The 144,179-nt window shown below is 44.9% G+C and overlaps 3 protein-coding genes across 4 annotated transcripts; all 3 read right to left on the bottom strand.

Moving 5' to 3' along the window:
* Positions 1–3,010: 3,010 nt before the first annotated feature.
* foxk2b (forkhead box K2b) lies at positions 3,011–14,730 on the bottom strand. The gene is made up of 9 exons (XM_070981584.1): positions 13,660–14,730; positions 8,255–8,449; positions 7,184–7,337; positions 6,246–6,392; positions 5,973–6,166; positions 5,687–5,889; positions 5,112–5,357; positions 4,726–4,926; positions 3,011–4,555 (listed from the first exon to the last, which is right to left on the bottom strand). Exons 1-9 carry the CDS (start codon positions 13,950–13,952, stop codon positions 4,341–4,343), a joined length of 1,848 nt encoding a protein of 615 aa, XP_070837685.1. The 5' UTR covers positions 13,953–14,730; the 3' UTR covers positions 3,011–4,340.
* Positions 14,731–21,727: 6,997 nt separating this feature from the next.
* On the bottom strand, positions 21,728–24,892 carry LOC139343742 (uncharacterized). Its single transcript, XM_070981521.1, has 2 exons — positions 24,500–24,892; positions 21,728–22,312 (listed from the first exon to the last, which is right to left on the bottom strand). Exons 1-2 carry the CDS (start codon positions 24,890–24,892, stop codon positions 21,746–21,748), a joined length of 960 nt encoding a protein of 319 aa, XP_070837622.1. The 3' UTR covers positions 21,728–21,745.
* A 28,611-nt stretch (positions 24,893–53,503) lies between these two features.
* Positions 53,504–119,964, bottom strand: LOC139344006 (protein shisa-6). Of its 2 annotated transcripts, XM_070981879.1 has the most exons (8): positions 119,266–119,964; positions 113,868–114,025; positions 106,208–106,303; positions 105,731–105,799; positions 63,342–63,404; positions 62,035–62,055; positions 60,088–60,216; positions 53,504–54,213 (listed from the first exon to the last, which is right to left on the bottom strand). In XM_070981879.1, the coding sequence occupies exons 1-8, from the start codon at positions 119,823–119,825 to the stop codon at positions 53,618–53,620; spliced, it is 1,692 nt and encodes a 563-aa protein (XP_070837980.1). In that variant the 5' UTR covers positions 119,826–119,964; the 3' UTR covers positions 53,504–53,617. The 2 variants fall into 2 exon arrangements, with proteins under 2 accessions (XP_070837980.1, XP_070837981.1); XM_070981880.1 differs by lacking the exon at positions 62,035–62,055.
* Positions 119,965–144,179: the final 24,215 nt, after the last annotated feature.

Raw genomic sequence — 144,179 nt, 5'->3', positions numbered from 1 at the left:
GTCAGTTTTTCTGCTTTTATGTAGGAAGAAACACCAGTCAGAGCCCCGATGAAGGTCTGTGGACCAAAAAGACATCAACCACGTGATTGACAGCGACAGGATTTGTTGGTTCTGGAGTTTCCCTGCAGATGCTTTGCAGTGATTTGTTATTTTCTTTAATATATTCTTTCATTAAAGCTTTTCTATTCGCTGATCAGAAAACCACAGGCTGTGATGTCACTCACAGGTTCCTGCTGTCCAAATCACAACATGCAACCTGCGATCTGGAACGAGAGCGAATTTCCTCTGAACGTCTTAATCAAGCCACAGTCCCACAGGACAAGTAAGTCTTCAGTTCATGAGCGACAGCGCTGCCACCATCTGTGTGGGAAAGAAAGCTTGAAAAGAGGAAACGTCAGCTGAAGTGAAGCTGCAGCTTTCAGGCTCTGAACTCAGGACGACTGAAAGGCCAAAACAGGGTTTGCAATCATGACCAAATAACTGGATTTAGTCTGGAAATAGCAGGATGACAAGAGGAAGTCTACGCACAAAGAGGGAGTTTGTGTAACAGCATTGTGCTTCAACACAGATTTTTAAATGTTTTTGTCCACGTCTCATGTCTCCTCACTGGTCTCCACTGCTGTCCGTGAAGAGTCTCGGAGGTCCTTCAGCTTTAAGGAGCTGCAGTTCAGTCCAGATAACATCAGAGGATCAGAGTCCTGGAATAGTTTCCCTCTGGGAACACAAGCAGCGAGCGACCTCATGACCTGAGAGACGAGCTAATAAAAGACATCAGACTCTGCTGCTTTACTGGGAGAAGAAGAGGAGTTGGAGATCATTCTGACGGAGACGCACGGCACATTTTTGTTTTTTAGGCACCAGCTTCACTCAGGAAGCTCCTGGTTTCTATGGAGACTGCACCTCCACAGCCAGCAGCGGAGGCAACACGAACATCCTCATACTGCCTCCACCTGCACCTCCGCCCCCCCCCCCCCCGTCTTTAAATGCTGCAGCCTCGTCTTCCTGTCATTCGCCGCCTTCCGCTCGCCGTCTGGAGGTCAGAGCTTCGTCCTCAGGGGTCCACTCAGTGTCAAACCAGGGTCGACCTGAAGGTCTGAGGGGGAACAGGGGCCTCCTGCTGCAGGAGAAACCTTTGAGTCGCTCTAAATATTTCCTCATCAGTCACTGAAAATGAAAGATGCTCTCTGAGCTGCAGCTAACCTCATCGGATCTTCTTCTTCTTCTTCTGCTCCTTAAGTGTCTGGATCACAGAAAGCGTAACAGCTTCAGTACTGAACTCTCACGCTCTCATTTGATTGTTCTGGTTCACCATCATGAAGCTGCTGCTTATTGCTGCTCAAATTCCAAACATCTCTTCTTTCTGATCTCCAGATGCAAATAAACGATGCACACACGCTCTTCCATGTGCGTACCTGAGAAGTCTAACTGCGCATCGTGGTGCTTGTTAATAAGCTTCCTCCCTGTTAGCATGTCAGCTAACGATGCTTTATGTTTATTCATATTTTGGATTATTCCCAGCGGACGCTTGTTATTACTGAACATGAGCCTCATCAGCGGAATCATTAACAGCCCGCAAACCTGCAGGTGATTAGCATCCGGCTAACGAGGCCAGCTTCTCCTTCGCAGCTCTCATGGACTTTGTCGGCGTTCATCTTGTGCGTCTGCAGTTTTACGGTTTCATGCTCAGATTCTGATCACGTGAGAAGATTTAAGGATTCAAGCTGCTTTAAAAACCTGCCGCTGACTTTCTTTGCTGCTCTAAACGTTTGAGTTCGGGACATCTGCTCGCAGCTTTAACCGAACCTCCAGGCGTCTGAAGTGAGGAAACACCTTCGACACGGCGGCTTTATTTAGCTCCTCCAACACAAAAGGAGGAATGCTGGGAGTCGGCGGGGTGCAAACTGGGTAATTGTTTCACTGTCGCTGGGCGTCTGTTTGTCCCACAACATGAGGACAACACGGACGCTGAGAGAGAGTGTTGGTGAGGTCCTGCCTCACATGGCGGCCGGATCACTGAAGGAGGGAAAGGTCAAAGGTCACTGTGGCGTTAGAGCCTGACTGGATCTGCAAGGCTGATTCTGATTCTGGCAGTTTTACAAACATGAAGACATTTTGTCACCTGAAGACGATCAAGCTGCTGGTGTTGTCGCTCCTACAAGTGACTGCACATCTTTCACAGCAGCACGGTGTGTTTGAGCCACTGAAGGTAAACAAGTAAGAATAAAACAATGGACACAGTGCAGGGCGGTGACAGAGAAAAAATAATCCACTTACCTGCAGATCTAACCAGCGATATCTTCACATCTGTCCATCTGCGGTGCTTCCAGACACTCAAACGCCTCCACCTCCTCCAAACCAGAGCGCTGCTTTAGGCCCAGTTCACGGCGTCTCTTCAAAGTCTGAATGTTTATGATAATCTGGTGATTTTGGGCTAAAACCTCGAGTATTTCCTGATTGATGAATCCAGCTGAACAGCAGCTTTTTGGTGAAGTCATGACCCAAGCTTGTAAACTGAAGAAAACATGTTACATAAACACAAACACGCGACTGTTTTCTTGTACATTTGTGACTTTAATCTCACAGAAAATGTATTTTTTCTGGTAAATTTAACTTTTTTCAGTTTGTATCTCTGAATGTGACCCTGATCCATTTTCCCCTACAGCGGCTCTAACGCACCATCATACACAAACATCTGCAGACAAACTTCTTTCCTCTGGTTGTTTCTGTTTCTTGTCTCAGTATGAAAGCTTTATTTACCTGCCAGCTGAACTGCTGCTACTGAAATGATGCTAAAATCTCTTCCTGCTTCACCTCTAAGCTTCTCTCTGGCCACTCGTGTGTTATTAAGCTGCAGCCATCTTGTTTTAAAGGACAAACTTGCTGCTTTTCACTCTACCTGATGGCCTAAAAGTGTTCCTGCACTGTCCCCTAGTGGATGAAGAGGGGAACTACAACCAGAGTTCAGTAACCAGTCGGCGTCTTCACCAAAAACTGAAGCAAAAGATTCAGAAAAGGGCTTTAAATTAATTTATTTAAAAAAAAGCATTTCTCCACTGAAGCAGAACAAACATCAATTTTTTTTCTTTCACTATTGTTTTGGAACGTGTACAATCAGAAAACAGACTCGCCGGGTCGCTAGAACAGAGTAAAATAATCAAGCAAAAGGGGGGTCTGCCAACACCACAACGTCAACACAGCCGGGAGGACCAGGAGGAAGAGCAGGAGGAAGAGGAGGAGGAAGAGGGAAACAAAAAGAAGGAAAATGAAAACACAAACATTTCATCAAGTGCAGGTCTGGTTTGGACAAAGCAGCTTTTTTCCTCTGTTCAATTTACAGTTAGCGGCGTCGCTGCTGTCGGGTACATGCAAGGTCAACATCTGGAACTACACATGGAGATTTCATATGCTTATATCGGTTATCTGTGCAAGTATTAAAATATGTAGGTATAACTAAGCAAATTTCATATGGATATGTCAGAACGAGGGGAAAGGAAACGAACGTTACGAAAACTAGTACAACTGTTTCACCGAACAGAAAAGGAAGTCCACGTAAAAAAAGGAAAAAAAAAGTGAGATTTCAAACCGCCGAAATGTCCTCGACCTCATCGCCTTGTACGCTTCCTTTCCTTAAATTATTACTCATCTAGGTAAGTGAAAAGTCGTTAAAAAAAATCCTATGCTCCACATCTGAACAACAAAATACTGCATAATCTACGTACAGCTGCGATAAAGGAAGGTCAGTATTGTGAGAGGCTAGCTGCCAGAGTTTCAGGAATATTGGCTCCGAGTTGATCCCTTTCCGAACGCGCCGACCGTTTTCAACCACCCGACGTTCGCCGCGCTCGCCGCTCACTTCGCCCCGACGGGCCCGGGGAGGGTGCTGTCTGCCGGAGTCTCCTGTCTGCTCTGAGGTAGATGCGGCAGAGAGGCGGCGTCCGGCCCGAGCCGAGTCAGGGCCTCTCCCCGCTGGGCCGGCTGAGGTCAAAGGTCAGCTCTGAAGGGTTAATGTTGTTAAGGCTTCCTGTGGTCTTGGTTCAGTCACTCTCCTGTTATGGTGGCTCACGGGGGACACCTCTGAGTTCATCTTTGTCCCGTGTTTGTTCTCGACCCACGTTCCAGTCTTTAAAGGGGTGGACGTCACTTTTTCCTTCTGATGCTCTAGAACAGAAAACCCAAACTGAAAATGAAAAGAACGCTCTCCGTTTGGCACCTCGGGAGTCGGTGGTGGAAGGAGGAGAAACAAAACGAACGACGGGGACGAGAGAGAACAGTGGAGGGAGGAGAAGGTGGCGGCGGTGGTGGTGGTGATGGGGGGATCGTGTGGTGTGTGGTTGTACAGACTAGTTGACGTGGCTGCCCGGGTCGTTAGCTGCCGACGAGTCCGAGTCTGCCACGGCGGAGGAGGCGGCAGCGGGCGCCTCGTCCTCCGATTTGACGCGCTTGGCGTCCGGCTGTCCGGCTGCGAGCTGGTCCCCGTTCTGTCGTTTGGTGGGCAGGGAGGCGGAGGCGGAGGCGTGGGCCGCCAGCAGGTGGAGGGGGCTCGCCACTGCTGGAGCTGAATGGGAGGAGAAGAGGCGGGTTAGCAGAGAGGAAACGCTTCGCCGTCAGAGCTGCTCGCCGGTCTCCAGTAACCAGAAGGAAAACATTCATTACAGACCGCAGAGAGACGTCTCTTTTTGAAACAGTTAAACACTCATAACGATCGAAGCGGCCGGCGCTCCTCACCTGAGCTGGCGGGTCCCTGGATGGCAGTGGTGATGCTGTGGGTGCCGTTCTGCGTGATGGCCTTGATGGGCAGCTGGTGCTGACCCATGGGGGTCTGCTGCACAATGGTGACGGTCTGCAGGGGGGCGGCCGACTGGGTGCTCTGGATGATGCGACTGGAGCCGCCTATAGAGGTGATGGTGGGAACCGTCTCCACTTTGACTGAGAGGACGCAAACATCGATCAGTCATGTGACATCAGTCATTAGAAGGCGTTATTACCGACACTGGAGCTGCACGATCAATCGATTAGAAAAATTCATCTCCAACTCTTCTGATAATCGATTGGTTTAAGTCATTTTTTAAGGTCAAAATTCCCCTAAATGAGAATGTTTTCTGGTTTCTCACCTTTGACCTCGGCGTGCTCTCCGTTCTCCTGCAGCTCGCTCTTGTTGATGATGGCGGCCGGCTGGGCGAGGACAGCGGGGCTGAGGGACCCCGCCGGGATCTGCTGCAGGACGTGGACCGTCTGGACAGCCGGCTGGGAGGTGCTGGTGCTCACCGGGGAGGCCATGGTGTAGGTCACTGGTTTGATGGTTTGAGGTAACTGACCCTGGACTGCTATGAGTACCGGCTGGTTGTTAACAGGCGAGCCTGGAACACAGACGCAGGTAATTAGAAAACCTCAGGTAACGACTGAGGCTGCACTCGGACCAATCAGATTAAGCCGTTCACGTGTAACCAACTGGACAATAAAATGTTCAAGCTGAGAGCCAATAAAACTTTTACAGTTTTCAGGGCACAAATAAAAGGCTGGTTACCTGCGGTCAGGTGAGCAGAGATAATGTGAGCATCTTATAGAAATGATGACTCATGGAAACCTGTGATGAGTGTGACGTGGCAGAAAACTGGGACCAGAGCCAGAATCCACGTGCTCAGAAAACCCAAACCGCTGCTTTAAACAGCCTCACTCCTTCGCTCACCTGGTGTGTTTTGTGCAAAGCGCGCTTCCTGGATGACTGCCAGTTTGGGCTGGGCAACCGTGGCGGGGGCCGGGGCGGGAGCCGAGGAGGTCTCCAGCTCCAGGGGAACCGGGGAGCCCTCTCGTGATAGGCTGTCAGGAGTCTGGACGCCGCTGGAGTGAGCGGAGAGGACCCCCGAGTGATTGGGGGACGCCGGGGCGCTCCTGAGGGCGAGAGGGACAAATCAGTACAAACATTCAGGTGACGGTTTAGGATCAAAGTGAGAGTCAGAGGGCTGGACCCAGACCTGGAGGACAGGGGTCCGTGCGGGGTCCTGAAGCAGGGGACGCCCCGGGGCCTTCGTTTCCTGAAGGCCTGCTCGATGAGCTTGCCCTCCGAGGACGGGTCTATCCTCCAGAAGGACCCTTTTCCCGGCTCCTCCTGCGACCGGGCCACTTTGATGAAGTAACGGTTCAGCGACAGGTTGTGACGGATCGAGTTCTGCAAACAGAAAAGTTCGCCGCTGAGGATCTGTGTGACCGTTTCGTGGCTGCTGCGCGAGGATTCGGCGAGGACTCACCTGCCAGCCCTTGTCTGCGGTCCTGTAGTACGGGTAGTTCTTTGTGATGTGATTGTAGATTCCGTTTAGTGTGAGCTGCTTGTCCGTGGCCAGAGTGATAGCCTGGACGATCAGCTGTGCATAGGAGTACGGAGGTTTGGAGTCGTCCTGTGGAGCCCGGGACAAAAGCATTACATTACATTAAAGAAAACAAACAGACTCAGCACTAACACTGTATGTATGCCTTCATTATTGATTAATGTGATTGTTTTCTCGATTAATCGTCTGGTTTAAATGTAAAAAAGTGAAAAACCCAAGTTTCCCAGAGCTCAAGCTGAAGTCTTCAAATGACTTTTGTCCCACAAAACCCCCAAAATATTAAGACCAAATTCTTCACATTCTTGTTGAAAAATGACTGAAGTGTTTCAGTGATTATCAAAACAGCTTGCAGTGTGCTCTGTCGACTGTTTCAGCTCTAAACTCCCCAAACGGAGACGAGCGTCGACCCATCGTGGCGTCTTTGAAGGTTTTGAAACCCTTGAAGAAAACCTTGAAGTTGTATTGAGGAGTGACAGAAGCTTGTGGAGCAGACTGCAGCAGATATCAGTGAGTGGGAGTCTGATCCTGAACAAAAACCTGAGCTGTCAGATGGTGAAATCACGTTTGAAGCCGAAACCATGAGTCAGTTCATCAACAGGAAGTCAGTCGGCAAATATTCTCGTTATCTTAAATGTTTTTCCTGGTCTTAAACTGCAGTAAAGCTGGTTGTAAGACGCCACCTTTGAGCTCTGGGAAAGGCTTGTTTTCATTTTCCCCTCATATTTTATAGAGAATATCCAACAACCCTCTGTTTTACATACAGAAACATGCTCTTCCTGGTGATAAGTGAAAGTAGAATATGCAGGAACTTCTTCCTGTGAGCGTCTGAAGTGTCTGACTGGACTGTCGTCTGCTCTCACCTTGGGACTGTCCCCTCCGGAGGCGTCTTTGTCGTTCTCGGGCTGGGAGTTGTCGTTCAGGAGCTGCAGCTCTGCAGAGCTGACCATGCGACCTCCCATCCTGTAGCCCGACGAGCCTGCGCCTCGCGGGCTGGAGGGGCACGAGTTAGCAGCACTGCGGGGAAAACACGGCGGGCGTCAGGAAAGTCAGAGGAAGAATCAAACGGCTGCAGGTTTGGATTCGCTGCTTAAAGCTAAAACATGACGAGCCCGTCGCTCGCCTCATCTGCAGTCTGAGCTGCAGCGGCACGCTTTGGAAACACTGCAGTCAATCAGAACGAGGCCTAAAGCATTCAAAGCTTAATTATCCAGCTAACAGAGTGAACAACCAGAGGATGGAGAGACTTCATGTAAAGGACGGTTTCCATCTTTCAGAGCAACCAAACAAACAGCAGCAGCTCAGGGCGCAGGGACACCTTCTGCACCTGCTGCCATCAGAGAACCACAACCTTCAAACGAGCCCGGCGTGACCCAGGAGGCCCGGCTGCTCCTCGGCCATCTGGAGATCAGGGGTTGAGAGGATCTGAGCGCCTGAGATGGAGCTGCCTTCCTCTCTGAGCCCGCGGTCACCGCTTTAAGCCTAAGCTGATCACCGCACAGGGGTTGCGTCAAGGTCAGCTGACACCTCAATGTCAACCAGGGGAGTGTGGGGCTTCGTCCCACCGAGCACTGATCCGGGATCTCACATTCAGAAAACTGAGCTCACAGCACAGAAGTCTTCTTCCTTCCTCTCCTAACATTTGGTTTCTGAACAACTTTCCAATATATTCTCGAAATTCATCAAATCAAACTTTGTTTCCTTTTCCTACTGAACTTAAAGTTCACGCTGACGAGCTCCAACCTGATCACATTTACAGATTGATCCCTAAAACACAGAGGGGGGCGGATGCTAAATGCTAATAAAGCTTCGCTAACTGATCAACAGTCGTCAGTGAGGAGACTTTCTACGAGTGAAATGACGACACGTTGAGTCGTGTGGAGAAAAGTCACTTCCAAACTGCTGAGTTCATGCTTGTGTGCGGGGTTGAGTACCTAATGGTGCCGGTCGGCGACGGCAGGGGGCTCATCAGGTGAGCGATGTTGTCTGGAATGTTGATGGTCAGGGGGGAGATCTGGGGCTGGACTGGTTTCACTGGGGACTCTGGAGCTTCACGCCTCACTTTCTTCCCACTGGAGAGGGCCGTGAACGTGATCTTGATGTTTGTGCTGGGGAACCTGAAGGTGCACCTGCAGAGAAGTAGACAAGATTTAAGAAGCGAGTCAAAGCGGCGGCTTCGTCCCGACAACACGTCGACCTCCGCCGCAGTGGAACCGCTCCCTGACTTTAATTAGCTGAGAGAGACGACGTGCAAGTTAATTAAATTTGAGTACTGGTGCAGCGGCTTGATGGAGCTAACTCCTTCCTCCCAGCACCATCTGAAAACCTTTGTTGGAAGCAGCAAACGCCACAGGATTCATCAGACAGCTCGGCTTCACCTCGGCGCAGACGCCCGAGGAGCGAGCTGCTCGGCGGACGGCGGGCCTGAACTAGGTGGCGTGGAAAATATAAAGACACGCTTAGAGTGTCTCAACAATTAGACAATGTGCCTCAGATGGCGGCAAGATCTGCTTTTCTGTGATTATCAGTCTTTAATAATGTGTCATCTGTTCAGGCGTCAACAGAAATTGAACTGATATTAATAATTCTTGTGGTTTATCATATAGAAAATGTTAATATTCACTATTTCCAGTGTCTCAAATGAGAAAGTTTGCTGCTTTTCTATCTGGAAATTAAACATTTTTGGGTTTTGGACTGTTGGTCAGACAAAACAAGCACTATGAAGATGTGACAGAGGCCCCTACTGAACAGAAACAGACACTGATTATAGAATAAATTAAAGTTAAATCATACTGGAAACAATCAACACTTAAAGACTTATCATGCACCTGTGAGATGCAAAACACTCATTTCACTCTTCAGTTATCCCAAACATCCTTTGAACCTTTCCTACGTGCAATATGATGAGACATGGGGAGGTGTGTAAGCTGCACAGACAAACATGGAGGACAGTGAACGCAACACTGAACAGGAGCTACTGGTATGAGATGTCACAGGCTTATTTTCCACAGCGCCTTTCGACACCCTGCAGAGACCAGGTGAAAGGACTTGTTCCATTTTCCCTTAAATGCAACACGCCTTGTTGCTGCAATGCCTTGTGGTGCGTTGAGGCTCCCGTCAACAGAATCTGGGTCCTGTGGATACGGTGCGGCCGCATTCAAATTGTTTGTGATTGGTCTCTTCACCTGTTTGCAGCTTGTTAACGGGGCCTGCTTTGAGGCAGTGGATGAGGCTACAGCGAACGTACTGAAAAGGAATAATTCAACTATAACGCCTGCGTTTCATGTCACGTTCTGGGGCCGCAGCTGGCCCACGGGCCACACTTTGAGAACCCCTTGCCTTAACGATACCACAAAGCATCATGAAGCTCAGCACAGCTTACCTGCACACAGGTGTCTAACTGTAAAATGTCCGGCTCACTGCTCATCCTGGTCAAACCTGAAGGTTTACGTGATGCGTTCAAGTCCTAAAAACAAACCTCTGAAATATCAGAACTACATGTGTTCACCTAAAACACATCTATGAACACAGCACAGCAGTTCATTAAAATGTTTCTTAGAAAGGTGAAAAACGGAGGTACCGCGAACACCTGAACAGTCTGAACCAACAGTCTGAACCAACAGGTCCGACATCATCTGATTCTGCCTTTGATTCATGGTGGAATTAAAAAACTACAACAACCAATACGACGGATTGAGGAATGCGAGAATGCTGCCAACAGAAACTGAGCCGCTTTTTTAAGGTGAATTCCTGGAGATTAAAATATTCTGGGTTTGATAAAAAGCAGGCTCATCGCTGGTGGACCAGAGGGAGGTAGAATCAACATTCACGGACACGAGCGAACAGAAGGAAGCGTTCTGGCGAGCTGTTCGGCGCCCTGGAGACCGAGCGGGACACACGGCGTTTCGTTTAGTGAAAGAGCGCCAGGTCCTCGCAGAGCTGGCATCTGCTGAGGGAACCGTTTCCCCGACACCTACATCTCAAATTAGCTTTGCCACTCACAGGAGGGGACCGAAACGCTTCCTGGAGCCAGGCTGGAGGAGGAGGGGGGGGGCGCTTTCATTATGCATGTGCCCTCCGAGCAGCCTTTCAGGAAGGGTAGAGGCTCCTCTGTGGGTCTGACAAAAGGTGTGGAGGCTCCTTAAATAACATCAGAGGCGTCCTCGATGTCTGCCGGCTGCGTGTAACTGACAGAGCGGGGACGCTGAAATCTAAATATAATCAATGAATAATAACAAAATATCAAAAACAACCCGGCTCCTTTATTTATATTCCTCCCCGTCCGTCCAACATGCAGCCAATGAGCAGCGACGACACAAACACGCTCGCAGCCAAACGTCAGCTTTGATAAGGAAACATCAAATAATGAGCAGCGTTTAAAGCGTCACACAGGCAGTGGGGGACAGGGGGCGGTTGTGCATTATGGGACCAAATATTAGTGTATTAGAGGACTTTTAACAAAGATGCCCCCCCCCCCAACAGTCCCAAACCTGGAAGTAGAAGTTTAAGCAGTTCCTGATCAATGTAGTCAGTAAATGATGACATCAGCGAAATCCACGCTCATTCATTCATTACATGACTTTGCTGAACGCTGTCTGCTCTTGTTCCTTTAAAAGTTTGGTCTTTTTTACATTAAGGTGGTCTTAACGTAAGCAGCCTGGCGATTTAAAATGAGCAAAGTTTCCCGATTGGCTCGTGAATTATCTTGTTAAACGACCCAAACGGAGAAAATACTTGACTGACAATTAGATGCGAACTTTTCGTGCTCATATTTTGGTCCATGCTGCATGTTGTTGTCGTATGAGGCGTTCGAGGTCCAGAGGATCAAAGTAACCTTTGCAGCAGCGTACAGTGGTGGTGAATCCTAACTCATCCACGTCAACACAGCTGGGCTGAAACTGACAGTTTTCAGGTAATTTACTGGTCGCAGTTTCAATCAATCGCAGCAGGTTAAGACTATAAAGCCAAAGATATTCGCACAATGATACAACACCTCATATTTTGGCATTTAAATCTGTATCTAGTTATTGCCCAGATACAAAACAATCAGATAAAGGCTTCATGATTCAGATGAGGAGTTATTTGATCTGATGGCTCAATTAGCTCAATGCTTCAGCATCACTTTTAAATCAGACATCTTTAATTTTCTGGGTGAGGCTCGGCAGTGTGGAAAGCTGCGTCTATGCTGTCGAGACCCCCCCACAGCATGCATTCACTGAAGCCTCTTTATCAACCCCACTCCCCCCGTATGAACAATGAGGCCTGAACTCCAAAAACACAAACACGCACAGTTGCTACGCTGCTAAGCTGCGAGGACGGCAACAGGGCCGGTCCGACTGAAAACTTTCACCAGCGCCGCCCGCAAAAAAGAATGTAAACAAAAGAAAACAGCAAGACAGGAAGAGACACCAACGAGGGAGGATTTACGGGTGTGGGAGAGGACATGGAGGGCAGGGGGGAGAGGGAAGGCTTTCTTTCTGCTCAGTCTGTTTACATCACCAAAGAGGAATCCCTGGAATACAAGCCAGCCGTCCCCCCAGCCTCCACTCTGCCAGATCCCTCGTGCTGTCAATCTTTAGCTGCTTCCGTCTTATCGTGGACGGCGAGGGGCGTTTAAGCGTCCTCTCTGGCTCCGGGATTACAGTAAAGCATGTGAGCCCACGCGAGGTCGAGTCTCATGGAAGTGCGCCGCTGATTAAAAGCTCTTTATTGGCAGTTGGCCTGATCAATACGAGAACCCGACACCAGGACTGCTCCTTCCTTCTTCCTGCGCCGCTGTAATGAAATGCACGGCATGCGTCTGAAAGCGCTTTAAGAATCGCTCTCAACTGCACAAAAACGCTCGGCTGCAGAAAATATTTGTGTGCAGTAAAACAGTTTAGTGGTGCAGAAATTGCATCAAGTCAAAACAAGCTTTTTCTTTGTACGGTTTTAAAAAAAAGTGGTTTCTCATTGAGGGATTGCACAATAGCTGAGAGCAGTGTGGGAAGTCTGGCCAAGGCTGGTAGGTTCGTCTACATTACGCGTCAGTTTAGCGAATAAACCGCCTCTTTGGAGAGCTGCAATCCCAAATAAAGCTGCCCGCTCAAGATGTAAACAGGTTGGTTTGGTCACATCTCGACCCGGGGTCCCACTTTGGTTTGTGGTTTATATTCTGCGTGAAAACCAACAATTATTTTCACTGTCCAAACAAACCAAAATGAAAAGAAAACCAATGTGCAATAATGTTAAGACGTAGCAAATACTTGACTTTTTGTGTGATGAATGACTTAAATGATCCGCAAAAACTTTTTTTCTAGTCAATTAAGTGATCAATTGAAGTTATTTGAGCCACACTTTGCTGTTTTTCTGACCAAAACCCAAAACATTTGGTGCATAGGTGGTCAAATCGGCAGTGCCACACACCTGGTCCAACCCAGCTTATTTCTCCTTTATTACTTATTTTTATCTGTGACTTCATCTGCACTGGCCAGTCAAACATGGCCTCCATCCAAAGCAAACAGCTCGTTTACTGGAATACAGATGTCAACCCATTAACAGTGAAGAGAAGATCAGGGCTGCAGATTCCTCTGTGAGATAAATGTTTGTTTAGACAGCAGCACATTTCACAACACATCAACAACAACCCTTGAAGAGTGACAAAGGGACTCAACAACACGACGCAGGAGCTTCTGCAGGAGCTAAAACTGCCTCCAAAAATCAACTGCAGAGTTAAAATTCTTGTTTAATGGTTAATGTCTGCAGATTATTTGTGAAATACACTGGCAAGCATGACTCTGGCTGACTTGAATAGAGGCCAAAGGTCCCGCGGGCTGTGCTGCTGGGAGCCGGCAGGGCGGGGACGGGCTGGTTTGTTTACGTTTAGGGGTCGAGAGGAGCCCCATTCACAACTACACAGCTACAGCTAGCTGCTAACTGCTAGCTAAAATGTCTGCGTATCCGCAATGTTGGATGTTTACAGCGTTGAGAGACACATATTTGGGACATGAGAGTGTCCACGTGGTAGAAAAATTGCCACTAGTCAACAACAACAATAGCAGTCCTCATAGCTGCTAGCTACCTAAGTTATTTTGGCTAAGCAGCTCCAGTATGGTATGCGGCTAACGCTAAGTTAACCTCAGGAGGGAATGTGGAGTAACGCAGGCGGCTAATTAACACTGTTGCTAACAAAAATGTCAACAAAGAAAATGGCTTTGGGGACAGGATGCGGAGTTCTTGCTAACATGCTAAAACACGTGGTCACTCGACCCTGCTAGCCTCTATAAACCCAATGTTGTTAACTTTAGCAGGCTGGCTACTAGCGCTAGCATCCACATGTTCACCGAGAGGGGAAACTTACATTCGCGGTAGCTGCAGAGGAGGGGCGCCCCGTCTCAGGAACACTCCGTCTACAAACACCCCGTTTTTACCGAGACACCTCAGGTAGAAATCACCGCTGCCGGTGCCGTCGTCGCTGGCGGTGAATATCTCCAGATGCCTCCGCGAGATGAAGCTGGAGTGGCCCATGCTGACGTCCACGGAGCCCTGAGACGAGTTCCGGCCGATGGTCACCGAGCGCTTTTTCATCATGTATTCGAATTCACGGCCCTCGAGCCGGGCAACCGGCCCAGACGATCCGCTCACCACGGCCATGTTCTGGTTAGTCTCTAAACGTCAAATGCTGGGACAAATAAAACACCGGTGGACGGACGCCTGACTGCGGCCTTTCAGAGGCGTGATAATGGAGCAAATCTACAAGAGGGGCATCAAATTCAAAACAGGAATTTAGAGGGGAACATGCGAGGCCAGGGACAGCGGCTCCGACCCACCGCCGAGAGAAAGGGTAGCGGAGTGATCCAACCAAACGGGGCAGGGGGCGGATATGACTTTACCGACAGCGCGCTCCGCCAATGACAGCCCAGTGAGCCGATGCAGCTCCGCGGCTGCGACCAATCACGCGTGAGATTTAATCCGAGGACACAATCAAGGTCGGTTGGTGTGTAGCAGTACGCGCATATGCTGCGTGGTGAAAAGAAAGAACCGGCGCGGAGTTTTTGAACCGGGCAGGAAAGGAGTGGACCAAGCAGTTCACACGTGCAGTCACTTACAATAATCACTACAACGGCAGATGATCAATAATCTACAATCGTGCATCGATATCATCAACTAATCCTGCATTAAAACCAAGAAACAAGCACGCGTGTGTTTCCATTTTGCGGGATCCAGCTCCCTTCAGTCTCCACGTCGCAGCAGCGCAGACATAGTGCATGGTGGTCTTCCTCCTCCACTATGAAATCCACGCCTGGTATTTCGTGTCGCCCCCTTTGCAGCATCGTGTCACTGTGTAATGATGAGGTTAGCTTTCTTTAAAATGATCATCGTTACAGGGTGTAATCAGTGCAAACAGATCTCGTTGCCTCCACAGACAGACAGACAGACAGACAGACAGACCCACGCCATGTCATCGTGCTGGAGCTGCAGGTTTGCGGTCCGTGCTGGCCTCCCCACAGGGTGCGTGACCCTGCCATCTGTAGGCCACTTGTTTGTAAACACTGAGGGACTGGCCGTGCGGAAGTGGTGTGTGTGTGTGTGTGTGTGTGTGTGTGTGTGTGTGTGTGTGTGTGTGTGTGTGTGTGTGTGTGTGTGCAAGCGTAGGTGCGCGGTGCAACCAGCCAAGGCCTCCATCAGATGATAACACCTCTGCCAAGGTGGAGTGTTGATCAGGCGTTTTGTCATTGAACGCAGCATACAGGTAAAATGAAGGTGAGTTATCATCAGAATAATCACACCAGAAGTCAGTCTGAGTTCGTGAGGATGTGCAAATATTCACACACAGACAGGGGAAATAATAAAAATAACCACTAATGAGAAAATATTAATCCTTGAGGCTCTAAAGTTATTAAATCTTTGCAGAGCTGAAAGAATCAGGCAATTCGTCGATGGTTGAAAATGAAGAGGCAGCAATTTATTGTAAGCATAATTTAATTTATTTATCAAGGAAAAAAGTGTCCAAAAAATTCATTGGTTTTTGGAGTTTTGGTCACATGAGACGAGACATTTGAGGGCTCTATGAATTTCAGCAATTATTTGATAAATAGAGAAAATAATTGGCAGATTAATTAACATTTAAAATGCCTCTTAGTCGTAGCCCGAAGGTGAATACTGAGTTGAAATACACATTTTTTTTCTCACTCATTTCCATATCTCACCAGATACATGAAAGAATAAACTGATGAAGACTGACATGAAATATAAAGTATCTAAAAACACTTATTTTGTCCAGAAATGTGATTAATACACAGTGATCAGCTGTGACGTGCTCATGGTGTCTTTGTTCTGGATCTGATTCGTGTTCCTGCAGGCTTTTTTCCTTCTCGCTGATATTAAATTTTATGTTAACATTACTGATTTTCTGCTGACAGTGTGTTTCTCAATGAAATGTCTTAATATATAATAATATACATTAATATTCGATCAAACTCAGAGATTCTGCTGTACTGGAAATGTGTCTGAATCACCTCTAAAAACAGATCAATAACAGCTCATTTGTTCTCGAAACTGAAAACTATGATTCCTTAAAAACTTTGATGACTGGTGGAATGGAAGTACAGTACTCCAGTGCAAATTTGAGGTACTTGTACTGCACATGAGTCTTTTCTTTTCAGGCCACTTTGTGCTTCTCCACATTCATCAAACAGCTTTCATTCATTTATCTATTAAGATAACACATTAGCACAATAGCACACAAAACACATGAACAACAGTTTATAGAAGTACAGCCGAAGCAATCAGTCGATTGATAAAACTAAACAAACACGGTGAAGGCGTCACTTTGGGCTCTTTGTGAGCACATTTCTCACTGTTTTCACAAAGTTTCCAAACCAAACGATCCATCGATCGATCAATCAATGTTTCGAGAAAAGGATCAGCAGATTGATCCAGAATGAAAAGAATCATTAGTTTAAAATGAGCTCCACCTCAACCAACAACAGGAACGTCCTGCTGAGACATGAACGAGGAGACACCATGAGCTAAAGAGACCAGAGACAAGAGGACAACAGACACAGGAGACACAATGATCTAAAGAGACCAGAGACAAGAGGACAACAGACACAGGAGACACAATGATCTACAGAGACCAGAGACAAGAGGACAACAGACACAGGAGACACAATGATCTAAAGAGACCAGAGACAAGAGGACAACAGACACAGGAAACACAGTGATCTAAAGAGACCAGAGACAAGAGGACAACAGACACAGGAGACACAATGATCTAAAGAGACCAGAGACAAGAGGACAACAGACACAGGAGACACAATGATCTAAAGAGACCAGAGACAAGAGGACAACAGACACAGGAGACACAATGATCTAAAGAGACCAGAGACAAGAGGACAACAGACACAGGAGACACAATGATCTAAAGAGACCAGAGACAAGAGGACAACAGACACAGGAAACACAGTGATCTAAAGAGACCAGAGACAAGCGGACAGCAGACACAGGAGACACAATGATCTAAAGAGTCAAGAGGACAACAGACACAGGGGACACAATGATCTAAAGAGACCAGAGACAAGGACAGCAGACACAAGGGACACAATGATCTAAAGAGACCAGAGACAAAGACAGCAGACACAATGATTTAAAGAGATCAGAGACGAGGACAGCAGACACAGGGGACACAATGATCTAAAGAGACCAGAGACAAGAGGACAGCAGACACAGGGGACACAATGATCTAAAGAGACCAGAGACAAGGACAGCAGACACAATGATTTAAAGAGACCAGAGACAAGAGGACAGCAGACACAATGATTTAAAGAGACCAGAGACAAGAGGACAGCAGACACAGGGGACACAATGATCTAAAGAGACCAGAGACAAGGACAGCAGACACAAGGGACACAATGATCTAAAGAGACCAGAGACAAGGACAGCAGACACAATGATTTAAAGAGATCAGAGACGAGGACAGCAGACACAGGGGACACAATGATCTAAAGAGACCAGAGACAAGAGGACAGCAGACACAGGGGACACAATGATCTAAAGAGACCAGAGACAAGGACAGCAGACACAATGATTTAAAGAGACCAGAGACAAGGACAGCAGACACAAGGGACACAATGATCTAAAGAGACCAGAGACAAGGACAGCAGACACAATGATTTAAAGAGACCAGAGACAAGAGGACAGCAGACACAGGGGACACAATGATCTAAAGAGACCAGAGACAAGAGGACAACAGACACAATGATTTAAAGAGACCAGAGACAAGAGGACAGCAGACACAGGGGACACAATGATCTAAAGAGACCAGAGACAAGAGCACAACAGACACAATGATTTAAAGAGACCAGAGACAAGAGGACAGCAGACACAGGGGACACAATGATCTACAGAGATAAGAGAACAACAGACACAGGGGGACACTTTACTGCACTGCAGTACTTTTACTTTAATATTTGAAGTGCATTGTCATGATTATACTTACATACTTTCACTGAAATAACATTTTCACTGCAGGACTTTTACTTGTAACAGAGTATTTTTACAGTGTTGTATTAGTACTGTAACTGAGGGTCTGAGTACTTCGTCCACTGTGTACTTCTTGAAGAGACAGACTCGCCTCATTCACTACATCTCTTACATCCAAAGTTCACCATTAACATAAATCGGGAACACTTAGTTCGATTCATTTTCCATCATCTTAGAGAATCAACCTCCAACTTCAGCTCGACAGCCACTGGAGGGAGACATGCACATCACAATGCTGCACAGATGACATCACGGACTCACCAGCCATTTTAAGCTTTTAGGCTGAAGTAGTGTTCACACACACACGCGCGCACACACACACGCACACACAGACAGGATCAGCACTTCATCGCCTGCACACATCTGCTCATTCATAACTGCACCCTCACAGCGCTGAACACACTCGTCCACTTCAGACTCCTTTCATGAAACAGTAATAACTCATATCAAGATGATTTAATGAAGCCAATTAGACACATGAAAAACCTTTAAAAAGACATGTCTGACAGGTCCATGTGTGTTTGTCCACTGGTGACAGACAGTCCAGGAAGAGCAGTGACCGCCGTGGCACCGCTAATGGATCCAACCATCAGTCAAAGCTCTTTCAAACCGCCGAGCTTCATATCTGCTCGGCATTACCTGCGAAAGAGGACACGGCACCACGCCGCGCTGTTTGATCTGATCCACAGCCAACCGGGGCGTGCACATGAACTCAGCTGCTCTCCTCTCATAATCCTCTCACGGGAGAAGCTATTATGCATTGATGAGTACAGTTGTGATTAAGATTATAATGACATATACCATCAAGAGAACTTGTGGGGTTTTCAGCACAGCGGAGGGAGGCGGCGTCCCGCGGGGGAGGAGGGGCTGAGCAGCGGGGTTTCCATCTCTGAGCAGGGAGAGAGACACATTACGCCTCTCCTCCATTTCCTCTCTCAGGGGCAGGAACCAAATGGACACATTAATAACGCTCTCCATGTCTGAGGGAGCTAATGGTGCCTTGAGTGCTGATTAACGCTGGGAGGAGGAGCGTTGGTTTCATCCTCCGCGCCGGCTGCTGGAGCTTCATCGCTTCATGAGGCAACATGTTTTCTGCCTCTCTGCATACCTGCCTGTGCTGCAGTCACCTTTACTCTGTCTGCTGGGTGGATCTTAGTGAAATATCCCCGAGCTAAAACCGACTGCGCCTGTTTGGCTTGTTTTTAGAGAGCAGCAGCGTCGCAGAGAACATGACAACAGGCCATTTCAGAGCACGTTTAGTGACTGTTTTCAAAAGCTTTTCATCTTACATGAACAGAAATACCAACTCACGGTGAACATGGCTGATAATGTGAGATACATAAAGCAGGCAGAGTCATCATGGTGCAGATTTCAAAGCTTCCACAGTGCTGAGAAACACATTTCCTCTCCAGCAAAGTCCGGGAATCAGTGCTGTCCATGTACAACACGACGAGTTGATTCAGCTTGAAGTCAAAGGGTGGAAGAGTTTTTTTATCTCCTGGGATTAGTCAAATGTGTTTCTGCTTGTGCCTGGATTTGGATTTATCACATATCCTCCACTCAGGCTTCAGACAGCCACAGGTCTCACACATTCATGATTTCTGATGAAGCTGCTGCTTCGGTCTGACCTGCCAGCTCCCTCCTCCAGCGGCTCGGCTCGGCCCGGTCCGGCTCAGCTCGGCTCGGGCGGGAGTCACAGCACGTCCTGTTTGTTCAGATTGAGCTCCTCCTCAGACACGGTGATGTTCCCCATGTACCAGAAAATCCACAACACCAGGCTGAGGAAGATCAGCAGAGGTCCGGACAGCACGAAGAAATCCCAGAAACTCAGCGGCGCAAAGATCCCCACGAAGAAGAGGATGAGGCCGACGACGTCCAGGATCAGAGCCAGCACCAGGAAGGCGACGGTGGCCCTCCTCCTCTCCATGACCGGGCCAGGTGAGACGGACAGGTGGAAGAGGTCTGAAGCTCTGACAGGTGTGAGAACAAGTCTGTCCCTGTCTTCTGGATCGCTGGTTTTCCCTCACAAGCACACCTTACATTTCTTTCATAGCACAAGACTCGGAGGCAAGACCGGCTCCAACCACAACAATGGCTCGAGCTGGAAATCAGCAGCCCCACAGCCGTCCTCATTCCTCTGCAGGGCCGACTTGTTTTGCACCTTTCATGCCATTAATGTGACACATCAACCCCATTGTCTGTGACCTGTGTGACAGATTTATGCACATATATTTCATAATCAGCCGCTCGTGTTTACACAGCCATAAGCCTGCTGTAATTAATTGGGGCCCCCTGATCTTTTTGCTCAGCTAATGAAACCAAAGTGATTCAGCGCTTCATCAGCGTGTTGCATCTTTTATCAGCTTCCTCTCGACTTCGCTCCCGCTGAGCTCGGAGATTTACTCCGGGAAACATATTTACCCTTTATATTTAGCTTGGGAGCAGCTCTGCAGGTTGGATACACTGCATTCAAGCACTCGCTCAATATTTGCCAGGCCACGGTTCACGCACCACCACAGTAATGATACCTTTTGTGAAGTGACTGTCACAAAGAGGAAATACGCGTAATGGAAACTTCTGTGTGAGAACCCTGTTTGACCAGTCAAGCTGCCACTATTTGTCCCCAGTTTGATTTACTGTCCTGCCTCCCGGAGCACTTTTATTTACTGTAGCCTTGTCACGGGTTAGATTAAAGAGCATTAGGCTGCCAGTCATGCTAACTGTTTATTAGTCAGAGGCCGTTTCAGCCCTTAGAAATGAGACATTTACAGAGGACGTGACTCAGACCTGTGGATCAGCCTCTGAGGCCACTTCTCCCTAAACGTGTGATTAGTGTTGCTGCGACAGAGATGAACAGAACAGTGGAGCAGATCTGTTGAGGACTCCCAGGTTTGTTTAACCAAAAGCACACCAGAGACAAACCAGTCTAACCAGTGTGCGTCGCTTTGACAGCAAATCAGGACTCGACTTGAATGCTGTTTTACAGTATTTTATAGATTCAGTGTACGTCACTTCAGACCAAAACAACAAATAAAGATTCAACCTACAGGGCCCGGTGGTCCCCATGTTTGTCCCATTCTCTGTGTACATGTTAATGTTCAACAAACATCTTTCAGCACAGGTTTATTTATTAAAATGCACCATGAGCACAATAAAATAACGAAGGGCCTAAACCAGGTTTTAACTCCATAATAACACCTGAATAATGAAGGTGTTGCCTTATTATTATTAATATTATTATTATTCTAACATGTGGGCTTCTGATAATGTGCTTCAGTGGTAAACAGAATATTAACTAACACATTTAAAATGAGTTGAATGAACAGAAACTTTGGACACTTTGGGGCTCAGGCAGGTCTGCTCTTCACCTGCTTTAAAACAGCATTTTAACCACGATGTTGGGAAATAAAATGTACTTAAAAAACAACTGAACAGAGCGATTAATAAAATAAAATCCATAAATAATGTGAATTTAAGAGCAAACAGGATTTTCCTCAGCTGCTCCATTGAAAGCCAAACAAACCTTCAGTCTTTTCTTACTGGGAGTTTAATTGTGGACACGTGCTGAACTGTGTTCTTGCCTGTAGACCAGTTCAGTGTTTTCATGTCCAGCTGAAAAGGAAAACACTCCTTTAAACTCGCCATTACTTGAAATTGATGAACTGAGAGTGAAAGTAAATGGTGCAAACCCTCCACAGGACGCTCCCTGTCAGGGAAATGATGGACCTGTGAACTGAAGTCAAAGTGAAAGCAGTGACCAACACGTCCAGACCAGTTTAAAATGCATCAGAGGAAGAAGCTGTTCATCACGCCTTCATCACGCAGCGTCATCCTCCATAAAACAGTGACTGGCCTCGTTCAAAGCGTCATGTTGACGCGCAGGTATCCGTTCAGGTGCTGCTTCAGAGCTCCTCTTTATCTTCTTCTTCTTGGTTTCTCACCCTCCTCTCCTCTGCAGGGGAGTCCAGGCTGCCGTCAAAGCCTTCATTATGGTACGCCGTGGATCTGCCCCACGTCACCCGGCTCGCTTTGCGTGCAGGTGAGTCCACCTGGCTGCAGTCCTCCACGCATTTCACGCCTTCCTGCCTTTTCAGCTTCTGGCTCAGCCGCTCCGATAACTTCCTGGCCAGCAGCGTGAGGCTGCTCCTGGTCTGAAAGCCGTTGTCCTCCGACACCTGGACGTTTCCCACGTACCACATGAGCCAGAAGGCCAGGCTGAAGAAGATGATCAGGGAGCCGGAGTAGATCAAGAAGTCGCCGTAGAAGCGGCCGTCGATGCGCAGGTTGGCGAATATTCCCACGAAAAGCAGAACGAGGCCCAGGACATCGAAGAGGACGGCGGCGAGGAACAAAGGGACGCACCCGCCGATCCACCTGATCAGCATCATGGTGGAAACATTACAGCAGCTCTCAGCAGCAGCGTAACGGGAGGATGCTTCGCTCTGCGCACCTGAGCTGAAGCAGCGCACCTGGAGGGACACGCCCCACCGTCAGTGAGGACAAACAAGGTGTCTCCTCAGGCTGAGCACACACCGACGCTCTGAGGGCTCTTCCCTTTTAGATGTCCTTCAGTTTAAAAACCGTCCTAAAGTTCAGCTGCAGGTCCGCGGCAGCGCGCGCTGCCTGTCCGGATGCAAACGACACGCGGCCTGCAGACTCGCGACGCTTCAACATCATTTGACTTTCAAATTGATATTCAGAGTGAAACACCAGGTGACTCAGCATGGAGCTCCGTTTGGACAGTCAGCTGTGTCTCAAACCAGTTTCTCTTTGGTAATTTATGACATGTGAACTCAGATTATTTTTCCACTCACATGGATTTTCTTTGGTTTTTGTTCAAACTTAAAATGAAACGCGTCTATTATCATTTGTGACAGAGTGTAAAGTCATAAAATGATTTCCCGTATATGATTTATGATGTATTATTGGTTAATCCGTGGATTATTTTCTCTGAGGCATCACGAAATGTCAGAAAACTACTCAAACTGACTCATTCAAATGTCCGAAACACAAAGTTATTCAGTTTGATATCACAGGAAGAAGCAAATGCTCACGTCTGAGAGTCTGAAAATCACAGAATTTGGGGCATTTTTATCCCAAAAAAAAGAATTTAAGGGGTTAATCGATTGTTAAAATAGTTGCATATTAATTTTCTGTTGATTAACTCATCAACCAATCGCCTCAGCTCTAAGCTGTTCTGAGGTCTGTTAGGGTTAACAGACCCTCTTGAAGCCCACACAGCTCATACGTCCAGGATGATTCTCATGTGAGTATTCTGTACAAGGCCTTCAATGACAAAACCCTCTGAATTAGCATGAAGTGAAATATTATGGAATTGACTTCATGTTGTTAATGTGTACGACTGAAACTATCAACAAAAACTTCCAAAAAGATCCTTGTTGTCATCTGTCAGTGTTGTTTCACTGAAGACCTGATGGACATTCAGTTTATGTCCTCCAGATTAAAGAAGTATATGTACTTCAAATTTCTATTTACAGCCTCATTGTCATGTGGCTTCATGTTCGTCCAATAAAAACTCTCTTTTTATCTCCGTTTTGGTCTCCACTAACAACATCTGTCTGCTAAACGCTCCACTCAGCAGCTGGTCGCTAACTGGGTGTGCAGTGTGCAGCAGTGGTGCAGTATAACTGAGGTACTTGTACTTGAGTAATTCTATTTTCTCCACTACATCTCAGCTACTTAAACTCTTTAAAAAGCCTCTTGGATCAGCTGAAAAAGCATCGTCACAAAGCTGAAAACAGCCTGTTTTTCTAAGCTCGTCAAGCTTTTTGGAGATACGTGGTTCTCACAGGACAGCAGAGAAGACTGACGGGGAACATTTTACTGTTCATACTCTGTGATAATACTCACGTACTTTTACTGCAGTGAGGCTTTGAACGTATTTTCACAGGTGTGTTTGTAATTGTGATTATACAGTTTTCTCGTTTAAATGTTCTGTAACTGTGATGTTAAGTCAACTTAAACCAATAAAGCTTATTTGAATTTGAGGTAGAAGCCGTCATGTGATGCATTCAGCATGGATTATAGCTGCTTTAAATACCATCTGCCGAGTTTATCAGGCCAATGAATACTTCATGTCCATGATGATGGATCTGCTCTGAAGGGGTTAATTAAACTTTCCTGCAACGTAACATTTAAATGCTATGAAAATGTGCTTTCAGGTCACAGCAGTCAAATTATTGCCGTTTACATATATTTGAAGATGAATGCACTCAAAGTCTCCTTCAGTTCCACAGTGAGGACGTCAGTGGACACAGCAAGACAAAGCAAATACAAGCTCTCACAGCCTTTAATTATTCATGAATGGACATATACTGTAGCACACAGCATTAGGAAGTCCCCCTGGTACACTTCTCCCTCCTAAATATTCATAAGGACAGTTTGCTTTCGAGTAACCTCACTAACTTGTGTGTGAATAATTGCATTTCATGAAGCACGCCTTTGTCCTCGTGCTCTCGCCTTCCTCTCCGACAGCCATGCTACTGATGCAAACGCCGTCATGCACGCTGCAGACTGAGATAAGTGCTTAGTGTTGTCAATCAGCCTTTAAATAACTGGCTCCCATGCTGAAAAGGATCGCTTCAATCTGCTCAGGTTTCCCCTTTTGAGTCCAAACGCCGTCACAGATTGAACACCGGAGGCCTGTAGTAGCTGAGGGGCTTCTTCATGTTCGACCTCTTCCTGTTTTCCTTGGTGATGGGGATGAGGACCACGCCCACCACGAACACCATCAGTCCGATGGACAGCAGGGCCGGTCCCAGGATGTTGGTGACCTTCTTGCAGTGGCCGGCAAAGTAGAGGCCGCTGATGATGATGCCGCACGCCAGGAAGCTGCCCCCGGTGGACATGAGGTGGATGGGGAACCAGAAGACTTCACATCTGGTGCGCGATGCCTCGGTGGTCCAGAGGGACTCGCTGCGGGACAGGCTGAACACGGTGCTCTCTGTGCGGCTGGGGGGCGTCAGCTGGTCCCTGGACTGGGAGAGGGTGCACTCTCCCAGGGGGATGTTCTCTGGGCTGACCGGCATGGCCTCCTGGACGACTCTGTGGAGGTGAGAGTCAGTCTGTGAGGAGACGCAGGTCTCTGTTAGGACCAATGCGTAACACAGTGAAATCCTAACTTCTTTTTTTTTTCCATGAATAACAGATATATAAAGAGTGATGCGTGTCTCATGAAGTGCAGATCAGTGTGACGAGGAGCCACTGCTGAGCCCTTTAGTCACACTGGTGCTAAATTCATAAAAGATTTGTTTTTAAATCTAATAAAATCAGAGCTGAAGTGTTAGTTTCCAGTAACTTTAACATAAATTGCTGCCACTTCCACTGGAGAACAGCTGTGAGCAGGCAAACAAGACGTAAACAAGTAGACAAACACCTACCTTTAAATCTGAATCAAGCCTCTTTGTCTTTATGAGGAAAAACAATAAGTTTAAATCTCTTAACCACCAGAAAACGTCCAGAAATCTGAAGCTGGAGCGAAATCCTGCCCGCCGTCCTCCCAGAGAAACCAGTAAAATGCAACGCTACAGATTCCCACTAAACAACCATCTACCCACCCTCCTATGCTATCTCCACCTCCTCGAGAGAATCCTGTGACCACCATCCCCTTACCATCATCTCCCATCACAGGCGCTCAGTCCTGAGGCTGCATCCAGCTGGAGGGGCTTGCCCTCCGCTCCCCAGAGGGTTTCCATAGACCCACTCAGGCTCAAGCCTCCATTGGTTTGCTTTCAAAAACTTCCACCAAACAGCTGCGGCGTCGCCTTTTGCCTGAAATTTTCCGGGAGCGGACAATGAGAGGAAAATATCCGCTTCAATTGTAGCTGCTACACAAAGAGGAGCAGGGCAGGGCAGCGGCCGGGAAATGGCTCTGTGCTATAGCCGGATTGATGTAAGCAAGCAATCACCCATACAGAGACTTTCCAATACAGCCTGATACGTTGGCACAGTATTGATCCCAAAGTACCCCGGAGCAATTATGTGCAAGTTGTAGTTTTATCTGCTGAACATGGGATCAATGAGGTCTGTGTAGCATAGCTGACCCTCAGAAAATGGTGGAGATCACATCGAGTTTTGGTCAAACGCTGGATTCTTTCCCTGCCTGGGACTCACAGGGGCGACGCATGCTGCAATACGACACCCCTGCGTCCATTCAACAGCGCTCACATCACAGTTGTGTTTTCTTGTGCTCTTTTGGTGGGACACAAGTGTCAGCATGTGTCCATTGATCGAAACATGATCTCGCTCTTTAACACGATTACGCTCTGCAGAGAGCTCGCGAGCTTGGAAACAGCTCTTGCGTCTTGTGCTCAGTGGACGGTGAAGCCCCCGCCTGATCTCATTACTGCTGTCGTCTGTTTAAAATGCACCATTGTACCGTCCCGTGGTGCAACGCTGATATGATGGAACCTGTCAACACGTGCAATGAGCCGCTCCCTCCAACAGAGGGCAGTGCTGACATGCGCCTCGACGTGTGGCCAAACCACCGCATGCAGTTTGGCTGTTTTAACTTTGGAATATTTCTCAGGATTAGTTAATTAATCAGTATTTTTGTAATTACCTTGAGCTCCGGTTCATTCTGGAGGAAAGTCTTTTACTTTGCAGCCACATGTGAGAAATTAATCAGCCGGCTCATGTAATGTGCCACAGTATCTTACGATTATGATGTGCCTAATTCTCCTTAATGGTCCGTTTAAGTGGGTTGTATCTCATTCACTTGATCACAGTCATCTGAGGGTATTTTACGCCACAGAGCAAACGTGCTAAAGGATGAGGAGGAGCTGCAGACCTCCACAGAACTGTGTGCTTCATTATATTTGGTTAATCCATCAGGAAAAAGATTAGAAACCCGTTTAAGCATTTCAGTAACATTCAGCCTGTCGTTTGTACCTGAAGTGTGCTGCGCAGACAACAAGCGTCGACCGATAGGAGGATTTAAAGTCCAATTAGTTGATTAATTGATGAGTCGATGAGAAGAAAAGTCCACACCGTAGACATCGTAGGTTTTTGTCAGATAAAGCAAACATTTGCACAAGATGAAATTAGACTTTAGCACAAAAGACGAATCAAATCATTGTGAAAATAATTTGCAGATTAACGGATAATGACAAAATAAACTGCAATTTCTGCCTAATTTGAAGACTAATACTAACATTTGTATTTCTGCAGCCTCTCGGTGGTTTTTCATGCTGATCCAGATTTGATTATCCGACACAAACACAATGACAGAGTAATGAAATTCATTTAAACAGTTAGCAGTTTGTTCAGCAGGGTGACTCCTCATTTATTGAGCGGTCAAGCTCGATTATCATCTCCCAAACGATCAGCAAAACTCTCCCAAACGTTAGACCTTTCAGAATTTATTGTTAAAGTGAATCTGCAGGTTTCCCACACTGACACACCTGCAGTCAGAGAGGCACCTGTCACATCACAGGTGGATTATCTGACTTGTCGGCATTTAAAAGCTAAAAGTTGAGCCAGTTTATTGGTAAACCGACACACAGGTATCAGTCTAATCCTGTTTGATAATACAAACACAGAGGGTTGCCAGGGATTAGAGCTAATAAGCCCGGTCTTGAGTCAGCACGCTGAGTTTGTTGGTTTGGCAGGGTTTTAGGACCGGATTCAAATGAACTGTGGACTTTGAGGTGCAGCGTGCACACCCTCCGGTTAAAGCCACCAGAACTAAGATGCTCTAACAACTCCGACCCTTGCGGTTTTTCAAGGCTGTGGATTAAACAGAAATACTTTTTGGCCAAATGAAGGCGTGCACGGAGCCTCGTTAACTCCTGAGCAAATATCAATAAAACCCGAGCAGCAGCTCATCTGCACACGCTCACTCGTCTGCAGACAAATCACATTTTGTGTAACACGCCGTTGGTTTATTAACACATGGAGCCCTTTTCTGTACAAGTGACCTTGGGAAACTAATTAATCTGCTTTGCATATTTACTGCTTTTTGTTGAGTAATCCCAGAGGGGAATGTACGCAAGCAACTGTAGCATAAAGGTTCTTTCACCCATGCAAATGCAGAGCGATCTGAAATATTCTTTCAGCCATCAAACAACCTCTAACAGGAAAACGCCAGCGACACTTTCACTCGTTCAATATCAGCTGACGGTCGCGTTCAGCCAGAGTCCATCATCACATGTTAAAAGTGACAGGAAGTAACTCTGAAAAGAAGCCACGTGATCAGCACATGGCGTCCAAGGAGGTCATCCGTGAAGCGCCGAGGGTTAGCTTCTAACACGCCGCTGTAAGCTGAGGACGGGTGTGCAAGGGTGGTTTCCTCGCCATGTTAGCGTTTAGTGGCGGTTTGCTCTATATGTCAGTCCTTGAACTCCTCGCTGCACTTGACGGCATTAACACGCCAATCTTGAGACGTTAGGCAGTCCAGACGCCGTCTTAGTGTGTCCACAGGTGTTGTGTTTTGATGAATGGCCGCTCAGCAGTGCTGCTTTAATCTGATCACCACTGTGTCTATTTCAATGAGATTTGCCAAAAAAGCACCACAATAAGACACAGATCCAGCAACAGCAGCCGTAAATTCCCATCTAACGTTTATTTTTTCCTGCCGTGAGCCAAACTTCAACCTTTCCTCTTCGGTTTTTGTATGTTTGCACCAACAGCAAAGTCAAAATGAGGCCTCAGAGCTGACGCGAAGGCTAACGTCCCAGTGATGTCTGTGCACCCGGAGCAGACTTTCAGAGTAATCAGAAAAAGAGCAAAAATCCACTTGTTTTCCTTTTTTGCAGCAGGATACTGTATTTCCCTGAACACTCTTAGCATTCATAATAACCTAAGGTGATTTGAAAGTGTGTCAAACCGGTATAATCAGCTTTAAGTGATGCTAAACAGTCTTGTTAACAGTCATAACAGACAATAGCGGAGATAAAGGGCTTCCTTATCTCCGACGCTGGAGCACGCAGAAGGCAGACAGATTATTTCTGCTGCAGACAGCAGCCGTTTGAGGCTCGTAAAGCTCTGCCGCTGCTGCGTTCTGGCATCTGCATTCAAAACCAAAATTAGACAGAACGAGCCGGATTCAAGTTTGATTTCCCTCCATGACTGACAGTATTTACTGAGAGCGAGACACGACTTCTGCAGCGTTCGTTTGCTCCATTTCCTGTTCTGTCTTTTAACTTCCGCCTGCAGTCACACACACACACACACACACACACACACACACACACACACACACACACACACACACACACACACACACACACACACACACACATCTGGATGAAGAAGTGCTGCATTAACATGTTTTGAAGGCCACAGCTTCTGTTACGATATCACACTGGTATACGGAGTGAAAGAGGGAGATTACATACAAAAACTAAAGCATCAGTTTTGCTTATACGTTTTCTCCTAATAGATTTAAATGTGACTGAAACGGGAACAGGCAGCGTAATAACAACACTAACACAGTCTGTGCGCATTAAGCAGCTTTGAAATGAATTCATGTATGAAAATGAGGCTTTCATGAAGGAGCAGACGTGTCGATTTTAACATATCTAGGTCAGGGATTTTTCTCTCTGCTGTTTGGCTGAATTTTCTCTTTCATTGCTTGTTATTCAGGGAGGAACGTGAACGCATGCATTTCCCTGCTTTGATAATCCGTATGTATGAATATACAGCCACCCGGTTCATTCACCACACTGGAGCGGGAATAGAGCGCCCGACGGTCCTCCATGATGTCAACGGCAGGCTCCGCCCCTGCTGTGGGGTGTCAGAGACGGAGGAAGCTAATAGATGCTGTGGGAAAGGAAAAGATTCGTATAAACAGATCAATAACTCAGCCACATGTCATTCCTGACAGATGCGTTCACGCTGTGTTTCCTTCATGTTGGATGCTGGAGGGTGCTGATAGGCCCAAACTGGCCAGGTGAGACTCTCACGGGATGTGAGGGAAGGCGTTTTCTGAGCTCCTGCTGACCGTCGCTCAGACTTCATATTGTTATGAGCCCACACTGCAGGAAATACTTCATATTTATGCAAAAGAAGCTGATAAATACACACATCAGTCAAAGTAAAACACATATTTTGACACATTTAGCTGCAGAAAGAACGCAGAGTCAAAGGAAAGTCTTGTATTTCTGAAAACAATGCTCATAATTGCGTCCACTCGACACCTCCGTTGTAGAGATTTATGCAGACTCTGCCAAACATGGTACATCAGGGAGATCTCTGCCTCCATTCTTCATCTCTGCTCCTCCGTTTGATGTGGCTCCTCAGCTGTGAGCTGTGGCTGGAAAGCTCATGATCATCACCATAAAAGTCTGCAGGATAACAGCCATTACACTTCCCGCTCTTTGCTAAAACTTCTCCAGCTCGCAGACGTGCTAAACAGACGGCGACCCACAGCCTCTCACATGTAAACGAAGCCACCGTTAGCAGGAATTATCCTGTGGACGCTTCAAACGCAAACATTTAAAATGATTTGTGGAAAATATTCATTTGAGCCGGAAAGCTTGAGGGAGCTAATGCTGCTCGCCCTGATATATTTGTTTGGGCAGAGTCGTGTTTTCCAAATTTCCCTAAAAAGGGGTGAATTTAAAGTCGGCATGCATCATCAGAATGGGCCACATTTCTGAAAAGGCAGGATGATCACGACTCCAGCGGCTAAATGCTGGAAGCATGGATGAGTCCGAGCTGATGGAGGAGCTTTCCACGCTGAGATCTGTGACTTTATATTGAGCCTTCAGGCTATCAGACCTCCATCAGAGCACACACGGTTCAACAGTGGACAGCAGGTGCAGATAATCAGCGTAATCACTGGCAGTATGCAATACAACCTGCTGGTGGAAGCTCCGCCTCTTGGGAATTGTAGTTTTTAAATGTTATGAAACGCAAAAAGAGAGAAAATGTGGTGAGAGTGGAAAAACACATGCAAACACTTTAAAGTAGCTCCAGATGGTTTCATGATACAGTAAATGGGCTTTGAGAGCGATCAGGCTCGAGTCATCGTTAATCAGAGCGCCACAGATCAATAAGAAAAACAAGAATCTCACAACATGAAGAGAAGATGGAGCTGTGGCTATCAGCCGAGGGCCATCACGAACCACAGACCTCAAACTCTACATCCTGGATTATTGCACAGCACTGAAAATCAAAATCCATGCTGAGGCCGGCGGCTCAATCTAAGGCGTCAGTCAAAGAAACTCCCTTTGCCAAATACAAGTCTCCATATCTGCTTTGTTTGGTTCAATGCCCTGGAATCAGAGGGAGGTAATAGTTAGATAGTTCACTTCACCGGGTCTGATGGAGTCTCATCCTGCCAATGATTATTGATACTGACCATTAATCAATCCTGGATTCTCTGATGGAGGTCTGATGGACTGAAACATGAAGTGAAATACTCGCAGATCTGAGACTGTGGAAATCTCATCTATCAATTTGGACACATTTATGAGCAGAAATGCTGAAGTTTTCTTGGCTCAGTCACTTCCTGAAGTCTTGCCTGACAACCAAAATCCTCCAGGAAGTAGCTGCTACAGCTTAGAAACAGTCCAGCACACAACTCCCCATGATTTATAATGATTAATTAGTGATCTTTAGAGGTGCATGGAGGTGAATTATGTTACCTGCACAGAGCCAGGCTAGCTGTTTCCCTGTGTTTCCAGGCTTTGTGCTAAGCTAAGCTAACCAGCTGCTTACTGTAGCTTTATATTTAACGTGCAGACAAATTCTTCTTCTGACTCTGAGTCTTTTTCTTTGGGTCAAAGCAGTTTCCAGTAACTTTATTACACAAGCATTTAGAAAACAGGTAAATCTTTCGACCACCTGTGGCCTCCAAGGTGCAGCGATGCCGACTCTGATTTATTTATATCGACTCTAAACAAAGTGCATCAGCATTTTCTTCCACATCAGACCCACTGGATTGTTTTTTGATGCAGCAAAGCGTGAATGCAAAAGGAAGCTTCAGAGAATTTCAGCCTAAAGATCAGATTTCAGAGATAACAGGCTCTTCAAATCGCCTCTTAAAAGGTAAGAGTGGGATACGTGTCGAGGAGGTGTCAGCTCACCTGTCAGTGCCAGTCTGCGTGAACACGGCGCTTCAGGTGAGGAATCAGGGCGAATTAACCGGACGCTGCCGCTCATGACGGCGCCTGTCTGCGCACATTACCGCCAGTCTCGGAGGGTTAAGCACTCTGGCCGGAAGGAGACACTCAAAGGGCGATTTTCACACTTGAAATGAATAATTTGATGATTTTTCTAAACATTATCTAATAATGAGTCTGCGATGAGTCACCTACTTGTCCCGTTTTGGCACTGAAGAGACGGCCCTTTGGCTAAAGCACAGCAGAGGTTTTCAAAGCACGAGTAGTTTAATGTGTTGAGTGGGAAACAAACACCTTTCTGTGTTTTGGTTTTGATGCTGGCCACATTGATTCCTACATATTTGTCAATCTGTAGCCAACTGGATGATCAAACTCTTTGCTTTAACAGCCTCTGCGTCTCTGTTCAGGCTTTATACTGAGCGTTCATCAAAGAGCCTCACGAGTGTTTTATGTATGAAAGAACAGCACCTACATTTCACCAACAAGGGTAAAAGTCTTGTTATATGCACTTCTGTTCTTGTGCGGAAGTATATAAAAGACAGTGCAGAGCACGGTGTGTGCGTTTAATATGAGCTGTATGAGTGTTTCTCTGCTCCTTCTGTTAATATATTCAGCCTGAACGGTGTTTAACAGAGTCAAGTGCTGTTTAAATTGTATTGTTGCTCTGCAAGAGAGCTTGAAACATGCATACTGCAAAATATACAAGGATCCCACTCGATGTACAAGTCTTTCTGCATCGAAGCAACACTTAGGAAGGTGAGGGGCCCTCAGAGAGCGCAGACCTGCACCGAGGACAGCGGTCCACTCCTCCACGATGCGAATCTGCAAACTTCACCGTCAATATTATCGCTCGTTCCCGTGAAGCGTAAAGTTCAGACAGTTTTCCTCAATGCTGCTCGTGGAGTTTATTGCACGTTTGGACGTGTGTGAGAGGGTAATTAGCTGCGTGATATGTGTGTGTTTCCACAGCCACACCTCAGTTTGGCCTCCCCAGAAGATAACTGGTACCCGTGAATGTGGATTGTGATACGAGTCACTGTATCTCCACAAAGTCACCACCTACCAGCTGAAAATGCATGATATCTATTGATTCAGACCCACATGTGACGGCCTTTTCATTTCCAGCCTTGTAAGATTTCTTTGAAAAATACCTGCAGTTCACATACCTTCAGACAAAAAGAGTTCCTAACGAGTTGGATTGAACCAATTAGAGCGCAGCATCCTGTTGCTATGGCAGAAGAATGCAGAGATCACGTTTGAATGCCGTCTTATGAAAAGCAGAAATCCTGCACACCAAATGACGTAGTGAGTAAGAGGAAAATGCTTTTTTTGAAGTCCCTCAGTCCTTGTTGTGTCCAGAGGACGGTGTGGACAGACGGAGACGATGGGACAGACCAGACAGCAAACGTCCCTACACTGCTGGAACAAAGACATGAAGGGAAGGGCCAAGCTGGAGACTCCAGTGCCTCATTGGTGCCTATGAACCCTCCAATCAATGTGTTTCCTTCATTAAATACGCCAATAAAGTCCTTTATAATAACTTTGTAATTGTCCTTTACTTACATGTAATTACTTTAACGTGGCTTTAAGCAATATGTTGATATTGACGACAGATACAACAACTGTTTGTGACAAACCCAGTGTTTGCCTTACTGCGTCTTTCCTTCATTAACGGCTCTCATGGCGTCGTCTTCGGTTGCACAAAGCAGCTGCAGTGAGGTCTGCATCAGTTCTCAAACTCTCTGTATGCTTGTTCTTACTTTATTTCTCCATGTTAACTGTAAAGTGCATTGGAGGGAAATAGCAGCCAACCTGTCCTATTAATAAATAAGGAAAGGTCAAAAGGTTACGATGCTTTTCACGAGAGGGCTCATTATGTCTCTGTTGTATCTGTGGAAACGAGTTTCTCTTTAAAATATGTGCTGGTCAGGAAAAGGCAGGAAATTATATTTTAAGTTTCAGTGTTTTTCAGAATATAAATGAAATTCAGATGTAGAATGAGGATGAAGGTGGTCACCAAGACAAGGAACAGCTGACAAAGACGAAGAAGACAAAGCAGATAAAAGACCAAGTGCCAGATCCAAGGCTACAGGTCTGGACAGTAATTGATTAAGAGTTGACCTCTGTGGGTGGTACAGAGGTGATTCATGGATCGCCACCTTAAAGTCCATAAGCAGATCTCCCAGTGTTCATGGAAGGCTATGGACGCCACCGGGATGTTGTTGTGTGTCACAAATGAAAAGGAATTACAGCAGAGAGCGGAACCTGCGCAGAGAATATCAAATTTTCAAGATGTCATCTGAGATCTCGTCAGTTTTTTAAGGTTGTGAAAGCTCATTTTCTGCAGGAGAGGAGGGATGATATTATTTAAAGTCTTTTTCAGCTGACGACCTTCACAGAGATTCTGGTACTTAACACAAGATTTAGAGATTAAACCATGGAGAAGAAAAGAGAAAACTCTGAGGTCTCAGAAACCCTGAGGTGACTGAGAGGTCTGTGCCGTCGTCTCCGGCGTGATCCTCTTAGAAGCAATAAAACTCTAATGATGTCGGCCCTGAAACGGAGTCGGGAGCTTTCGGTTGAGGTTACAAACCAAGTAAAGCAATATAAAGCGAGTTATGACTCTGCTTCACAAGAGAGAGTCGGACATCTAATTTCAGATATCAAGAGGGCCCGGCTTCCTGAACCATGGGAAATAAGAGCAATCTAGCCGGGGTCAAAGGGATAAAGGCAGTGCGTCTGCAGGAGCTCCACCCTGCATGAGCGTACGGCCGAGACTTCACACCAGCACGCCGTAATGCTTCCACCGGGCAGGTCGCTACAGTCCGTCATCGCTGAGATCACAGGTCAAGGCTTAGACGTGTCCCACCTTTGATGGAGAAACCCTCCGGTCAATTTAATTTCACAGTTGTGGCTGGAGTTCCTTTTGAAATGCTAATTCCTCTCAGAGCAGCGGGGACCAATCAATGATATTGATCCTCATGCCCATCAGCAGTGAGGAGAAGACGCTGCAGTCATGTGGACACGTATTTTACGTCCCCTGTCTCCTGGCAGACCTCCATATTTTGTGTGTGCGCAGGGCAAACCAGGACTAATGTTCGACGAGGCTTTGATGGCCGAGGTCGTGCAGATGTTCAGCTCTAATCAAGATAAATGGGAGCCTTTTGTTGCTCGCTGCAGAGTCGATACGGTGGTCCAACTGAGTTACCTGGAAAAGTCCCTGTGGAGCGCAGACGCCTCGCAGACTTTAGATTACTCACAGGAAACAGTTCAGGACTCCCGCAACAAGCAGCAATTAGCAAGTTTCCTTCGACTGTTTTCTGATTGTGCAGTTTTCAGATCTTCAGTTTTGGTTCACATGAGGGAACAGGCTGTTCACATGTGACCTCTGGGAGCAGTGTTCAGCGCTTCACGTGTGATCGATTCCCATGCAGCAGCCCTGCACGACAAAGCCGTCACTTCCAAAAACTGATCCCCCTTCAGGCGAGTCTGGGGGCTTTCATCTCTGGAGTTACATTTTCACACCTTTAACATGTAAATGAAGCGTTTTGATCCACTCTGAGATGAAAATAGAAGAAAAAAAACCAAACATGTCAGCTCTTTTTTTTATGCAAAAGGTCAAAAGAACCAACCTGATGAGCCAGATGGTTTATTACACTGAACCATCTGGGAAGCGTTTGGAAAAGGGCAGGTGATTGGATGAGCCATCTGTCTATCACGGGCTGACTTCAACCAATCAGATCAACGGTCCATACGACGTCACCGGGCTCTCGCTGAAAGCCTTCTGTGCTGCTCTTTGCTCTTGATCAATGAAGAAATACTGTCCAGGTCTGATGTAAGTGATGCTGTAGCAGCGTCTACGCAGCAGCGGCCATTGATTCCTCACAGGGCGTCGATTGTCGAGAAAACATACAGTTTCAAGTCTTTGTTGATGCTGTTTAGCCTTGTGCTGCAGCGCTGACCCCTCACCGCCGTGCAAAAGCCGAGAAACAGGTAACATCTGCAGGTCAGAAACAGCTGCATGCTGTTTCCAGGTGTCTCATGTACAGTCATAACAGGAAGTCATTTCACGTGTCAACCAGCATTTCACCAGTGATCATTTCAAACTCAGCTATGAACGCTCAAAATCAGGTTTTTGTGTTGTTAATCAAAGCGCCAAATCCACATTTCAGGCTGATTAACAGGTGGAATAAAGCATCAACAAAGCTTCACGCTGATTGCGATGTTACTGTTTCCTGTTGTTAAAGGTTTGTTTACCACGTTCATATTTGGAAAGACGAGTGAAATGAGCTCATATTTCAAATGTTCCCGTTGACTAAAACAACTGCAGTTTTAGTGTGTATATGACATTAACTAGCCAGCGTATAAAAGCCTGCTTCAGTTTTAAGCATCTTAGCACCAGAAATGACAGAAAATCAGAAATTTAAGGATTCCCATTTTACAGAACATCACCGAGCGTTTGTGTGTGTTTACTTAATATAATGCTGCTGAAGGCTCATCTCACATTATCCTCAGTTTTACAGCCATGACATAAAATCACCATTTGTCGGGGGGACCATGTGCGACCACGGGGACCGGCTCTCACAAGCAATCAGCCTGACGCCCGGCTTCGGCCTCTCGCGCCTCCACGAGGTGATTCCATTAATTTCTCCCTCGGCGTGGAGGCGGCTCGGCGTTAGATGAAGTCAGACCACCTGTTCAACTCGCTCCGGTTATGTGTCAGTCTGAGGAAAAACGAATCGCTTTCGCGCAGTTTGGCTGATGTGGTTGTTATTTTTGCATTGCTTGTTATGCAGAGAAGGGAAACTCGCGGCGTCGAGGAGCTTTTTGTTCAGGATAATCATCACAAACACTTTTTCCCTGGAAAGGTTGAATCTTAGACCATCATCCATTCACTGCGAGCTGTTAGCCGCCCCATTATTTTTCACATCGCTTGTCTCCTGACTGCGTCCTTTAGTCTCTGCTGAAGACAACTGATGTTGGACTAAATGAGTCTAACTGTCTGCGTCGCCATCAGCACTGAAACAGATGTTTGGTGCCACATGCTCTGGTTCTTATTTGTAAAAGTCTTCACCTGATAAATCTGCAGACAGGGTTCATGTGAGCAGAGGTTTGCATTAAAGCGACGATTTCACCTTAAAACAGCAGCTTCATCTTCATTTCAAAGGGGCCTGTTAGAGGCAGAGTGGTGCCTCTTTCGTTCCCGGCGCTGTGTAACTTGGGTTGAATGGTGCGATGAGGGAACGTGTCAGCCGGTGCAACAGTGCTGCTCATTGATGTTTTAATAGTTTTTGGATAACAGTGGAGCTCTGAGGTGCATAGGAAGAAGATCTATCAGGCTTTGATACACACAGTACTTGTTAGGAGCCACATTTACTGTTAGTCTTTTCATGCTGTCAACAAGGAAAAAATCCAGCGTCATCAGATTTATCCTTCAGTGTTTGCGTCCAGATGTCTAACTTCATCTGACTTTCATCTGTTTCTGAGCCAATCAGAGCACGACTTGGATCTCTGGACGCTGACATCACCGTCTGGTTTCCACCGAGGCCGTTTTCAATGATGGACTTCCTCTTTGCTGTTTGAGCTGTAAAGATTTCATTCGCCGCGCCGCCGTTGAACAAGCGGAGGAGCACTAACTCTCCGGGATAACGTCGATGGCATCGAGCCTCCCCCTCCTTCCGTCTCGTCTCTCTATCGAGACAGCCATCGATTTTGTTTTACTTGCTTCATTTCCAAAGAGGAACAGGAGCGTCGTTACTCGGCAGCCTCAGAAGATTCAGAACATTTCCCCCCACAAATGGCTGCCTGTCTGAAAATCTTTATCATGCAAAGTTTGCCTCTCAGACTGTAAGTCTGATTGTATTTGCTGCCTCGTCTCTGCACGTCCACGCCTGTTTTGTAATTGACTCAAACATTGTCAGTATCAACACGTTCTTGGCAGCTTTATTTTCTTACACTCATAGTTCATTATAAAGCGCTGTTTGCCGAAAGACTAACACCCTGAATTATTCATGAGTGTACTCTTTCTCTCCCGGATCTGTTTTTGTTTGCTCCAAACTGTCATGCCTCATTTAATTATTCCGCAGCCTCTCCAGACTCATCGAGGAAACACAAAGAGGTTTGACCTTAACGGGGCAATCTTTCTGCCATTTGAGATCAAAACATTTATGACTTTCTTTATTTTTTCTTGAGCAGAATCCGCGCAGTGGTTTGCAGGACACTTGAAATGCCAGATAAAGTGAATTCACAAAAAGAGGCTGCTCATTTTCTCCCTGCTCTGTCTCTGCAGACGTTAAGGTCAACAGTCTTTTATCAGGCTCAGCGAGAGTTGGCCATAAATCCACCGAGAGGCACACATTTAAGAATTTCTTGATGTTATTCCTGCACTCTCAAATCAATACATGTGACTGTGAACGATTCCCCCGAAGCCCGAAACCAGAGGGTGAAGACTCAAACTTGTGATATCATCAGGTATAGAGAGCCCGGAGCTCGCCCATAACAATGAATTAGAGGAGATAGTGGAGCTGAGTGCCGGAGCTTCCAGGGTTATTTTGTGCTGATAAAAGAGCACGTCTGACAACGACACGACAGCAGGAAGCAGACGAGAGTAAAACCTGAAAAATAACCAGTTCACCAAGTAAATAAAGAATTCATTTCATCACAATATATTCTGATACAATCTCCTGCAATAAATGTCAATGCACCGGCGTCCGTCGCGGATAATCTCTGTCGTGTCTGTTTCATCAGCTCCTCATAATCCAGTGAATAAACACGCTGTTTGATTCTTGTTCTTCAGTTGAGAAAACAGTCGAGCCACGCGGCCCGTTCGCTTTCTGCTCCGTTTAAAAAGATAATTTAGCTGCTGTTTGATTGTTTTTTTTAATTCTAGTGAGTGTGTTCTCCTGAGTTACACAAACCATTCATCCCACATGATTCTCTGATATCACATATGGCACAAAGGTGTTGTTGTTATTATATTATTATCACAGGCGACAGTGGAAAATAACATTTATTACATTACTCAAGTACAAGTTTCAGATACTTGAGTATTTTATGCTTTTTTTATTTGACAGCTTTAGTTACAAGTTACACTACAGATCAGATTATTAATACAAAATCTAATCAACTGATGAAACATGATGGATTATTAAAGATTACGGTACTCAGCACTTACAATTCCAATACTGCACGTTAATACAATACTCTATTGTACTATGATAAATATTATTTTGAAATGGGTACTGTATGCAGTGTACTTTGATTAATTTCTTCATTGTGGTATGGCTATTTTTACTCACTTAAAATATCTATTTTACATGTTTTAAAACTCATTGCCAGTGTTTGGTGTGATCATTGGAGCTGCTGAACAGGACGAACACAACACCGCCGTCTTTAATATCGCTGCAGCTGCTGCACTGAGTTTTCCCTCCACTAACCCAAAGCATGAAATGTGTCCACATACTTTTGGCCACATTGTGTGAGTGACAACAAAAGCAACACAAACTACAGCCTCATTGTATTCTACAGGTGTTTCTGTTATTGTGTCCACCACCTGAAAGCCTCAGTCTGAGCAGCAGGGACGTGTGGACGGGAAAGGTCTGCAGTGAACTGAAGGACTGAACGCGCCTCCATCTTTCTTCCTTTCAGCCAAAAGCATCGAGCAGCTCTGCAGAGTGTCGATAAACACGCAGAAACGCCTTCATACCAGGCGGAGACAGACCTTTTCTCGGGGAGCTTGTGCAGTGCTGGGTGAAATTAGCTCTCTGATTTGGCAAATCACAGGAGGGAAGCCATGTTAATTAGGTTAGCAGTTAGCCTGGTTTCCACATCCCAGGAATCGAATGTGGCACTTTGCATTTAGCAACCGGTGGCGTCTGATTGTGCCCCGAAACGATTTGAGCGTTTTCTGCCATGTGACTCCGTATTTAGGTCCGAGCACTGAGCTGATCCCAGCTGAGCTCTCGATTTGTTGTATGAATCTTACATGTTCTGTTTACAAGAAGATGGAATTAACGACACATGACATTATCACAGTGTGAGTTTTACAGATCTCTGTTTGCATATCAGGCCACAAGTTATGCAAAAAGTCTGAGAAAAAGGAGGAACACGTTATTAAAACAGGTTTAAAGGAACAACTTGAATAAAACAAGCTGATGTAAACCTTTAATCAGTGCTGAGGCTTTTCAAATGACAAAAGACAGGAGAACATAACACATTTCAGCCGTTTCATTCAGAATATACTCGCGTGTGAGACTGTTAGACATCTTTTTATTTTATTTATATTGCTGTCAGAGCCGTGGGCAGCAGCAGCACTCTGTGGTGTGAGGGGAACGGTCTCATTGAAGCGAGCGAGGAGGACGCAGCGCTGCGGTCTGGACGCGTGCCGCCACAGACATTTAAAAGGCAAATGTGCAAATTTAATGAACACAAACAGGAGCGCAGAGTCGTTCACTGTTCGGCTCCACGAGTGGAGCTTAAAGCACCTCCAGTACAACAGCTACGCCAGAACACAACTGTGGAGCGTCCGGAGAGTCCATCTGCTGCCTTACACACTGTCTCTGATTGATTTATGCATCAGATTTAAAGCAGGAAAACCTTAAAACATGTGTGAACGCAGTCTATACATGCATTTAAATGTCATTCCAGCTTCAGGATCCAACCAGCTGTCCCTCGCCAGCCTCCGTACTAAAGTAGGCTGCACCACATCACGCTGCTCCGACACAAGGTGCAGCCTTTCCTTTAGGCTTAAGGAAATAAATCAGCGCTCTGTAGGTTCCTCTCCTGTAGAAATCAAGGTCACACAGTGTCTTTTAAATCTGGGACGGTTCGCCTCATGAGACGAGCCTCGTACAGTAAGACCAGAGCGAGCGGCTCTGAGGAGCTGCACCGCATGAACGAATGTCGCCGAGCAGCTGGGCAGGTTTATCCTACAGCTGCGTATAAATACCCCAAAACAAGCTGATCACATGAAATCCTTTGTGCTCGTGTAAATGCAGATGTCTCTGCGCTAACAGGACCTATTGATCCTCTGATCCCGGGCCTCACGGCGTGCACTCTGCAGCATTAGCATGGCTGATTGATGAATTTGGGTGAACAGCCAGTCTGCTGGAGGCCTCTCCGAGCTGTTTACTGCTGAGAAATTTATGGACCATGGTGAGTATTTTCTTTCCTTTTGTGTGCTTACTTTGTGGCCCTCTGGTAAATTCCTCGGAGAGACTTCAGCCTAGTTGCCCAGATTAAATATCTCTGCCAGCGAGTGGTTAGTTTGAGCTCGAATGCAACTTTCAGCAAAGTGGAGAAGAGTTTCCCTCGCTGTAAGCCCCTCACTTACAAAGTCTTATATCCAAAACCTGCACAATAGGAAGTGTGAGACGATATCCTGACACGCTTCTATAGACAAACGAGCACAGCAAACACACAAACACGTCTGTAAACAAGTGCCGCTCTCTGCTGGTGGCTCCCTGTGTCAGATAGCTCCCAGCGGGATTCAGTCAGATCAGCAGCATCTTGGCGGCTCGTGAACGTCCTCGTTTCATCATGTTCAAGCAGTCGGAGGCCTCGCACCTCACCTCGGGAGGCCCCACGTCGTGATCCTGTGTCGCTGCCGGGAACCAGACTCAGACCAGAATGTGCAAGACTCACATAATGCAAACATGTACAGCATCAAACATGAGCCTGCTGTGGATAATGTGGAAAATGTACCATAAGGTTTCTGATATCCTAATTTAAAAAAAAAAAAAAATCATATTCTTCTAAATTTTCTCTGGGTTTTTTTAGCTAATTGCTGCCTGGACTAATGTGCTGGAAGTCTACATTCTTGAAATAAGGCGGTCAGGACTCTGAGGGTTCATGTCCTTCAGAGGTTTAGTCTGCTAATTTGGTTAAGGTTTGAAAAAGATCCTGTTTTTGGTTAAATATTGAGAAACTAAACACGTCCTGTCTCCTGCTTTGAAGGGACATTCACTTTTAAATATTATAACCAAAGTCTTCTCATAACCATAACCAAGTTCTTTCAGTTGTCTTAACATAAATCATCGTCCTTTAGTTGACATTATCGTCCCCTGAGAGTCATGTTGGCTGCTTGTCCATCACTCTGCGGTCCTGCTCGTCCGAAACCACCTCAGACTCAGGTTTAGGGTGGGTGTTTGTGGAGGCCGGGTCCTCTCATGCAGCCCTCCATCGCTCTTCTTGGTCAGATCATCCTTGCAGAGCCTGGAGGTTTGTTCTGCATCATCGTCCTATAAACCGGCTGGGACGGCACGTCGCTGCAGGACGCCACGCCGACTGAAAGCGCTTCGAATTTTGAATCAGTCACCAGTGAAGCACCCCCACACCATCACACCTCCTCCATGCTTCATGGTGGGAGCCACACATGGTGTCACCTCCTCTGCGTCTCACAGAGACATCAAACAAAAAAAATATCTCACATTTGGACTCATTAGACCAAAGCACAGATTCCTTTCTCTTCTGCACTGACTGACCTTCATGCCTTAAAGTAATGATGCAGCGGCGCTTCTCTTTAGTTCGATGAGGTTCTCCTCATAATATGGATTCCTACAGATGAACAGAACTAACTTGCTCACAGCACAAGTGATGCTCTCAAATGCTTTAAGAAGGTAAGAAATTCCTCTAATTACCTTTTGTTTGGCACACCTGTTAACCGAAATCCACTTCAGGTGACGCCCTCGTGCAGCTGATTGTCATCGAAATGGTGGATAATGTTCCCTCATGGAGAAGAGTAAAATTCAACAAGGTGACAATGTGCCGTTTCCACCTGAGAGGCAGAGTCGACCTTTAACCAGCAGCTCATGTAGTGACAGCAGACAAACTGAGAGCGCTTTGATAAACCTCTTTCATTTTGTGTGAAAGGTGCTCTCTCGGATTATTCCATACATTTATAAATATATCTGTATTTTCTGCTGGCATTTGATCAAATGGACGTACGAGCCAGTCTCAGACTCTGGGGAGGGTCTGATCTCTGGTGTGCTGCACATTGATCTGCTCTGTGGCCTCAACCCGTCTGAAGCTTCATGGCTTAAAGTCCAGACTGGAAAAAAAAACCTCAAAGTGACATTGAAGCAGGAGATGGAAAAAAAACCTCAAGGTGAAGAGAGGGAGGACGGAGGTAGAGAGGAGTAAGAAACCCGTGTGAGGAGAATTTAACAAACCGCTGCCATTGTTATCTTGCTCGCAGATGGAGACTGAATTGTGTGTATGTTTTGTGATTAATGAAGGCGCTTGTCAATAAGACGACGCAGGCGGGATATTAATTCATCAGTCTGGCAGGAAGCTCTGACTATAATTGAATGTTTTTCTCTGGATGTGGAGCACAAAGAGGACTCTTTTATAGCCGGGAATAAAGCTGGGGGTTGTTTTCAGCGTCATAATGCGACACAGTGAAAAACATAAAAACCTCACCTTGTGGTCCATTTAGCAGATTTCTATCATATCACATAGTCTTCATCTTTAGATGGTGAAACGTAGATGTTCAAATTTTAATTTTCTGGCATTAATTAAGCGTCAAAACATTCAGCATCACATTACATGCTGTTTTCGGTAAACATTCGGTAATCGTCACTTAACCTGAATCTTAACGTAATGCATGAAATTCTTTTGCCCAAAACAACTTACATTTATTTCCTCTGTTCACACATTGGTCACATCAGGGGTTTGGAGACTTGCCCAAGAACATTAGAACCAAAATCCCTGCGATTAATGGCCGACCTGGCGTCTTCATCTACCAGTTAGCTTTAGCCATGTTAGCAGTTCTCAGCATGGGGATGTCGTGTCCACCGCTCTGTTCTGGAAACATCCCAAAAGGTTGTGGATGCTTATCTATACAATAGTCACCTTGAGGTTGATATTTTCAGTTCTGAGCAAAGTATTTCAAATCTCATGTCATTCCCATCAGCCTCTGCTCTACATTAGCAAATGTTAGCATGCTAACATGCTAAACTAAGATATTAGATACCTGTAATATACCTGCTAACAGTCAACGTTGTTCTTTATTTTTTACTTATTTGTCTGAGATGTAAACACCTTTTTGTTTCCACTGAACTAATTTTACCAGATTTTAATAGTTAATATAAAACCAGGACATTTAGATGCATAAAACAGACATGAAGTGCAGCTGCTGCAGTTAGCATAATGCTTCCTTTGAACACAGGTTCCCGTGATGAGGATATTCCATGATATTTGAGGAGGGATTTAATAATAAGTCTCATAACTGTTGTGATTATGGTTATGATGCAGTTATCATCATCATTTTATGAATGGAGTCCTTGTCCCTGATGCTCTGCGTGGCTCAGCGGACCTCTAACTTCTCTTGGTGGGCAAAACTGGCCGGAGCGATGACGCCTGAGCCCATTCAGGGTGTGCAGAGGATCATCTGCGGTCCGGCGTGCTTCACCAAGCCTCATTAAGAAATTACCCAAATCACATCCAGGTTCTGGACTATTACCTACAGGTAGCCTCTTCATGATCATTCACATCTTCATTTGTAAAGGGCTATAAAAACTGGAGAGAGCTCATCGTTAATGTGAAGACACGGCCTCGGCGAGACATTTTAAAGGAATATACTGTGAATAAATATATATCAGGTTTTCTCCTCTCTATCATTGATTGCTGTCCGAGACATCCAGCATCTGGTGGAGGATTGATCGAAAAAAATCCCTTTGGCACAAAGGAGGTAATGAGCCTTCAGTTGGAGTAGAACTGCACCACATCAAGAGAAACAACATGCATGCATGAAGCTCTGTGCTCTGTTGTGCCGACACACTATGCAAAGAACATTATTTATGTGTATTATACTGATTCACTCTGTTCTCAGTGGCCACATAAATGTGCATTGAACCTTGCAGAAATTTTCAGATGCAGCCTCCCACATTGGAAACGTCTGGAGGGAGGCTCTCGCCACCCCAAAGCATTATTTCTCTGTGGGTGATCACAACTACCAGCTGGGTGCCTGAGCTTTGTCTCTGGCTTGATTTTTCAATGTCAAGACACCAATATCAAAGTGCAATGTCTGATTTCTTCTGGATAAATTAGATTTCATTTCCTGCGAAATCTGTTGCCTTAAACTCAAAATTCTCCTTCGTGACAGTAAGGAAAGAAAAAAAAAGTAGATAATTAAAGCATGTTATTCTCTGGAACACACATAAAACCCATAAAAGCTCATAAAACCCAAAGCAAAAAACCTCCCCAGGACGAGCTAAAGGACATTCAGATTGTCTGCTGTGTCTATTCTGCAATCGATTTTTGTGGATTTTCCTCTTTAGGCTGTAGTTACACAATTTCCCTTCTCTTTTTTTAAAAATCTCCCCGTCCCTCCTCGTTCAACAGCTATCCATTCCACTGCAGAAACACTCGGGGCCATCTCACAGACAGCTCTGCTATTGACTGCTCTCATTTAAGCAGTGGTGAAGCAGTGTGTCGGAGGGATCGATACCAGCCGCCTATGAGAGCCACGTATGAGTGTGTATGTGGGCGAGCGTGCGGTGCGCTCAGAACCGCCTCGGCCTATTAGCTGCATTCATCATCAGACTCCCATGGCGGTATGGTCACCGGTGAATGCCACGGTGTTTACGCACTCAGGCTCCTTAAGCACCCTGCTCTATTAACTCTCTGCATTTACATGATGCCCACCATCCATTCGTCTCTCCCTCGAGGTGAGGAGCTCTGTGAACCATAAATAACACGAATTGTCCAATTTCTGCCCAGGTTGGATGTTGTTGGTATAATTGCAGCTCAGATAATGGCTCCTATTTCTGCCCTGGTGGTTGGTCAGCAGTGGAAAGTAAGCAAGTACATTTATTTTTCCATTTTATGCTACGCCACCAAATTTCAGCGGGACATATTCTACTGCACCAGTCCACTGCATTTATCTAAAAACTATAGGTGCCAGCTCCTTTTTTTAGATTTTACATGCAAAACATCAGAAGTTCACAGTGTGAAATATGATGCATTGTTAGAAATTCACCAAACTGGTATTTAGGGAATAAAACTGAGTGGAAATCTGGAGAATATTGAAGTGTATCTCATGAAATCTGAGAAGACAGAGAGAAAATAGAATGAAACTGAATTAAAATGTGAGCACAGTGATGAGAATAATGAGAATAAGTATGAGAATAATGAATGAAAGTTTGAGGAAATTAAATGAAAGTCTTAATTAAATATGATGCCAATTAATATTAAACATAGTACAAGTAAATGTGACGATACTGAATAAATACTGAGAATATGAAATGAAAGCCAGAGAATATTTAATTAAAGTCATTGTTGTCGATGTAAACGTGTATAAATGTGTAGTTTATTTTAGCTCTGTTTTTGGTCTCTACCAAGTCTTTTTGCTCCACGTCGTTCACCAGCTAGTCATCAGTTGTGTCCATGGTTTGCTGCTGAACAGGTGGAGGTTTTTTAAAGCTTTGTTTTGGGTGTTAACAGCATCTATGAGAGAAGTGAACCAAAACTGCAAATCTGGGGGCTGTAAAGCCAAAACAATGAGGTGAAATATGCTAAAACGCTCCATAAATCAGAGTCTGGTGTGGGTTCATCACTACAACTGACTCCTTTCACATTACACACAGCCCGTTGGACCCTTCGTTAATAGAAGAATATTGATTAGTGTAGCTTTAAGCGATCTGAATCCTTCTCCGGCCAGTGTTGGTCACACTGTATTTGTTTGTGTGGTACTGTATACATCTCTTTTCCGCCTGGCTTCCTTCTGTCTTGCTATTCTTTGTTTGGCACTTCAATCAATCACAGCAAAACCTGTCCCTCACGGTGCAGTGGCTTCTGATCGGATCAGGTCGGCGGTGATACGTAAGGTCAACTGCAGCCTTTTGAAATCCTTCACTCTGCCAGTCAACTCCGCCAGCAACATTCAAGAATAATAATAAAATAAAGTTTCAAAAAGAGGCAGAAAGCACAGGCTTGATCCCACAGGTCTACATGTTTTCTTTTTTATAAATAATGGAAAGGTCATCCCATCAGAGACAGACCTCAGAGCGTGACATCAGACACAATGACTGAATGGGAAGATTTATGGGCAAATGTGGGTATTTTCCATTGTTGGCAGTGGCTTTTGGATTTTCCTGGAGGCACAGACGGAGCCCTCTGATGGTGGGATCACTGATAATAAGAGTGCATGAGGCAAAATACACATCCCCTTTTCTGGATGGTAAATACTCCAGACGACGGTGGTTGTTTCTGATGATCGGGATGATTCAGGCAGCGTACTGAATTAATTCACCTGATAAGGACACTTGCAGAACAGAATTAAATTGTTTAATGGCCAAACATTTGACCACTGCTCCTCCATTTGGGCCACAGTTGTCCAAATAACCTTGTTCCTTTTTCCATCTAAATGCAAATGGACGGGTAGAAGTGGAAACCACTGCCATTTACTATCTGCCCATTTGTGTGTGCACTATTGTAACCATAGGGTTTTGTTCTGGTATTGTGAGAAATGCATTGCCCACTCGCTCCTCTATGAATTTCAAGAAGGTTTCCGATGGCCCAGGACGTGATGGGAACAGTAGGTACTAATACACGTGTCATAAAAGTAATAGGAGTCTCAATGCTTTTTGTTGATGGCATCACTGACCAGATGCACAATGACCCACAAAGTTTCAGCTGGTGAGGCACAGGCAGGTTGGAGAATGTTTTTTGTGCACTTTTGATTTGTTTCTAGAAATAAACGCACACAGTTTGGGAAAGACAATTTGATTTTTCTGCTAACCAAAGTATGCAGCACTGTTGGCATCAAGGACATCAATGAGGAAGCCAGTTTGGAAGTTTGAAACCTGCTTCCTGAATGACAGTGCCACACAGAATGAACGTCAAAGTCTGATGGTCGATGCTGTCTGTGGTCTGAGGGGGGAGACAGCGTCACTTCTGTCTTGCAAGTTAACATCCGCCCCATCGTAGATGCCGGAGATCTCATTCATAACCACTGCTAAAGTTGTGTCTATAGGAACAAGTATGCCAGTATGCCAGAAGCCCAAGTTGACCAATCAGGTTTTGCTGAAATATGACAAAGACTATGATGATAAAACCAATGGAAAATCACAGTTTAGCAAGAACAGGTCACATTAAATTACAAACATTTGTAAAAATCTCTGGACACACATATCCATTTATAAGACAAAAGAATGCAAAGACGACTGACAGATGCATCAGTTTACATAGCAGGTAAGGTTTGGTGAGCCTAAATACTCACTACACCAACGACACATCTTATGAGAGCGGTGCCTTGGTGACCACCGAGGAAACTAAAGAGCTGTGTCTTTATCGATTGTGCACAATGTCAAACACATAGTCTGTCTCAAACTGGAAAAAAGCCATTGTCTCCAAACTGCTTCTCTCCGAGGAAACTTGGAAAAAACTTTCCCCACAAGGTCACAAGTATCGACTTGCATTCTTGGACATAATAATCACAGATGGAGCAGCGTGTCAGGAACAACAACAGACCAAATGAAAACACAAGTTGCCTTTTGTCCACGTCTTTTAACCTATTAGAAGATCAACTGGATTGAGGGAAATCTTACAAAGACTGCCTTTAAGTAAATGGTTGTTCAATCACCCTCAGGATTGCTTTAACTCTGCAGGTCTCTTGATTCTGTGAGAACTGAAAAGCACCTCAAGGATCACATTTGATTGTGTACTGGTTGAAGAAACCTGAATCAAACTCTGAAAGCATCTGTTGCTTTCAATCAGTTCTACATTTCTGTGCATGATTTCCCTGAAATGATAAAGAGTTGACAGTCCATTGTTAAGTGCCTTACTTTGAGTGAACAACAAAAAGTTTCTTAACAAGGTGGAGGCGTGGATCCACTGAAACATATAATCTACTGCAAAATGAGATGAGAAAAGAAACCTTTGATGGAAGAGGCAAAGCAGCAGAGAGAGTTAAAGGACTGACTTGGTGCAACAAGGGAACCGTTGTCTTCGTTTGTTGGATAAATCTCTACGAACTAAAGGAGTTGAAACGTTTCATGAATTCATTTTAAAGGTTCAGTATCATGAACTTTGATGGGACCGGAAGTCAAACTGGAAGTTCAGGAGTTTTCCTGTGGTAGATTAACAAGCTGAGTGACTCTCCGATGTATCCAGAGTTGCCTCCGGTATCCTTCCTGCTGTCAGCTCCAGGTAATGACCTGCCTGTGGGCAGGGTGGTTTGATGGTGGGTCCACAGAGGAGAGAAGACTGGACAGTAATCTGTTTCTATAGAGCTGGGGAACTATGAAGAAAGGATATTTTGGCTTGCTGCTAATCAATGATCATGGTCGGGGCTTAATGATCCTCTTTACTGCAGAGTAATGTTAGATGTGCACATTTTCTGAGTTCATTAATATTTTGTGGGACAGATTTGGCCTGTTGGCTGCCAGTTAATGATTACTGAGTTAGAGGTTGGGTCCGGATTGACTTTCCATTCAGCCCAGACTTTGAGATCTACAGCCACACAATCATAATCAGTGATAGAATCATGAAGGAGCTGTAGATGCCGAATTGTCTTAGAAAAAGGAAGTAAACCTCATGAACACGCTTTGTTCTTCAGAAAGACAGATGAAAGAAATGCTGATTGAAAAGAGGCAGGAAGTGATGCATTTTAACTTTAACAGAATTTGAACTGGGCAGTTTTTACAGCTGCATTATTTGGCACATTCTGTGGGAAAGTCACTGCGAAATGTGCTGAGTAATGCCTATTGCTAGCTAGCTAGTGCTGATGCTAATGTGTCCCGGTATAACAAGACATTGCCAGACAGATATTTTGGGTGTAACCAACATTCCCAAGCCATTTAACCTCCATATGTTTTCCGACTGTGGAGAACATTGCAATTTTAACACATCATAAGGAAATGGAACAAAGATAATCAGTACAAGCCAGCTGAGAAAATGAGGTCTTACCTCACGAAACTAGGTCTGCAGTCAGCTTGGTTTTCAGAAAATAACCAGGACCTCTTCTGGGTCACTAGCTGTCTCTGTGTTTTGAACAATGCTGCTCTTTTATTTATCCTGAGGACAGTGATTTTTCACAGTTCCTGAACTTCTTGATCTACTTGTGTGGCACTACAACATATCTCACCCAGGCTAATAATAACTTAAGCTAGTTTGACTGACCTTTGTGGGCAAATGTGCTTGTAAATTGGTTGGTAAATCTATGTTAACTGATGACTTTAACTTCTGTCAAAGAGAGGGATGAGCTACAGGGGTGGTAACAAAGAGCTGAAACCCTAAAAAACTGCCTCCTAGCTTATTTACCATCATCAGCTGCTATTGGCTGAAGACAAATCAGTCACACTGATCACTATCATGAAAAGTTTTATGGTAACAGCTTTAAACAAAATAAACTTGTTTTCTATTTGTGATGCCACAAATATGAAGGCGCAGAAGTAATTAAATCAATGTATACAACACACATGATGTGCTTTAATAGTTTGTAAACAAACAGAAAATGCACAAGAACAGTCATATTTTGTTGTTTTGAAGCCTTTAAATTAGTCTCCAGTTATTTGTGCAATTACACAGACACCTTTTTCATTCGTACCACATTTAGCTGTATTATATAAAAAACTCCTCTTTGACTATGAAAGACAACAGTCCTAAATGAAAAGGACAACAAAGCCTTTATGGCAGCAAATGAACCTCACAACATTTCAAAAAGAGCAAGTGGCTATAGACTTATGCTGCTTGAACAGGAAATATTGCACATAGATAAAAAGGCTCTTGGGATGACATCATTATTAATTAAGTGAAAAGAAGGAGCAGACGTTCGTGAAGGTTAGTTAAGCGAGGTGAAAGGGTACAAATATCTGTCTGAAGCAGTCTACTGAACAATTAACATCCCCCTCACCCATAGCTATCAAATATACTTCATAACCTGCGAGAACTCTCCAGGAAAAGAAAACAAACAAACAAACAAAAAAACATATGTACAAGGACAATAATTTAGGAAAAAAAAATACCATCTCTAATTGACATCATTTAATACAGTCTGGCATAAAAAATGAAAGTAGCACATCAATTTTAAAACAAGTTAAAGAAATACATTTGTTGAACTCATTTGGCCAACACATCCCTACAAGGTCATCAATCGTTATTTCATCATTATTAAAAACAAATAAGACTTTCAGCTTAAGAAAGAGACATGAGCACATTTCAGCATACATGGATTTATGTGTTATGAAATGTTGCTTTCCTGCCATTGAAAAAAGACAAATAACATCATTTTCAAGTCTTTACATATGTTAGCGAACAACTTAAATGTTGATCACGGAAACAGTAATGTCCCCGATGCTTTAGCTGTACAATAAGGTCAAGTTATAATCTGATGAATGTTATCACTGAAGAGATATCCACAGTTTCATCATTCTTGGCATTTAGGGAACGGACAGTATGAGTCCATGGGAATACAAAGATTTTCATCCTGAAGACTGTTTTTGACCCTCAAGCTGTTTGACAATAAATGTACATTTTATCAAGGCATTTTGACTCGTCAGTAGAGGTCTTCATGGGTCCAACATTGTGGACACGATTTGAAATAGAAAATCTAACCAAACCAGATAAATTCATTAAAAAAACTTGGGTCTTTATTTTCTTTGCACTCAACTTGGGGTTGAATTACCTTGACATGGGACTGTATTGTCTTGACTTGGGACTTAACTTGTGACTGAAATGTCTTGACGTGGGACTGAACTGTCCTGACCTGGGACTGAACTATCTTGACAGTAAACATACATTGTATCAAGGCATTTGGACTCATCAGTAGAGGTCTTCATGGGTCCAACATTGTGGACATGATTTGAAATGGGAAATCCACCCAAACCAGATAAACTAATAAAAAAAATAGGTCTTCTTTGTCTTTGGACTTTACTTGGGACTGAATCGTCTTGTTTTGGGACTTGACTTGGGGCTGAATCATCTTCACTTAGAACTGAATTGTCTTGATGTGGGACTGAACTGTCTTGAGTTGAGAAGGAGCTCTCTTGACTTGGGACTTGAATTGAGACTGAATTGTTTGACTTAGGACTAAATTATCTTGCCTGGGGACTGAATTGTATTGACTATCTGACCCAAGACCCAAGCAATACAGTGGGAACCCAATTAGATTGACTGTAACTCTGTCCTGTTTTGTGCCTTGAACACTAAGTGAACCCTTGAAGACCTTTACTCTCCAGTACATCTGAGGGAACAGTTAAAAAATACTGTATATACACTTATGAGCCCATGAACCTTAAACAAAGCTAATTCAGGTCATGTGATTAGTGGAACAAATTCCCAATAGAAATACCATCTAGTATGTACTGATTGTTTTCCTTTAAAAGTTTGACACTCCTTCAATTGAATTTAGTCTTTTTGAGGTATACGTACTGTATCATGAATCGCTGTACAGGTTTTTACTGCTGGTAAATCAGTAATATTGCACAAAAAGCTAAGACAGCAAGACGTGTAACAAAAGCATGATTGTTCAATCAGGAGAATATTGGATTCCATACAATAAGGCATTGCTTTAATGAAAACATCTGGACAAACAGCTCACAGTTTTAATTAATGCTTGATTGACTAGCGATTACGACGTCCTTTTAAGTCCTGATTGTTTCAGTCAACACATCGACACAAAACTACGCCTATACACTCCAGCTCCGACACACAGTACCTGATATGTAGAGATGGAAGCAGGTGACCAATCACTACCCGAGCAGGGTGGCCGGGTGGAGTCATCCTCGGGGATGACAAAGCAAGGAAGTGTGTGAACATAAATTAAGCTAATTCAAAACAGGCTCCATTTTCACCTGTGGGATTTAGGTCTGCAGGCTGAAGCTGCCAGTCGTCAGTGGTTTAATACACGATCAGTCTATGCTACAAGCACAGTAAAAAAAAGAAAAAGAAAAAATACAATCCATATACATATTACATCCACATATTTTGCAGACATCTGTGGAAATAATATTAATGTGGGATCTTTGCCTTATCTAAAATTAAATTATTAATTGGGAATCCATGACAGATTCCAGGTGGGAGAAAAACAAAACAGAACATAATGCCAAAGGGCCAGCTTTTCTTGTTTTAATGCTGCTAATATAGCCTATTTACAATCATCTATTGTATGCAACAGAAATAGCCTCTGTTTTCACTAATAAGCTGATATGTTCTGGCCATTTACCAAAGAAGAAGAGTAAAATAAACCAAAGAAAAAAAAGGGAATTCAGTAATTGTGCTTTTTAACCCACAAATCCACTTCATCGTTGAAATGGGACAATTTTAAGAGGCACCACTTGAAGTGCTTACATCAGTCAATGATAATCTCTAAAGCTATAACAAGGACTGAAAATACAAATAGTAAATATAATATATTTATATATTTATAAAGTTGATACAATTCCCTTCCAGTCACGTGTCCAGTTTAAAAAATATTTTCTTCACACTGTCAAATGTCTGACATGAAGGATCCCTCTTTGTGTCAAGACGCAAAGCCCTTATGATGCTCTAAGAGAGAAACGTCTTTGCCGGGGTTGATTCTAGTGACCCAGGATGACACAGGAAGCTTGTGCTAAAAAGCAGGAAGAGTTTTAATGTAGGAGGTTGTTTTATTGAGGAGACAGAAGACCTCTGCTGAGGAGACTTGCTGATTTTGGAGTTTTCTGTCCGTGGTGTGTCTCAGGAATCCTTCAGCGAACCTTTCTGCGGTTAAACAGTTACCTCGTTCTTACTGGCAGTGCGGTATGTGTGGTGGTGGCCGGGAATGTACTGTAGGTGGTCCACCGTGTGTGTTCGTCGGGAGGCAAACGCCTGCCTCTTAGACGTCGTTGCTTGGTGGTTGACCGTCAGCGTGTTGTAGGAGTCGTTAGAGGCACTGGGCTGAGAGTGCATCTTGGTCATCTTGTGGCGGTCCATGACAGGCGTGATGGGCATCAGCATGTCGGCGTGAGACATGGCCCGCGCCATCGCCTTCTCCCGGAACTTGTCACGCCTCATTGCCGGAGACAGCAAGGGATCCTGGGAGTGGAGGCGGTCTGCTGACAGTAGCTGCTCCTCTGACAGGTGCCGGCTGCTGCTGTACGCAGCGGCCGCCATGACACCATACGAAGACAAACCGTAGTCCCCGCGACGCGGCGTCCTGGGAGGTGACAGGACGTGGTCCTGGGACATGGCCCTCTGGACTCGGCGGGGACGCTGCCGCTGCTGGTGATCTGTGTTCAGCTTCACCATGTGGGTCGTTCCCTGGCCGACAAAGTCAGAATGATGATGCTTCCTCGAGTAGTACTCATCAATGTCTTTATCACCTGAGGAGCAAGAGGATGAAGGTGATCAGAGAGAGAGTTAGTGATTCCTGCATCTCCTCAAATTCTATTCAAGACCACAACTCACAACCCTGGAGCATTCAAAACAAGTACAGACCTGGACCACGAAATATCTGAAGGGAGGGTCATGACACAGAAGTACCAGGAGCCCATTTCACCAAATTTGCAGCATACAAGTTGCAAGTTTGCGGCAAAAGAGATTTTCATCTCCTGCAAATCTGGACGCACTTCACTAATCAAAACAAACATTGTTGCAAACCATGCAATATCATGCAAGACCTCTGTAGGACTTTAATTCATCCGCAGTTTGCAAGCAACGATGTGAAAAGTGACGTCACTGTTTGAATCCTCAATCTCTTTTGTTGAATGGGCCCTGTAGGACCACAAGGCTTTGGAGAGATTTTTTAATGTTGTGTTCAGATACAGTCTCCCAGAAATTCAGCACTTTCCCGATTTCCAGTGGCACACATATTCTTTATAACCTCCAGAAAAGGTCTCTGGCCAGCCTCAGGACTTGATGCCCAGCTGGGAGGAAGCTCCTTATTGTAGCTGTGGTTGTGTGGATTCAGGCAATATCAAAGGTTGTGTCACAAGATGATCAACTGAAAACCCATTACTGGGAGGCCTCGGCCTGCCGGTCTAAGGGAGGATTAAGAGCAAAAACAACCCTGTGTTAAAGCAATTTACTGGGCTTTGCTGATGGGGACGTGTTGTTCAAGGTGAGGCAATGAAATATGACCCAGGAAATCCACTTTGAGCACAGATTGATGTGTTTAAAGGCTTATCAGATGCCAGAACACTGGACAAAGGTTCATAATACTCACGGACATGATTTTACAGCTCTGGGAAGGTGTCACTGTGGCAATTTGTTTGATTGGCCATTTGGGAATAACCCATGCTTGCACAAGCACAAGCCAACTGTTGAGGCATTTATCAACCTAAGATTTAGGTTAATTGAATCAAAGAAAGAGTCGCCCTCATGTTTAAACACACTGATTGGATGAGTGTGGCTGAAAAGCATTAGAGAGGAAACTGCTGACACATTAGTCTCCATTATATTCGTCCTCCACCTGCTGGCTGCTGTTGAAGGGATGAGATGATAATAGTAATCAACACAGTAGACCTATTCAGACTGTTTGGATTGTTTTGTCCTTTTTCTTCATGAAAACAGGACAGCACCTCATCAGTGGAGTTGTCCGTTAGTGTGGAGAGGACTCATCAGCCTGCCCCGACGATTCATGAGCTGGTTGTGCCTGAACGGGCAACCGGTTGTTTAATTCCTCTGCCAGAGAGCTCTTAATGGTAAAGTCATTTAGGGCTATATTAACCACAGGCGGCGATCAGCTCCCACAGACCTTTATCTACCTGCTTCTGGCAGCGCTGGCACACAGGGGGACGCTACCACAGAAGCTCTCTGATTAACTGTTGTGGCTGAGGGGTCATTACCTCTGCAGCAGTTAATTACTGCTGAACACAGAGGTCGAATGGCCGTTTCAGGACCATCTCATGCTTCAGCGACTCGTGGAGAAGAGGGATGATGGGAATTGTTTGTCTGGATGCTTGGCTCTCTGGGAGAGATGTCATGCCTGCATACAGAAGGTCACCTTATTGTCCCTCCATGAGGGTTTTCATGTCCACCACTGTGTGCATTCCTAATGAAGGAGGCCCAACTCTGGCCTGTGGCGATGTGCTCCAGCATTTTTCCCTGAAGGGTTCAGTTAGATGTGACATTATGGCAGAAAATGTCAACCAAACTCAACCAGGGGCTACAAGTATACAATCGACAAACCGTGGCCCATAGCTCCATTAATAGGTCAAACTGGAGTGTCCAGTCTCTTCGAGAGATCTGCAGTGATTGTAGACTCAAATGTTAATGTGGCAGGAGTGTATGATGTCCTCCTATGAGCAGGAAAGACACATACAGTGAATACAGTGAATTCTTAAATAAAATGGTTGACACAAACAAGTAAAGATCAAATGTCATACTGTTTGCATTCACTATTTTATGTCAAGTCTAATCTGAAACTTAACGCTTGCAAATATTTCAAATTAAAAGCCTAGAAGGTGGAGTTAGGTACACTGACAGGACAAAAGCATCACATACAGGAAATGGAGAGGCGGTCTGTTGTTAGAAAATTCAGTATGCGCACATTTCCTACAAAATAAAAGCTTAGGAAGTGGACAGATTGTGCTTATTGACCTGCTGGAAACTGCTCACATCCACTGAAAGCAGTGAAGTACAAGCCACTGGAAGTGATTACTGAATGAAAACAGTGTTTCTGTTAAAAGGAGACACTTGAGCTGAAGAGCGGTGAGTATGACATGACTCTGCTGTTGTACCAATGGAAAAAGAGCTGTGGAAAAGTACAACACGTAAACAGAGAGCCCAGCTACAAACGCCCTTCCTCTTCCTCTCGAACTGCCTTCAGCAGCACTTGATTTAAGACCTGTGTTTTACGAGTGTACACTTGTTACACTGTTTACACTTTAAGTGACTGAAATGATTTAACAGGGGCGTTGCATATTGCTTGATCTCATCTCTGCGCCGCCGATAAAATGCAGAACTTTACAATTAACATGATTGCGAGAGGCTAAAGGGTCCCAAACGTGGAGCGGAGCTACAAACACAGGAAATTGCTAACAACAGCTAATTAAACCCCAGCTCCCACTCTGCGAGATTAGATTCAATATAGCCAGTATATTTATGTGTCAGCTATTGATCACAGAAGCCTGTAATCATATAATGCACTAAAACCTGTGAAACTGGTGGAACATCAATTATAAAGTGATCTTTAGGGAGGTCTGGAGCAGGAGCGGTGAAATTAAGGGGGTAAACGCGGCAATATCGTTTGCTTTTTTCTTTCAGGCAAAGACTAAAGGTGACTCGTTTGTTCTGAAAAGTGTTTTGATCCCTTTTAGGTCGATTAAGGTGAGGCAACAGAGCCGAATTGCAGCCTCCTTGGAGGAGCTGAGGCGGTTACTTCAGAGCAGCGTCCTCCGTCTCTGCCTCGTTGACGCCACTGAAGGACGATGGGAAGGAAGCCACGCACACACACACACACACACACACACACACACACACACACACACACACACACACACACACACACACACACACACACACGCTGCCATTTAAATAAACCACACTAATTCAATTTAGTCATCATCATCTCTCCAGATGTTTTAATTAAAATAGTAAGTAATTATATTACTTTTAGGCTTGTTTCCAAAGACCTCACTCATGCTTGAACCAACGATTTAATTTTTTTTTTCTGAGTGGAAGGGCTTTCTTCAAGGGACGACTTCGCTCGCTCATTTGACAAATTCCGCAGGGCTCCTGTCTCAAATTCGAAAAGCCTCTTTGTAGTCGGCCGTGATTCATCTCTGTGATTTTCTGTGTGTACAAGGCTCCAGCGAGATAAGAGCAAAGCCCTGAGTTGATAAGGGAGAGAAAAGGCAAACGTATAAAAGAAGAATGTTGAGTGCGCTGAAAGGAGCTGCACCGATGCATGTTTTTCTATTGCACAACCAATAACACGTTCACTGTAAATGGCTTTCTCTCAGTGTCTAACTCCTCTTAAGAGTCAAGGACGGCGAATGGTGCATTCGCTGTTCTAGTGTTCACTGCAACTGCATTGCAATTTGAAAATCTGCTGCGCTCTGAATTCATTCCTGCACATAATGCTCTGAAGAAAAAGTCCAGCACAAGTACTCTGGATAACAGCTTCTGCAGTGTTTCCACTGATAAATCAATGTAAACCCAGAACAGCTCCTTCAGGCGACAGCAAATGTTTTTAGAAAAGATTTACTGTCAACAAATCTGTTAAATGTGATAACTCACAACATAATACACTAGCAAGCAAATGGTCTGTTTCCACTGTCGTGCTTTCACTCGACTGACAAATAGGCAATATGACGGCACGCTAAGCAGCACGTATTCAATGTCTGTTTACTGGAGTGTGTTAAAAAGACGTCTGAAGGTAAAAACGTGCCTTTTCATTAGTTCACTGTTTTACAGGAGTTTTCAGACGCTGGGTCCATGAGCTCATCACTCTGAGAGCGCCTCGTTTCCAAAGCTGACGCATGAAAAATGGATGGTCTCAAGTGGAGGATCTGAGGTGGAAGTCGTCAACTGAAAATGGTGGATTTTATAAAATATTTCTCATAAATGTTTTGTTCCTGGACGTTTGTAAAATCCTCCAGAGCTCGACATCAGTTTGAAACAGAGGAGATAAAAACTGCTTTTCATATTATCCAAACAGAACATTCAGATGGAGGAAACAGACGTTTTACCTCTAAATGCTTTCACTCCATCATACTGCAGACCTGCATATGATTCGACTTATTAAATCTAAACACCCCAAAAAATGGATTTATGACTAAATAATGTCCATTCTGTTCAAAGGAAAAGACTGCATAACATTACTCTTTAAAAGATAGACGTTGGCAGTACGACACGTTAAATTTCCCAAAATAAGGTTTTTGTTCCGATTTAACTCATTTTTAGGAACATTTTATCTGCAAGGAAAGAAATGCAAAACAGGAGTAAAAAGAGGAAGTCATACGGACTCACTGATTGGACAGCCTCACCCTGCATCATTGGCACTATATGGATGCATGTTGAAAAATCTAATTCTGGTGACTGACAGCAAGTCAAGCAGCACTTTAATGCTTCTTGTACATATTTATGTCCTCTGCTGGACGATTATTAATAGAGACTTGACTTTCAGTGTGTTGAACTGATGAAACAGGACAAAAACTAAACATTACGGGCGAGAGGTTAGTTTGACAGTTAATGTGCTTCACTTCCTTTTAATGAGGAGCTGCTGAAGTGCACAGAGGGAAACCGACTTCTTGTCTCTGATTCTGGTTGTTTGATCTGCACCAGAGCTCGTTTGGAAGCTTTCAAATCAGCCGAAACGAACCGAACCAAACAGCTAAATGTGTTTGAATGTCGGATCCCAAACATAACATTCATGGGCATCTTTTCATCTTGAAGGCCTTTCTTGGTAAATACCTCCATAAAATGCTTTACATGATCGTCCTCAGTGTCCCCACAGTCTGCTCTTAATTTGCCAAAACTGCATTTTTAATACTGAACACACTGACTTTGTAATAATTTAAGATAAACATGTCCCAACTGTGCTATATGTGGATTCTGTAAATTAATTAAAGTGTGGTTGTTACTATAATGCATTAAAATGTAAAGATCTCAAGAGACTCTCTGGTTTAATTAAGGATAAATCAATAAAAGGAAATCTGAATGAACACAGGACACGTGCAGCTAATCTAAAGCATAGGAGGCATGCATCCACGTCATCATCGAGCTGAAAATGTCACAGCGAAGATAATGAACTGTAGCATTGCCGGGATATTAAAGCGCCATCTTGTTGGCGTACAGAAGCCGTTCAGCTGAAAAAAAAAAAAAACCTGCTCTTAATATGTCATTAAGAGACATTAGCAACATGACATGGGCTGCAGCTGGAGCCAAATTACACGCCAATTAGATGTCAGTCGATGGGCCGATAGATGAGTCGATGGGAATGAGTATGGAGGCTGCAGCGCGTTGTCATGCATTTTAAGAAGTTTATTTCCCTAAAAAGGTGAAAAAGCGAGAGGCCGATCTGCATGATGAGCCACCAAACATCTGGAGATACTTATCATGAAGCAAGTCTCTGTAATGGACATTCAGATGTTTCATCAGGCCAGACGTGGCGAATGCGGCGACCCTTTAATGCACGGGGCACGAGGGTGACGTCATTCCCCGTCTTTTTTTAATGCATCAAGCAGGACACGGTGACGAAGGACGAATGAAGGACCACCTACTTAATCTGTGGAGGGAAGAGGAGTATTTACTTAAGTCAGACTTGAGGGCCAGCTCGTAGGAGGGCGGCAGATGGCTGAGGTTCTGGAAGGATCTGGAGAGGGACAGGTCGTAGGGCTCCGTGGCTGAGGTCAGGATGTTGTTCATCCGCTGGGGTCTCTCTACAGGGGACAGGGGAGGAAGCGGTGCGCTGCAGTCAGTGTACAGTCAGTCAGAAAGATGGGTTAACACTGGGAGTCTTTACTGGAGGAGAGAAGGGGAGGCAGATGTGATGTAGTGACAACTGTGGACTGAGGAAGACTTCAGGTGACACCCTGGTGGAGGCGCTGGAGGTCTTTGGGTTTAGGGGAACAACAGCTAAAGAGGCGCGAAGATGCACGACAGTTTGATTTTATTTGTTTCAGATTGGACAGTCGTGTGTTGAGGCTTTAAAAAGGCACGGCTGCAGGCAGGGAGCCACTTTAATTTGTCAGTATTTACCTCTAAAGGTGACCAAATGTGAAGAAAATTCTTACCTAGCTAGGAGAAAATGTGAAACGTGAATGTGTTAATTTTCCAGTCGGTGCCATTAAAGCATTAGAGGACACAGTGAGACGATGTCATTAAAGGCAGGAAACATGACGGGCGTGTATTTACATTTGTTTCATGTATTATTGTGAGGAAGCTTACAGCCTCTTCATCGCTCCACACAGATCTGATATTGACCTCCTGTCTCCTTTAAAAAAATCGCGTCATTAAACTGAATTTGTGCCAAGTCCAAAGTTTTAAGGAGTCCAACTAGTGGGAGGATGTCTTCCCCTAAATTTCTGCTGACTAAGTCACATCCCCATCTGTTCACGCTCTGCTGTGTCCTCACGCTGACTTTGTTAGCAACTTTACTGCACATTAAGATCACAGTCAAGGTTGGAACATGCTTTTCGGCTTTGACGTGAGAAAACGTCCACAGGTGTCGTTTGGAGACGTTAAGGTGGCGGTTGTCTTTAATAACCTGCTGATACGAATTTCGGTTATATCCGTGTCCAGTTGAGTCCTGGTGCTCTGTTTCTGCCTCTGTGTTTACGTCTACGTTTGCAGAAACAAAATTTGGCGATCACGCTTTTTGGGACAACAGCTATTTGCACGAACAACCACCAGGAGGCGTCTGTGAGGCATCAGCGTAGAGCCACGTCAACAACCCTGGGATCCTGTTACGTTGCTTAAACAGGTGTGTTTTTTAGGTCTTCTACTGACCTTTGAGTTAAGTGTTTAAAGTAAGAGCTAACATTCTGGGATGAACTGATGAAGGAGGCAGAAACTGTTTCTAGAAACATCCGAATAAAGTGTTTTTTTAGGTGAGTCTGGAGACTGTCCCTCCAGGCATTTCAAGGTTATGAATATTATATATTTAGACTTGTAGCACATCTGTTAGCATCATCGAAGCGGCTGTGACAAATACCTTCAGCAGTTTACTTTCTGGTATCAGTGATATGTGTGGCACCATTAAGGCTCCCTGCACTGCGTGGAGCTCCTGCGGCTTCAGTATTTGGGACGCCCAGTCATGGGTCAGGAGGCGCAGCGGGTGGGGAGGGCTGGGATACGGGCAGGGACTCTGGTGCTGGATTTAAAAATAGCACGGGGCAACTACTGCAGCAAGGAGGACAGGGACACACAACACCAAGGAACATATGGTGTAGAGGGGAGACATTCACTGAGTTGGAAAGGGTGTGTCGGCATGTGTGTGGGGAAGATAGAGCCGGTTAGGTGAAGTGAAATAGGAAAAATAATATGTGAAGAACAGATTTTACGATTGGACTAAAGGTCATGGGTTGTAATGCAGCGGCGTGAAGTTTTGAGACTGCAAAAAATACACAAGCAAGAAAAAGGAGAATAAGAAATGACCCCCAGTGTGCAGGTAAAAAAACTTGATCTCTACGTGATATATGTGGAAGAAAAGGTGGGAAAAAATACACATAAGCACCATGTGTATGTGTATTACTTACCATATCTCATTTGTCTGTGGGCTAACAAATCCAAGTGAGAAAGAAAGGATCAATAACAATCAATGTGCACAGTGCGTTTCAACCAAACCTCCCATACTGGAGCTTGCTCAAAGCCAATACTGCAGAAATGCTGCCGAGCGTTAACACAAAGTCCAAACTGGAAACTCTTGAATTATGCAAAACAGCCATGACCCTCGTCGGAAGCTAAATAGACTTCCAAAGCGTTGTTTGAAGGGCTTTCCCGGTGCTGAAAGTACTTTTGAAACCCATTTTCCCGGTGAAAAGGCCGTCCTGTTTAAGAGGCAGACAAGCACGGGCAGAATGTGGACCGGCACTCCATTAACGCTGGAAAAGTTTGTACAATGACTCAGTGACGATCTCTCAGCTTTAAGCCGCAAACACTGACACAAAACATCGACCTCGGCAGTTTTTAGAATCACGGAGGGTGTTTTTTTGTATAAAGTAAGGCCTGATTCCCTCTTTAATCACAGTGTTTCATTTCATTACAGACGCAGGAGCGTTCAGTAATTCCATACTCAAAGCTGCTCTCCTTTCACAGAAAATTACATTTAGAGAAATAGATGGGATGCAGTAACAGTAATTGAGCTTTCAATAACTTCAGCAAACTGCTCAGATGATCTTTTGATTATCAAACACTTTTTGCTTTTCATTTTTCTCCGAGGACTTCGTTATCGGTTCCTCAGATTTTAATTTCCCTCCGAAAGATATACTTTTGTCCTTGGAAATGAAATAGGCTATCAGACGGTTTGTTTGGCTTACTTTCATTTAGAGACAGATAATAAAGCACATCGTTTTGGAGAGTCAAGTCAGGTCAATTGTCTTGTTTGAATAAGAGAGACTTACATTTTAGCATTGAAAAGACACAGAAAGGTGAGATTTTGTTATTTTTCTGGCATGCATATCGTGTGTTTTCACGCCACAGCTCATGTTAAAGGTCCACTGTGTAGGATTTAGTGCAGTGAGCTTGCAGATCGCAACCAGCTGAATATCTTTCTCCTCATCCTCCATCTCTGGCCTTCACTTCAATGTAAAAAAGCCTCTCTAGACCCAGTGATTGGTTTGTCTGTTCTGGACTGCTGTAGAAACATGGCGGTGCAACAGGGCGAGCTCCCTCTGTAGATATAAAGAGGTCATCCTAATCTAATGAAAACACAACAACTCTTATTTTCAGGTGATTAAACACTAATGAAATGGTAATTGCGAATCTTATATTCCCTCTCTGCCAATAGATCCCACTAAGTCCTCCACACTGGACCTTTCAGGGCTAAATTACTGTGTTTTCTTACCCATCTTAGGTGTGAGCATGGTGAGATCCAGGTGGCTGTGCTGGTAGTCATGGTGGTGGTTTCCTATTGTAAAAAGAACACAGCGTTAATTTCAACACGACAGATTCACGTGACGAGAAGAAAATCAGACATGTCATCAGGCTTCTTAGTGCTTAACGCTCAGTGAATCAACAGAAGCTTATTGTACCTCTTGACCTTTGTGGTATCCGGTAATACCACCTATCTTTGAGATTCTGCAACCCCGAACACCCCAGAAGTTTACTTGATGAACACACAATTCAACAGTTTGACCATTTGTAGGCACCGTAATTGTAAGTGCTTTCCAAAGGCAACTGGGCTCGGTGGTCCTAGAAGACGTTTCGCCTCTCATCCAAGAGCCTTCTTTAGTTCTAACTGACTGGTGCCATGACTCATGCGACCCTAACAACTCACATGATAGCCGGGTGGGTCGCTGATCCTGCAAGAGGATAAATGCCTGGGACTCCCCACCAGTCAGTTAGAACTTGCAGGTAAAGTGATAAATAAATAACCTTGTCCTGCCTTGTAATCCTCACACCTTTTGCTGCGTCATCCTGGGCAATTGGGTAAAAAATGTGTTTTGGGATCCGGACCTTTTTTAAAGGTGGTTGAGTCTTTGTAATCCAATACACTTGCTGTCAAATTCAGCAGTTATCTCCTTACCGTCAGCTAGCTGTGCTGAAAAATAAAAGCCTGTGTTCGAACACAGGCCTGGATCTGTACACGGGAAACAATGTGGCTCCGCACAACAGTCCGAGAGCTGCGAGCCATTCGCCAGCGTTTTTCACATGTAAAATTTGTGATGTGCATGTAGTTTACTGAGGTGTGCTGTTGCAGTGACGTTAGCTCTGGTAGCATGTGGGTCTGGAGCTGGTGCGCTGCCCTCTCGCCCTCTCTGTATGTTGGCTGCATGTCCATGAATTCGGAGGATGCAGCTGCTGAAGTATTTGTTTGGCTGTTGAGTTCAAACATCAATCTTTCTCCAGAATGACTTTTAAAGATAGTCCCTGTGTGAGTTCCACACAAGCAAAACTCAAGCATAAGTCAGCTTTTCCCTCCTGTCCACTCAGTGTTTGCTGTTTCCCCTGATACGGGAGCTTTGATTTGTTCGGTGTGTCTCAGACGAGCGCTAAACTGTCACGGCTCAGTTGTGGGACTGTGAGCGTTTCTTCCGTTTGACGGAATCCACAGCGTACCACTGCTTTGCCAAAATGATTGATTACAGCCTCTTTCTACGGGAACACGGAGGCAGCTACACCTCGTGGTGATCCATCTTTGCTCTGAGTGAGTCGTTTGATGTTGCACTAATATTGTTATGTGTTGTTTGAGTGGTTAAAGAACAAAGCGGCATCATCTGAGAGCTCCATCACTGAGCAGCACCGGGAGCTCACATAATTTCAGAGAGTGAAAATATTGCTTTTATTCAATTACGTCTGGTGGGTTTGAACAGCAGAGCATACAAAACATGAATATGTGATAGTTGTACCTTATTTGCATTTAAATATGTTCATCTATCATCCTATGAGAGTGCTTAAGACAATACAAACACAGCTCTGATGGCTTAAAACTACATATATGAGCGTTACAAAGCTTTGAACTGACAACAGGGGGGTTGTGTTCAGCTTTTGTTAAAGATCAGTGTCTGTATTTCAATCATGATGCCTTCCCAGCGGGTGGATGTGACATTTCTGACAAATGTTATTTCACTTTTGCTGAGCTCTAAGCCAGTATAAAGATTAATCTCACAGATTTAAATGCTGTGCTGGAATTTCTTGTTAATCTCAAGTGAAATTGATATTCAGTGCACAAAAACAAGGAACGTAAAGACTGCAGTTAAATGCTTTTAAGTAGCTGTGTGCCATAATTAAAAAACAAGTGTTACTCGGTCCGTTCTCCCTGCAGCTGTGCTCTGCTTTCCAATCACACAGGTTTGATCAAGGGACCAATTATAACAGCTACAGAAAGCTCGGCTAAATTACCCTGCCATGAACTTGAAATTAAAGCAGTTTTGCACCAAATAAATAACAACCTTTTACTATCTGTGTAATTGTGAAAACAGTTTTTCCTCCTTCCACAGCCGAGAAACCAACTACCTCATAAATTTCACACATTAAAATGTAACACAAGTGTTTAACCAAGGTTCAAAAGTTTATCGCCCTGCGTGGATGGTTTTTCATGGAGGTAATCTCTGGTTCAGGGTTTGCATTCCCGTGATCCAATTATCCCCTTTATGACAGATATCTGATTGTTATGGCTCGTGTTCGCAGCCACTTTGATGCTAAACCGAGCACACGCTGTAAAAAGAAGAAATATATTGTTTTTTTATGTTGAGGGTAAATTTCACCGAGGAGTCTGGTCCCGGCACTCGATGATGGAGGGAAGCATGAATCAGCCCCAGAAAGTGAGCAATCACACAACACAAAGCAGAGAGAGAACACATTCACACTAAAGACAGTTATTTCTTAGCTGGAGTGTTTGCTGCGTCAGTGTAGTTTGGTCAGCGCAGAACAGCGTCACCACAACTCAAGAGGAACCAAAGAAAATGCAACAAGACGCCTGAAAAGGTGAATCTGTGCTGTGATGATCTGAACAACTGAGAGGAACCCAAGATCGGGAGAGGCGTGTTTGGAGAATATCCCGCGCTCATATTTCTCTGTTATAACACAAACACCCAAAAACACCATGCCAAGTCACAGCTACCAGCATCTGGATGGAGTCTCTTTCCAGTGTTTGTCGCTCTGCATTTGCAGCTTCTACAACATGTGCAGCTAACCTGACAGAACATGTGTAAATGAGCTTAAATGATACAGAAAATCGTGGAAGATGTGGACTATATAAAAGTATGTGGACACCAAGACCTTACACCCACATTTGATTGTTGAAAATCCCAAAATCTGCTCATATAACAGGCTCCACTCTTCTGGTTTCCAGTTCAGATGCTGAACCTGCTGCAGGGTTTCGCTTCCACTCAGCCACATCAGTGAGGTCCAACACTGATGTGGGATCATAAGGTCCAGACATGCAGCGATGGAGCTGGAGATGATGCAGACCTGTTGAATGCGCTCTAACCCTCTGGAATACCTTTCCTTTATGCGCCTGTCTTTGTGCACAGGGGCATGTTGAATGAAGGGGTCTTCACCGAACAGTCAGCACAAAGTTTGAAGCACATCATTTCCGACTCCCCCTCCAAAAAAACAACAAAAAAAACCCCAACAACAAAACAGAGCTCCTTCACAAACAATCTTCTAAAACACTGTAAACATAGAATAAGCTCATACATTGCAAATGTTACTCAAACGGGAGGAAATGGAGCATTTGTTGGGGACTATTTTCAGCGGTGGATGAATCCACATTTGGTGCTGCAGTGAGTGTTTGTGGCAGCAGGATGGTTTGTGTGTGTGTGTGTGTGTGTGTGTGTGTGTGTGTGTGTGTGTGTGTGTGTGTGTGTGTGTTCATGGTAATGAGGGAACATGTCAGCTGGAGCAACTGTGTGTTTTTCAGAGTTTTTGGACAATGATGGAGCTCTATGGCACAGAGGAAGGAGGTCTATCAGGCTTGTTAGCAGATATATTCAGTGTTAGTTTTGGTCTTTTCATGAGATTTGTTTGGACAAATACAGAATATCTCCAGACTTACACTTTTGTGATATATGTAGGTGTGTAAAGTAAGCTATTAAAGTGCTACAAGGAATGTAAAAAAGACACATCAGGAGCTAAAGTCCCTGATTTTCTTTGATGTTAAAGCTTTAAACTGCTGCTGTAAAGCCAGAACGCTCCGACAGTGGAGGAAGCGTCAGGGGAATTATTCCTCTTTTTCCAGATATCAGTTTCATCATTCACACCGAGCCGTTGACGTCCAGCTGACACAGAGCTCGGCACTATGTGAAGTATATGGAGGATAACATACCTGCTAAGTGTTAATACATAATGCAGCAGCTCTCGCCGACAGTAAAGTGTGTCACATGGATTGGCTGCAGCTCTGTCGCAAATGAATCGAGTGCTTCCAGGTTCCGGCGGGTGGACAGAGGGGATCCCACTGTGACCCAGATCCATTTTAAACGCCTCGCTCTGGGGAGGCTGACGGACAGACGCTGGCCACAGAGAGAGCCCGTGCTATGTCATTATGCTGGCAGAGTGTGAAGCGCCATGTGGAGCTGGTGGGACACATCACCTCGTTTTGCCCTTGTGCATATATGCATGCGTGAGAGGGAGTGGTCGAGTGACATCGAGGGAAAGCGAGAGAGAGAGAAGACGAGAGCGTGCTGCTTTTAAGTGTCTCCACCTTAAAGGAGGTACAGTACCTTCAAAACAGTTTACAATCTGAAGATCTGAGGAAATGACATCACTATCTGACGAATGGACAGTTTACATCTGCCGCAGTTCATCATCATTACCGCGAAATGAACAGACCTATCTGAACAAATCGGCCCTGAATCGAGGAGCTCCAGAGAGTAACAAGTCAGGAAATTAAAGTTCCCGGCATGCATTTGATTTTGAGCTCCCACTGGAATGATCAAGTGTGAACAGATGAATGTGCAGTGATGAGCGCTCAGTCAGCAGGTTGTTTCTGTGGATCTTCAGGTCACAGCAGGTTTGTCTGCTTTCGCTTCAGATGCTGCAGTGGTCTGCTGCTCGTCAAGGCTGATCAATGGACAATACTGATACTATACATTGCACTTTCTAATAATTCAACTGGGAAACTGTCTGAAAAATCCAGGTCCTTCAACACATTCATGCAAAAATTCTGTAGATCCAGATAAAGAAAACGGTATGTGCGTCATGACCTGTTGCCTTCTTCTTGTTGACGCCACATCTCTCTTCAATAAAACACAGCTGAGCCTCTTAATGGCACTTCTCAGTGTACTGGGTATTTAAAAAATTCACACTTTCCCAGTAGCATTTTCCACTTTGTGCACTCAGCTCACTCTGCACATGAATCAACCTCATCTTCCTCTTCCTCTATCATCCCCTGCTGGCGACCAGTCGCTCTTTCTGCCTCTGCTGGAAAAGCATCTTCTCACATGTTCGGTCCACACGAGCGCCGAGCCTCTCAGCCTTCCCCACCCAGCGTCAGCAGCTGGACCGACGGCGGAGCTCCTCGGAGTCTGTGAATTACTAACAAGGATAAGCACAGATTTATCTGATGTCTTCTTCGATATGTCAGAAGTAACATCACACAAAGCTGCCGTTATCCTTGCCGTGGAATATAGGACTCCATGAAGAAAGAGGCAGACAACAGAGAAGAGACTGAGGGATCCGAGAGGACGACTGAGGCTGAACGATGTCTGAGCTGAGAGGAAAACCTGTGACAGAAATCTAAATCTAATGTAAAACATACATGAACTTCAACCATCCTGGTTTACTCCATAAGGCTTTAATGCTGCGACACACAATGTGCTTCCAGCTTTGTGGCAACAGTTTGACATGTTGCAATGGGAAAAGGACAAACACAATGTCCCCGTGCACCAAGCCGGGTCCATAAAGAAACACTGCTCCCAGTAAGAACTCGACCGGCTGAGGCAGAGCCCATCCGACACCCTGAACGCTGACCGTCTGCCAGGCTTTCAGAGGCGTTCACGCCACAAACAACACCCCATTAAAGTCAAGTCTGTGGCAGCATGTTGCTCCAGGAGCTGGAAATGTATTAAAATAAAAGAGGAAGTGGTTTTTTTTTTGTGGCTGAATGGGAACAAATCCCAAACATCAGGTGGAAAACCTAAAACCAGAAGCATGGAGGCTCATCAGATTCATGCTCAGCGGAGCGTTCATTGCTGTCCACATACTTATGGCCATAAGTGTGTCAAACTTCTTTTAAGCTATGTGACAAATTAAATCTGTTTGTTGAGCTCATACGACAAAGACTGAAAGTAGTTTTAAGTTTGCATCAGTTCTTCTTGAACATCTGCAGAAGAGTTTCCTGATGAAACGTTGATGCTTCAAAGCTGAAAAGCAGAATTTAATAAGACTCATGGCACAAACACAAGAGAGTGTATGGCAGAGGCAATTAAGTGAAGACAAACCAAGCATTTTCAAACTTTCTTATCATGTTTGGTGTGAGGGAAAGGCAGCAGAGTCTTCCAAAAATGAATTATCCTCTAAGTTATTTTCCAGAATTACATTCCGTGTTTTCCCGTAATTGCATTGGTAGTTTGGCACAAAGGAACTGTTGATAAGCAGGATGATAAAAAGATTAAATAAAGGAGAAAAGGAAGTGTTTGTGAGGACACCACGCACTGGAAAATTACCACTGAGATCTTTTAATGACTTTGCAATTATGAGCCGAGCTCGGATGCTCGTTGGCATTTAACAAAGAGCGCGCAGAATGCTAATTCTGAAAGTTTACGTCTTTCACTTCAGTTTAAGGAGGCGTTCCAGTTGAGATGTGGCTAATTTGAGTTCACGCCAGTTCACACGCTGATCAGACACGATGTGCAGTCGTGCTTCATGTAAAATTCACAGTGAACTCCGAGTTCACCCTGAACAAATGACTGAAGAAAACTCCTCGTTTAGCTTCCGATGTGCACTCCAGCACCACAGAGATGGAGGCTGTTTCCGCTTCACGTCTTCCTGTTTGTGCGTCTGTCGCCAGTTCTTTGAGTCCGACAGATCGGTGTGTATTGTGTGGCTCAGGCAGCCCCCCCTCCCCTCCGAGAGGAGCAGAGACAGGAGAAGCGAGGCGACCGGCTCGGCATTACACATGACGACTTCCCACCAGGGCCCCCGAGGCCGAGGATCTTCATTTCTCCTTCATCGATTAGGGATTGTGTGTCGCAGCTCCTGGGCACATCGTGCGCTCCTGACATGCTTTTTCCAGTCAGGGGAGGCACAGCCTGTTGTTCTTCCCCCTCAGGCTGACCTTGTGACTTCTTAACAAAAACACTAAATTCCTGCAGACAAACTGTGGAGCTGTCCACAGCCTGCAGGCCAAACGGGCAGCCATGAATGAGCGTGGAGGGCGAGGAAAGAAAACAAGGATGTTTCTGAAATATACACTCTGAAAAACCTCCATTTTATCCACAGATGAGGACTTTTGTGGTTCGTCTGTTTTGGGCGAGTTTCTGATTCCAGGAACTCGCTTCAGGACAGCATAATGAATAAAGTCCTCCAGTGTCTGGATGGTGAGGTATGCAGACTTGTGATCTCTGCGACCGAACTAATCAAATCTTTTTTGTCTGTGATTGAGTCTTAAAAAAATTCTCTTTGTCCAGCTTCATTTCTGGGACAAGTCTCGTCCAGGTCTTCAATGTCGTCTGGTCAAGTGGACTCATGCTGCTGAATTAGCTTCATATTGTTATTGTTATCAACGTAACATCGACACTAAACGTTGATACATGATAAAATGGTCAGCAAACTGCTGGATGTATGAAAAGGCAAAGAAGCAACATTATTCATTGATTTAAAATAAATGTTTGCGTCCAAATGAAGAATGTAAGTCCAACATTTATTCTCTTTTAACTCTGTTTTTGGTCTCCACCAAGTCACGCTGAGTCTCTAACTGTGTCCGTTTGCTGTGTGAGGGACAGCAGTGAGAATAAAAACCGAAACAATGAGCTGAAAGATGCTAAAATGCTCCTTAGAGCTGAGGGGAGCTGCAGCGTTTAGTGATTATTCTCTTTGGATTCATCATCACACGCATGAAACCCAAAAAAAAAAAACAGATATACTATAAAAAATGTCACAATCAGCCTTAAAATCACAGAATATAACATGCACGCCTGCCGATTAGTAGACATTTTCACTTGTTTTAAGAGAAAAGACTTCAAATTACAGACAAAAAGACTTGAAAAGATCATTTTTGGTTTTTGGCAGTGTAAGAAATTGGAGACTTGAATGGATGAGAAAATACTGGAAACTGAGAAGAGTTTGTTTAACCGTGATTAACATGAAGATTTTTCTTTGTAAATCCAGCGAACGTAACCTTGGTGTTCCCAGAGAGCAAACAAAAAGGAAGAAGCATCAGTGTGTCGCCTTTTAGTGCTGCTCAGAGAATCTTTTATCAGGGCGCCTTTGAGGACGTGGGTGTTATTTTACAGCCGTTTCCGTCAGCGGAGCATTTCTTGGCTCAGTGCTGCATGTCTTTGAGTGGCTTTGTCTCCTTCACACTTCTGCCACTTTCACAGAATTAAAGCGACAAGCGCCCTTCTCTCTCCTGCCTCATGAGTAATGTGTGATGATTACAACAGATAATTGCATCTATTTACATATAAATGTGATTGATACTTGTCCTACAGAGTTAAGCTTCCTTAAGCCGCTGCAGGAGCCGTTTGCCACTGATCTTATTATAATCTATCCATAATATTTGGCTCCTCCATCTGAAGTTACTTAATTAAATGATCATTCGCGACAAGCAAACAATTGGGGATGATGATGCTAATTAACGACGGCTGAACACTGTGAGCCGCTACGTGTTGAGAGACGCAACTATTGCATTCGTCTAATGGTGTTTATTAGGAGACTTATGATTAATACGACTTCATAAAGAGACGGAGGAAGATCTGTTTTTCCCAGCAGCAGAGACGGAGCAACAGCAGCGCCGCACACTGTCTGAGAGGCCGCGGGCCTAATTGATTAGGTGCTGTCATCCAGAATATCGACCGCCCTCATAAGAATCTCAAATGAGCGCTCGGGTGATAATGCCAGCTCTCGTTAAAATCTGAGCGCAGTGGGACTTTTGGAAATGTCAAGACAAACCCAAACGGTTTTAAAACAGGGGGACCTTTTTAAATAGATGCCATAAATCCAATTTTCATAACAACTAGCAACAATGTCTTGATTGTGTATTCATAAATTGAAGATATAATCAAGTTTCTGTTCCTTCTACCTGCTGTGCTTTTTAATTTTTATTGGCGCTGCCTGGAGCCCCTGGGTGAAGGTGTTAAGAACATTTGCTCACCCTGCGTAGCCTCGTGTCAAACATGCCCTGCAGTCAGGTTGCGCCTCAACAGGTACGCCGTCTGACTGCTCATTAAAACTTTGGCTCCAAGCCCAAACAGCCTCTGGCTTCTTTTGAACCCGTAACGTGTCTGACTCTTGCTGGTGGGCTGCAGGTGTGACGTGTTTGCCAAAAGGTGTGTGGTCGGCGGTTTGGCCCCAGGTCGGACCGAGCCTCCGCTTCCTTTGACGTACTGTAATAATCCTGACACACTTTCACTCACACTGCACGCTTCAAGTGGCGCGACGCCACGACCTTTCAAGAAGCGCCACATGTCACGGTGCAACACAGTCTCCTAGAAATTACATTTGTTTTACTAAATTGCTTTCGTGCTCATGATGTGTTTACCGGTGTAGTCATCACCAGCGAGCAGGGTTCACATCCTGAGTCCCGGCTGTGCTTCAGTTCAGGGAACTGAAGACTTTAACGTTGGAGGAAGACGGTTTAGTCGGTTAAATGGTGATTCGCTCGTTGTGTTTTGTGATTAAAGGCACGGTGGTGGTAGATTTTCTGCCAGTGTCTAAACATGTTGTACTGCGAGATCAGATATTTTGGTAAATGAAACATGTAGTCCATCAACATCTTTTTGATTTGTCAGATAATTAACATTTCTTCATTTCGTCAACCTTTCACCCCGAGTTCCTCCCGAAGATATTTTGCAACCTAACAACATCACATACCTGCATGTCAGGAAAATAAATGTTGTTTTCCGCCTGAGGACGAGTTACACTTCTGACTGCAGCAGCAACATGTACTGCGACTAAACATCTGAAAACAAGGGCGTCACACAAACGCTGTCCTAACAATGACCTTCCCCTTACTTCTGATGAACTGGGTTGGATGTCACCCCACCGTGATTCCAGTAAGACTCCTCTAACAGGACGAGGACACCTGCTGTCCCCCAGGGGTCACCCCTTCACCCCATGCTGTTCAAGGCCTGCCTACCACTGTCTTATTTAGTTTTTATTCTTCTTCAGAGTCTTTGCTTTCAAGACTTTTAGGCAGCCGAGATCCAAGTAAAATCAGTTTACACCTGAGATGTACATTTTGTGGTTTAAGCCATGAATGTTGTGGATCAGTTCAACTGCAGCTTTAAAGCAGGGTGAGAAACATCCACACCCACTGTTTTCAGCTGTATGTAACCCCACACACTGATGGCGTCTTCAGACAGATCTGTGTGTGAACTCTTTCAGATGCATCAGCACACATCCGCGATAATGGTGGGACCTCACAATGTAGACGAACAAAGACCTGCATGGACAACCAAAACCTCACCTGAGTGCAAGATCCTGTTTGAATCCAAATTCTAGCTTCTGATTGGATGAGACAAACCAGAATTCTGGGAAATCCCCATGACATCATAGCAAAAAGAAGAATCGGTGCACCCCTCCCTACCTCACCTTTCCACTGCCACACAGAGCTGCTACAGGAGGTGAATCACTGCTGATCAAACATTTGTACTTTAATTAGCCTCGGCCACATTATTCCTGGTCGCCTCTCTCTCTCTCTCTCTCTCTCTCTCTCTCTCTCTCTCTCTCTCTCTCTCTCTCTCTCTCTCTCTTTTGCTAACCCACACACACACACACACACCCACATGCCTTTACAGACACACACACACACACACACACACACACACACACACACACGCCTTTACAGACAGACACACACACACACACACACACACACACACACACACACACACGCCTTTACAGACAGACAGACACACACACACACACACACACACACACACACACACACACACACACACACACACACACACACACACACACACACACACACGTTAAAGGTGCAGATAGTGGTAGTGTAACTCAATGTTGCTTCCCACCATCTTGTTATCAGAGACTTCTCATATCTCTTTGTCAAGCCTTGCGGTCTCTCTCTCTCTCTCTCACACACACACACACACACACACACACACACACACACACACACACACACACACACACACACACACTTGCTTGCTGCCTTTATGCTTCTTCGTGTAGGTGCTTGTGTTGTAGTTGTAGCCAGACAATAGATGTTTGCTGATTGAAGGATTATTGATTGTTTGTGGGGCGGCACGGTGGAGCAGGAGGTAGTGCGCGTGCCTCACAGCGAGAAGGTCAGCGGTTCGATCCCCGGGGTCTTTATGTGTGAAGTTTGCATGTTCTTCCTGTGCATGTGTGGGTTCTCTCCGGGCACTCCGGCTTCCTCCCACAGACCAAAAACATGCTCATTAGGTTGATTGGACTCTAAAATTGTCCTTAGGTGTGAGTGTGAGTGTGAATGGTTGTCTGTATGTATATGTATATATGATCGACTGGCGACTGGTTCAGGGTGTACCCCGCCTCTCGCCCATTGACAGCCGCTACCCTGGAAAGGGATAGTCGGGTATAGACGATGGATGGATGGATGATTGTTGGTGAGTCCTGCTAAAGTTAAATAAAATTTGCTATAAATTTAAAGAGCAGCCCCTTCTGTGACACTGTATGCATGGTTTGGTTATTGGTCCCTGATCTCAGGGTGCTGCCCCCTTATTATTAAATCAGATTAATTTTATTTATATTAATATTAATATAGTTATTACTCTCCTTAATATCTGGTGAGAACCAAACCTGCTCCTACCAGGTCCCAGCAATAGGAGCGAGTTTATGGCATCGATGCAATGCTCCACAGAGGAGTCAGGAGTGTGTTATACCTGAGATTTCAGCACCTAAACATCCCAGATTTTCCCCCATTTAACTATCATTACGCTGCTGTTCCACATGGCCCAACATGCCTCTGGCTATACGTAGTTCATAATGACACGAAACTACGCTGCAGTCCTTTTAGGAAGCACGTTAACTGACGTGTTTCTCAGGGAGGTCTTTTTGTGCTCGCTGTGTGTCCACAGTTGTTGGTTGTCTGCCTGGCGCTCAAAGCACCCCCCTCGGTCCTGCCTGCAGGAGTGATCACTAATTATACAACAGCAGGGAAGCGCGCTGCGAAAAGGTGACTTACTCTCCATAACTTTTCAGAAATGCACTTGTGTTGTTTTTGCACGATCTTCTGTTTGAAGTATGATGTTGACGTAAGGCAGGTGGGTGTTGAAGATGATGATGCTGTGTTGTTTCATGTAGCGTTAAAAGAGATGAGGCGAAATCAGATTATCACAACAGGAAAGAGGATTTATTTGGATGAATACCGATGAGAAAATGTTTTGGGGAACACACGATCTGATCCCAACCGTTCTGATTCAACCATTCAGATTTTGGAAGGGGAGATAGGGAGCAGGTGAGAGGAGGGAGATGAAAGGAGGACAGAGAGAGGAAGAATGTGTATGAAACAGTGAAGTGATTGTCGGCCTTTTGTGTCAGAGCTTTTGAAGAGCTGTCTGGTCTGTACAAAAGGAGAGGTCGCTGAAACGATAAGGGTAGAATACGCGCTCTGTCACGGGTCACAGGTGAAGAAATCCCACCCCGCCAAACAAAGAGAATGAGAAACACAGACGAGAGCAGAGGATGGATGCAGCCCTCCGAGGGATGCGAGACATTTTCTGACTGAGGCAACATCAAAGGGCTGAAGATGAGCGACGGCAAGCAAGAGCCAAACACAAGCCTGGTCTATGAGATCAGGCCTTAGCTTGTGAATTACACGGACGAGGACAAAAGCCACTACACGCCGTTTTTTATCTAAATATATTGATGGGATTGAATGAGAGGCATGAGAAATGAGACAATCCCAGTGTGTTGGCGGTGCTGTCTGTCACTCAGTATCTTCACCGACGACGTGACCAAAACCAATAATATGGCCATCTCACTGAAACTATCAGCTTCATTGATTGTGTTTTGTTTTGCTTTGTTTCGCCTTACCAACAAATTAAAAACATGAAAACAAACTGCAGTTCACTTTAACCGTTTCAGGAACATTTCCATTTTCAGTTGCTCCGACGATGCAATCGATAAAACGCCAAATCCCTCCGAAGGCTTGTTGTCCTGAGCTGCAGTGAATAACATTTACACCTCCTGCTGTAATGACATTTGTAATGCCATTACTACGACCTGCTCCTGTCACTGCTCCCACCGCAGAAAAGCTGCTTTCTTTCTTCACTTTAAATGCCTGATGCGTGGAGTCAATATGAAAGTTTCAGCCTCACAAAGCCCTAAAAACGCTGCACGGGAACAGGCGTCCGGCAGGTATCACACAGCCACAAAAAGCCTGAAATTTAACAAAAAAAGAAAGAAAAGAAAGCAGCTCCATGTGATTTGCATCCCTCAGTATGCAGAGGATGTATGCAGGGGGACCTCAGGGTGTTCATTTACAGTCGGAGATGAAGACAAGAAATCAAACAACAATTTGAGAGATTGATTTTCTGGGAGCCTCGTTGTGCCTTCAAGTGTCTCACATGTTGGAGAAAATGAACTTCCTGCTACCTCTTGTCTTCCATCTGAAGACCCCCGCTGTCGGTGAGCCGCCACCACTCACATTTTGATCTTTGCTTTCATGTCGCTCACCCCTTCCCTCCCCTCCAACCAAACATATCTCACTCTTTAATTAGAGCCGGGAAGCGGCTGCTGCACTCTTTCTGTGCATGTTTTTTTTTTAACTTGAACCTAAAATACATTATTAAATCTGAAGATTGCATTAACTGAGGCAAGAATCCTGAGTGCTTACCGCAAATACGGACCTGTGGCCATTACCATCACACAGACAGCACTTTATATATATTAAGAAAAACAGGAAATTGCACTTTTATGACCAGAAAGATGAAAACAAAATAACAAAACTGAACGTTGCAGAGGTGAGAGATGAAAAGGCTGAAGGCAGAGGGGTGCAGGGGAGTTAGAAAACACACCTCTGCGACTGCGGGAACAAACAACATCCAGGCACTTCTCACAAGACAGAGTGATGCACTAACAAGCCCTCAGAGTGGCTCGTTTTTCCACCTCTTGCTGTTTCTGTTCATTTCGGGTGCCAGACACATCAGTCTGGGGGTTCGCGGGGGTTGTGACTGCTTGGAGATGAAATCCTAGTGGGCATTGCATGACTGGAATCCGTGCAGTGATTCTGGCTCCTGTCTGTGTCGGCTGCTGCTGCTGACGAGGAAACATGATGTCCGAACAGAAGCTTTCGAGGATCGCGAACAGAGGCTGAAGATAAGCAAGCCGGTGCTTTTAAATTGGACAGGAGGTAGCAACGTGCTGCACCACAGAACAAAATATATAGACCATAAAGAACCTGGTCGTAATGAATCACTGCCAGCATCCGTGATGTGAGTGAGCTTTAGTTCAGCCATGAGGATAAGCTATATATGGCAAAAAGCCCTCACACCCTTCTGATCAGGGGATGTTTCATAGTTTGGATATCTATGGGAAATCTTGATGCTGCAGCTGCAGTGATGTTTTAGATAACATGGTTTGTCCAGCTTTGTGGCAGCAGTTTGTCTCAACATGAGCAGAAATGTGTTTTCTCCAGTTTCCTGTGGAAGCACTTGGTCTGCACTGATCAGCGCTGACCTCCACCCCCTTTTCAACACCTTTGGCATGAACCGGAACCCTGAGTTATTACCCAGCACCAGTGCTGGACCTCAGTAATCCTCTTTGAGTCTGAATGGGAGCAAACTGGTGGAGACACTGAGACCAGAAGGCTGTTAATGGTTCTAATGATTTCTGAATGATGCAACGATCACAATTTAGAGGTGTCCACATACTTATGGCCATGTGATGTAAATTCAGTGTTGCGGACAGGCAAGCCAGGCAGTTGCTTGGAGCCCCCAGCCACTGGAGGGGCCCCGGCCAAGTGATTATTGATAGGCCTGGGCTTTCAGGGCCCTCGGTCGGTCCCCGGACCTCACTTTGAGAACCACTAATCTATTTTTTCAGTATTCATCTCAAATGTCCCAGAAATTGTGCATTTATGTGTGCAAAAACCAAATTTTTGCAGCGTGCACGGGTGGGGTGGGGGCCCCAGGGATTTCATGCTTGGAGCCCCAAGAGACCCAAGCAATGCCACTGGTGTTCAGTGCCAAACAAACAGACAGTGAGTAGTTTCAACTGAACATTTAGGTGTAAAAGATAAAGCTCATCAGTCCAAATGCTCCAAAACACGAAAACATATCTTTAAGGAAGCAGCATGTTGCATCACATATAAGCAAGAGTTTCAAAATGAGGTCGTGGGTGAGGGAAAACCTGACGTGCCGCTGAGTTAAATCAGCACGTCTTGATTTTCTTGCATGTGATCTCAAATTGATTGGAGGCAAACTGCAAATGATTGTTGCTCACAAATTACAGGCGTGAAACCCACAGATTTCTTCAAAATGTGGCATCAGCTTTGATTATTGAAATGTGTGAAAATGAGCAAGAGGGAACGATCCCAGCATGCAGCGAACCAGGTGGAAAATCTGCGTTTTGTATGGTTTTTATTTCCTTTCGTTGGATCTCTGCAGAACAATACAGAGTTAATTCATTCTTCTACACTGGTAAAATATTTATACGGGCTGGCTCCGTCAGAGATGTTGTAATTAGTGTTGTAGAGGTCGATAGAGGTCATAGATTAACTTTAAAATGATCTGGTTGACAAATCATCAAGACTGAAGCTCTTCAAATAATCGTCGGAGGAGGAGATTTAAATCTAATTACAAAAGGTCTCCACCAACTTTGCAGAAATGCTGATCTGGAGTTTGTGAAGTAATGAGCCTCCATTATGAACTGGCAGGCACCTCGGTTACTGCTGACACTGTTAGAAACCTATCATCACCTTGGCAGATTAAAACAATCGAGCACAAACATTTCAAATTCATAATTCATTTCCGGCGTGCGGCGCCTGATGAATGGAAGCAGACGGGAGATCATCGTTTGAAAGAAGCCAGTCTGAGGAGCCGTCGTCCCATCAGGTCACTGAGAGGAGCACAAATAACAAAGCGCAGCGGGAAAGATGATTTCAAATAATACCCTGCTAATTAAATTTCTCCAAAAGTCGGGCAAAAGCCATTAAAATGACTCCAGTGCTGTTTGAGTGGAGCGTTATTGAAATTGCATTCGTCTGCAGCACATCAAAAGATAAAAATGGCGATAAGAGAAAAGAATTAAATGTGAGCCGCTGCTGGGTCACATCATTTAATCAGTGTTTCACTGCTCTGCAGCTCCAAATGCACACATGGCCGAAAAGCTGCTGCGTGAGAAGGCGCTTAATCATGAAGTCTGCAAACATACAGGAACGAACACAATCACAGATGTGATCACACAGCAGAGCAGTGTTTGATGTGCAAGTTCAGATGCACAGAGACGAACAGACTGACGCGTGGAGCACACACGAACTGATGTTTATCAAAGAGGACTGCAGGGCGCCCTGATGGCCGAGGGCTCGACGCCCTGATGGCCGAGGGCTCGACGCCCTGATGGCCGAGGGCTCAATGCCCTGATGGCTGAGGAGTCAACGCCCTGATGGGTGAGGGCTCGGCGCCCCGATGACTGAGGGCTCGACGCCCCGACGAACGAGGGCTCGACGCCCTGATGGGTGAGGGCTTGACACCCCGATGAACAAGGGCTCGACGCCCTGATGGCCGAGGGGTCGACGTCCTGATGGTCGAGGGGTCTTTGTTGCATGTTGATCAACGTCTGTCTCTCCCCTCACTCCCTGTCAGATGTCTCATACTGTCATAAAATGATACCAAAGTCATTCAAAAGTAAGAAAAAATGACCTCATGCGTTGACTTTAGATCATGTGTCATAAAGCCCAAAATGGAAAATAAGGCTTTTAGTCCTTTCAGTGATTTATTTTGCAGTCTGGCAATTTGAATCACTGCTGTCAAATATGCACCATAGAGTGCTTTTTATTGGCTGGGCTCATGTTTTATTAGCCTTTTTATCTCCTCTGCTTTGGGCCTTTTCCTTTGTTTAATAATTTCCTCTAAAATTTGGGCAGTCTCTTAATATGAGAACTACACCCTGAAGGATCCACCTCCCAACTTTTGACGACAATAATCGAGATCCAGCATTATTTTAAATGATAGTTTACAGGTAAACGTGAATCAATCAATGAGTTTTGTGTTATAAACAGCCTTAACCACAGCTTCCCATCTCCTACCAACATTTATTTCTCTTCAACCTCACTGTGATCCTCCAATAACCAACGAAGAAGTTGGTAAACATGGTCAACATTACACATCAGCATGTTAGCATTTTGAGCACGTTAGCATGCTGACATTAGCAGTTAGCTCAAAGCAGCTCTGTGGTTGCAGACTCATATTATTCAACCATTATCACAACCCTTAAATGCAAACCTTTCAGAGGTATTCCACTGCTGGAAAGACGTCTTTAAACTGGGACAAAAAGCGCTGAGCTGCTCTGAACCACAGCGCTCCAGTGTTGGGCGACATGCTGCGAGTTGGGTGGAGTTCGGTTTGGGCTCGTCTGCTTTCAGCTAAACAGTCGACTGAAATATGTTTCTGAAAACATCTGAGGTGAGAAACAAGCAATGCAGTAACAGAATCTTCAGTCGTTCTGGATCAGTGCTGCCAAGTTCAGCAGGACTCCCTCAGTTCACAGCTTGATTTGGGTTTTCTTAATCTGACTCTTGTCTGTGGAGGCGTGCATAAGAAAAAGAGTTGATATCTGCAGCTCGAACGACGAGCAGGGAGCTCTGGATGAAGGCAACATGGAGGCATGTTTAACAAAGCTGGTTCATAATCAGCAAAGTTCACACTCATCCACACTCAAAAAACACCTGAATCCTTTGTCACAGATCAACAATTTCTTCCTGTTAAAGCTGAAGACAGATCAAAAATACCCATTTGAGTTTCATATGAGTTGCTATTTGACGACTTGTTGGATCAGTTATTACATATTTTTATATATTTTATGCATTTTTTTCTGCTGTAACATGGCGATGGGCTCCTTCCTCTGGTCTGACACAAAAGGATCCTTCAGAAGGAAAAAGGCTGAACTCCAGAAGGAGACGAGGGCAAACGAGCCCGTGTGGGAACTCTTAAAATACCCTGTTAAGTAGGGCAGCACACGAGGCTCAGGGTGTAGCACGCCGCACGGCAGACCTGTCCACGCAGGGGGGACACGAGTTACATAAACCACCACCAGACACCGCAGCGTCCCGCCAACCGGAGGTCCTGGTGATAAAACGAGGCGGCGAGGCGCTGCGAGTGATCGGGATTCAAATGTCATCATCTCACCTGCTGCACAGCGACTCAGATGACTGGGCAGGGACAGCGCACAGACCTGGGGATTAACTCTGGAGCTTCCACTTTGAATTTTAACACTGTCAGCGAAGCAACTTCTACAGCTGGGGTGTTTTAAAACAAGCGGGCGGAGCGGCGGTGGTTAAAGATTCATGGGCTCCATATTCACAGCCATCCGTTCCACTGATGAGGTCTATAGCGAGGGATTAGGGGAGCCTTGCATATTGTTAAAAGTAAATTGGTGCCTTTCAATTCTCGCAGCATTACCCAGTCTGTCCTGCACATATAATGAATTCCAGTAATGAACTGGCCTTATACAGGAGAGCACAATATAAGCTGTAAAGTGTTGTACTATGCAGACCACATTTGTCACCATTACAGTCAATATTTGGTGACTGCCACAAGATTTATGTGGCCCTGGGGAACAATAAAAGAAGCTTGGCCTAATCTAATGTGAGTCATGATAGTCTCTGTGGCTCCGATAGGCCCAGGTAATGGTCTGCATTATACAATGCAACACCAGCTATTCTCTATCACGTCACCTTGATGCTCTGCTGTATGTGTCACACCGTTAAAGCATTAATATCTTTTTAAGAAGAGTAAAAGCACAAGAGTTAAAAACAGTACAGCAACAAAAAGACGGAGTTGTTCCTAAGTTTTACTTCGAGGCTGACCCAAATATTAAAGACCAAATCGCCTCCTTTTCTATTTGTGCTGTTGTCTCTGGTGACTGAGCTTAACATGGAATCAATTCAACTAATTGGAAACTTTAAATGGAATTGTTCTTGCCCAGTAAATGAATCACTGGCAAAGCTGCAGCCTCGTTCAGCCAATGGAAAACAGATCATAGTGTTTGGTTTTTCGCTCTGTCTTCAATTAACTTCTCAAACTCTGGATTTCCTCTTTAAATTCCCTCGTCAATTTTCTTTGAAATTTAAAGTTTGCTGTAAATTTAGTTCTATGAGTGAAGAGACCATCCCTCCGGACTTTAGCCCCACCTGTGCAGGTGTTTCAACCACCTGCAAACTGTGGCGATCAGGTGCTAACACCTCCTGAAAGACATAACAAACATGATGTATACTCTCGTATCCAGGGTGACTACACTGTCTGAGGATATCATGACAAGACGGACAGAACTTGCCTGAGAATCATCATATTTTTAAGTTTGCTTCAGCATCACAGCGATCCAGTGACTGTTGTCTGTACATCCATAGCTGTGCCTCAAACAGGAACTGCTAACAGCTAATTCAGCATCTTTAATGGTGTTAATTTGCTACTAAGTCAACAAATACAGGCTAAAAATTGAGGCTCAAGTTGTAGCTGACAGTGTAACAGTGAATCCATGGCAGCAGGAGGTTTTGGGGGGTCACGTGTCTCCATTAAGTCTTAGAGGAGAGCCACAGTTAAAAACGACATATTTCTCCACATCCTCTGATGCTATCACAGCACATCAGCTTACTCTCTTATCTCTCCACTGGAGCTGTGTGATGATATGAACACTGAGTCAAAGGCAACACATTTGGGAGCTGTATCATTCCATCAGACGAAAATATTCTACATGTCTCGTGCAACACTTTAAAAACCGTTTCCCCGATCTTCAGCCTGACATATTTGGTATATTTGGAAACAGCTGGATATCTTGAGTTTGTTGAGGTGGAGCCAACAGAGGATTTCTGCCTTTTAAGATGAGCTTTCTCATCTGCACTTTGTTTTTTAGTTTTTCCACAGACTTAATGTTAAACCTCGTGCAGATGAGAGGAGGCAGGTCAAAAGCTGGTCAGGTTGGTTGTATTCTGGCATCAGAGGACTGAATCTGAGCTAGCTTTCTCAGGTTGTTTATGCCACATTCAGTTGTGTCATTGGGGGTGCAAACTTGGGCCAGTTTAAGATGAAAAGCAGCACTCAGGCCCAGTTTGGACCAGTTTCAGAGCCCAGATCCGAATCAGAGAGCCAGACTTAAAATGTATCTGTGTCTTAGAAGTCAAGATCATTGAATGGCCCTTTAACAGGAAGGTAATGAGAATATTTTTCACACACTGAACCCTTTCAGCCAGAGTCTCCCCCGAGGACAACGGCTTGCTCAGCGCTTCACACTGTACGCTGTGATTTTTCTCCCCTGACCAGGTAAATCCAGCCACAAACAACCTGAAACTACTGAGCCGCGCTGAGGAAGCCGTCCTCATCTACCCGCCTCCCTCTCTCTTTGCTTTGGATCCTTCAGAAGAGCCTGACAGCCGCTCCTGACGGGAAGCTCGTCAGCAGACTCGGCCTCCGGGCTGCTTAGCGTCTCCAGCCGGGGCCGGACATTAGCATGCGCCGGGAGTCCGAGGCTTATGTCCACATCACACCGTGTGCGCATCATGTCTGACCTCCCTCCGGTCCTGCACACCGCAGGCAACTCCATTTATAAAAAGTATGTTGCCATGGTTACCACATACAGACCAGCATGCCGGCGCTTCTCGTGAAGCGTCAAGCTGCATTCGGTTTTTCGTTGACTGCAATCCTTTGCACAAAAACACAGAATTTGACACCTTAAAGATGCACGAATGAGTGTTTTTATATCAACAACAGAATGTGTGCAACGTGAAAAGGCTTCCTGACAGTGACGAACACTCTGTAGTTCCCCTCAGCTCCACTGTTTTAGCTTCTTTATGCTCATTGTTTTGTTTCTTCAGCCTCCATCTTTACTTTCAACGCTCTCACAAAGTTTCCAGAAGCTTTTTTCAGTGACAAAGCTCTGACGAACCCACTGTACACCCTGCACATGACTGTACTGCCCATTAGCAAACAGCAGGAACAGAACGTTAGCCACCAGCCGCTAAACATGATGTAGCATTTAGCTGCTAAAGAGCCAGATATCTCCTCCAGGAGTTGGTCGAGTCCTCGACTTTATGGACTCCAAATGAATGCTAATATTGCTAAGTGTCTGTTGAATGTCGATGTAGGCAAACGTTTCCTAACATGTTAGCAATAACGGCTAAATACGGTGATTATCTCAGTTGTTGTTTACAGTTCATTTTGCCACAAAAACATCAATAAAAGCAGTTTTAAAGTAAAGTTCAAACTGACTAATTTACAGAGTTAAGTCTATATTTATCTGCAGAGATGCAGATGTCCTCATATCATTACCTCCCAGCATGCAAAGCTGCAGGAGAAGATCTGCAATCAATTCCATAAAAGCTGCAAAAGCAGTTCCTGCAGTATGAGCTCATGTTTTGACTTGTCAACAAACTCAATCTACATTCAAAACCTTTATTATTGCAGTTTATGTTGAGGTGAATCTTCCTTCAGAAAGATGTGTTTGGTCAATTATGACACGTGAACCGGCGTCTCAGAGCCCTTTAACAGGTAAATATGGCCAAACGCAAGTGATGTAAGATCACACTAAACTCTAAACACTCACTTCTTCGATTGAAAATTTGCGAGCTTAAAGTCCTCATTTTTTATTTTTCATGTTCAGGATTTTTTCTTTACATTCCTTTTAGAGAATAAAACCTTGAGGTCGTTGCAGGTGATCAGAGTTTCTAGCTTTGAACTGGGCCGGGCTGGGGCTGGGGCTACATTTGGGAAGAGTAAAGAATATAAAACTGGACAAGAAAAAAAGATTTAATATAAGAGAAGGCGGAGAGTTGGAGAGCAGCAGAAGAACAAGTATTGAAGTTATTAATTCAGGGTCTGATCTTGACAGTGTGGATATCACAGCAGAAAGTAGGCCACGAGTCCCAACCAAAGATCATGTAATTTTCTGAAATGAACATCGTCAGTGCAAAGGCCAATAAAGCGGAGACGCACCTCTGCGCCCGCTCTCCATAATGGGGTCAAGTGTTAAATATGCCGCCCTTCAGAGTGAATTTCATTTCCTCTCTTCCTCTCTCTCGTCTTTTTTTCCTCTTCCTGTGACATTTTAATTGCTGCAGGAGCTGCTGAGTGAAAACACTGCCAGCTGATCATCGTAAGTCATTTTAATCATGACGCAAGAACATCAAAGTCATGTGTAAACAAACGACGAACGCGACACTGAAGCAGCGAAGGGTTTATCGTCGGCCTGTAAAGGAGTGAAATCAGGAGGCAGTTAAACGCTGCGAGAGGTCGTTCTTCTTTCTGCAGCGCGTGAGTCTCTGACACAAAATGAAGTGTTCAGCTGATCCCGTAAAACCCAGCAGAGCATCTGTCAACCTTCTCTAATCCCTCCTCAAATGTGTTTTAATCACTCTGTGCCACTTTTGTTTTGTTAAGCTGAATGTACACCATTCGTTTGCCGAGGGGTTCCTCCGTCAGCGTTCCCCTGAAATCTAATGAACTCATCAGAAACGTGACTCTTCTCTGAGGATCCCTGCTGACTGCTCGGCTAATTGTGGTTCCCTCCATGGAAACTCGTCTCCTGCGCTGCTGTAAATCTTCCTCTGGCTGTGTCACCTGATAGGTTTACAGTATCTGGAGGACTCCCTCTGTTGTTCGATGCACACGTTTCACCTCATTTTAGCAGCGAAGGAGTTCTGTTTAGCCTCTGAGGAGTCTACACGAGAGATCTGAGTCAAATTCAAAACCAAAAATTTAACACGGACTACACTCAGCGGAAAGTAACTAAGTACATTTACATAAGTTCTGTACTGTAGTTTTGAGTTACTTGTATTCGTTTTGCAGCTCTGAATGCATTTAATTAATGATTAATTAATAATAATTGGCTGCTGTGGCCAAAATATAAAGAAGTGATTCCCTTAAAAGATCTTTTTTAATCTTTGGGAATATATCAAGTCAAAAAGAAAAAGTCTGAGTGTTTTCGTTACTTTAGGATGAGCTCTTTTACCTGCAGAAGGAGCAGACTTCTTCCACAGAGTCCACCAGGTTTCTACAGGAGCCCAGAGCGGACAAAGCCATCAGAGTCACGACTTGAGTCTGACTCGAGTCAAAGTCACGTGACTCCAGCTGATTCCCGAGTCACTGCACTTCTGAGAAACATTAAACTTAAGAAACGAGCAAACGTGAAACAGACGTTCATCACGACGAAAGCGAAGCAGACGCTGTTTGTACTGTAAAAAGCACAAATACAAACACGTCTGATGATTTCAGGCTGCAGGAAGCACAAAACCTCCCTTCCTCACCTCCTGCAGAGCGTCACCCCACTGCTCAGACGAGGGGAATCAAACATCGTCACTGCGCTGCTGTTCCAGTGATCTCATCTGTTGCATTAGTGGAGAAAATCATTTCCTGAGTGTAAAATGAGGATAATGTAGTCTCTCTGAGCTTTCTGGGACTCTTCTGTCTCTGAATCGAGGGTCTGAGGACGGAGGTCATCCTCTGCTGTGCAGACTGCAAAGCTCCTTCAGGCTAATCTGTGATTTCCACCAGTGAGTCAGTCATCACCTCCTCACGTGCTAAAGGTTTTTAGCCTTTAAAAGCTTTCGGCTTAAATCTGATGTTTGGGAGCAGAAAGTCTCAGCTCGATCCAGACGCTCCCAATCAAACCCACGCTGCAAACAACACAAACAAAAGTCCTAATATCTCAACATGAAGGCTTTTCCATTCTTTCACATACAAAAATTTTCCCCAATTTTCCAGAATCAAGTGTAATTCTCTGGATTCGAGTGCAGGAAAACTACCTGAAGCAGACCTACCTGAAGATCATGCTGATTTCTAACGTTAGCTAGAATCATCTCGCTGCACGGTGCAGTTTTAAACTCGTCCTGAGGGAACGATCTCAGACACTTTTAGCTTGTTAACGTGGTTGTTTTTGTTGTTGATGTTCAGCTCTCAGTGTTCAACACCAGCGGGCCGAGCTGGAAGAAGCAGCAGCGTTAATATCCCGGGAGTCTGAACTTTATCTCGGACCTAAAGTTCCTCTGCAGCAGCAGAAGTTAGTGAAATAACTTCCTGCCTCCTTTTAAAACACTCATTAACCAGAGCGCTGCCCCTCATCAGCCCAGTGTTCTCCCCCTCATGACTGAGGAGAATTTAATAGGCGAGGTTAATAAAGGAGCCACAGCGTTCGTCTGCGTTCAACCTGTCAGGCTGCAGCGCAAAGAGCAGGTGGAACTTCACACAAACAAAGCTGCTCCTCCAGCCAGCGAGGATCTGATGGTTGACCACAGAGGAGACACTGTGGAGCCTTTAAGGACCTGCAGCGACTGTCGGGATCACGTCGACAACAACGGACAGTAAGAGCAGCAGCGGAGGGAGAGTCTGACAGGAGCAGCTGATAACAGGAACCAACTGTAGGGACGAACGGATGATCCTCTAAAGACCTCCTCCAATGGAAACTGAGTTTTTACCCTTCTTAACTCGTCCAAAAACATGTAATTTTGATGATCAGAGATGAGTTTTTATGAGCTTAATCAATGCCTGGAGAGGAACTTCAGACCTGGAGACACACTCAGATTAGCAGCCATTCAACATAAAAGATTCATGAACATTTCCACAAATCAGCAGACTTCATTAAGAGTTTGACGTCTCATCAGGAATCTGTCCGCTGATCAGAAACGCGTCACCTGTTCATTTCTTTCTAAAGCTGCAGAAATACACCTACGAGAGACAGAGTGACAAAGTACAGCTGTGTACTCTATGCCAATATTTGAGCAGTTCGTTTTCTGCCTGCAGCTTTGCGGGCAGACAGGTGAAGAAATGTTTTTGTACCGCATTTCCAGAAATGCCAGTAAGAACATACACATGAAAGTTCAGCGTCTGACAGATGGTGCAGATTTCTGATTGGGGGTGAAAAGCAAAGCGACGTGCAGCTTCTTCAAGAACAGGCTGAACAATAAAGAGAGTTCAGCTCAGCTGGGAGACAAAAACGACTGGAGGCGAGTGTCTTCGCTCGCTCATCACAAAAAGCATCAAATCTACCGTCGGCTCGATTATGAGCTCATGGAATCGAGCCGACGGTAGATTTGTCCACCCAGTAAATGAACCTGGAGTCAGACATCCTGTCAGACTTGCTCCGGCTTGTCTTGGGTCAGTCTCTTGTTGATTAAAGGACAGTGTTGAGGTAAAGACCCTCTGAAGGAGAGTTACTGCTGTGAGGAGCGGCAGCTTGCCAATGATCTCAGCGGGAAACCTGACGAGCTTTAACGTCGACGCTGCTCCTCTGCGACCACGCCGACGTTCAGCTTCGATCCGAATGCCAAAGGTACAAAGAGTCCAAACCGATGTCACGTCTCCCGTCGGCCGTCGATAAAGGCCGACAGGGTGGACAGTAATTCCCCTTTTAAGGCAGAACGTTCAGCATTTTTAGAGTTTCGATATCAACTGATGGTTTGAAGTGTCATAAAAGTTGAGTGTTTTTTACTGAAACACATCTTAGTTTAAAATTCTTGCTTGTGGACTCAATAGTCTTCACTTTTGACACTGGTTGCATGTAAACGTCCCCATGCAAAATTGGAAATATTAAAATTAAAAAAATTTCAATCATATGAATCTTTGCAGTTCTTATTTGCATGAATTAATTTCTGCTCTTTATTCTGTGATTCTGCTGCTGGAACTTCTTTCTGCTCTAAATTGAAGAACCTTTGGAAGAAGGAGCTCTCCTCTTCCTCCTCCTGCAGCTTCGGGCTGTGTACATAAAGTTGAGGAAGGAGCTCGGGACTAACTTAAACCAGATTAATCTCAAAGAACCTGCGTCCGACCTCGTTAGCGAGAGTAGCCGCACGCTGCTCCATCCTGAGGCTGCTGGGACGATCACTTAAAGCTCATCGCTCGGTGGTGTCGCAGGAAACAAAAGAGTAGAACAAGAAAACCAAAAATTGCAGGTTCTTATATAAAACACAAAGCAGGCGCCGTTTCCCTCATAATAAACAGCATTTCAGACAGATGATGAGTCTGGATCATCAAATCATAATCTGTGCAAATGATCCACACCTGTCCGCTGACAGACAGCATAATCTGAATTTAATCCTGCCTCTAATCTGTGTAGATGTGTTTGAGTTGATCTGGTTTTAAAGGCAGCTTTAGTCTAAAACCAGAACTAAGTGGCTCTTTAGGACAAACAGATGACTGGATTCTTCTCTGTGCTTTGCTTTTAAATCCTGTTCTCGGCGCTCTTCACACCTCTGTTTGACATTCAGACCGTCTGTTGGCATGAGAAAAATGACAAAAAGCATGAATTAGTTATCTGCAAAATGCCTCCAAATGCACGGCGTCCTCACAGCGAGTCATTTCATGGGACACAGAGCTCATTCATTTGTCTGCATCATTGTGCTGAAATCTGGATCGACGTCTCTGAAAAAAAACAGCCGAGCACCCCGAGCTGTGCCTTTTTCAAGGCTCGGCTCAGACCGGAGAGCCAAGCAATTATCAAAACAGAAAAGAAAAAACAGGAATAGTTCCCATTAACAGATAAACCTTGACAGCCGAGAACGCTTTGAAAAGCGAGTCTGAGGAAACAGCACAGGTTGAAAAAGAACGCCGCCAAGGCCTGATCGCCCCCATTTCTTCTTCCTCCTTCTGACACCCGGCTTTGTCTGAAGATGACATGTTTTGGACGCGGAGGGAGGACGCGTGACGGCTCGTGCACCTTGCGGCCGACCATGGGCGGATAGCACAAAGGCCACGTGTGTGTCGTGGTGTGTGTTCATGCCTGGAATGACTCAGACCGGCTTCAGTTTCAGCGTCTGCTCTCAGCCCCTCTGAAGGATAAATTACAAATGACAAAAGTGTGTTTTGCATCCAATCTCCTGAACACAATGCCGACGCCTTCAGTAATGAGGTCATTATTATGCATATCACACATATCAAGAGGAATGAGCTTAAAAGCTTACACGTTTAATTGATTAAGGCAAGCAGGCAGCCGTGGCGCTCTGTAACAAAGGAGACTGTTTTCTTAAAGGTTGTGATATTTCAACCACATATTCAAAGCGATCTAATTAAATATCACTAAACTCTGACTTCTATAAATAAATGAATGTCACGCTGAAGTTCATCACTGAAAGCAAACATGTTGTTCTCTCGCTGTGTGATCGATGCAGCTGCTGCATTCAGATTTTAAAACGCCTGAAAACTCAAGTCTCTGAACCTTTGTGAGATGCATTATGGGTCTCGCCTTTATGCCTCAAACAAACAAAAGTTTTGCTCCTGTAAGACTGAAAAAAGTACATTTTTCTGAATTCATTTGTAAAAGTTTCAGCTCGAGTTTGGTCTTTAGTCTTTGTTTGATCATCATCTAGGTTTGGTTTCTTTTTGAGTTCGGGGGTCTCTGAACTGAAGACTCGAGACTCGACTCGTCAACACTTTTGTCTTTAAATACCGGCGTTATTTTAATGGTCGACATTAAGACTTTAAGTCCATAAGACTTAACATGTCATTTGATCTGGACTTTGCTGGACTGCACCTGAGACCTGACTTGGACTTGAGAACTTGATTTGGATTTTACTGGACTGGACTTGACACGGCTTGATTTTGACTCGAGACTTGTCCTGGACCCGGCTGGACTGGACTTGACTCTTGATTTGGACTTTGCTTGACAGGACTCGAGACTTGTCCTCATGGACTTGGGACTTGTATTAATATCAGATATTCTGACTGTTACAACAGGATTAACTCAACCATGTTGATTCTCAGAGTTTCCTCACTTTCATGATTGCAGGATGAAAGCAGAAACATTTCTTCAGCCGTGAAGAGGAGGAAACCTTCATCACACTCTGACAGACGTTGCCTTAGGATGACCTCTTGGTGGATTCGGGTCCATTTGGAGCCGCTGTGAGACTCAGCTGACCTGAAACTCGCGGACCAACAGGCTCTTTGTCACGTACGCAGCGCTTCCTCCACCTGAGCGGCAGCGGCGGGCTCCTGGAAGCCCTGCTGCACTCTGCGGTGCAATGTGACCTGGATGAGAGCTGGAGGATACTTATCTAATGTGGGGCAGCGCAGATTGCGTTGCATCCACGGGGCCGGGGAGCGCCGAGCTGAGGAAACTTCAGGGACACAAAGTGCTTAAAGCAGAACGCAGATAGAGATGGCCTACTCTCCTCCTCACCGCCAGAGCCTGCAGTCTGTTCAGCTCTGCCGCTGGTCACAGGCCAAAAGCACAATTAGACAAATGCAACTGATTCTTTTGCTCCCTGCTGATTAAATTTCATCAGACTCGTAGATGACTGCATTTTGGAGGCAGATGTTGCTTAACCTGCATATTTCTCATGTTACCCCTTTGGCAAAGATGACTGTTATGAGCAAATTAAATCAGGCTTTAATAGTTAATCCATCACAAAAGTGGCTTCTATCGATAACACTTAGAAAGCCGCCTTCAGAAAAGTATCATACATGTGTGTGTGCGTTACTTCTCAGAGTCCTGAACTCAGTTAATTGAGATTAATTCCCTCCACCTGTGCTGGTCCTCGTTAGCAAGAGTGCAGGCACATGGCGCTGAGCCCGAGGCTGCAAGCAGGAGCCGGAGTGCAAGAAGCTGAAAAACAACACTATCAAAAAGCTTAAAATAATAACACTGCAAAGTCTAAACATCAATGCACGTCTGCGGAGGAATTATCTCACCGCCGGAGTGTGTGGAAGCTTTTCATCAGCCTCCGTCAGCCTGTTTTTTCTAAGTCTTCATTAAAACAGTCCAAATAATTCATGATAATTCCACTGGCAGACAGCATTAATCTGAAGTTAAGGGTTTAAACCAAGCCTTGCTTTAGACCTCTCATGTTCATTAAGGAACACAGATCGCATAATTTGAGATAACGGATCAGTCGAAGGCTTTCAGCATGTTTTAGACGAGGTTCTGCAGGATCCTCTCCAGACCTGCAGATCCAGACTGCTGTGAGAGGAGCCTACGAGCATTTTGTCTGCAAGCACACCTCATGAGAAAGTTCCTGTTTAAAAGAAAAATCTCCTTTACTGCAGCTTCATCCAGTTTTTGGAGGTGAAATCCGGAGTGAGCACACCTGAAATGTCGGTGAACAGTCCCTTTGGTTTTCTCCTCCATTCAGTTTATTTATTTACAGTTAAAAAACTGCATGTTTGTGGTGACAGACAGAAGATTCTGCATTAAGTTACTGCAAATGCAAACATTTCCTTTAGCTGAAACTTCACATTAAAAGAACAAGTTGACATTTACTGTCAAGTAGTCGCAGGAAATGCCACGTGTTTGTCAAAAATGAAGGTCGTCTTTGGCATTTTTTGACAGCGGATCAGTTCGACATATTGCAGGAAGTAAATAAGAAGAGGAGTCACAGTGAGCTGATGAAGAGCTGCAGGCTGCACACCTCCAACTCCTTCCAGCTTCACTGCGCTCTGCAGGCTCCAGCTGTGTGCAGCAGAAATTCACAGAATGATGGAAAAAGGCCAATTACTGCATGAATTCTCTATCAAAATGACAATAGTTTGTTTTGCTGCGACCTGCAGTCTGAAACCACACCGCCGGCATCGACGCGTGAAGCCAAATCAACAAGTCTTGGAGACTGGCTCTTTAAGACCCCACTCTGGATCTTGGCTAACTAGCCTTAATCCCTGGCCAGAAAACCTGCCCTGAGCACAGAATCATTATCGACAGACCCATCATCAGCTTGACAAGATGGATCTGTGGACAAATCCCATTTCTCTCCAAAATAATGCCTCTTAACAAGAGCCAGCAGCATGACAGCACGTCTCGCACACTCTGCTGCAATGTCACGCGAGTCAAGCGAAGCTCGGCCACGTCCGGAGACATCTTGTCGAGGAAACTGACCACGGATCCGGTCTGCGCCTCTGGGCCCGGCTGTTCTTTGTTGTGAGCTAATGTAAGCCCGGATGCACGCTCGCCTCCTCGGGCCCGATGCTGGTCTCAACCCCTCGGATCACAAGTTCAATTAATTTCACAGTTGGAGGAACCCACAGTCATTTCGCCAGGGCTTGTTGTCTGGAACTGGACAGAAATGGGAAGAATATGATCAGCCCCTCCTCCTCGCCTCCATCCCCTCCACCCATGAAGGCTCCACTCGCCTGGAGCCACATGTGATCTGATAGGGCCACGTCTCTGCAGCATATTAAAGCGCACATCGTGACGATAAGGGAGAGACGAGGCGGCCGCATGCATCATTACTGCTCCATAAAGACGACGCTTTTCCATCTCACTCAACAGAAATTCTTTATCTGAACTGCAGCTCATTAAAGAGCCAAGCTAATTGACAGCCTGCAGATCAATCATATCAGCTGGACGTAGGCTCCAATAAATAAGACATTTTCAGACATGAGCTGAAGTCCAATTCAGCTCAGCGTAATATTCTGAACGTGTTCCCTGGACCCTCGCTCGCCGTGTCAGATTAACGCTGAACATTTCAAATGTTTTCAGACACAAACTGGAGTAGCAGCACCGCAAAGACCCACAACAACTCAATACTCTGGCCTCACTTTGCATTTCATTTTTACCGCCTGATGCACCTTGAAAACACTCCAGAAGACTGGTATCGCACTGGGAATCAGCAGGTGTGAGCAGGAGGCGCTGAGTGACAATGATTGATTAGGAATAATAATAAAAGTATTAATTTTCAGAGGTGAAAGAGGCTGTTTGGACACATCATCAGTGAGCATGCGAGGAGAGCGACATGCTCACGGACAGTTTTCATTGCTTTGTTAAAAACCATTGGCAAACCTGCAGCAGATGATGCGAGACAATGAAAACTGGATTAAAACTGTCCAATAGCTCCTCTGCTCATGTAATCACCGTCAACGCCGTTTCACTCTGCCAGGAAGATTAGCAAGTGTGTGATGAGTAAACTGCCGACAAGGAACGAGACGGAGAGTAAAACAGGAACCTCGACGAGTGACTGCTTGGACCTGCTTTCATCAGATTTAGCTGCCAGCGCTGATTAGCTTCCTCATCAAAACACGTCACAACTGAAACTGGCAAAGGTGAGCCTCTTTGGAAATCAATGGACGACGCGTCCATAACAGATCCCTCATGCACACTGAAACCAGCTGAAATCTGGTTGGCCCCTGAGGTGCTTCACCTCACGGCTTAATACTGAAACAATAAATTACATGCTTTGCTTTGCTGTTAGGTCGGTTTCCAGTGGATCATATATTGGAGGATTTGTGACTGATGCTAACATTTAGGACCAGCACAGGAAGTTGTAGGGTAGTGAGGTGTAAAGTCAGGCGGTTGGCGTGTTGTCCAACCTCAGGGACAGACTCTGTGTCAATCAGTGTCAACACTGACCTTCCATAACCTGCTCTAAACCTAACCGCTCTGTAGTACCAGACCCAGATTCTGCAGAAATCTGACAAAAGATTTGCATGATATAAATGTCGACCTTCTTTAGCGCGAGCCTTCGACTTGAGACTGACTTTGTTTCAAGGGTGACCTGGTTCCACTTGTGCTTTGCAAACCTTTAATGCTGGCTGGGAAGAAGTAGATATGGCCTTAAAACTTCTGGTGCGTGCAGTCATCCATCCACTCGTTTTCTATACTGCTTATCCCGTTCAATAGCATTGTCCCAGGATGCACTGGGTGAGAAGCAGGATGCGACCTGGGCAGGACTCTAATCTATCATGCACAGAGTCTCTAATTCACCAACCTATATTTGGGATGCAGGAGAGAAGCCAGCTCTCTCACTTCAGGACCTTTACACTGCGAGCTCAGCGGTGCGCTCTGATAACAATACCTGCTGCTGATGGCTCCCTGCAAACCACATTATACCCAATGATGAATGAGAGCAAAATGGGTAAATATTTAAATGAACCATCATGCATTTCTGCAGGCACCCAGCTGGTTTCATCTCTTAATGAGCGCTAAGGAAAAGTGGCCACGCAGCTTGTTGAAACATCTCTGACAGATGTTTCACATTAAGGGCGGAAAAGGTAAGAAGATCCAAACTGAGCCTGCCGCCCCTCCGGCTTCCTCTCCTCATCCTCTCTTTGCCACTCTGTGAGGCAGGGCAGCGCCGGCTGGTTGCTTTTCCAGGACAACACACAAGGGAAGGTGCTAATCACAGGCCTGTCGCTGCTCCTCACCCTCTGTCTTACTCCAACGATGTAGTAGTAAGCCTGCAATCCCTGATCTGCCCGTCACAGCGGCAGGGATGCTGAATTTTTCATATCGGAGCAGACGAGGGCTCCTTCACATCTGTGCTTTTTAAAGAGCTGGATCCATGAATGAAGCCCGGTGTGCGTGGGATGCATCGCTCGAGCGATTGCAGGTCTGCCCGAAGGGTCGCAGGAAACTGGTGGGCGGCGGCTGGCGGGGGAGCGCTCGGCTTCTCCCATTCACAGAAAAACATTCAGGCAGTGACTAATGACGCATTTAGAGAGAAAACTCCGCCGCCGTCATCAACCTGCAGATGAGCTGCAGTTGTAATTTCTGGTGCAATTTTACATACAATTACCAGGATTTGTGCACCGAGTGAGAGCTCGCAATTTGACACTCGAGCAGCAGCGGCAGCGGCGGTGGCGTGTGGAGGGGAGGGGAGGTTTGATGTGGAACAGAAGCCACATCTCGACCCAACTGGGCGCTGATTTGTTTGTACGGCGGTTTTCTGTCTCTCTGATGAGCCCATTGTGTCTTCACCAAGCCCTTTGTGCGATGTGTGCTCTGACTGTGGACGTGTGAGCGCTCCAGATTAGATCATTGTCCTTGAATGGAAACGCTCAAGTCAACAAAAGCTGCATTTTGTCCTGAAGAGAGACAATCCATGAAGAAAGAGAGCCCTGCTTTGAGCTGATGAGCTTTTCACTGATGCTTTAAAGTGGCTTGTTTGGTTAGAAGGGAACTAAATCAGCTTTTTAATTACACATACAGTCGCTGATCCTGGTTCCCGTTTGACTGTGAGTATTAGTTATTTCCCTTTTCCTAGAGAAACATTCTCCACTGCAGCTGTAACTGCAAGTGAGACATGCATGTGCGTCTGCTTTTAACCATCCGAGGAACGATCTGCGAGGTGGTGAAGGCCGTGCGTTCAAGGTAAAATGGCAGGTTTTGCTTCGTAACCTTTGCTCTCAGAGTTCTCGATGTTTCGGCCTGCGTGCGAGTCGTCCAGTTGCGAATCTGTTTTCCAAATGAGGCCGTTGTCCTTCAGCACGCAGCCCCCCCACACACACACACACCAAGGCTTCGCTCCGTCCTTGTTTGTCAGCCTTTTTGTAAAATTATTCTATCGTTCGAGCGGCTTCCTGTCTGAATGCAATCCCTCCTCGTCGTAAAGGCAGAATATTTTCCCTGTGATGACAACAACGCCGCCTCAGGCCGGCCTTCCTACTGTATCACAGCTCATTCTTTGCATACCAATACAAGCTGTCCTCTTTTAAGCATTGCTCTTTGGTGGCGGCTGCTGTGCTGACAGAAGCGTTTCCATGTCCGGCCCCGTCCTTGCCCTCCACCTATAATAGATATTGACAGGTGCGGTGCAGATAACGCTAATCTGCATCCTAACAGGATTTCACATGTTGTATAGCGCTTTCTCATTGCCGCCACATTCAATTCACAACTACGCTATGCTGCTAATGGCATTTCATGGCTGCACAGCCCACGGCCTTCAGAGGGAGGGATGTGAAAGCAGACTCGTGGATGGGTTTGCTGTCTGAGCCGCAGCTGAGCCGGTGAACTGACGCGGTTTAGACTCAGGATCCGGTCCAGCGTCCCTTTAACGCTGATGATGAAAAAGAGAAATCACTGAAATGCACCTGCGGTAGATTTAATCTATGAACACGGAGATAAAAAGGCTGTTTTAACCGAGAAATAATGACTTTTCAACCAAAGTCTCAAACTGCATTTAAAATCTACCAAGGAAGGCTCTATGGTGAGATGCATCATGGGAAATGTAGTGTCTTCAGTTGTTAATACTGCAGATTTATGGATTTTAAAGTGGCAGCCACGATGCTGATAACATTTCAGAAGCAGCTCTGCTCCCTGTTTTCCAACCTGTCCACGTCACCTGTCCACATCACCTGACCCCCCCCCCCCCCGGATCCTGACTATCATCAAACACTGCTTTGAAAAAACACACATTAAACTTTACTTTGACCATTTCAAATGTTTTTCATGTTTGTTTTTTAGAACTTTTGTTTTGCAGCACCCGTTTATGTTTGCAGCCATTTAAAGGAAAGCAACCACTTGATAAAAGAAGGAGGTCATGAAATAAATATTATCTTTCTAAGGATGTTTTCAGTTTTATTTTTTAATAAAACTTTAATTTTAGATTCAGGATTGCCTCGTGTGTGTGTGTGTGTGTATATAAGTTCCCATGAACTTCATTTCACCCTGTTTTCAGCTCCTTTAAATGTATGTAAAGCACTTTGAAGCTGCCTTCTGTTGAATGCAGTATAAATAAATGGACCCTGCTTTTCCAGTTTCAGTCTTTTCTCGCTGTGTCAGAGAGATGCTGGTTCAGTGAAGGGTGAAATGCAATCTAACGCAATCTAATGCAACATCTGAAAATTACGGCTTCAAAATGTGAAGCTGAAGACACCATTGGCCAGACGAAGAAATGATCTCCTCAGTAAAACACACGGAGGATCTCGCAGATCAACGCTGGCTTGAACAAATACTTCTCTGCAGCACTTATTTTGGAGGGCTCCCAGTTCAGTCCGGAGTCAAATCATATTCACCTAAATAATACATGAATTAACACGAATATTCAAAGATATTCTGAGACACAAATATATGCAGACAGAAACGTGAAGGCCTCGATATGAAAATGGAGGACGGACAACAGATATTTCCAATTTGAGATAAAGAATGTTTGGGGAAGGTAAGCGGTGCTCAGGCGTGAGATAGCGCCAGGTGACGTCCGGTCAGCTCTTCAGATGTGATTCCAGTGTACAAACATGCTCTACATAATGCATGAGGAGAGGCTGGATCAGAGGGGGTGTTCAGAGGCTATCTGTGTGTGTCAGGACGTGGCGGACGAGCCTCAGCGACCATGTGGAGGGAAGGCTTGTGGGATTCAGGGTGTGAGCCTCATCGAACCGACCCAATCAGGTTCATTAGCCTCCTATTTAATGGACAGGCGAGATAAGGAGAGGAATCAATTCATATTGTGCTTTTGGCGGGCGCAGATCTGTGCGCCGAGAGGAGGACGGTCTCCCCGCTGCTCTGAATCATGCTCATTGAGAAAGAGGCGGAAATTACCAGTTCAGCGAACGCTGCGCTGACTTAAAATGACCTGATAAAGAGCAGTAAGAGCGGCGAAGCTGCCCAGCGACAGAGCGAAGGTTCACACGTCGGGCCAAACTTTCAGTCATGTTGAGCTTCTGCTTCACATGCAGCATCGATCACATCAGTGGAACTGAGACACTGAAAGGTTTCTCACATCGAGGAGCTCCTTGATGGGAAAGATGACATGAAGATCATGATTGGTGCCTCTGAATGGAAACGGAGGAGGTATGAAGGCCAAACTTCTCGTGCTTTAACCTCCTTCCATCCTGTCGGTCTCCCCTCGCCTCGCTGTTCATCAGTGTACTCGTCAGCTTTCAGCGGAATTATAACGTAAATGTGCAGCACGTGCAAAGAAATCTACTCTGCTGAGACAGAATATTGTGGGCCGAGCTGTGAACATGAACTACGGGAGCTCTGTTGGTTCATTCCACCATTTAGCAAAATATGAAGAGCGCCTGTCATCGTCCAACAGATTGAACAAATGGGAAGTGAAATCCAGTGTGACAGAGACGCCCTCGCTCTCCGTTATGATCCATTCATGGATTTTGGTCACGTGAGTCCAGAATAACTTGACAGTTGAAGCAGCGAGCGTCTGAGCAGAGGCCTAACTCCAAACACCTGTGCAGGTGTGAAAGTGGAGCACGGTTTCTGGACTGAGCAGCATTTCCAGCTTTGTTTTAATGTAAGTTTGCAGATATTTGTTATATTGTGATGCTTCAATACTACTGTGTTTTTTTCAACCTGACTTTCAATTACTCTCAACCCAAATTCAACCCCTGATTCACGTTTTATTCCTCTGTACTTTAATGCAGCAAATGGATGCATTTATTCATCAGTGTGATGTTTGTCAGAGGAAACATGATTTTAAGCTCTTTCTGGTCGCGTTTGAGGCTAATGCTGCTAACTCAGGAGCAACTTTTGCTTTTAAAACTGGATTTTCCATGAAAATGTAACTCCAACTTTATGCAAATAAACCAATTACTGTTTGGAATAAATATACATTAATTTTTGAGCAGTGGCACAAAAGTGTCTCATTTAACCTTGTTGTCACCTGCTCCTTTAATCTCAGTGAACAGCTGCACCAGTGCCTCCTCTGCTGTTCGACCCCGACAGCTTGATAAACATTTCAGTCCCTCCTCTTTGTTTTTCAGCCTCCGGTGATCAAAAGAACTTCTTCTGTGGTTAAATCTGAGAGTTGAGAGTTGTGTGGTTTGGTCAAAACGCTCAGCTTTGTAAGATTTGTGGCTCATATCTCGCCCAGCGTGGGCCACGACGAGCTTCCGCTGTCACACGAATCAGCAGGATGAAGAGTTCACAGCTCTGCGAGAGGAAGCTGCAGGGGCAAAGATTTCACTCCGTCTCATGTGTCGTCTTTGAGTCTCAGCCCCGTGCGTACTTTGATTGTCTTAGGACCCAAAACTGCAGTTTTGCGTCCACGTCTCGATCACGCGCCTTGGCTGCCATTTTGTTTGTTATTTTTTACGCTGTCCCGTATGGATACGGCCCTCTGTGAGATCAGCCTGAGTGTAATAGTGCAGCACAGCTCAGTGTGAGGAAGAGGAGACTAACAGGCTTTTCTGCCTCAGCAGTAGATTTCCTGTAGTTTTGTCTCAGCCTGATTTCAGGAAATGTTCGTGGCTGTGGAAGATTTCATGGTTTAATTCTAGACTGAATACGTCCCAACAGGCTGAAAGAAGCGTCCAAAAGCTTCTGCTGATGATAAACATGACCTTTCTATCTAAATATGGCGTTCGATAGCCTGTCATGAGAGGCCGGGAGCAGGAGCCGGCAACGATGCGAAGATCAATCCTCTGTAGATTGTATCATTAGCATTCAGGCAGAAGGATGGAGAGAGGCACGGCTTCACGTTCAGACTGTGTTTAGGAGGTGGACGTCATTAAAAGCAGCCCTGTCAGCGGGCAGAAACGTCAATACGGGGGTGCCCTGCTGGCCAAGGTGCCGACCATGGAGCGCAATGTCGCCGGTTCTGGTCGGGCTGGATCCTTTGCTGTATGTCAGTCATCCCTCTCGCCCCTCGTTTCCTGTCTCCTCTGTCAGCTATCTGCACACACACGACGACGATATTCCTGCAGGGACCTCCAACCTTCACTTTATGATTAGCTCGGTTTGTCTTGGTGTCGCTCCATTTACAATCACGAGCAGCCAATCAGCTTCAATAGTGCATAGGTTGAATTAATGTAATGTGTGGCCATGGTTTGGAGATGGAGAAAGACTTGCAGGTGGTTTTGCTGCAGCCCAGTTCAGCCTGGTGCCAGAGGTCATTCAGCAGATTTGTGCGACTCCATAAAATCTGAGCAGGACCATGAAAGCAGCACGAAGCTGCACAGCATCAGATATTAAAAATAATTACAAATTGTAAAGAATTCCTGCTGCATGAGAGAATATCTAATCCACGCAGAGCTGAGCTGAGCTGAACTTTGAAGCAGCAGCAGTGAGCGAGAAGACGCTCGACGCGCCACCGTTCGATCCCTCCAAATCAATATAAAGCGTCATAGTCAGGTTGGTAAACATGACTGTGCAGCGTGCCGATGATGTCACATTACACGATTTATTGATGTACGATTCTCAAGTTCAGAGATTTCAGTTACCGCCTGCTCGAGTTCAGAGCCACCACAGCTTTAAAGACGGAGACATAATGGAGGCAAACCGGGCAAGTGATACCTACTTGGCACGCTGCGACTCCCCTCCATTTGCACTCAGCCACACAGCCATGCACAGACACACTGTAGGCCCGGAGGGATTACAGCACGGGGAGGTGGGAGTACTGCAGCAGCGCGTCCCAAAAAGACAAGGTCACCTTAAGTGGATTGGGATGAGGAGGGAGAGCAATTCCCTCAGGACGAAAACAGGGAGCAACTCATGAAAAAGTAATTAAGCAGGATGCACATCAGTGGATGCCACAGGCGGAGACGGCAAGGAGAGCGAGGAAAAAGCCCAGAGGACGGCGGGAATGTTTGTACACAAGATGTCTGGGGGCTGCTCGCTAAGCGCACACAACGGGATCGTTTAACCTCGGACATTTGTGGGCACACGGTGTGAAAATGGGAAAAGCAGTCAAATGCTGTCATACTTCATTGTCTGGTGGCAACTTCTCAGATGAACCTTTGAGGTCAGACGACTCATATCTGAAGGTTTGGCTCCGTCTCAACAACTAAAACTGTGTGGTTAAGATTGGGGAAAGATGGTGGTCGCCGCTCTAAGAACAGACATTTCCTACCTCCTCGGTTTCCTTTCTGAGCGTCTGCAGAGCCGAATGACGGCTGTGCAGATTATACACAGGCCGTTAGCATCAACAAACATGTGCGAGCACATCTGCCTTGGCAGATGTCCAGCACGTCCTGCGTCCGCTGCACATTTCCTGGTCAGTTTTGGAGCGCGTCCAACATCATTACACTACTTCATTCTTTGCTTCTGAAAGAGGACAGTAATTATTCCTGTTAGACCAGGAGCTGTGCGAGAACATGCTGCAGCCAATTACAGACAAAACATTTAATAAAGACATTGATGGATTAATAACAGCTGTACATGGAGTCCTCAAATTAGACCGAGTACTGATATTATTGTACTCTATGATACTATACTTGACTGGCACGTACGGTGACCAAACACTCACCCATTAATCCAACAAATGTCCTCTAATTTCTCCTGTTTTAGTAAAAAACTACAGACAACAAGACGACTTGACAGCAACGTGGCGTTAACCTCTGGTCAGCTGAGCAAAAAACCAACACAGCGCAGAGCTAAATGAGTTTGCTAATGCTAGCAGCCAGAAACAGCAACCACCAAAAGCTCTCACCCAGGACACTGAGGCGAGATTCTCAACTTTCACCACATCAGAAACCATTTTTCCGAGCAGGTTCTGAGAATATTTGCGTCTGAATCTGAGCTCCCTCCCCGACAGGCGCAGTGCTCGTCAGAGGACGTTTCTGCTGTGGCTTCGTTTGAGGAGTCAACCTGAAAAGTGAGCTCCTCTGATGCTTCGGCATCAGATCTGATTCCTGCTTCCGAGACTTTTGACCCAACAAAGACTGCCGCTGCTGTTGCAAGGTTGAACCATAATGGTAGTACTCAGTACTCACATGGGTATCCAATATCAGCAAGCACCCAAAAGAAAGTACTTGTACTAAAACAAAGTAGTATTGTGGCATCTCCAGTGACAGCTGCCTCCCCCATCAGGTGGTCCAGAGCTGCTTAATGGCCTCATCCCTACAGACAGTCCATCAGGGACGGACAGTGAACACACCACCAACGCTAAATTGATCTCAGACAGAAATCCATCTCGCAGCCTCGGCAGCGGCCTCTCACACTCTACCACATGAGTCAAACACTCGAGCAGGTAGACCGGAGGTGCTTCTGCGTGGATCCGCACAAAGCTCGGAGTGTCGTGTTCTTTCACGGATGCATGAATATTAATGACAACATTACTTGGAGCTTTGTTTAGCAGCTTGTTAGCCCTGATGTACATTCAAATCTGTACTGTTTGTACTGTTCCTATCACTACGACGCGCCCACGCAAACAATCAAATGTTACACACACCGCTGAGTTCATGCTCAGATGTGGCTCTGCCTTGGAAAGCAGAGGATTTCGAAGGAATTACTGTTAATGTTCTGTTTGTCCAGAGCGTCCAGTGTTTGAAATGCAAAGCAGCTAAAACGAGTGAATGTACTAACAACATAAAAATACTCTTTAACAAACTGAAGTCACGAATGCAAATATTTAATCAACAAAAATCAGCAGTAAACAGAGTTTCTGTACCAAAGATAAAAAGTCTGGTTTTGCTGTTTGTTTCTGAGCAGCAGCAAGAAGAAAAGGAAAGGAAACGAGGAAGGCAGGAAGGACAGAAGCAAGGACAGGAGGAGGAAGGATGAAGGAAAGAGGGAAAGACCGAAGTATACAACATGTACGTTTCCCTCAAAATGAAAATACTCAGGTACCAGTCAGGCAGTAACTGCAGGAGAGTAGTTGAGTCCATGGTCTTGACATAACACCTGGGGGCGGGTGAGTCAGGTGACCTGTGCAGATGTGTTTGCTGGAGACGTTATCTGCACAGAAATGAGATATGAGGTGTTTGTACAGCGGCGCTGACATGGTGCACATCTGTCAGTCTGCTTCCTCCTGACAGGAGGTCTGCTGGGGGGGGGGGGGGGGGGGGGGGCGACGACAGCCAGCTGTTAAACTGAGAGGCTGACAGGACCTCCGCTTTGAAGTGACAGCTACCGCCATCAGGCCGCCAAGGCGTGTCACCTAATGGGTGCAGCGAGGGGGTGGCGGGGACAGTCAGAGGAGGGTCACCGCCTTTTAAAATATTAGTCATTGTCTGAAGCTGCTTAAACACCCATCTGGAAGAGTCCAGTTTGAGGTACTTGTACTTTGATATACTTCTACTCCACTACATTAAATACTGTCTCACAGCACTGAAATACTGTGAGATTAATCTTATTTCATTTATTTTAAATCATTCCTGCATCATTAATCACGATCCAGTTCTATCACATAAATCATTCTAAAATGGGCGTAATGAGTACTTTTACTTTTGGTGGTTTAAGTATATTTTGATGCCAATACTTTGATTTAAGGTCTGAGTACTTCTTCCACCACTGCTAGTCCTCACAAGTATGACAATAATAACCTAAATAAGAGTGTTTGTGAACGTTTATTACTCATCTTGTGGGGACTTGCCTTCCTTGTGGGCACATAATGCAAGTCCTCATAATGTGAGGGAAAGACTTGGGTTAGGCTGGGTCTAAGTTCAGTTTTAGGTTCAGGGTTAGGTTTAGGTTATGATTAAGAAGTAGTAGTTATGGTTATTGTTTCCGGTAAGTCACAACTGGCTGCCTTTCCAAACGGTAAACATTGTTTGTTTAACTCCTTGGATTATTCCAGCAGCACAGCAGTCGTCATTTTCACCTGTCAACAGCGATGAATGTCAGCGGGTTCATCAGCAGCAGCGCAGCAGGTACGTTTAGGAAGGCAGTCAACAGATTTTCCTCACTAAAACAACATACTGTCACTGAACGGCTTCAGCGTTTGAGATAACCTCCAAACACACTGGAGACGAGCAGCTGAAATGCTGAGGAATGACGTCTTAGCATCTGTGATTTTGTCCAGATTTAACCTGATTTTAATGAATGCAAATAACAAACTTTAGGGAGATTCACGTGGAGGTGATGAGAACTGAGTTTTCAGTTTGAGCTGCTTGTGTTTACTGGTTGGTTGAGTGTGTTGATGGTTCAGAGAAAACAGAATAAGATGAAGAAATCTTTTCCTGTCAGTAACACCACACATATTTTGTGATGTAGCTATGAAACCCACAGCGATCGTCGCTCTATTCCACAAAGACTGAAATAAAGCTGTCAGGCTACAATCATCGGCTCAATAAAATACACCTCCTGCCACAATGATTTGCTGCAGAGAAACACCTTCTCTGGGTATTTGTGTCACTTACAGCAGTGCAGTAACTCGTGTGCAATAAGCTACGTTTCCACGAGGCCAAAATAATGGACCAGAACTGTGCAGAGCTGCACAGAGCTGAAATACAGTCTGACTTTAGTGTGTTTTTGTGGCTGTACAAGGACCAGAGTGATGAATCTTCTCTAGAGAAATGGTAAGACCATCCTCCAGGATTTGGATCAAAAGTTAAATCTGGATCCAGATTCAATAAAACGCTTTCTCACTGCAGCCCTGGTGAGGACCTCCACAGCAAACAAGGATTCATTGGTGAGCGTGAGCAGCACGTCCACCAAGGCTGAGCAGAAGCTCCAGAAAATATCATCAAACTCACGCTGTGATTGATGCAGAACACAGAGCAAAACCACCATGAATGACTGATGAAATCCAGTCAGACGCCTCAAGTCGAGTCTAAATCACGCATTCACTTACCTTTCAGACACCTAACAAGAGTTTATCAGCTCTCTAGACGGTTAATGACACCAAATAAGCCGCGACCTTCGCATCCATCCAAACCTGCAGTCCGACAACCACCAGAGGAAACATTCTGCCTCACAAACCCGCCGACTGAAAAAAATAAATCATATATTACAGCTGCGGCGCTCTGCACCCGACGACTGTGCTGTGATTATCGGCCAAGGGCGCTGGACCGGCCCGTGTGAAGTGACTTTTCTTATCAGGTGCGAGCAGAAAGCAGGCTGTGTGGCTTATTCTCCGGCAGAAAGCAGAACACTTGGAGGACGTACCGTAGGAGATGGGGATGTCCAGATCGCCCTGCCAGGACATCTGCCCCGATTCGTCGATGGAGTGCTGCGCTGTAAAGACACAACAGGCCTCTTGTTTACAGCTCATTCTCACTCCAGCACTGATTCAGATTTATTAAAGCTGCAAAGGAAGACAATAGCGGGGAAATCTACCACTGTGCCATGCTGCACTCACACTGGCTGCCCACCAAGTGCGGAAGTGTGACTTTGTCATTGGAAGTGTGGATTTAATCATAGATAAAAAATGTGTGGACTTTACAATACATAATGGCTTGAAGTGACATCTTATGACGTCCAACTTCCACTGAGCTGAAACAAAAGTCACGTTGTTTTTTACTCGTTTGGCAGACGGAGAACGACAGCATGACACGGTGCCTTTGTGACTGGAACGATTATTATTCTGAACTTGGTTTTCGGGGTGCTGTGAGGGGAAAAAATGGTAATGAGGATGGACTTTACCTTTCAAGTGGCTTCGCCCGAGTGTCACAAAGCCAGAGGAGATGAAGTTGTGCATGTCTTGGCCGCCGCTGCGCAGGTTTTCTTTCCCGTAGTGGCCTGGTGAGAAAGAAAATGTGGAAAATAAGATATCTGAGGACAATAGAGAGCGGTGTTCTCATTGTCAACGGCAAAACTCATTCACGTCCTGGAGATGTAGGTGGTTCTAGACATTTAGTGACAGACTACTCTCAGGGGAGCCACTGGCTAACACGCTAGCAAAATGTAGCTAGGAACAAGTTAGCGCTAGTCAGCCACAATAGCCTTTGAAATTGTTTGTTTTCTCTGTTCTAGGTTGTTTCCTCACCATGGTGTTTTCTTTTTAGGCCTGTCAGTAAATGATAAAGACAAAGGAGAAAAGGCTCCTTTTGTTAACTGTCCGTTAGCCCACTTGTTTGCTAATAGGCTATAGTTTATCAGAGACATATTTGTAGCATTAACGCATGTCATAACTGTCTATTCAAAGGTACGTAAAAGTACAAGAAACCTGACAGGAGGAGTTCCCTGCTACTCCCACGGTGCATTTTAGCAAGAAACATCCAATCACTGAGCTTCTCTTTGGCGTGCTCCGCTAACGGAAGCTGAAGAGTCTGGTTTTAAAAAACAATCTGCAGCTTAAACTAAATGGCTTTAGATTCTGCTGAAAGTTTGGATGAAATCAACTTCGTCATGTTCACAAACTCAACAACAAAACCTTTTGAATTTACTACCGCTCTGATTCACGTCTCTGATTGGATCCAGCAATGGCCGAGGCTCACGGGCATTGTAGTATTTAGACTCTTTGTGTCAAAATTAATCAAGACGCGAGTTGATTATGGTGATTCCATTGAATTCAATTCACTGCCAAACTTCGCCATTTTAAATGCTGTCGTGAGTGGACCTTAATACTGAGGAGTATCTGTACTCAATTCTCCAGCCATTGCCTGTCTCTTGTGAAGGAGTAGCCACAGATGACAGGAATACTAAATAGCGCTGAAATGGCATAACTGACAAAACTGACCGTCAGGTGGGATCAGCTCGTCAATATGAATCGCTCGAGGATGCCGGAGATACAGTCTGCAGGTTTAAGGCCTTTCATAGCATCCATTTATCAAACACTCCTTCTCTTTCTTCACAGTAAGTGAGATATTAGATTTAACTAGAAAAGGCAGAGGCAGGATGATCGGCGTTTGATCCTCTCGGGATCAAACCACCAGGCGTCGACATAACCCTAACCCTAAAGCAATGTTGGCCAATCAGAAGCATGAAAAAAGCTATTATGGGTAGACTACCTGCAACTCGAGGTCTGAAAGCTAAATTGCGAATCCTACTCTGGATCCAGAACAGGCCACGTTGGTGTACTCTGATGCCTTTCTTCTTCAAAATCGTGGAAGACTAACATTTATGTGCACACATGTAAAACGTCCTGTTAGCACGGTTAGCATAAGCACTATTTTGGCCATGCTTGCATTCGCACAAATTGCTGCACAGTCTGTGGTCACAAGCCAAAACCTCCATTGTCCCTGCCTGCACATCAATTTATTTCATCTTCACCCTGGAAGAATTTTTCCAAAAGCCTCATTTCAGTGACCTAAAACATTGATTGTGTGTGGTTGAAAGGCCAAAGTGCATTGAAAAAGCAATGTTTTGAAAAATATCCACGTACGTGTGGACTAGGCGTTGACTTTACAATAGATTTAAGCCCTTTTCTTTGAGGATGCCACCACACCCCAAGTATACACCGTGTATTAAGAGATCACTCCATAATTCAATTTGTACCACCTCACTGTTAACAATGCTCTGAACCAGTGCTGTAATTGAGAGCGCAGCCTGAGCACAAAAGAGCCGGACGAGGTACCTGCTAGCACCCCGACAACGCTCAATTGTCCCGTCAGTTACAGAGACGTCTTCCAGAGAAAGAAAAGAATGAAGTATTGACAAAAAGGGGAGAGCTGGTTTATCAAACCTCTTCTTTACTGGTCCCAGCTCTGCTTCTCTCTTAGTCACTCTCTACATTAACTAGTGAACAGTTAAATGCTTCTTTCTCCAAGGGTACACTTCAAAGTCAATAACATCGCTCAGACCTTTGGGCCTCGGGAAGCCGAGATCGAACAGCATTTCAAATTATCATAATGAGGAGAAACACCGGGGACCTCTCGGCCTGGTCTTCATCATGTCAGAGTTTGGCACTGAAGCTTCAGCAGCTCATTTGTTTCTTTTTATCAAACCCAGAGGATGAGTATAAACTGATTACTGACGCACTCTGACCATCGCTGTTCATCTGGGACTTTCGAAGAACTAAACATCCAAAGAAGAGGAAATCGCACATCCGGTGAGTTTTAGCAGCACAGAGCTGAATCTATGTAGATGATACGGTAGAGTACATCTACGTGATGTGTCCCAGGGTGAAATGCTGATGATTCATAACCTCCACATGCTCCAAGGACGGCACCGTGAAGCTGAAATCAGGTAGCTGGAGATGCTGACTGTGATATAAATTGCTCCCATGTGGCAGAGCAAACCGATAGCCCCTTATTATCTCTGGAAACGTTCTTCAAAATTGTCTTATCTTCACTGCATAATGAAAGAAGATCTAACCTTTCATTTAGAATAACCATACTATTAAAGGTTTCCATCATGCACTCAAGAATGAAGGGCAAAGTGTTTTATATCCAAGATATAAAAGAATCAGATCTCCCGGAAATTTACAAAGCAATGTTTGAATTGACCTTCAGGGAAACTAAACAGTCATCAAATTAGTGAGTCATGCTTGTGCATTTCTGCGCTCCAGTCATGCAGGACAGGAGCTGATGTCAAATGGGGTCACGCTTTAAACACAACAGGTTTATCTTTAGACTCGAGGTCTGCTAAATATACTTTTTCCAGGCTGTCAACCACATTCACAGACCTCATCTGCAGATGGAACGGTTGTATGAACTTTGGTCTGGGTCACAGTAGCTCCAATGAGGGGAAATCCTCAAAGAATAATTTGACATTATAAGAAACAGAGAGTTTCACTTTCTTGCTGAGAGTTGATGAAGTGATCAATATCACTCATGTCCGCTGGGCAAACATTAAACTAGAGCCAGAAACCAGTTAGCTTAGCTTAGCATAAAGACTGAAAGCAGGGGGACCAGCTAGCCTGATTCTGTGCAACAGTAACAAAATCCACATCATGAATCATTTGTGTGAATGTGCTTGCCGGACAGTTTGTGTTGACTTGATAGCTGTAAGCTAGCTAGCAACAGACGCACCAGCTGTGTCTGTGGGAGTGTGTCTGAGTGTGTTTGTGTTCAGCTCGGCCTCTGACTCAACTCAGAAACTCGGCTTCTTTCTGTTATTGCCCTCCTTTGTCCTCTTGCCTTTCAATGTTTATTAAGCAGATTCATAAAGCCCCAGGACCCACACTAATTTCACACTCAAGTGGAAACATTTTCGACTCCTGCGGATACGTCTGCATCGTTAATTTGGAACTTCATGGGCAAATTTTGCGTCTAATTGTTCAGTCTTTCCGCTGACTTTACATTGAATTGTGCCACCTCTAAAATTAGCTTCACGCTCTGTGCGAACACACAGTAAAGCTCACTTGCAAACATATTACATCTTGATATCTTAACTCTGTAAGACTTGATAAACTGACATGTGGTTTTACAAAGGTGATGTGCAGATGTACAACCTCACTGCGATGACAGGACTCCTGGAAATGACTGCTTCCAGCAAGGAAACAGCTGAACAGATGATAAACGAGATCATTGTGTTCATTAATGGGTTTTAGATGTGGTGTGCAGATTCTGTTGCTGCTGCTAATGTTTCTAGTCTTCAGGCTAAGCTAAGCTAACCACCTCCTGTGTGTATATTTACTCCACATTCATGGAAGTGCTATCAATATTCTCATTTACACCAAAAAATGTCTGCCTGCTCCTCTAATACAACAATATATTATCTATTTAGACAAAAGTTTCCCTCCAACTTTGCAGCAGCAGCAGGCAGCCTGCACAGAGCTCTGACCTCAACCCCGTCCACCACCTCTAAGGATGAACTAGAACGCCGACTGTGAGCGAGGGCGTACCTCCCCATGAGCAAGACCTTATCTCCCGGCATCAGCGTCGGACCTCAGTGATGCTCTTGTGGCTGAATGAGAGCAAATCCCTGCAGAAAGACTCCAAAGTGGAAAGTTTTTGAGAAGTGGAGGATGTTATAGCAGCAGATTAATGCACGTGGGTATAATGTGTGGGCGTCCACATACTTTTGGCCATGTAGTGAAACTTCTGTTTCAAGGAAACAAAGGAGGGAAATGGTTGAATAAATATAGACACAAACAGTCGTGGAACAGACTGGTCTGATATGATTTTACAGTGAACTTCTGCAGGGTTTTAAAAGTCAAAATGAACCCAGCCGCTGTGAGTGTCCTCCAGAAACGATTCCATTCTGTCTGCAAAGTGTGTAAGACATTTGTCGGCTGCTTTCACGCCGTCGACCAAAGTTTAAAGCACAAAACGAGAGAAGATGGCAGAACTTGAAATTGGAAATTGAAGTGATAATGCTCACTCTAGGACTATTCTGGAGAAGTGCCATCCATGCCGCAAGACACATTTCATCTGCAACACATCTAAGGTATAATATCAGTTCTGGAACATCGAGTTGGATGAGTTCACATCATACACTGCTGATGTTTTCATTTCAAATCCAGAAATCCGCCTTCATCAGCCTCTTATTCTATCAAGGGCATTTTTTATCAGCGATAGTGTGCATAAAAGGTGACATAAAAAGGATTAAAAAGAGGAAATGAGCAACACCAGTACATTTTCTCTTATGCTGCTACATCTGTGTTCCACAAAAATCGTTATTCTCAGATCTGACCCACAAGATGGTGTCAGACCAAAGAACTGCTGCAGCTGCTGGCTGCCCTCATAAGAGCCACCTTAAAAAGCTGAAGTGGTTCATTTTCTCTTCCCAGCCTCTTATCTCTGACCTACTATCCTGCCCCTAATGGGAAACATCATGAGGTCAAAGAGGAGAATTTGTAAGAAAAAGACACTCATTCTTGGCAGACAGGTGGACTGCATCTTTCAGAAAAGGACTAGAACAGACAATATGGATTGGAAATGTTTTTTTTATATAAACCTTTGTTCATTCATATCAAGACCTCAAGGGCAAAGTAAGCGCTGAAAACATGAAACCTTGAATTATCCTTGAATTACAAAAACTCATGCCTGTTTTTCTCAGCGGCCACCTATCCATCTTATGGATTTTTATTTATTAAAAGAAATAAAGGCTGATATGAAATGAAAAATAAATTGTACTCCTGTAATGTAGAAAAGGAAGGCCCTTTAAATAAAATCATACTTAATCACAAACTAAACTCTAAAGGTCAAACTTGTATGCTATTTGTCTATTCAGCTGACCTTTCATAAAAACAGAGACATCATCTGCATATTGCATATCTATAGTAATTCTGTAAATGGAGGGTGATTTAACAAAACCTTTTCTTTAGTCACTTAAATAAAAACTATAAACTGAACCCTATAAACCAAGTTTTAACCCTTAATCAGATCTCTAAAGAAGAAAAACAACACTTCCAAAGATGAGCTCAAGCTCTAAAACCTAAATATGTCTTCATAAAAGCAAGGAGAGCAGACAGGTGCAACCAAAAACTACAGGGGACACGCTGTAGTAGTAGTAATAGTAGTAGTGGTACAGGGTGTCAGCACTGACACTGAACTCGACAAGGAGCCAATCACAGCTTGAGCTACATGTATAGAACAACCAGAAGTTGCTTTTTAAATATAACAAGCTTTTCTCATTTTTACGCTCCTTTTCTGTTCTTGCCATAAATCTGTCATGAAATCTGAGTCACATCTTCCCTGCAGTGCCTCCATCCCTGCTCGGACACCCGCCACCCTCCTCTCTGAAGCCTTCTCCATCCAAAGCATTCACCCTTGCCATGTGGTGTCCTGGTGCTGCTCACCCAGGAAACAATAGGGGGCTGATATGACACAGGTTGGACGATTAAGACATCTTTTCTGTGGGCGTTATCGGAGGACAGACGACATAACAGCGTGCCAGTGTGTGAATCACACAGAGGAATAATCTTTGCTCCGTGTTTCGCCTGCAACATGCGCTAAGGAAGAGCACAGCAGTTAGCATCAGGCAAAGCCACGATCAGCTCCGACTGTCTGACTGACTTTACGTTTGAATTAGATCCTGTTAAGTGTCGTCATACTTAATCATGCACTTTTCAGAAATGTGATCAGACAAAAAGTAAAGTTTTTGTGTGGATGGAATTTAAAACTTTTGTATTTAATTTGGTATCGCTTTGGAGTTCAATAAGATGCTGGACATTGGTCAGTTTGTTGACGTAGGTGGCGCTCAGGGTCAGATTAACACATTCGCTGGCGCAAATGAGCTGTGGCCTCCAAATGACCGCCTAATTTCTCCCGCTAGTAATTACGATTTATACCAGTAAAATATTCTCTCAGCAGTCCATGCAGGATGATCACACAAATTTAAAATAAATTAAATTACCACCAACTAATTACCACTGGATCGCTGGGGTCTCTTGAAGGTTTGGGGCCCTCGGGCCCATTTTGCCCAACTGATAATGCAGTTTTAGTGGCACTTTTTTCTCTGCCTGTTCAGCTCCAGAGGCTTTCCAGTGGCAGCTCGCTACTCGTCTGTCCTTCTTTTGCTTATTTCAAACACTCTTTAATAAATTTTGATTAACCTTGTAGATTCCTGGACCTTTTGAACTGAATTGAATCTCATACATACTGTCTTTTTCAGACTGATAATCAGAGACCCAATGATCCACTGATGAATCTATTTGTGGATTTTAGCTGTAAAGAGCCTCACTGATTTGTTCAAAAGTTCAAAGCTGAGTCTGAAAACATCAGTAAGCTGCTAATAGAGAATAAAAAAGGACGCATCATTTATATGAAAATGAACTTAAACAGATAATTTAAGGACCCTCTGTGTTGGTGAGGTAATCTACTTTTCTTTGGCAGAACAAGAATTTAGGTTAAATACCAGTTAAAGAGCCGTTCTGCTGCAGAAAAGTGAGAAAATCAGCTCACATCCTGCAGTCCAGAGCAGTCTCAGCTCTCCTCTGACACATTTCCTCCATGTTGGGTGGTGGTGGTGGTGGAGAGAGGGGTGGAGGCAGGGTGACACAAATCTGGGACACCATACTAGGGCACTTAACAAACGAGCTGATCCCTGGAGCAGGGATCTGGAGACCGACCGGATAAAAGTAGGAGGAAGAAACGCTGTGTGACAGAATTATCTCTGGACAAAAAGCTTGCGTCTCCCGCAGAAGATGATAATTTGCATCTCAGTTTTGAGCCGATGCTGAGTAGGCTTACGGGACGGCGGCGCGAGGGAGACGAGAACTCAGCTGGGCCTTATGTCATTCTCCATATATTTCCTCATGTGCCTCCTTTCAAGAAAGATTGAGGGGAAAAGCTTCAGATTAACAGCCCGTCCATCTATTTCAGCAGACGTCAATCAAATGCTGTGGCAGATTTATGAAGCGAAGGGGCTCTCTGAGGCTTGACACCATCGTAGTCATACAAAGTTGGACTTTTTAAATGGAAATACACACAAAACCAGTCGTTCAAACACGCTCTGTGAGCTGCTGGTCACCTACCGTGGTTTGACGCCTTGGCATGTACAGGTGTGTAGTGATTCTTGGAGGTTCTGACCGGCGTCTCGTCTTTGGGCGACCCATCAATCGCTGCGATGTTTTCATGTTCGTACTGAGATATTGGAACTGGTCCTTGTTGCCTCAGAATGTCTGCCAGGGCTCTGAAACCACACAAAAAATGCTTAAACTGAAACCCTTTTCCAATTACCAACATTTTCTTTTTTTTCTCCTCACCAAACCCCCCAAAGGTCTTCCTAATTTATTTAGCAACAGCTCCAATTTGAATCATAGACGTTTGGAGCAAAGCGGAGAGGAAATCCTAATTACACCCAGAGTCACAGGGGAGTTAGGGAGTTTCAATAGCGCGGTACACAAGGTACAGACAAGTCCTATTATGTGTGCCGGACTCGCGCTCACGGCCCATTTATTAAGAGTTTAGTCAGTGTCTCCTCTTTGAAGCCACCAAATAAAAGCGATATTTCACCAACACCAGCTTTTGGAGGCTCTGTGACAGCGTGTGATGGACTGCCGGCTCTGCGTTTCCTTAAAGGAAATGAAAGGGCAACTTAACTGTGTCAATGTCAACCTAAAGCAACCACGCAGTCCACTTTTCCATAACTCTGTGACTTTGGGAGATATACGGTATATTAATAGCATTTCCCTTCCAGGATGGGCACACTTTAGCCGTTTCTTTTTCGCAGACAGAGGCGACCTGATTTTGCATTGTCCCAGTTGGCTGATATGTCGAGTGCAGCAGCAGCTACAGCAGTTTGCAGGTACAGGTCCGACTTTTAACATGTTTTTATAAGGAAGAGCGTCATCTGGGCTGGGAAACACAACTACAGCAGAACAAGACTTCTGAGAATCAGTCACAAGCGTGATAAGCCGAACAGAGCCCAATGGATAATGAAGGATACTGATACAGATATTTGAGAGTTTGAAACATCTATTAGAAATATGTCAGTAACACACTACATATAGGCACTTTTTCAGTTAAAAAATGAGCTCATAATGATATGATTAACTATTTTTTCACTGCTTTACAAACAAGAGCTTTCTTATGAGATGACGTTTTAATAAGAAGTAATTTAAAATCACTTGAGGACCATTTGCAGAGTCCTGGTAACCCTCCGTCCTGAGCTGAGACCTATGAATAAGCAGCAGAGCTCCATCCGCTGATCAAAGGTGATGCACGGGAATGTAAAGAGTCAAAAAATCTGTAATATATTCTGATGCAAAACCGTTTATTGCCGTGAAAGTCAGCAATAAGAATTTAAAATGAATGAAACTATTAAAACACATCAGTGAGTCACGCTGTTGCACTGGGCGACATGTTCCTTCATTACTGTGAACACACACTGCAGTTTATTCTGACTCAGTCCCAAACGTTGTCATATATACTTCATCCTGCTGCTGGAAATACTCACAAGCCAAGGTGGAAGTGCCAAAACTGCAGTTCTTCAAATGGCCACTTGAGGCTGGCTCTAAAAACAAGTCGTTCCCCATAGACCCCCATATTAAAATGCCCAACTTCAGAACAGTAATAAACATGTTTACAGCCTGGAACACACTGTGGTTTTGGCCTCTTTAGCTAATTTCCTTGTTCATGACGACTGTACAGGTGTGAATTTCTATATAACTGACTTGTTTAGACTCCATAAGGCTTAAGATTTGGCATAATGGGATGGAAATGGCCACACTGAGTGACAGCTAGCTGCTTACATTCAGCAACCAGGATTCATTCGGCCTGCCTCAGCTCCACCCACGCTCCATCACTTCGCCCATTTTTGGATTAGCTGGAAGTCTGGCGGAGGCAGCCACAGCCAAGATGGCGACGGCCAGAGTCACTAGACTGTTTCCATCAATGTTGCATTCAAAAAAGCTTGAAAATTTTACGTTTTTATGCTCGCTTGAGGCGATTTTTGCCTTTTTTTTTTAAAAAAAATGCTAAACAGGAGATAGAAACACCTTTGCCGAATAAGTGCTGACGCGAACGTAACTCACAAGACTGATCAGCTGTTTCCACTGCAAAACCCAAAGAAGAAGCTGTCATTGTCTTCCCATCACACTCTTCGCCTTCATCATCTTCGTCTCTGGACCGAATGAAACATGGTCAATACGAGCTGACCTGAAACAATAATTACAACTCGCCCAAACGAACAAATTCCTGCAGACCTGTCGCCATTTTCTCTCGAAGACGACTCGTGATGTTTCCAGTTCTCAACATTCTTCTTCTTCTACTCTGTTCATTACAGTAGCCTATGCGTCACCTTCTGAAGAAGCTTCACTTTGCATAGCCTTGACTGTCACTGAGCTTCACGACGGCTCTTCAGAAACCCATGGATGACGTCACTACGTCCAAAGTATTTGCTGATACCAGGATTTCTGTGCGATGCTAAAATCAGCTCTGAACCCTGTAGGAAGACTTTGAACGTTGGCCTTTTTGTGTTTCCACTGAACTTTGAATTATCCCGCTGCTGTTTGTGCTCATTCGCAGTCATCTTTCCTTTTAACTCAGTTTCTCAGTCCTGCAGTCGGAGAACAAAGCATTATTCTCTCCACCTCGCCGGCATAAATTGCATCTTGGTTTGCTCTGCAGAAGGTGATCAATACAGCCTGTTCACATCGCTGGCTTTAGCTCTCACTCGGCATTTCTTGTGTTTCGGTGAAGGTCACAGACCGAACAGCAAAGGTCTGCCAGCAGCTCAGTATTCTGCTCACAGTCCTGCCTCAGTCGCAGAGGTAGGAGTCTAAATCACATTAAAGAAGCACCGGAAATTAACAGAGAAGCTCCCACTTTTTAAGAGCAGACCCTTGCCAAATATAAAGCTAATCCCATGTTCCACTACTTCTTCTTGGTCACGGCTGTCAGCGTGAATGTCTGCTGCCAGCCTGCGAGGTCTATTCCAGCAGACATCATTACGACAGCTCTGTGTGCCAAATGGTCGGTGAAAATAAACAAATCATAAAAAGAGGAAAGAAATCCCGCTACTGAGCACCAGCAAGCCATGGCTGCTCATTTAATCGACCTCTCTCTAAACTCTCATGGCCACCGCTCATATTGGAGTGGTGGCATTAAGCAGATCCACTTGAAAGCACGCCCCATGGCTAGGATAGAAGAGCAGTGAGACGACACAAACTTCACCATCTCCTCATTTCTCAGCGCAGAGATGGAGAAAGAGCTGCATCAGGAGCTTTTTCTTCCTCCTTTTGTGTCTGTTGTTTCGTATAAAACAGGTCTCATGAGTCCATATGGATATTAAAAGCTGACTGTGCCAGCGCTTGAAAAACCCACTTATGGCGATCGCTGGAGCTTAAATCGAATCTATAACTGATCTCCTGAAAGAGCTCCTTTGTGTTGTTGTCGGGCTAAGATTTTTTTCCACCAGTGTCACTGCGTTTGCAGGAAAGCTGAGTAATCTCTCGTGACATTTTCAAAGCAGCAGGCGCCAAAGTTTAATGACCAAGCCATAACAATGCTCCATTATCTTCAAACCTTTGAATCAATGCAAGACTGAAGTGGACTCTGGGTAATGGCAGGTGACTCAGGTAAGTTTTCTTCCTTACCAGCAGGTGGAAAACATGTCATTTCATTAAGACCTAACCACAATTAAAACCCATTTACCTTTTTGTGCATTTTCAATACCTGCATCAGTGAGCATGCACCACAAAAGAGACAGCCAGGACAGTTTTATTCCACTTCTTTGTGCACCATAGACCTGTACTATGGGAAAACATGCAACCTGACCACTGAGCTGCACCCAAGAACATATTGAAACACTCAAAACCACAATCAAATTTTGCCTCAGTAACCTTAACTTTCTGCCAGAAGCTGCAACTGACAATTATTTTTTATTATAAATTAATCTTTTACTCCATAAGATCTAAGAAAACTGAAAATTTCCAAAGCAGACTCATCTTTAGATTGTTTGTTTTGGGTTGAAAATAAGGAAAACCATCAAATGTTTGTCATTTTTGCTTGAAAAATAACAACTAATCAATTATTGGAATAGTTTCAGATTCATTTCCTGTCAATCAATCAATGGTTTCATCATTTCAGCTCAAGTTATCTGAGCTTTGAAGCACCTTTAAAGGCCCTGATGACTCATTGTCTTGAAGGGTCCAACGGGAAAACAAAACAATCTGCAGACGTTCGAGCAGCTCGTCACATGACGGACTTCTTGTGGGCGGGGCTCAGGTGGAAAAAGGTGACCTCATGTCCTTCTGTGCACCAATCAGCGCCGTTCGAGTCTTCTGACAGTTGTGGGGTTGTTTGCTAATGTGGCCAAGCTGCTGTCAATCAAACCTCGGCCACACAGGCCCCAAGAAGCAGAATCAAGACCTTAACATTGAGATTGTCACAAATATTTAACGTTATTAAAGACAAATTTGAGATTTGAAGCCAAGTTTTGTAGAAACTTAAAGCTTGAAACACCTCAGCTCATGAAAAACTGAAATCTCCACCGTTTATAGTGTTCAAAATACTCCACACTAACATGACCAGCAGTCTTTTAAATGCCAAGTTACGCCCACAAGTCGGCCGTTTGAGTTGTTTTTGGGGCATTAAAGGAGAAGCAGTGTGAATGTTTGAGCTGCAGCAGCAGTTCCACGAATGAAAGCCATAACCGGCAACATTCAGGCATGATTTGGTGTTTGGATGCTGGTAAAATGTGACCGTACGTCTGCTTCTCCACGTCAGCTGGTGACTGAAATGCCCTCAGGATGCATTTTTGTGTTTGCTTTTACGCTCATTGAGCAACTCAGTGACCACCACCAGCGCCTCGAGGATTTCAACATACTGTGATTGCAGAAGAGACCACTCCCATCAGGGTGAACGTGACCACTCATAACGGCTTTCAGTGGCATTTAGTTTGTCCCTGTGGGGCTGAACGGAGATAAAATCCCACCCACTCGCCCTCCTGGGATTGACAGGGAATATAATATAGAAAGGTATCCTGACACTCTTTGACGGGGGCTCTGGGGAGGACAGTAACTGCCTGTTTTAAAGGCCGTGAGCTTGATTGAACCAGTGATACTGAGGCTGTAAGTTATCAGTCAGCTGAGTGGCCAGATTTTCACTTTAAGGCTCCTGGAGGGAAATGTCAGTCATGTTTTTACAGAGCATAAAAATGTGTCCAAACAGCAGATGTGTCAGCGTTGTGAGGTCTCTCTACAGTTTCCAGCAGGTTAATTCAACATGTTTTCTCTCTTTAATGATAAGCCTGTGATGTAGTGAGCACCAGGAACACACCTACATGGGTGCTTATAGCCTACACCCAAATCCTGTCTGCCCACTTAGGGCTGACACACCTTCATGCTGTGAACTCAGGAGCTCTGCACTCATTTTATCATTTCTTTTCATCATCTGTGTAATAGACTGGAGTCACAAGGGAAATCTTACCTGTGCACATTCATTTCCTGAGGCGGCTTGGTGGCTTTATCATAGGCAACTTTAGCAGAAATCCCAATGGCGATGATGAGCGCCACGACCCCGCAGCTGATGTACACGGTGGTGTTGGTCTGGTCCAGCTCCGGGTCGTACGTATCACCTGTTGGCGCCGGTGAAGGGGGCTGGGTTTTGATCCAGTCCGGCGTGTTGTAGTTGGTGCAGCTCTTCTGCTCCAGCCGCTTCCCCCGGTCCGCGCAGCAGAAGCGCAGGAAGCAGCTGCCGCAGCAGAAGCGGTGGTCGGTGTTGTTGCAGGAGAACTCTTTGTCGTACTGCCCGCTCACGTCGTAGTAGCCCAGGCAGGTGTCGTGCTGCACCGAGGGAGCCTGGACCTGGGTGATCTTCCCCGGGACGACCGCGGCCAGCGGGACCGCAGTGGTGCTGCCGTTGACCTCCTTCACCTTTGAGTTCCTCCGCGGCGGGGTTTTGCTCTTTTTACTGGCGGTGGCGGCGCACAGGACATTCAGCGGGTCTAAGTAAATCAAAAGAAGCAGGAGGTGCTTTATCCCCATCATTTGAGGACGCGCTGCTGTTTGTTCTTTGGCCTCCACTCTCTTCTGTCCGTCTTTCTCTCTGAGGATCACTCTTCCACTTCTTACCGAGCGGCGCTTCTTGCGGGTTTCTTCATCGCAGGTACTCCTTTCTGTGCCAAGCTCTCACTGACGGACTTTGACTGGCTGCTTTTGCGCGCATCACACACACACGGCATCTTCTGACTTTGTTCTCATCCAGCACAAAACCTCTTCTCTTCTTAAAGCTCGCTTTGGCCAGATGTCCTCTTTGATTTCTGCTGCAGGGACGCGATGAAGACCTGATGTCCTCCGGGGAAACCTGTCTTTTCTTTACCATGAGCTGTTGCTCTGATGGAGCTCGGAGTTGAACTGTGGAGAAGAGCGGCATGTAAAGAGGCGTTCAGTCGGTGAAATGAGACTTCATGTTAGGCTGAGGGTGCATGAGAAACTTGATCAATAAGCGGGTATTGTGGAAAGAAGAGGCTGATCGATGGCTTTAGAGCCGCGGACACTTTCAGCACCGCGGACAGCGCCCAAGTTTCCAGGTTGGTGTTTGGAGCGTTTCAGCACCAGAAAGCAAGAAATTCAACGTTTTTCTCTTTTAATGCCACTTCAAACATGAAAACTGAGGTATTTAACTAGAGAATCGATTCAATCCGCGCTGCTGATTTGCATAAAAATGATGATAAAAAAAAAAAAAACAACCTGATCACCTCCTTCGCCTTTATTCTAGGAATAAACTTTCTTTCTTCCGACTTCCTGAGTGGAAACGGAGCTTTAACTTGGCTTTTTTTTTTAATGAGAGACCGAAATAGAAGATTTGATGAGAGGAGACAGAGATGAGGATGAGGAGGAGGAGGAGGAGGACTTACCGGGTTCACGGTGGTCGGTACCGGGGTTGTCTCAGCCACTGCCACTGAATCAAAGCGCCTCAGCAAGACAAGAGGCGAGACCTCTCTCTCCTCTCCGGCCCGCCTCCCTCCACCTCCCTCTCTCCTCTCTCTCTCTCTCTCTCTCTCTCTCTCTCTCTCCACCCTCCACCCACGTCACCATTCAGGTAGCTCAGTTAATTATCAATCGGCCACCCCACCCCCCCACCCCCCCACCTCGCGCGCGCGCGCGTACACACGCACGCACACACAGCTTTGGTCATATGCCTCCAGGCTTCGCTCATAACTCGCGGAGGTGTACATTCACGCATCAGTGGACACAAGCTGCATCCACTCACAAGTCACCAATCACGTCCTATGTTGTAGTGTGTGTGTGTGTGTGTGTGTGTGTGTGTGTGTGTGTGTGTGTGTGTGTGTGTGTGTGTGTGTGTGTGTGTGTGTGTATGCAGGCAAATGTGAAGGCATGCCTGAGCTGCTTTACTGTAGAATTATAAATCAAATGCCACACCAGTGCAGGGGGAGGTGGGATGGTTTGGGCTGCCTTCTGGTACCAGCGGGAAATTTCTATTCTGACTTTCAAAGTAAAACCAATTATTAGTGGATGTTTTTAAAGAGCTGTATGGGGAAAAAAGCTCTGACATTGAACATAAAAAGTCACTATTATTTATACTCAGAGTCCACTTTGCTCTCAGGATTTATTCTGACTTTGATCTTAGATTTAAAACATTTGGTCTGGCTTCAATATTATGAATTGGTTGATTGTCTCGAATGCATTTTACTCTCAGACTTCGTTAACTTAAACCTCAGAGCTTTGACTTTATGTTTAATTGTGGTTTCATATTTTCAGAAACTTTTATCCAAAACTTAAAGCTTCATTCTTATTAAGGCGTTCTTTCCAAATCGGTTGACCTCAGGCTGTCTGACACGAAGGCTTTCTTCCACCGGTTGGCTTTTCTTTAAGAAGCACATCAAACACATCCTCTCTCTTCGTCCCACATCTGCATCGCTCAGTTCATCGACGCCTTCCGTAATGCAACAGACCATCTCCACAAAGGCGAGGCAAGGAGAGAAATTAATCGTATTCACAAATGTGTTTCAATCTGGCAAAATCTGGTTGAACCAGATGGTGAAAACGACCACATTAAAACAACCCAGACAGGTGATCTGACAGCGAGAGGAAATCACGTCAAATTGACTTTCAAATACTTTGCTGTCATTGCCTGAACTCCGCTGTCCTCATTCGCTCAGTTATTATCCGGCGTGTCAAAGCTCATCCATCTGGTGTGCAGACTAAAACCACTGCCAAGATTTATTTGTCTTAGCCAGCTTGAGTGCTATTTGATCAAGGTGAATGCTGTTTGACCAAGGTCTGCTGTTATTACTTTTATGGCAGAGAGGTTCCATGTAGCCCCCAGTGGGCCAAGGTGATTATATTCATTCAAGCCCTCTGCAACATTTAACTACATTGAAGTTATTACACTGGTCCTAAATAGCCACAAACCAGCGGTCTTTATCAAAGCATCCTTTATTACTCGCCGTGAATTGTTAGGTTCTATTACAAGACGCACAACGGTGTTTTCTCCACTTGTTTAATGTGATCTCCTAAAGTTGATGCTTTCTCATGAGCTCACCAAAGCAAATTCTTCTTATAACATTGAACTGTGAAGTAACGGTTACCTCATCAAAGCTGCCGTCAGTAAAGCAATCTTGAAATATTAAGACTGGATGTAAGAAGAAATCATTGGAGGTCTCTAATCAAACGAAACCTCTGTTCTCTGACACATCTGTGAAACTGCACGACTTGTCTTCATAACATATCGAACATACAGTTCCCGCTTCAGGAGCTTTACACTCACTGTTTCAAAGAGTCAAACATATATTCACCATTACAGCACTGCACATTTTCTCCATGTCTTGCGCAACATTTTCATCCATCAGCTGATGAAGACAGTGAGACGTGGTTAAAAGCTCAGAAAAAGCCAGTAAGCGGACACTGAGGTGCGATTATTCTGTCACACATGGAATCAAATTGCCAGAATATGGTGTGATTAAAAAAAAAAAAGCCTATAATTCTGACGATGAAGATGAAATGACGTCATGATGATGATGATGATAATTGCATTCTTGATGACAGCAATGACGGCAATGATCAATCAAATCTGCTTCATATATTTATATCAGACGATGTAAAGGTTTTCTTATGATATATTTCAGCTTTTTTCTTGTAAAATACTGAAAAGTTTTACCTCGTTGGGTCTATAACCATTAAAAGAAAATCCTTCTTTTCATGCTTGACGTACTCACAGCTCATAGAAATATGTTCCCTTTGATGAGTCTCTGTTAGTTAACTTTGCATTTCTGTCCTAAAGATTCACCTGTTTGTCAGTTATCAGCGAATGCATCAGCAGTGATGACTGGATGTTAGGATCCTGCCTTCCTGTCTCTCCTTTTGTGTCTCCTTGCCCTTTTTCCCTGTGTGTGTGTCTGTCTGTTCACCCCTGTTGGTGTGGCTGGGCATCCCCTTACCTGCAGCCAGCTCCGCCTCCTGCACTCACCTGGGAGCACACTTCCTCACTGTGTGGAGTATTTAAGAAGCAGTCTTCTCCTCCTTGCCGGATTATTCCTTCGTCCTCCCATGACGGTGTCTGGTCTACTGGTCTGCCTACCCGCCGCTTCCACGCGTGCCTGTTGTATCTTTACCCGCCTCGTCGGAGCTCCTTTGGTTCTTCCACTCCTTTTGAGCGCGCCTTTAGTTGTTTTTGTCCACTCGTTCGAATGCGCCTTTTGTTTGCCGTTTGTTAATAAACCGTGTTTTACTTTCATAAGTCCTGTCTCCGGGTCTGCATCTTTGGGTCCCGCTAGTTAGTGGCACACTGCTTAACACTGGAGACATTATGGATTCTTGAGTGTCATTAAAGCACATAACACAGCAGGTGTCTGCACCCTTCGCACCATGCCGATGGATTCAGAAGTCATTTCAGTAATGATTCCTGCTTGATTCCCCCTTTGACTTGTGGACCTCAGCTGTAATTGATCTCATGCTGCTAATTTCAGTGGACCTTAACCGGCCTCCCGTTCTTCACTCCATTCATGTGATCTTCTCATGCAGGCCTCAGAAATAAAGTGTGATCAACTCCACGGCGCCCCTGACAGCACTGAACAGATAATATGACAAGGAGACGAGAAAAAGGGCACAGAGCTTTTGATGAATGTCTTTCCACACTGGATGCTCCGGAAGTCAGCATTTGCAAATTGGCCCTCCACTCCTCTGTCAGTCAAAATGGCACATCAGATGGCGTGTTGAGCACAAAGGGAAGAGGAATTGTCCATTAGTGTTTAACAGCTCTGAGTGCGCAAGGCTAGCCTCAGCAAAAAGCGCTGACAGGTAACGACGGGGTCGGCATTGGCTGAAGAATAATGAGACTGTATTTCCACAGAAGAATGAAATAATGAAAGGCACCAAAGAGATGTCGAGCTCGGGGGCGGCGTTCCACGCCAACAGCACAAAACAATCACGCTGGGAAAGTAATGCAGCTCTTTACACCGCCGTGGGAAGGCTCTTGAAAGCGTTTGCCTTGTAATTGTCACGTTGATTAGTATCTCGGATATTTGCCCCACATTCTCTCTCTAGTATCTAGATGGTCTATATTTTGTCTTTCAATCAGGGATTTTATGTGGGTCTTGATTTGGTTTAGCTCAGAGCACCAACCAAAATGTCTGCCCCAGTTCTGGTGCAGAGGGGAATTGCTCTCCTCTGACACCGGCCCTGTTCAAGGGTCCGCTCCGTCGCCTTTGTTAATGAGCCAGGCAGTCTCAACATGTTTCAAAAGCTCAACGCTCGATGCAGAGTGAATCTTAACACCATTTCAGTATGACTGCGCATCACTAAAAGGCCGAGCGCCTCGTATCCAGTCGACCTTGCGGATGTCTGATCCTCCATACTGTGCCTCTTGACTTCAAGTGGTCCCATAATCATCTTTACTTTCCATTAAGCGCATGGCCCCGCAGAGGAGCCACCGTTTGGAAGTTAGCAGCATGTAAAGTGTATTATGATGCCAACAAAGTAAAGGGGTGAGCAACAGACAAAGAGGATGATAAGTGTTCAGTACAAAAAAGATTAAAAATACTTACACGTGGCCCTGCAATCGGCTGGCGACCGGTTCAGGGTGTACCCCGCCTCTCGCCCATTGTAGCTGGGATAGGCTCCAGCCCCCCGCAACCCCGAAAGGGATAGGCGGTGTAGATAATGGATGGATGGATACTTACACGCGATTGATAGTTTAGAATACATAAATTAAACAACGAAGAAATGAAAGATGATGAGCCAAATTTTAATTTTAACTGAGTTTTATCGGAGTTCAATTTCATTTCATAACCCAAAAACTTCACCTTGGAGGCGAAATAAGAGTAAAAATAAAAATTCTGCTACTTTTGTGACACTTAAGCAGCTTCTCGGCTCTGATTGGCCCACTTTTTGCCTGTTTGTTAGTTAACTTGAACAACAACATGAAAGTTACTGTGGATAAAATATGTAGCTGCTGCTGCTGCACACAAAATAACATGTCCTTCATTTATTTAGCTTGAAGACACAGTAAAATTGTGGTTCGAGCATCTTTAGCCTCCATAATGTGACAGATTTGTCACTTAAATGGTTCTGAATGTGTTGGATTAGCAAATTTAGGATTTAGTTGCAGGATGGGTTGAAATTAATTCACTGGAATTTAATTGAACTGCAACAACAGCGGATTCGATTATCATCTATAGTGCTAATAAGCAGAACTCTTATTGTGATGGTGCTCTGTTAGCTATCCACACTAGCTGATGGTAAAGTATGGCTTTATATGACGGGCGAGGTTAGCTTGTCACTGAATATTCAATAAACTGAATACATTTATGTCAACTTGGATTATTATCTTACTCAGCATCGAAGTGAAGAGCCACTGTTAGCTAACTCGTAAGTTACAGAGGAGTCAATAAAAATATTTTTACTTTTTAATGTTACAGGAAGAGAGTCACTTTGGCTGTGTTCTTGTTCTGTGTTTCCCAGAGGAAGACACACAAATGTCCAAAAGTTAGTCTTTGTCTCCGTTTGCTCTAGCTAACGGGAGCTAGTTAACACTGCTAACACTGGTTCTTCACTTTGCTGAGTAGGCTAATAATCCTAGCTCACAAACCAGCCGAGCTAGCTGACCAGCTACAGCGAACGTTAACGTGAGGCTTAAAAGCTTAAGAGGTTTGCTCACTGTGTCTGTGTAGCCGTCGCTGGTTGATTCAGAATAACTTTGCTAGTTTTTGCGCTAGCTATCAGAAGCTAAATTTGATAGCTGTCGTTGAGCTTGCTAGCTTAAGAGATGCAGTGGCTATGTGATTAGCTGAAATGTGAGAGGGCAGTGACAACGCCATAAAAGTGATATTATTAAATAAAAATGGTATCCAATTAAAAAAAATAAAAGAATATAAAAAATAACGTGACATTTCATAATGAGTTGATTTGTGATGGTTGTTTTTCGGGTTCATTTATTCACATGTTTCTTTTATTTCTTTTATTTTCATGTATTTAAACTTGAACATTGCAGGTTCTACAAATCTTTTTTTTTTTTTTTTTTTTCCCAGTGATGCTTCTTTCATGAAATCTGCACTAATTATTCCAGAGTTAGAACAGCGTTTTTGTCTGGTGAGGGAAAAAAAATGTTCTGATTGACAATTTCACTTGCAAAATGTTATTTATTAATTACAAGAGTCTCTTGAGGCAGAACAAAACATTGCAGTTAATAGATAATATTTGAAGTGATGACAGGGTGCCGCTGCACTCTGACTGAGCTTGTTCTACTCTGTTAACCCACCTGTCACCAAGACTTTTATTCCCACGTGGACGAGATCCTGATAATCTGATGAATTATTTACAAAATGTTATGTAAATGCTGACAATCGTTGGGTCTTTTTTCATGGAGAGTGCTCCTCACCCCCTGCTGGGAATATGTCAATTTGAGACAACAACAAAAAACAAAAAAACAAAACAACCACAACCAAATTGTTGGTTGTTGGAAGTTTTATTGGTGTGATTGATGCATTTGACTTTGTTTTTAACTGCAAATATACGATTCTGTCCTCCATGAGCGACAGTCTGAAGGAACCACTAGAGTTAAGGTGCCAGTATACTTTGTCAGAAGTGACTGTCGGTGGTTCAAAAAGCTTCAGAAACTCCGTCCTTTCCCACATATTTCTAATATCACATCAGGGGAGATGAGTCTGATGATGTCTGTAATTTCCCAAAGGCAGCAATCCGCGACTCACACCCACTTCACACACATTGGTCAGCTGTGTGGAGGTGAGCAACGAGCCACACCGTCACTTTCCATGCGAACAGCTTGTATATCATGTCTCTCTGTAAGATGACTTTTAGTTTCTGATGTTGTCCGACCAGATACAGACCACTTCCTGTCTACTATGACCAGGCCCTTGAGATGCTAAGAAGCTCCAGTAATGGGATGTTCAGGCTTAAACAAACCATCTGGGGAACGCTGGATGAAGATTAGGCTTCACATCAGTCAATGCTTGATAATTAAAAGGGTAAAGATGCTGCTTGACATTCGGCTTCAAACCACCCCAACGTGCAGTGGACGTCAACAGGACGACATCACCGGGAAAAGCAGGGGTGCTGATGGGAGGCGGCTGACCTTGATCCCCTCCATGAAAATCATTGCTGGAGTCCAAATGACAAAATGAAGCAACACATTGGATTCCTGTCCGCTAAGCCTTCTGGATCAATGGAGAACTTGTTAGGATCTAGCAGGATTCCTGCCTCACCCCCAGCGTTTCTGCTGCTTGTCCATTGTTTGTGTGTCTGTTTCAATCGCAGCTTGACAACCAGGTGTGCCAACTCACCTGCACACCTGTTGATAATCCACTCATGAACCACACCTGAAGGCTGCAGCGTATAACCCCGGTCCTTCACTCTTCTCTTCAGATCATTCAGTGCTGGTTCTACCTTTTACCTGTGCTTCAGGTGCATTGTCTCCTGCCTTCCTGATCATCAGTCTCCAGCGTTCTTCCTGCAGACTGCAGCCACTTCCTGCTCTGCTGTCTGCCTCTGATCATCTATTCACGATCCAGCCCGCTCCATCACTCCGGATTTCCACCGCTAACAAACTTTATAATGAACTGCCTTTGTTTGAACTTTTACCCTCAGTCTGGGTTCTACTTTTGGGTCCTCGGTTATTAATTTAAACTCAACAGAAATGTCTTCGAATTCACAATAAGCTGATTCAACCCTCAATCAAACCGCAGCAAGATTTTACACACATCCTACTTTTTATGTGGAATGAATTAAAACAAACACCAGATTGCTCTGAAGAAATGGAAACACCATATTTTTAAGGCTTTAGTTAGCTCAGAAGTGGATTTTGGTCTTAAAAAGGACAAAAATGACGAGTCTATTCAGTACCTGTTCATTTCCTTAGTGTTGCTGTTGTAACAGCAGTCCTGTGGGTTGAATGTCTCTGCTACAACGTGAATTAAAGGAACAGAAGCACCATGTTTGAATAAACTTCTAAGCTGTTCACAGTGACGCTGGATCAGGAAAAGTTTCAGAAGCTCATCTCTGCCTTCATCAGAGAGAGACCTGCTGGCGTTCGTTCCTGTAATTTGTTTCTGTTTGACACACCTCACTGCTCTTCGACGCTCAGAAGAGGTTTATAAGCTACATTTAAACTTCTAATTTGGGCCTAAGTGCGTCGATGAGTTGCACCTTAATGGATTCCTAAAGAATGCAAAGAAGGGTCGGGGGAAATTAAAACTTTTAGCCTCTTTGTGTGCTTAAATATGTGTTTCTGAGATGTTGCATTCAAGCTGGGTGTGAACTGAAGGCAGAGGCCCACAGTGCAGGAGGGGAGGAGTGAGAAGCTGCAGAGATTTTCTCAGAGGAGATCAGAGATTGCAAAGTAAATATCAAAACAGAAAGGAGCAGACTGTGTGTGTGTGTGTGTGTGTGTGTGTGTGTGTGTGTGTGTGTGTGTGTGTGTGTGTGTGTGTGTGTGTGTGTGTGTGTGTGTGTGTGAGTGAGTGTGAGTGAGTGCATGGCACCATCGCAGGTGTTTCGTGACGAACAAACACGTATTTATGAGAAGACATCTGGCCGTCAGAGCTGGTGGGAAAATAAAGTGCAGCTTTAAGAGTGAACACACTCATATATTCCTGCTCTACGTATAAAATCAAAGCATAATAAAAAAGAGGTTATGATTGCAATAAAGGAGAAGCGTGCTGTTAGAGCTGCCGCGATGGTGCTGCTTTCTCAGAGAAAGTGGAGTGTAATGAAAGATGCCAGAGGAAACAGAGGCCTCGCTAAGAGAGCCCATGATTTCCTCCTTTTCATCACTTGTGCAACACTAATGACGGCGGGGGCAGACGAGATGAGAGGGTGTAAACTGCAGAACACAGTGCATTTGTCTTGTTTAGCTACGATTGTGGAGCTAACCTCATTCCACCTCTGCTCCAGCCCGGCTTTTGTTTGTTTGCTCTGGATTGCTGTAATGAACGGAGGAGCCTTTGGGCGCAGCCGCTGCTCTTCTCCTTCTTCTTCTTCTTATTCTGCTGCCTTTTTTGTTGTTGTTGTGTGTTTAGTTAATAACGCCTTTCATGATAAGTGATTACCTCCATCCGTGTTAGCAGCTGTTGAAGGAAAACACACATTAAGGACACACACCGAACCGGCAGTTGCTAGAGGTCACATTATACGGCCAATCATCGCTTCATTTGTTCTCTTTAAGTGTGTCGTTATTGTAACGGTCCGGGTCCGGCGCTCGCCAGCGCTAATCATGAGTGACAACCCTGACAATTTTTCGGGGCCTGCATGCAGTCGGCAGGCTGGATGCGATGCCATTATTTCTGTTCAGCAGGCCTGACAGTATCTGGGGAGGATTACTGCAGCTCCTCGGTCCCTCATGTTGTTGTTGTTGTTGTCCTCGGTGGTGTCAGCGCCTCGACTTCGCAGGTAAGACGCACCAGTAAACACAGCCTGCAGCCTGAGAGGAGAGTCCTGCCTGCGACAGAGTCCATTCTGTCAGTGGCATCCAATCAATAACAGCTTCGGCGGCGTCCCACCGCACGAGCCGTGTGTGTGTGTCGGGAAGCAAAACGTGGAAAACAAGCCGTCTCTCTTTTTCCAATCTGTTCTCCCACCTCGTGGGGGGGCAGGGCTGCCTAAAACACTGCAAACAACAACAACAGCAAGAAAAAAAAGCTTGTCTCTCCTTCCCAGGGCTTGATCCCTCCTCCTCCCCCAAGAGGAGCGTTGTTAAATTGTAGCTGCATACTAACAGCTTCCTCTGAATCAATTACCATTTGGATATAAATGTCACAGCTTTGGAAACTGTCACTGGGCAGAGACTGAGAGGAAGCGGTGGTTTATTAAGGATGGAATAGATGCTGAGGGTTTTGTAAACACGCACTTTCTTGCTGGTAAAAAAATGTGACACATTTCCAATTAAACTATCATCTTTTACTTTCATTTGTGGTGAAGAGGAAGAAAACAGGAAATGGGAAATCGCCCACATTGTTGGCTTAAACACAGTGAGGTTTCACAGCAGGCTGGCCTGATCTCCCCGGAGACTCCAAAGTACGAGTTCTTTAAGTCACGAAAACCTGATCACACAAGCTACAAAACAACCGGAGACACTATAGATGACCTTTGCTCTGGAAACAGAAGCTTTGCATGTAACCAAAACACAAGTCCAAAGGAAATTTCCTCAGATACAAGCGGTCACTGCTGCCGCCTCGCAGAAAGCAATAAGACGGAGTGATTGAAATGTCAATATAACATTTACTTTTAATAACCTAGAGGCAACAAGGACTTGACGTGTATTATGAGGAGAGGAGTCTCCTCAGCGCTCTTCCTCCTCACGTGGTTGGCGGACGGCGTTTGTTGAAAAGACAAGAAGAGAAACAGGATTGGAGTCACTGCTTCGACTTCGCTCAGAGACTAAAATCCAGAGCTGCGCAACTCGGTTTTTGTGATATCATCTCACCGTAAGGTGGGAGCAGATGCAGGCGTGTGCCTGATGGCTGCAGACCCTTTGCAAGTGCACTTAAGCTCTGATTTGCTGAGGCAGCGCTGCTCTTTTGCAGACTTTTCTGCAACACTGCTGTTTAACAGGGCGTCAGTTCAGGGCAGCTCTGTCAAAGAATTACAGGAGGGTTTATTTTCAATAAATAACCTGAGTGGAAACGCCAAAAGATCTGAAATGAAGCTGAAATGGAAACAGATTCAACTTCATTAACAGCGTCATCTAATTGCGTCCTCTTCTTCTGCTGTGTTATAATGGCGCCTGGTCCGAGCAATGGCGCCACCTATCGCTCAAGAAGAGGATGGAAACACAGTCCGGGGTTGATGGGATCGCACCGTCGCTCTTTATGATTTTACACGATGTTGAATCGCTGCTGAAGCATTTCTACTTGTCCGTACTGATAAATCCGGTTTTATGAAGAGGGAGGATTAGCATTAAGTTTCCTCTGCGGTTGTAATATTCTCTTTTCCAGGCATACAATTCCTCACCCAGTGCAAACGACCTAATTCCTTATCAAGACCCGCGTCCCAAAATGACACCGCGAGGCTGACAATGCACAGACAGGAGCCTCGCAAAAATATGCCCATTGTGTTTAACAATGTCAGCTTTTATTCTTCATGTTCAGCCTTGTGCATATCTGAGCTTGAACTCTGCAGAGAGGCTGTGCTCTTTAAAGATGCCAGACTGAACTTTGAACACATCCGTCAAAGCTGCCGAACGCAGAGCGGCCAAACGTCGCCAGAAGTGGAAGAAAAGAGCGGCTTTTCTCTGCTTTTCTGCAAACTCAGTTACAGCACGCGCCCTGCAGAGCTACACGGGTGCTTCCTCCTTTCCCCAGTTATTGTTTTTAAACCGAATTTTAACTTGTTGGTGTGTCTCCAAAGGAAAATGAAATCTAATCAGCTTATTATAGAAACACACACACAGTAAGTGCAGATATTGGATTGTGCATATTGCAGGAGGTGCAGGGAAAATCCAGCAGCGTGAACACAAAAGAATGAAAAAGAATGAGACGATTAAACGGCGGCTGAGGAGGAAAATGTGAAACTCTTGGAGCAGAAATGTTCCTGCCTCTGCCCTTGCTTGTGTTCACACTTCCAGCATGTGTCACTCTGTGAATGGCTGCAGCAGGAAGATGCATGGCGCCGGCACTGGCACGAGATGATGACTGATACGGTCACATTTCACTGCTCGCAGAGGACAAAATATAAGACGGGATCCCCATCCAGCCGGGAGTGAACTTTGCTTCATTTTGCCCACTTAATGGTCCAGCGCCACCTGCCAGCCGGCCTTTATCACCTCCATCACTCCACTTAATCAGAAGTGCTGGCTTAGTAGTCCCTCTAATCAAACCAATTAGACTTTAAGGCCTTGTCTTCCTGGCGGATGTCCTCTTAGTTCAGGAAACTCTTTGGCTTCCTCCTGCCTGGCTGGCAGAGGCCCAGCCAAGCTTTCAGAGAACAACCTTGAGCTTTTTTTTTTTAACTTTTATATCCTACATCATCCTTATTTAACAATGGAGGTCAATTAAGAACAAATTGTTACTCACGATGACAGTTGAGATAAATGCCTCCGGGGGTTAAAACAAAAGAGGCGACGCAGCGCAGGTACAGGTGGACGCCGGCGAGGCCGTCAAACATCTGCGTTCTGCAATACTTTTCTCCATTTTCTTCCCTTTGCAGACACTGACGGATGACTCCGCATCACTCGCTTTGTCATCGTGTCTCAAACGCATCCGTCACAGCTCTGGCAGACTTCAGTCAGTCAGATAAGCCTGTGAAAGCTGTCTGACTAAACATCAAATGAGTGTGTTTTCACACTCGTGGCGGTGAGGCGGCCATGATGAGAGATATAATCATCATAAACACACATGGCTCCATGGCATGTGGAGCTTTGCCTTTTAAATGCAAAGGCAAACTCATACACTCATATTTAGCGCTGCGGTCGTGTCGTTTCTGACCAATTATAACGTGAGGAAGAGGAGAACCAACTCCCCCTGTGACCTTGTAATAGTTTTTGACATTTGGGATTTCTGAAACATGTTTAATCTCAGGATAATCATGGTAAATCAGACAGCACTATCCATCATAGCCAATTGTAATTACCTGCATATAGATCACTGTCACATGAAAGGGGCCATTAAGGGGAGTTCTGTGTGTGAATAGAAAACATTCAATCAAAATGCCACAGGCGACACGACCGGCAGCCAAGAGCGCTGATTGAACAAGAATCCGAACCAGGACATCCCACGCCGATGGCATCGCTCCCAGGTGGGCCGGCTGCGTGTCACAGTCGCATAAACAGGTCTATCAGCGTGGGGGGGGTGTCTTTTTTTCTGTGTTTGACCAGCTTGTTTCAGCTGAGCTAACAGCCCTGGTGGAATATCACCTGGCCAAAAAATCCTCAGACAGTGTTGGCAAAAACACGGTGCTGCTTTATTAAATGGAAAGCAGGACCTGACAACACTGTGGGTCTGCTCGCTGACTCTGATCTGCTCTTTATATCAGTGATGACTGTCAGCTTTATGACCAAGTTACCCTGGTTTCACCCCCCAGAGGAGGGGTTTAGGTTAGTGTTCAGCCACAGGATCACACCAAACCTGCTTCAAACGAACTGCTGCTTTCGCCTCTTTCGTGCAGTTTGTTTCCGCTTGTGCAGAAGACGTCAATCTTTCTCCGCTGTGAAACTCAACCACCGGCCCGTTTTCCATTTCTGTATGACGACATGCCTGCGATCCTGTCGAGTCCCGTTTGATTAAAGATAAATTCATCAAATTCAGTCCACCACTTTTTCCAAGCTGCACATCATACATCTTCAAACCGTTAACCTTCAGAATGAATGTTTCTCAACAGATCACTCAACGCCTGCCACCTACTGAGCATACAGTCAGGAAAGAGCACGAAGAGAAGAGAAGAGAAGAGAAGAGAAGAGAAGAGAAGAGAAGAGAAGAGAAGAGAAGGAAGAAGAAGAGAAGAGAAGAGAAGAGAAGAGAAGAGAAGAGAAGAGAAGAGAAGAGAAGAGAAGGAAGAAGAAGAGAAGAGAAGAGAAGAGAAGAGAAGAGAAGAGAAGAGAAGAAAGAAGAAGAAAAGAGAAGAGAAGAGAAGAAAGAAGAAGAGAAGAGAAGAGAAGAGAAGAGAAGAGAAGAGAAGAGAAGAGAAGAGAAGAGAAGAGAAGGAAGAAGAAGAGAAGAGAAGAGAAGAGAAAAGAAGAGAAGGAAGAAGAAGAGAAGAGAAGAGAAGAGAAGAGAAGAGAAGAGAAGAAAGAAGAAGAAAAGAGAAGAGAAGAGAAGAAAGAAGAAGAGAAGAGAAGAGAAGAGAAGAGAAGAGAAGAGAAGAGAAGGAAGAAGAAGAGAAGAGAAGAGAAGAGAAGAGAAGAGAAGAGAAGAGAAGAGAAGAGAAGAGAAGAGAAGAGAAGAGAAGAGGAATCAAGATGAAAAGTATACAGGATATAGAATAAAACTATGTATATGTACAATATGTACACTTTATAAAAAATACTGTTGCCAATATGAAATTAGTAGTTAGAAATTGCACAAGCTAATTCTGCTGTCATTAGTGTGCAGATGGACAGTAAATTCATCAGATTCAGAGGCACATTTTCCAAGTATGCTAAGCATGCTAACGTAGCCGTCAAGGCTTTGGTCATACAAGTGTGGTTTCACCTGAAGGAGGCTGGGAAAATGACACGCCGCCAGGCGACTGTGGTTGGTTCAAATGTGGTCTGAAAGCAAACAAAGGAGAGAATTACTGAAAGCAAACGGACCAACCACAGGATTCATGACAGCCCGTGTGTGATTATGTGACGTGCACTGTGACGAACTGTCGAGGATCTAATGAGTGATCTGTGTGACAGGGATCGTTTCAGGAATTCTTTCTGAGGGGAGAGAGGGATTTAAACAGAGGTGTGTTTTTAGCAGTTCCTCCTTTAAAAGTGGTCCAACTGCACTGTCCAAACAGCCCGAGAGGTCGCAAGATAATTCATGAGAAAGAGGAGAAGCTCACAGAGGAGCTCTTCAGATTTAGAGTTTGTTTTCAGGCTTTTCACAAATCTTTGCTTTTTAATCTTGTAAAAGAAGAGCAAGGATGAACCTCTTCACACCTCCAGCAGTCACCAATGAAAACATGAAACAATCCAAGAGGTTTAGAGGAGAAAATCTTTTCGGTTCAGCTGCTCAAAACTCATATTCAGCCTGTGATGACGGGGTCACTGGCCACAAAAACCCACCGTATGCTCAAAACTGAGACTCTGAAACAGGAAAACAGCTTTTGTTGCGTCTTGGTTACACTCGACAGAGACTGAAGGTTATTGTGCAGGTTGAACAGCTCGAGCTGTGAATAAAATGAGTTAATAAAAAGCCATTTCACAGCTATTTCAGACACTCTAATACTGCAGAACATAAATTAGTGAAGGAAAAACCATCTGTATGCATAAAGAGAGAAGAGAAAGCGAGAGAGTGAAATATCCGGGAGATTAAAACGACTGACTGCTTTGGAAAGGAAGAGAAGGCGGTTCGTTCAGAACTAATTGATTTAGATCTTGTGATAGTAAAAGATTAAGATGGCTATCAGCTGCTGTCATAAAATCCACCTTTAAAATGTTTGGTGAAGCTCTAAAAGGGTAGAATAAGGTTTGGAAGAGCAGAATTTCCTTTCTTTTGTACATGAGCGTAAGAAAAGCTCAAAGTGATAACCATGAAAAAAGAAAGAAATATTGTGTTATACAAACACTGTCGTCTGTCGCTCTGCAGGTGAAATCCAATAAAATTACATGCAGCTCAAGTTATAATGTGATGGGAGGAGATACAGATGCAAGCATATGCGACGGCGCTGTACACAGATTATATCGAAGCATAAATATGACACATTGGGCAGCAGACAGAGGCATAAATTCAGCGTATCCAGAAGAGATGCAAACACTTTTCCTCAGACAGCTAAATAAGTGGTGTAAACTCAAACTGTATTGATTATGAGTTTGTTATTGCCGCTAGGAAAAATACCCAGGAGGATGTTCTTCCCTGGGATTATGGCTATGATGCTGGTGCAGCACCATAATCACCGAGAAACATCCTGAAGGTTATTGCAGCTTTAATACAATGGCTGCAAAAGTCGCTGCGCACTGAAAAGTTCTCTCCTCGAGTCGTAAAAATAAAAAATAAAGTGAAAAGTAAATGGCATATAAATATATAGGTGAGCTAGAAATGAGGGAGAGAGAGAGGAAGCGCATCCCAAAGGTCGCACAGCCCTCTCAATGTGTTGCTTTAATAATAAATATGTAGAACTTTTGAATATGTGCAGATACATTTGCATAAAAAATGGTCTTTTTAAAAAGTTTTTTGAGCCATTCAAATACATTATGTAGGAGAAATGATGACGGAGGACAAAAGTCTACATGTAAAAGATTGTGTGAAATCAGAAATAAGGCTCGTAAAGAAAAGAAGTTAGAAAGAAAACGGTGCTTCCTTCCTAAACCTCCCTTAATAACTTTCAGATATTCGACAAACTTGCAGACAGAAAGATGGAGGAAACCACGATGGAGTCGGGACTGTAAAAGCTAAAAGAGAAACAGACCCAGAATCAGCTGAGGTGGAGGAACACTGTCGATCTAATTGGCCCAGAAGTGTGGGCCACTAAGCATTAGTTATCATCATAACTCAAAGGTGTGTTAAATCAGGTTGAATGACAATCAGTAGCATTGGTCATTTTTAAGATATCTGGAAAGTGACTGACAGAAGCAGTAACAGTGTTTAAAATGGCAAAAGGCAAAGTCTGGAAAATCATTTCATCCAGATTTGACAAAAACAGGCCAACAGTGCAGTGGTCACAAGGCGAAGCCAAAGCAAGTCCCCGTTGGCGAGGTCGACAAACGCCGACCTCTCCGCTCCCCTCTTCTTCTTTGCTGGACGTGTTTGTCTCCGCTGGTCTCGCTCGTGGCTTCCTGTGGCACTGAATGCCACAATATATGGAATAAATGGATTTGAATGTTGGATTTTGCCCCGGGCGAACATTTTAGCATTCTGGGCAGACATACATCGGTGGGATCTGGAAGGTCTTTTGAAGTCGCTCCCTGCTGCTGGACGACAGCTGAGAAAATCATTGATTTTTCCCCTGAAGTTTGCAGGAAATATTCCATCTCCAAACCACAGAGTAACATATGGAGCAATTGCCAAACAACCTTAAGTGACCCCTTGTTGTGTTTACATTATTTTGTCCACCCCATGTGAGTATCAGCATGCCGGTCCTTGGCGGATCAGCGTGGAGAGGAGCAGGACTGTTCTTCTGGGGCAGCGCCCGTCGGGTCTGGTTTCCTTGCTGGATTTCGCTGCTCCCCGCTGAGGCCGCTCTGGTGAAAAAGTCTCTGAACTGGGTCACAGCTGTGCTGCACACAGTGGCACCATGGCACATTTCTCTGTGAGAGAGGACTATCTGAAGGCCGGGGGAGAAAAAGAGCGAGCTTGTTAAACTGGCCCCCTCCAAGTAAGATGAGAAGAGCGAGAAGTCAGAGCAATAAATCATTAATCCGCCATAAAGGGGCTATGGGTGGAATTCAACGTCTCGCTGTCCTTTAATGTGAGGCGGGCGTACGGCACCTCTTCCACCTCTGGTATGGCCCTCTGGAGATAGAGAAACTGAGGAGAAAACAGTCTCGAGATGAGGAATAACAACAACAACACAAAAAGAGTCTTTGAAACATCCTCGCCTGCTCTCCAGGAGAGGGCGAAGGCAGAGCTCAGCTGGGCGCTGGCGGGTCTGAACCCCGCGTTGCCGCCTCATTCATCACTGGAAGCAGCAACCGAGGGGTCGAAGCTCCTCCTGAAGCCAGAAAACATAAAAATACATAAAGCAAAATAAAACATTACAAAGTTAACTTAACCATTTAATAATTAATGTATGCAAAGGTAATAGATTTAATTCCATTCCAGCCTCGACTCTGGTGAGTTGGAGGTTGGAGACAAATGACTTTGTCTTGCCCTCAATTACTGTGGAGAATAAAGATCAACCAATCAGAGCCAAAGTGACGCAGATGCCCAGGTTATAAATTTGTATAATCTATAGCTCTGTTGGCCCAGATCGTCATTAAGACACACTCTTATGCACTCATTGTGTTAATGGCTAAATTGAAAGCGTGACCACGAAGGTTTTTTGAGCAATCCTCATGATCAGCATTAATGTGGGGGTCCAAGGAGGTCAGGTCCAAAAGGTGTTCAGAGCCAAGCTGAAGGTCTGAGAAGAAGGGGATCGGTTTGGCTCCCTGCTGACAGGAAGCAGCAGAAACGCCCGCCTGCCCTCCAGCTTTCATTTCCAAAAAGGAGGAAAATCGCTGAAAAACATGCACTCGTTTCTTCTCCTGCTCATATCTCCTCTCCTCTTCTTTTCCACAGACCCTGATTTTATTCATGTATTTTGTTTGCGTGGAAGCCAGGAAGCATAAGCGTCACGAGCCGAGTAGCCACCGGCGCTCTTAATAAACAAATAAGCACACGCACACAAGCTCACATGAGCCAAGAGGCCTGAGGGCAAAAGAAAACAGAAGTTCCACCAGTTCCTCCATCAGCAGGAGGGAACGTTAGCCCGTGAAGAAGAAATGTGGTTTCCTCTTCAGTACTCCACCTGTCCACTGACACTGAGGCTACGTTCAGTCTCAACAGCAGGAACAAGCAACCATGAACACCTGTTGCTTCATTTGAAAGTAGCCTGCAGGTGAGCTCATCTTCCTCAGTTTCTCCATTCAAACCACAGTGAGCATGAACACGGAGGTGATGATCGCTGACCTTTCGACTGACAGCCAACAATAGCCAATGAGCATCTGCAGTGAGCGGCCTCGATCTCTTCTTTTATGTAAACATCGAGCCAGTTGCAACCAATCTTGCAGATGACCAATGAAATTTTGAAAACGAGGATATGCAACCAAACCGAGGAATTCATCTTAAGCAGGGACAGTACACAGGGTTTGGCGTGATAATTATAGTAAATGATAAAGTTAAGATGCACAAAATATGAATATAGTTGGCCTAAATATGGATTGCCTTTCATGGTAATCCATCCAATAGTTTATCATAGGCTTCACTACCATTACAGAACAGCATCTGACCAGCCAACATGCAAACATCAGCTCCATATTATTACTCTTTTTCTCCGTCCCTCATCAGCTGTGTGCAGAAGTGTTGGAGGAAGGCAGAATGTGGGATGAGGACTTTAAGAAAACCTCCTAAACCAGGAGGCTGCTATTTTTACACGCTGTTCTATTGCATGTCCTTTTGAATGGAGGTCAGGTCCTCTGCTCACAGGTTCTTTGTTTAACTGCTGCTGTATTAAAAGGGCTGCATGGACTAGAATTATGTGACAGGTCTGGAAATAAACAGCCACGTCTTCGCTGTCGAACGCAGAAAACTGAACCAGCCGGAGATCATTGTGCGCTTATTGTGCAGTCTTTGTCGGCTGTTTGTTCACCGCTGCTTCCGGCCGTTACGGCGTTGTTGCTGCTGAGAAGTCCGGACGTCGGAGATCACAGATGTACAATTTGCAAACTCTTTCTTGTGCCTCATTTCGCTAACAAATTGGAGGGAGGCATTACATTTTAAACAGAAGAATCTTTAATGGGTTCTCATAAAGCAGAAGTCTCAATCCTCCTCCTCCTCCTCCGATGAAGCCCAGTGTCTCAGCTGTTGCCTGCAATCACCAGCTAATTGTAACACAACCTCGCTGCTATTAGCCCTCCTTGGCCGAGCTTGCCATTAGCTGATTACTGCACACCCACTATCTTATTAATGTAAATCCCTGAAAGAAAATATGGCTGAGGCACAATATTTATTTTGCAGGCTATTCGCATGGTACACAGTCTCAGTTGGCTCCAATGCTTTATAGAGATTTTTAATGAGTCTTAACCAACCACCAAAGAGGACGATTTATTATTCCATCCTGCTGCTGCCTGCTTAAATGAAATAATAAATAAATAAATAAGCAAATAAATTAAAAGAAGAAAAAGTTTGTGCAGCAGGAGGAGGCACCTGCTGAGGTGAATGTGCCGCATTTTAATTTACTGTTTGGGAACAGAGGTAATCCATCTATGTTTGTATCTCAACAAATATAATTCAGAGGCCATACTTATCTTGTCTGCACCAGGTGATATACAGTGCTCGTTCCTTTGTTGACTCTTTTGTTATAAATTAATCAGCGAGCTTGTCCCATCTCTCATTATGTGGCCGGGCTGATGCTGTTTGACTGCAGCAGCACTGCAAAAAGAATCATAATTGATAACAGGCTCAACCTTATTGATTTATACAGAAAAACGTCTTGTTATCATATTTGAGCAGACAGGCTGTGAAATATTTCTGCATGACAGTCCTTGTTTACCATTTGTATTTCTACAGTGTCTGTTTTTCAGGGCCTGAATCTCATTACAATGCATTCAGCGTGCAGTGTTGTGACAATGCAGCGAATGCAAATTTCTGCAAACATACATTTACTGATTCTGAACCTCTTTCCCCCATTAAACCCACAGACGATGTCCGCCGTCACCTCAGCGCTCTTGGCTGCGGGCGACGTGAAGCCCTCATCCCGTCTCATGCTGCTTGGGCACCTGCCAATATGTCCTCATTTAAGAAATCGCCTGGGCTGATAAATGGCAGCACTCTCTGTCACCATAACTAACAGAGTGCCGGCCGCCCATAGGGTCGACAGAGAGGTGCTCAATCTGGCGTGACAAAATTACATCTCGTATCGGGCGGTGGGATGAGAGCAGGGGCCTGCAGATGAAGCCAAATCGCAGCATCGCCAGTGCACAATCCCTCCCTGCTGCATCCTCACTGGGTAATCCTTCCGTCTCACCCTCTAACAATGTTATCTGATTTGCTGCAGTGCTCTCCCCTCAAAAGAAAGTAGGAAGCTGAGGGCGGAGATTTTTCCGAGTCTTGAAGCAATACCAAATCAATACAGTGAGTTCCACTGCGTCCCGGTATGAAAAGAGGCTGCTTCCTGCAGAGGCGTCTGGGCCTTATCTGCCTGCAGCCATCAGCCAGTCAAACCAGGAGCTGTAATAGATTAATGCCTGTTTAATTAGCTTTCATCATAAATTAATATGACCTTCCCAAATTAGCACATGCTCAGCAATTATATTTCATGTGTAACCCAAACAATTCTTGTGCCAGAGTCAAATTATTATTAGCTAAACCTTCGACTTTGGTGGCGGGTTTCTTCTTCTTTGCAGAGAGCGATATTTGGGGCAGGGTATTCCTGCTGAGGGGGAAGCGAGCTAAATTTGGGGACATGTTAATTTTGGACTCTCCCCTCGTCCACTTGGACAGGGGTTGATTAATGTGGCTCCTTGTCACAGTGAGCTGGCAGAACCAGGACAGCCCCCCCCCCCACCTCCTCCGGCAGCTGGAGGTTTATGGTTCTGTGGTCACGTGACAACACAAGCAGAACTATGAATGATAACATCTGGATGGTGATGGGCTGCAGAGGGATCGGTCAGAGAAGACTTTTTGCAGACTTAAGGTGGAGCATCCAGATGCAGCTGATGTTCTCATCTGAAGTGTGTTAGTTATTTTCTCTTCCGATTCTTCAGAAGAAGCAGAAGAAGAAGGTTCGATATGGACGCCCCCACCTGAACTCCATATAAAATGATCTTCAGCGTGAGAGCCGATAACTCAGCTCAAGAAACAGCTTTAATAACAGAAAGGTTGTTTGAGTCTGCGTCCTTTATTATATTCAGATTCTTCCTTATTAGATTCATGTTACGCCAGTACGAGAAGTTCTCTCAAAGGTTTGGTGTAAAGAAAAAGCATTTCTGTCTTTTAAAGCCTGCTTTCTTCTTCTCTTTGGACTCCAGAGGTGGCAGACTCGAGCACTCAACAGGACCAGATGGAGGAGAGGCGTCATTGTTCATTCGGATCCAGCAGACTTTCTGGACTCCATACTCTCTGTGTGAGAGCTCAAAAAGACCAGACAGCTCGTCTTTTTAAGATGGACCTTTACTAACAAAGGTCGCTGGTTCAAATGCATTAATATATCAAAGCATATTCGGATACTGCATATCTATTAAATGCGTCCTTGCTAAACTTATTTTCATCCTTCAAGTACAAAAGGATTTTTTACAGTGTGAGAGCAGTAACCTCGTTACCATTCGAGTGTTCACTAGTCTGAAAACTGGAAACTGAAATGCTTCCACTTGTTTTGATACTGCTGCAGTTTTCATTCCTGTAAAGACAGTAAACACACAGCCACCTGTGTTTAAGGTTCAATAATACATTAATTTTATTATCTTACAGACTTTTACAAACCTCAGTATATAAAACAAAGACAATCATTTCTCTTTTGTCCCATTTGTACTTGTACAACAGTGTGATGTGAGCGTTAGCTTGTCTTATCCGTCTCAGGTGCTGGTCTGTGACTCTGCTCTGGAGTGCCACAGCGCAGCACTCAGAGCGTTATGTGAGGAGAATAAACAACGCTCCCTGAAGACAGCAGTTAGATGACGAGCACAATGCTAACAAAGCAAAGGTAAACACAGGCCAGCCTGTGTGAGCACCTGCTCATAGAGATTAATGTGGGCGCCGGGGCCAGTAAAAACATCATTATCATTCCGTCTTATTTAGTCGGCTCTGCGGCACGAGGTCAGGCCAGATGTTGTGTGGACGGAAAGCAGCTTATCAATAGTGTTGCATTCTCATTATCAGGCAGGGATGTGTTGTACACACACGGATACACTCACACACAAAGCAAGCCAGCGCGTTATTAAAGCACTGTTGATCAGTTTGTACTTCATACAAAACAATCATCTCAACTGTTCGTACAATATTTACAAAAACACCTTTGATAAGTCGTCTGAATCCAATTAGCAAACCGCTCCTCGTTCCAGATAAAGCAGCTGCTCGGTCAGCGTCCGTGATTGCTTTTGTAATAACGAAGCGAGAAGAATAATTGGTAACACTTTCTAATAAGAGTACAAATCAGACACTTAAGGCTTAACCAATGCACTCGTGGTGATTTACAAAATTAGCTGGTTTTCAGTGACATTAAAACTTCATTTCAGACGAATCTGCTCAGCCTCTCTGAAAGACCTTTACGGAAACACGAAGCCAGTCTTTTAAATGAAACCAGTCAACATAAATACATAAAAGCAGCTGTATAAATAAACTTTAATGGAATTCATGCATGAAGCAAACGAATGAACATTGCTAACTCCACGTCAGCGTGTGTGAACGTCATGCAGAGATGTGAGCTCGTTAAATGGAGGCGGTTTTTATGACCGATCCTGTTTCTTGTTGCTCTCTCTCTCGTTTTTCTTCCCCATAAAAGTTGAGAAGCCATAAAAAACATGTTCTAAAATTGTTGTTTTAATGGTCTCTGTCAGATACAAATTTCAGCTCCCTCAGTGGCCACTTACGGTTCTTCTGGACCCAGCTGGCGCTTCGGCTGGAAACTAGTTTGCTGTGTAATTTAGCCTCATGCTATTTTTATTAAGAAGAAGAAAAGCAAAGTGGCATTTTTCAAGAGTTCAGATGATAAAATGGTAAATCACTGTCAGTACGAATCAGCCCACTGACTAACAGTCATCAGCCCGTCATACGCGTAAACCGGCTGCCATGGTTTGACCAAACCAGACATCGTAAGCGTCACTTTCATGGTCTTCCTCAGTGAATTCTGAGGCATGAAAATCAACCTGCAGCATAAAGTTAAAACGGCAATAATCATTATTTTTATAAACTTACAGAGAATTATCCACTGAATCTGCAGCTCTTGTCGGCTTTATGGAGCTTTGCAGTGACTTCAGCTCAGTCTTCAGTTTTCTGACCACAACTTTGCTGTTTCAGTTCAGTTCAGGTGCATCAGGGAGACCTACGATCCACTGTACACCACCTGCAAACAGCAGACAAACAAGGTTAGCGACGAGCTGACGAGCAATTAGCAGCCAAAAAGCCAGATGTTTCCCTCAGGGGTTGGTGCAGACCAAAAACAGAGTGAGTATTGGACTTAAATTCATCAGGTGACACAAACATGACACCATGTTTGGCACGGTGGCACAAGAAGTAACACTGTCGCAGCTAGAAGGTCCCGGTTCGAATCCCGCTGTGGGCGCTGGTGGCGTGTCCTCCACCATGCCTTCAGTGCCTGCTGCTCAAGGAAAAAGGGCCTTTCTGTGTGGAGTTTGCATGTTCTCCCCGTGTTCACCCAGGGTATCCGCATTAAACCCCCACTAAAAACATGCAAGAAGATCACCACCTGACCAATGGTGACGACAGAGAGTTGGGTCATATATCAAAAGGAAAGGAAGCCAACGCCTGGTTGAAGAGACAGAAAACCCTTGGAAGTCAAACCACCTGCGTTATGAACAATAATGTGGTCATTTGCGGACGCAATTGTCAAGATGTTTATGTGAAATTACACCCAAATTGGAGCTGCAACAGA

This window comes from Chaetodon trifascialis, chromosome 15 (genome assembly GCF_039877785.1).
Source record: "Chaetodon trifascialis isolate fChaTrf1 chromosome 15, fChaTrf1.hap1, whole genome shotgun sequence".
Taxonomy (NCBI): Eukaryota; Metazoa; Chordata; class Actinopteri; order Chaetodontiformes; family Chaetodontidae; genus Chaetodon; species Chaetodon trifascialis.
Note: the sequence above shows the minus strand (reverse complement) of the source record. Positions and strands in the feature narration are given on the sequence as shown.

Bases quoted from the DNA above. Each gene is read 5' to 3' on its own strand.
- foxk2b (XM_070981584.1), bottom strand. From the start codon at position 13,952: ATGGCCGTGGTGAGCGGATCGTCTGGGCCGGTTGCCCGGCTCGAGGGC. The intron at 4,927-5,111 runs GTGAGAAACCAG...GCGTCCTCTCAG, and splicing joins AGAGCACGCCGAGGTCAAAG to TCAAAGTGGAGACGGTTCCC. The intron at 4,556-4,725 runs GTGAGGAGCGCC...CCTCCCATTCAG, and splicing joins CCAGGGACCCGCCAGCTCAG to CTCCAGCAGTGGCGAGCCCC.
- LOC139343742 (XM_070981521.1), bottom strand. From the start codon at position 24,892: ATGCCGGTCAGCCCAGAGAACATCCCCCTGGGAGAGTGCACCCTCTCC. The intron at 22,313-24,499 runs GTGTTCAATCTG...GTGTCCCTCCAG, and splicing joins TCAGCTACTACAGGCCTCCG to GTGCGCTGCTTCAGCTCAGG.
- LOC139344006 (XM_070981879.1), bottom strand. From the start codon at position 119,825: ATGATGGGGATAAAGCACCTCCTGCTTCTTTTGATTTACTTAGACCCG. The intron at 62,056-63,341 runs GTAAGAAAACAC...TGGATTTGTTAG, and splicing joins CATGCTCACACCTAAGATGG to CCCACAGACAAATGAGATAT. The intron at 54,214-60,087 runs GTAAATACTCCT...CTTGCTCCTCAG, and splicing joins GGCCCTCAAGTCTGACTTAA to GTGATAAAGACATTGATGAG.